This window comes from Phaenicophaeus curvirostris, chromosome 7 (genome assembly GCF_032191515.1).
Source record: "Phaenicophaeus curvirostris isolate KB17595 chromosome 7, BPBGC_Pcur_1.0, whole genome shotgun sequence".
NCBI classification, from domain to species: Eukaryota; Metazoa; Chordata; class Aves; order Cuculiformes; family Cuculidae; genus Phaenicophaeus; species Phaenicophaeus curvirostris.
In genome coordinates, this window is record NC_091398.1 from 33,992,207 (window position 1) to 34,110,402 (window position 118,196).

General features: G+C 39.9%; 2 protein-coding genes across 4 annotated transcripts; one reads left to right on the forward strand and one right to left on the reverse strand.

Moving 5' to 3' along the window:
- Positions 1 to 30,466: 30,466 nt before the first annotated feature.
- ACTR3 (actin related protein 3) lies at positions 30,467 to 60,908 on the reverse strand. The gene is made up of 12 exons (XM_069861513.1): positions 60,718 to 60,908; positions 44,472 to 44,527; positions 39,952 to 40,076; positions 39,348 to 39,458; positions 37,953 to 38,048; positions 37,310 to 37,417; positions 35,018 to 35,161; positions 34,134 to 34,307; positions 33,273 to 33,365; positions 32,419 to 32,544; positions 31,778 to 31,861; positions 30,467 to 31,372 (listed from the first exon to the last, which is right to left on the reverse strand). The coding sequence occupies exons 1-12, from the start codon at positions 60,759 to 60,761 to the stop codon at positions 31,277 to 31,279; spliced, it is 1,257 nt and encodes a 418-aa protein (XP_069717614.1). The 5' UTR covers positions 60,762 to 60,908; the 3' UTR covers positions 30,467 to 31,276.
- Positions 60,909 to 75,723: 14,815 nt separating this feature from the next.
- On the forward strand, positions 75,724 to 105,758 carry SLC35F5 (solute carrier family 35 member F5). Of its 3 annotated transcripts, none has more exons than XM_069861522.1 (17): positions 75,724 to 75,806; positions 78,643 to 78,713; positions 80,009 to 80,088; positions 83,797 to 83,938; positions 85,077 to 85,220; positions 87,688 to 87,750; positions 89,251 to 89,332; positions 90,685 to 90,875; positions 92,525 to 92,606; positions 93,203 to 93,290; positions 93,904 to 93,968; positions 94,333 to 94,437; positions 94,900 to 95,059; positions 96,087 to 96,177; positions 96,944 to 97,098; positions 97,527 to 97,615; positions 98,584 to 105,758. In XM_069861522.1, the coding sequence occupies exons 4-16, from the start codon at positions 83,804 to 83,806 to the stop codon at positions 97,606 to 97,608; spliced, it is 1,443 nt and encodes a 480-aa protein (XP_069717623.1). In that variant the 5' UTR covers positions 75,724 to 75,806; positions 78,643 to 78,713; positions 80,009 to 80,088; positions 83,797 to 83,803; the 3' UTR covers positions 97,609 to 97,615; positions 98,584 to 105,758. The 3 variants fall into 3 exon arrangements, with proteins under 3 accessions (XP_069717623.1, XP_069717621.1, XP_069717622.1); XM_069861520.1 differs by having other exon boundaries at positions 80,009 to 80,084; XM_069861521.1 differs by lacking the exon at positions 75,724 to 75,806 and adding an exon at positions 77,905 to 77,981 and having other exon boundaries at positions 80,009 to 80,084.
- The last annotated feature ends 12,438 nt before the right edge of the window (positions 105,759 to 118,196 follow it).

Sequence of the window (118,196 nt, forward strand, 5' to 3'; positions counted from 1 at the left end):
ATCATATCAGGAGGAAGGAGTAGCAGAGAGGAGCTGTTATAGACTGACTATGGCTCCCAATGTGTACAATGTACCTTCTCAGTGTGCCAAATGGTGGATATCTTCAATTCATTGACTGAATAATTTACAGCATGATTTCTTTCATGCCCTCCCCTCTCCACCATTAAAGACTCAGTGTTTAGGATTATTTGCCCTTCTGTTGTCACAGAGGTTCTTTATTCAATGTGCCGTAGGCTGGTCCTGGCACAACGCGAAATGGACAACAGCCAGCTCAGATCATGCTCGTATGGCAAACCTCTGAAGAGCACAGGTGTTGTAGAGCTCCAGGGCGGGTAGGACTCTTTCCTCATATCAAAAACCCCAGCAGATTCTAGGGAATTCAATACTGTTAAATAATGCATTTCTGAGATCAGAGGCAAGAAAGAGCTCGTGCTGTAAACTGACCAAATTTAATCAGAAGCATTCATCAGAAGGTAGCAATGGTCATGAAGGCTGAGGTATTTCTCTCTAAACTTCTTTAGCTCAGCAGACTTTTGCCAAATCTTCACACTGGCTCCCAGAGCAGGGCTGATTTCCAGGCAGATCCTGCCAGGATCTTTAGATCCAAGGCAGGTCTGCCACGAGGCATATTTTCTCTGAAAAAGTATAGCCGAAACGCTTCTCAGACTGGCAACTGCCTGTTACTCTCCTCTAGTGAAGGGGTCACAGGCAAGGGTTTTCTTCTTTCTCCATGTCTCTTTTTCATTTGAACTGCAGTGGAAAAGGCTGTAGGATTTCCACTGCTAAGGTTTGAAGGACAAAGTAGGCAGAGATGTATTTTGAGCATCCTCACAGGATCAGAGTGCCCTCATGCTTAGCTGTCCCAGAAGTGCAAAAATCTTCCTAATACCTAAATCTCTCTTGCTGCAAAGTAAGCCCTTTTTCCTTTACTTGTCATATCCCTGGAAACAGCTTCTTTCTCTTGGCAACATTTTTCTCAGCTATATTTCAGGGCTGAGATCTTCCATCAATCCTCTCTCCTCTACAGGATGCAGATATAGTACTTCAATCTTTGCTCATACACCTCATTTTGGTAGTTCTGAACTCCCTTGGAGAGGTCCAATTTATGTAACTAAGGACGGCACCAAGTTCACCAGTGAGACTTTCCCGGAGTGCTGTGCACACGCTACTTCAAACATTTTAAATGCCACAATCCTCCTTACATATTGCAGTATTTGCTCTTTTGGGGTGGGGAAGGAGACATGCAGGACTATGAAGTTCACGATTTCCCTGACATAGCAGAACAGGAGGAAAACTCAGTGTGTCTCAGAGCTCCTCTTCATAAACATTCTTTGTCACTTCCTTCCCACTTTCTATAACAATTCCTTTTAAAATTTTAGGTCACTGAAAAGCTCGTAGTTTAACATCATACCTTCTCTCCACAGCAAGATACTTAATTCTTAAATTCCTTGAGGAACAGCCAAGCTTCTCGAGTACCTTTTGTCTGTAGATTTGTTTCCCATGTGGAAATCTTACCAATGATGAAAAAAAATGCCTTTCACCATCGTATTCTTCACGTCTGTGCTGATCATTTTAAAGCCAGACTAGTCCTTCTCTCCACTTTCTCTGCTTCTCTGCCCAAAGCTGTCTCCAGCTTACATCTGGAACCTCTGTCTGTGTCCCTAAGTGGTCTGTTCCCTCCCATAACGTACCTCATCCACCTCAGTCATCCATTCAGATTATGCTATTTGTTGTTGGGGTTGTTGCTGGGGATACTGCACATCCATCCAACGTGCTTACTTTGGCCCATATCACTGACACTCTTACCCTTTATTCTTTTCACATTTAACGAGGGGCTTGAAGTGGCTTTATTGCCTACTACCTCCTGGACCTCAGAGCAGTTACACAGGTCCTTTCTCGGTTCTTCCTCAATCCCCAGGGTGGTATGCACATATCTAAAGTGCTTGTAAAAAATGAACCCCATTTTTCTCTCGTCCTTCCCAATCCTGTACCTTGATTATTCAAGTTCACATTACCACCCCTCTTCCGCTCATGTCTTTGCCCAAGGATTATCTTGTCAGTCTCATTTACTAGTTAGCAACTTTACAGCCAACATTTAAATTTTAGACCATCTTTTGATTTTCACATCGTCTTTTTTCCATAGGCTGAATCACTCTATTCAAGGTATTTGCTGTAATAGAGCAAAAACTGTTGTTTAGTGAGAAGCAAATTATCACAGTGTTTTAGAACCAGAAAAACATATTCCTGGGTTTTTAAAATTGATGGAACAAGATCAGAAAACATCTATCTATATGTATATAGATAGATTTTTGTATGTGTAGAAGAGATAAAGAGAGAGTTAAAAACTTATAAATAAAAGAATTGTTCATCATCAGAATCTATACCCCTTTCGTGCATTTTCCTTTGGCTTTATTAAAGATGGCTTTTCTTTACATCAAAGCCTAGCTTCCTGGAAGCATATTTTCATAATTTATTAGTTTTAGAAAACAAAACCCAAAAAATACTGCAAAACATCACATAAATACCTTGAATACAAAAGACCATATGCTGCTGATCTTGCAGTAGCAGAAGACCCACTCAATGAAGCTACATTTTTGCTTAGGGAAGAATAGCAGATTTTAGTCTAGAATTTAATTTGTTTTGATTTTTAGAGATTTTTTTACTGTAGACTTTTACAACAAAGATGATTTCCACAAGGCAAAGCTATTCAAGCATGTTAATCAACTTACAAGTGGACACATATTTCTTTATCACAGAAAAAACTTTTATCCCTTCAAGGTGAATAAGAAAAAACACCGTTTAAAAAATTCTGAGAGAGGCCCATGCAGCCACAAGAATGCTAAGTGCTTTAAGAGAAATGGGACAGAAAATAGAGAAGAAGGTGATGAACAGAAATTCACTTCTAAGCCTCCATAACACCTTCTTCTTCACCGATTTTTTTATTCATCAATACAATTTTCTTGTAATTGAGGTATTTATGCTCATCCCATGGCCCACCCCCTGACGCTAAAAACAGGAAAACTCTCCCAATCTCAAGCTGCTGCTGAAAACTTACACACACTGAAGGCATCAAATAACCCCAAAGCCAATGCTCAGTGTTACTAACGGGGTTCTGCGTGACTGAGATTCTCTAGGAGCTCAGCAGCTCTAAGAAGCTGCTCCCCAGCTCTGCAAACAAGCTTGCAAAACACTCCTTGAAAGTTTCACCGATTACTCTGGACAGTTTGCAGGACTGGGATGAGCTCTGTCAGCCAGATTGAGCTGTTGAGATTGACGGCAGCTGAGACTATCAGAGGATTTTTCTCTCATCGTTCAATTTGAAATATCTCTGTGTATCTGCTCAGTAACTAAAGGCATTACGCTGGAGCTTGGCAAACTGTCTGTGTCTTGGCCCAAGCCTGAGAACAGAAAGCAAATCCTGGCAATGACTGTAGGGCAGCATCAGCGCAAGCCACATCCGTGGAGTTAATGAACTCAGGAGTGAAGCTCTTAAAGGAGTGAATATCCCAAAATTAATGAAATTTTTCATTTCATTAGGAAGTGAATGCACGTTCTTTTTATTCTACATCATTGAAACCATAAAGACAGCCCCTATGGAAAGGGAAGACTCATCTGAGAAACTGATTTCATCTTTATCCATTATCTTTCTAAAACCAGCCTGTGCTTTGAGTGTTCTCCAGAGAGCCAACAGGATTTCTTAATGGACTCCGTGCTGAGCTGTGGGAGGATGGCTCTGGCATTTATTTCCTCGCATATCTTCACCTAATGTTATAAACATAGCACTGCAGCTGAGGAAAGATGGAAGTTGTCAGTTATTCCCTTGCACATGGGAATGTCTCTTTTTCAGTGCATTTGGGTGTGTTTCCTTCCAGAGAGATCCAGTCCAAATTTCTGTGGAATATTTAACACAATTATGTTTAAGCAAGCCAGCAAAAAGTGGCAAGCAACGCAACAGTGAGGTAAAGCAGGACCAGGAACTGCAAGAGCTAAGGTTTGAGGGGAATTTTGGCAGCCTCTGTGCCTCCCTCAAACACTGTTGACCTCAGTGCCAGTCTCCATCTCTTGAGCACTCGCTGAAATGTGAAGGGCAGCCTGGTCCTGTTGTCCTCAGTCAGAGGTGTGGTTGGGCACATGGAGATTTTGGTGCTGGTAGGAAGGAAGGAGGCAAGAGTGGCCTCTTATTGGATTACAAAAGTCTGCAGGTCCAGCCTGGCCACTCATCCTGTGAGTAATTAAATACCACTCTGTTACCTCTCTATTAAATCCAATACTTTTTGTTTAATTGAAGATATCCACTCTGGGCTCAAGACAACTGGCTGTCATTTGAAAGCATTGAGAGACTACAAATCAGCCGCTTCACCCGGTAATTTGTTCCAGCAATTAATCATCCTCATTGCTAAAAACTGTGCTGGATTTCTCATTTGAATTTATTTGGCTTTAGCTTTCAGTTATTCATTCTTTTTGTACCTTTATTTTTTCCCTGAGCCACTTAACTCTATAGTAACCAATACTTTTGCCCTGTGGATTTCCACCATAATCAAGTTACCTCTCCGTCTCATTTTAGATAATCTAAACAATTTAAATTTTTTAAGACTGCCACTTTCAAATGAAGCCTAAACAATTCTGCAGCCTGAAATTCTGTGTACGGATTTTTTTTTTATATCCCCAACAGTGTGCTTCAACATCTTTGTTAAAATATCAGTCTTGTTAAAATCAGATTAAAATGCATTTTGCCCAAATAAGCCTTGCCTCCCAAGCGATCTGCGTGACTTTAATAGAATTCCCCTTGCTCTTGTTGGTTCTCGCTTTGCACCAACCACAGATTTGTAATCCCTGTTGTTATGTTTGCTTTGATGGAGTGTAGTATTGCAGGGAGGTGTTCTACTCTAGGCTGAAGGAGTAACTCTCCTCCAACTCCCGAGCCACCAGGGTCAGACTGCACACTTAATAAGATCCCACATGACATCTTTCTGTTCCCCAGCTTGATTCTGTGAAGCTGTGACCTACCCCTCCTATGGCAGCAAACCAAGGGAGTGCCTGGTGTGGTGATTGACCCTGCAGAGTGCAGCCAGCTGGGCCAGGCAAGCTGGGGCCCCTGCAGCCCTCTGGATCAGCTCCAGCAATCCCTCCTGTCTTACAAGAGCTGTTAGATGCATGTAGTACAATGGTATTTACATTCCTCTACATTTGTCAAGGTATTTTCCATGCAGGCAGCATAATAAATAAAACAAGCAAGGCATGCAACATGGGTTTTGCTGATGTCTTTGGTGCAGTGAGCGCTCCCATCACTGTATCCCAACGCCACTTCACCTGTGAGATGTGAAATGGGCAATTGTAAAGCTGAGAACAACTTCAACAACATTTTAGAGATCTTTTCTTAAGCCACAGTAGGTATCGTATCTTTTTCACCACACTACTTCTACAGGTGCTTTATCTTTTTTTCTATCCAGTAGCATCGGTGTGTCCAGCTTGTTCAAAATAAAAAGCTCAGAAATAGCTCGTTGATCAATTTTAATAGCTTAGCTAAAATTGCTATTTATGGCACAAGTGACACTAAGGAAACAAAGGCTGGGGGATGGTAGAGAAGTGGCAGCAAAAGCATTGCTCTTTGCCTCTGCTGTCTCTCTTTCACTCTCACCTCCTCATACAATCCTACCTGCTGCAGTTTTTGCAGACCCAGTGATGGCCATGGCTACAAGCCTGACCTCCTAGACTTCAGCTGTTTAAAAGAACAAATGTGGATTAAATGGCTTGATGTCTCCAGACCTTCAGACAGAGTCTTGCTGTGGTTTGTGCTTATAATTCAACGGAATTCTGATTGTCTCTGGGGGAATTAAGGAAAATGGTGTTACGATGAAAGATCTGTGCGTATTTTCAGAATGTGCCTCATGAAATCCTTCCTAGGATTCACCTTTTTGCATTCTTTGAGTCAGGAGTGAGTAATGTATTTAGCTTCTATGTTTTATGGGATCTGCAGCTGCAGGATTAGAAACCAGAGCCAAAATAAATAATAAAAATAAAACAAGTGCCAGAAAGACAGTGTTGTCATTCTAAGCAGAAGGCAGCTCTTGTAAATGTTCCCCTGCTGGGCTTCCTTGGGGAAATAACAGGACAGCATCTTTCCATCACTGAAATCATCTGGGAAACAGGTTCTGTAGGAAGCTCTCCACAGCTCCTTTTTTCTCATATTGTCTTAAGTTAGCTCAGCCATTACTCAGGGACCTGCTGTAGACTGTAACTTGAAAGGATCATGTGTACACAGAGCCAAGTGGTTGAAAGGGAAGCAGATACCAGTGGCAGAGAAAATGGGCAGCGGCAGCTGGTTTCTGAGCACAAACACCTTCCTTTGTGGCACTCAGGGACTGACACTCAGTAAAGCCTGAGTAAATATTTAGATTTTTATAGCTAAAGATAATAAAGAGCCTCACCAGACCTTCTGGAAATGAGGGAGTTAATACTTCAGGAGTTATTCTTTTGGAGACAAACTTAATATCAGAGAAACCCTTGCCACATGCCAAGAATTCTTTATTGTCTCTTTGCTGGCCAGTGTGATTACTACGTGGCACAGGGCATCGGAGGAGGATACACTGTGCAGCCAACGCAACTCTCAGTGTGGCAAGCGATTTTAGAGCAGATGGTCTAAAGTACTGTTCAGTATTAACACATTTTAACTCTCTTCCTGTCCTTCCCTCCCCCTACAACCACATACCTGTAATAATTTTACTGTTTTATTTGCTAATGGAGTCAAAGCATCAGAGAGCAGCAGCTTCGATGCTCAATGAAACGTGCCTCCCCTGGCGTGCTGAGTGTGTGAAGCAGTACAGGAGACTGCTGAAAGTCAAGTAATCTCTCTGTAAGGTACCTGTGCAGTGAACTTGATGTTCATGGGGAGAAACTTGTGGACTGACAAATAACATAATTTCCTTTTCACTTCGCAATAAAAGTCTGAACAGTCTGAACCAATGAAACATACTTTCTTTTTAACAGTTTGGAAACTGCTTTCTGGTTTTATTCTTTTTCCTGGACAAGGACTCTTCTTCTGTCTGGTACTTACTGGAATTTATTTTTAATTCAAATTGCTCCACCTCTAGGTCATCCTGTCATCTTAAGAGGTGCAGCCATGACGTCTCTGCCTTCCCAAGTTTGGAATACATTTTTAATTTTGCAGCTACAGAAATTAGCTCTCTTTGCTCCCAGAAGAGCTGTGGTTACAAGAAATGCACATCTTGAGCAGCAGAAAAACAATAAGTGGCATTAAGTGAAGCCCTGGTAGAAAGCCTGGGGACTGCACTGGTGCCCAACCGCTGTGTTTTAGGGCAGCTCGTTTGTTTTTAACTCATTGGGCCAAAACTCAGTGAGCTCCCTGGGACGGGGGAAGATGGGACTGTAGTGATGGGAAAACAGGTTCATAAAAGTGAAGCCACAATGCAGAGACACCAAACTGGTGTGATTTCCCTTTGGTTGCAATGATCAAATCAATACTTTGATGTGTTTGGGCAGGTAGTTAAGCTTCACTTTTATTCTTGCTTTTTTTCAATCTTGTCCAGTTCAGATTTTCCATGAAAATCTGATTTCCATTTGGGATGGAATATCCATTTTCCACCAGTTCTGTTGAACTGACTCTCCAAACTGTGCATGCTTTCTCCTGTCTAGCTCCCATTTATTCCTTTTCACATGCTGGTCACCTTTCACATTTTGGAAATTGCTTTAGATGCAAATAAACCCGTTTGTGGCTCTGCACTCAGGATTTTAAAAGTTACTAGAAAACTCAAAGTAACATATGACAGATCTGAGACTTATTTGTTCTAGGGGTTTTGGTTTCCTCATCTTCTTCTTTTATTAACAGATGTTCTCTTCAATTTTAAGTGAATGTTAATTCAAAATGTTAATTGTTTAAAATACCAAGCCTGATCATTCTTTATCCTCTCCATGTTTTTCTGCCTTTTATTTCAGCAAGATGAGCAACCAGTACACAGCACATTTATAATAATTTACTATGCAGACCTCAGTTAGAGATTAGTAGAGTGATTCCTTTGACCCAACACAGGGAGTTTTAGAGAAATAGAAGTAAGCAGAAAACACTGGACTTCAAATAGGGGCTCAGACACAAAAGTAAGTTACCCTGGTTTGGAGGATATTGATTTAGCTTTGCCTGCAAGAGGGAAGGAGAAGCAAAGTCCAACTATCTGGTATTCTCAGTGGGCTCAGGCCATGCACACAAACCATAGGGACAGTTCAGCTTAGGCATCTTCTTCATTTATGGCCCCATTTTGCTGCCTTTGAGTACCACCTTGTCATCGACTCAGATGGAATTTTTTGGATGGTATATAGGGCATATCGTCCTCAATTTGTTTAATCGTTAAATAGATGTTTGCTCTTGAGCTTTCTGTAGGTTTCTAGGCAGGTGAGTGCATCCAAGCTGAAACTAAATGAGGGGCTCTGAATGATCCCCTGGAGGGTCCTGGCTCCAAGCTGTGCCTCCAATCACAAGCCCCCGTGCCACAGGACACTCTGCCTAACTTAGAACCATGGGCAGGTATCTGAACTTGAAAAGGGTAAATATCTTTCCCTCCTGTCCTTAATTATGCATCCCAGACCCATTCACAAAGGCCAGAGCACAGTAAAGGAGAGTCCTGGGTTGAAAGCTGCACAGACACCAGCTTCGTCCTAAGGGGTTTTCTCTAAGTGTTCAGAAATTGCATGAAGGAATGTTTTTGGCTCTTGAAAATTCCTGACAGTGGCCCAGTGAGCAAATAGTAGCAATGATGCTTTGCCCCTGTGTTTTCCCCTCAGAATCACAGAATCACAGAATAACCAGGTTGGAAGAGACCCACCAGATCATCGAGTCCAACCATTCCTATCAAACACTAAACCATGTCCCTCAGCTCCTTGTCCACCCGTGCCTTAAACACCTCCAGGGAAGGTGATTCAACCACCTCCCTGGGCAGCCTGTTCCAGGGCCCAATGACCCTTTGCATGAAAAATTTTTTCTTAATGTCCAGCCTAAACCTCCCCTGGCGGAGCTTGAGGCCATTCCTTCTCATCCTGTCCCCTGTCACTTGGGAGAAGAGGCCAGCACCCTCCTCTCTACAACCTCCTTTCAGGTAGTTGTAGAGAGCAATGAGGTCTCCCCTCAGCCTCCTCTTCTCCAGGCTAAACACCCCCAGCTCTCTCAGCCGCTCCTCATAAGGCCTGTTCTCCAGCCCCCTCACCAGCTTTGTTGCTCTTCTCTGGACTCGCTCCAGAGCCTCAACATCCTTCTTGTGGTGAGGGGCCCAGAACTGAACACAGGATTCGAGGAGCGGTCTCACCAGTGCCGAGTACAGAGGGAGAATAACCTCCCTGGACCTGCTGGTCACGCCGTTTCTGATTCTCGCTGACTCCCTGTACTTGTCTGTCACGTAGAATTGGAAAATGAAGGGGGTTTCCTCACCTCAGCGGGGGTGTTTGAGAGGCTCACGTAAAGATTCTGAAAGACTTTGAAATTCAACATCTTGTCAGCGCTAAGGCACAGGCTGACTCAGGAGATGACGCACAGCCCAGGGGCTGCCTCGGGGAAGGGTTTCTTGTGCCCTCACTGCCATCTCTATCTCTGCTGCAGCTCCAGTGAAAAGCCCTGGGATAAACACGACTTCAGCCTTTAATAATGCAAAGCTTACAGCAGGCGAGACAGCAACCTTGTGTGCTCTTTCCATTTCAAATGGTGCTTCTCCTCTGTTTTCTTCCTCAAGGTGAGGGCACAGGCAGGTTTAACACTGCTGATAGCAGGATGGTTTAGTGATGGAGAATGGGCCAAGACCTTTCAGCTGGGCCAATTAAAGCCCAGCCTGATAACTGCCTGCAAGTCACGGTGCTTATGATTTCAGCAATGGGCCTGGCTTCCAAGTGATATTTCTGAGTTTTTTTCCTAAGATGAGGCATTTCTCTTGATGATCCAATCCACCCTGTGAAGGCATGAACAGTAATCCATTCAAAGAGACAAATCTCCTTTTCTCTGAAATGTTGTTTGGACTTTGTTCATTTCTGAAACACAACAAGAACCACAATGTGTTATATACTTCATTGATATTAATTTTGGACAGTTTATTTATATAGTTTCCTGAATATATTCTGTCTCTTCAAGTTTCTCATTAGTTGGAATCAGTTTCAATAGTTAAGAAAATCTGCATGTTGGATTGCAGAGTTTTTTCCTGGTTGATTTAACTCCAAATTAATTTCACTGTTAACTTTCCTGATATCCATTTGCTTAGTATGAATAAAGAGCACAGATGTCCTGTCAGCTCTTTCCTGCTGCTATGAAATACATGTAGCTTCTTTTTACCATGGATCAACTTGCTTCTGTAAGGGTGAGGCTACATCTGTAAAAGGATACGTCTGAGGGAGTGAAAGCCAAAACCCTTTGTTAGCTGCCTCTAATCATCAGCACTGTACGTGGTCAGTATAGAGCTGGGAAAGAGGCAGGTTATGAAGAAAAAGGGTCTTAACTGAGACACGTGTTCCCAGTTTGAGATCTTCCTTGAGGAAAAATTTCTCTTCATGCATGGCTTTCCAGATCACCTTTTCAAATAAGTGGGAAAGGCCAATGAAATGGCTTAGAAGAAAACCTGCATGTCGAATAGGAATTACTAAAAACGCCACCACTAGATGCCTTGTCCATTGCTTGTACCTGCGCCTGTGTCAGCCTGCACCATGGGCTGTGGTATCAAATGCCACAGTCACTTCTTGGGATTTTCTGGATGTTATTTCAGCTGGCCGCAGAGAAGGAAGTTCAGAGACAACTTTTCCAAACTCTGAAAGTGATCAGGTATGAAGTCTGAGTCTGCTTCATAGTTGGGAGAGGGAAGAAAAACAAACCACTTTCCTATAGTTCTGTGTAATACAATTTTTCTGTCTCATTTTGTCAGCTACAGCATCTCTTTTCATTTCCACTGCAGCCCAAGAAATCTTCACATTAAATCTTTCCCCATCACTCTTCCCTGCAATGTCTACGCCAGCCTGCATGTTGTTGCCTCTTTAATTTTGCTAGGCAGGACTTCACAATGACTTACACAGTCCTATACACCTCCTCTCATACTATCCTCTCATTTTATTTCACTTCAGGCAATTGCCATTTCTGTTAGTCCCATTGTTTTAAGTTGCCCTCCTGACTGGACAATAAGATCATCCCACTGATCGCATTACACCTTCTGCTTTCTCCAGTTATTATATCTTTCAACATCTTAATTTAATTTGCTGGCAAGCTTTTGGCATCAATTCAGTAACTAATTCTTGCGACCACTACCTCCTGTTAACATGGGTTAGGTGACTACATACCTTTGAGAACTTGGGCCCCAATTTCCACTGGTTTTAAGCAGAAACAAGCAGCTCAGAGCTTACCTGCCAGTTTGGGAGCCCTGATGTCTTCAAAGAGTGCCTGTACTGGACTGAGCAGTAGAATTCTGGGGTATCTTCAATAAGGAAAAGAATGAAAAGAGTAAACATACCATGTTTATTACGATAGTAACGATATCACAGTTGGTATGTGTTGCCTTAGACCAGATCTATTGCTGAGATCAGTGAATGCCCCAGGGCTCAGCATGCAATCCCAAAGAAACTCTATTTGCATGCACTCTGCATTCTACAAATAAGAAATTAAAGTGTCAGAGAAGCATTTTAAAACACTCTGTTATTAAGCAGTTACCGGCAGATCCTGTACTTTTTGGTCATTAGTCTTCTACAAGCTCTCCCTGCGTGTTGTGACAAGCTGTAGCTGTTCCAGCTTTGGTGCCAGACTGAAAACCAAAGCAAAAAGGGGAGGTGGAAAAAGTTATCTTTAAATCTGTGTGTCTTAAGATAAAATCCTGCCTGCAGACAGACCCACCCTTGAAGAAGGCATGATGGCTACGCCCCATTTCCTTCTGTGAACAGCCACTTCATTGATTACCTTAGACATACAGCCCTACGCACCAAGTAACACTAATGGTCCATGAAATTTTGGCCTGTTTCAATGACACATCATTTCCCATCCCTCATTCCAGTTCTGGATAGATGTAATACATAAAGGACAGGGTTTGCACTTAGCAAACAGAAACAAAGCCAGTGTTTACCCAGAAATTTCTTACCCATCCATTCTTCTTACAGAGATTCAGGACCTGAGAGATGATTAAAGCAGCACAAGATTATTACTTGAGCAGAAAACACCCCTGAGGTGTAAAGCGTGCAGAGGAAAGATTGAGACCTCCAAGGTCTCTGAGGCACCCCTCTCATACCTCCCTCTCCTTTTTGAGCTGCCTGTGCCCTCCCCAGCCCAGCTAGCTCTTACCCCTGGCTGGGAGACAAAGGACCATCATTCTTGCAGCACATCTCCTCTTCCCCAGAAGCCCACACAAGTGGGCTGACAACTAGCTCTCCCTCCCTCTTTCCCAACACCAGCAAGGCTGACACTTAACATCCCCTTTCATAGAGGCTGCCAGCCTGGATGAGAAAACCAGGTGGCATGGAGATAGCTCCCTGCATCCTCACTAATGTCCTCCCTACGGTTACCGCGAAGCTGTCCAGCCCCAGAACCTGTCCTCTACTTTGCTTTCCATTTTCCTGCTTATTTCTCCCTTGCTAGCATCTTCTGATTTCACTTGTGGGCATTGCACAGATTCATGACAACTAGATAACTCAGGAATATATGATGTATTTAACCACTACAGTCAGCTTCCTTGCTTTTCATCCTCTAGAACATAACTTTTATTTTATTTTTTCTTTTCAGCAGAAGGTAGAACATTGCCATGTGATGACTTCTTAGAGATGAGTAAATTTATATCTCCCCCGCCCCTGTGAAGGCAAAAGCAAAAATTTAATTTGCTTTCCTAAAGTAGGACTCTTCCCACTCCATTATGTTAGCACTTATCTACTGTCAGGGCTACACGACACTGTATGAGAGAAAGGAAAGCAATTCTGTGGTCACAGGAAATAAAATAATTTGTGCTGTAAGGTACCTCAGTCACTAGGCAATTAATCTGAGTTATTTTTGTGTTTGGGCTTGAATGGAAGGTTGAGTCCTACCTCGATGAGAGCTGAATGTTTGTATATCCCAGATTTTTTAACCATGCCTGCAGACATTTCACTATCAAGGGTCACATATAAAGAGTCACACATAACACCTACACAGGTAACAACCAACACAAGCCTGTGTTTCGCACCTCCCCACTGTCTCTGCTAGCCTTGATGAGCTACACTTCACCAGGTGCCTTGAAGTCTTAGACACCAAAGTTGAGGTGCCAACAGGGAGACGAGCGAGAGAAAGGATGCTTGTGCCTAAGCACCAAACAGCAATCCCTCTGCTGCCATGTCCCACTTCAGAGGGTTTCCATGCTCCTACAATTTAACATATCTCCCTCTGCCCTCCCTTAGGGAGGCAAACTAAGTGCCTTTTTCCTAGCACACCTGGAACTGGGTAAACATGACATGTGAGCCAAATCCCATCCCGAAACCTGAGCTAAACCCTGGGCTTCCCGGAGCAGGCAGTCACTAGGTGGGCAAGGCTGCAGAGATCTCTAACTCCCCATTTCTCCAAAATGAGAAAGCAAGGATTGCTCTTCATTCAAGTAATTTCAGGAGGCATTTTCCAAGACAAGCCCCACAAACAGTTACATGGAGACAACTGCAGGATCAGCACACTGCAGCAGGTGGCAGGGGAGAAGGGAGGAGTTTGCAGGCTGCCTTTGTGTTTCATACACGTCTTCATACGCATTTTTTTTATGTGTCAGTAGAGGGTCCTACCACACGTTAAATCACTCGCGCTCCCACAATCATTTTCCTGATTTACTGTTGGGTCATCCCAGAAAAAGCACCATCACAGATGAAGCTGCAAGTCTGAAAATAGCTGGCTTGGACTTTTTGCTTATTATTGTTTCCTCCATGAGAGATGAGCTGCACTCCCAGTTCTGTGTTCTTTATTTGCAGGTGATTTTTACTTAACTGCACTATTGATCCCAAGATGGATAGGAAGCCCAGCAGCTTAAGCCCCATCCCTGAAGGTGTGAAAGCTTCATTAGATTTATGAAATTCTCCAGGATACACTGGGGCTCTGCAGTCCACCTAACAAAAAGGCTTTACATTTTACTCACTTTCCCATGGTTTGAATAACTTTTTGAATTATTATTTTTTATTATAATTGTTTAGATTCAAGGTTTCTCTTCTAGCTCAACTGCACATGAAATGCAGTCAATTAATAGATGCAGAGATAGCCCACCCCCCATTAATCCCTCAGATATCCAGTCACTTAACTGCATCCTAATGCTGTTACCTCCTTTTACGAGTCTCTTCTCTCTAGCAGGACAGATTTGGCACTTTCTTCCAAGGGAATTAATGAGGTTTCAGGAACTTTCATTGTTTTCACCTAGAATAAACAAAAGAATCTTTAGAAACAATCAGAGAAAAGCAAGGAACAACGACCTAGAGGTTAAAGATGCAAATAAAAACTGGTGTCCCCCTCTAGCAGTACTGCTCAGAGGGAGCATCACCCAGTGATGGGGACAGAGCCTAGAGGCAGCGCACTGCGCTTTGGGTTTTGTGAAGGTTTTGTGCCCTGGACTACTGCTTACGTAGTCCAGGGCAGCAGCTCCCCAGTCTCTGAGCAGAGTGTGTGTTCCAGATCATATGTATATATTTAAGAAAAGGAAAAACACTGGCAAGACGAGCTACATCAATGTGCTGACTCCTCTCCCTGGTTGATGCTGTCCTCACAGCTCCAGCACCTACCAAGTTCCCACAGAGGGGAAGACATCCCTGGGTTTCTCATTGCCTCTTATTTAATGTGATAATACTGGCTAAAGCATTAGTGGGACACCAAAGGGACTGCTTAGGACCAGCATCATTCCCTCACGTTTCAGCATGAAAAATCCTTACAGAATTGACATCTTTTCGGTCTTTTTAGGCATTTCTAGCTTTTATCCATAGCACAGAAACATGATTTTCTTCATAAGACAATAAGATAAATAAGATAATAAGGTGATTGTCCTCACCATTAAATGGCTGATTGGATTTTCATTCAGTTTCCTACTTGCAAAAAACATTCACTGAACCTGGACATATTTTTTTAAGCTAGGTCTAGTAATGGTACTAGCATTAGTAACAGTAGTAGTAGCAGTAGCAGTAGGTCTAGCAATGGTAGCAGTATTAGTAGCAGTAACGAAAACAGAGCTTATAAAGGCCATTTATAGCTCTTTGATTTTCTTCATTTCTGCCTTGAGAACATCAAAGTTTTTTGCTTGCTTGTTTTTTTCAAGGCAAGTTTTTTCAGGACAACATCTGGTATTTTTTTCAGGAGATGTTTCACAGCAACATTCCCAGGTCATGGGCAGTACCCGTTTTGTACAAGTATAATTTTGCCTCTACCTGGTGATATCCTGGAGCAGCCTGGCTGAAGCAGTTAGACAAAAGATATGGAATTCATGTGTGCCATCACCAGCCCTCAGAAGGCTGCAGTCAATGTACCCTCACAAACCAAGCCCCTCATCCTCTTCTACAGACCCTTTGCAGGTGTGGTGTAAGATGGCTCCTTTAGGATCGGATGAGTTACACCCTCTTTCTCTCCCTTGGCTGAGACAAAAAGCTCTATCAGATGCCCAAAGAGTTACTGTAATTAAAATCCTTTTGCCGAAAAACAGTTGGAATAGGCAGCCCTTTGGTAAACAACTACTTCAAAATGCAAGCCTCCACGTATAATTCTGGCTGACCTTTAAAGAGCCTTTCTGCTGTGCCGTTAATTTTCACTGGTCCCTTAGGTGGGCACTTAAAAGTCTTCATTCGCTTTGCACGCTGCGGTTTCAAGGTTATGCTGTTCTCAGACACCACAGCCAAAGACACAGGTGGGATTCTCCTCTTCAACATCTATTTTTATACATCCTTTTAATCAAACATTTGGCTGTTGCAATCATCTCTCTTAATGAATGTGAGCAGGACCTCTCCTTGTTCAATGACTGGGTTCTTCTCTTCATTTCACATCCATATCACATCATTCCCCCTTTAATATAAGGACAGATGTATATGGCACCTTGTTAGAATCTAATTCATTATTAAAAAAACTGCTAGAATTTATTTCTCCCTTTACTAAAATCTGAAATAGTAAATTATTTTCCTATAAGGTAGGCTACCTAAATGATTGAACCTGTGACAACATTGTTTATTTAAATACATTATTTTTTAAAGTTATTGATAAATGACCACATCCCTTCAAGATCATTTTTCAAGATCCTGCTGTAATTAAAAGTATAACCCTTAGAAAAACACTAAACATATTTCAAAGCTGTCCAAGAGTTACTTGGGCTAATTTACCAATGTCCATGTATTACAGGTAATCAAGACGACTACTGCAGTGACAAAGACAGGCCAGGCAGGTTAAGGTCCTGCTTTGGAAAATCCCATCACAAACAGCAGCCAATGCCCCAGAAGAGCTCACGGTAATCACAGCCCCACAAGAGGTGTAATGGGATGTAATCTAGTGCAGTTTATGAAGTTCAAAGTACACCTGTGGTGCATCACAATTCCACAAACTACTGTGGCAAGAATTATATAGTTTTTCTTTGGGGACTAGTGAAAATCATACACATGGGGACAAGAAATCTATTAAGTTATTCAGCAGGCAATAATTCCTGCCAAATCAGGCACTCATGTTATCTGCTTATTAGCTGTACTAGATGCCCGCAGGCAGAAGGCATCCAATGTTGTTCTGAGTCACAGCGTTATCCCTTGATTTGTTTCAGGCCACTTGTATTTGTCACCGTCCCTCCTCAGGAAGCCACCACCTCAAATAAGTTCGCTGCTGGCTTTGGCTCTGTAAATTGATCTTTGTGAATTATGGTGGTACTAGCTGTGGGCTGAATTACACCCAGCTGTCTACAGGGTTGTTTCAAGAGAAGATTGTACTTTAAACGCAGGTGAGCCAAGAAAGGAATGAGGAAGTTTTGCTGCTATAGTGCATCATATCCTGAAGGCTTTGTGGTCTTCCTGAAAGGCTGTTGCATAATGAATGCATACAGTCGTGCTATTACTGGTATTACAGAATCATAGAATCATAGAATAACCAGGTTGGAAGAGACCCACCGGATCATCGAGTCCAACCATTCCTATCAAAGCATTAGCGTTTGTATCTGATATTTGTATCATTAGAATTAGTATCTGACATAAGACTTAACAGATTAAAATAGTCTGTGCCCCTCATGATAAGAGTGGAGAGAAGATGCATCAAAAGATATTTCATAGGCATAAGAGGTAAAAATTAGACTTCTGCAAGCTATGTGGTTCTTTGACTAATTTTTTTGTATAATAATCTTGGGGAGGAAGCAAATCTAAATTTCTGTTTACTATTATAATACTTTACAGTTTTTAAGAACAACAACAGCAGATTTTATCCCCTCCTTTTCTCCTGATTGTCCTCACGATTTTGCTGTGGAGTTGACTGTCTGAAACTCCACCTCGAATTCTGCTGCCCTGGGAGCACCTTTTGGTACCTGGGCTGGTTTGGTACCTTGGTTGAGTTATTCATCTGCTTCACGTCAAGAAGTTGCACCTTCCCCACTGGTGGGAGAGCAGAGCAGCGAGCACAGGGGACCCGGGCTAGCTCTCTTTTATCACTACCACATCTCTGGCAATGTTGCCTAGTTTTTTAGCTTAGAATTTCAACAAAAGCAATACTATGAAATAAGATGCCAGTGAAATGCTGCCAGCAATGCATTCTCCTTGTACAGATTTGCTTTGTGAAAATCTACAACCCGGCTGCAACGCAGCATAAGAGATGCTACAGAAATTTCCATGAGCAGTGCTGGGAGATAGGAAAACATGCTGCTCTTATTGGAGAAATATGGACTTCTTGGCACCCCTGAAGCTATACAGCACCGCTATCCAGCCTCCACACTGAGCAACTAAAAAGTAAAACAAAAAGTCAACCAAAAATCCTACAGAAAAATCTCAGAAAGAACGAATGACTTGGCTTGGGCTTTTCCCCAAATCCTGGCTTTTTTCAATCTTTACTCCCAAAAGACCTCGAGGTGCTGTTCAATACCAGGGCTGGGGCATGCACTGAAGCAGAGAGCAGGTCTCCACTGTCACACATGTGGGACAGAATCACTGAATGCTTTGAGTTGGAAAGGACCTCAAAGATCATCTTGTTCCAATCCCTCTGCCATAGGTAGATTCACCTTCCACTGGATCATACTGCTCAAACCTTCATCCAACTTGGCCCTGAACATCCCCAGGGATGGGGCATCCATGACTTCTCTAGGACAAAGCTCCCATCAACCCTCTAGGTGTTTCCACCCACAAGTCCCTGTGCAGAGGCAGTAAAGCAACAGGTCCTTGGGCAGAGCCTGCTGGAGCTGCGGGCTGGGTGAGAGGAGGAGGATGAAGACATGTAGCAGCCAGAGTAAACCCCCAGGCACACAGACTGTACCCCCTGGGGCCAAGAGCCATCACATTGCAAGGTGAGCATCCCCACTCGTGTTTAAAGGGCTCATATTAGTGCCATAGGAGACCCAGTCCTCTATTGTGTGACTTATTCAAAAGCCACACAGGATTTTAATTAGCTCCTTATTTCTATGTAATACCTAAAATGTCATGGTAGAGAGGCACTGTATAAATAAACATTGTGCAGCAAGTCACAGAAGACTCATGCTTGCCATGGAAAGACCTGCCCGTTTAATGGCCTTTTCAATCACAGTTTGATTTTTTAATTTAAAAGGGCAGATATATAGTTTTAAAGGCACTGCTGTCTAAAGTCTACTATGCATGATGAGCTTCTTGGTCTGTGATTCAGCTATGAAAGCAAAACTTCCTTTCACTTCAACACTGCCTGCACGCAATTTTGTTTTCATATCAATATAAGCATAATATTGAAAAGTCAGATTTGTTTATCTAGTTAACAGTTTTTATATGCTCACAGTTTTTATATGCTTACTTAAGCCAGCATGTTATTTCAGAGGCAAGCTAAAGCTTTTATTAAGACAAATATAAGTACTACAGAAAAACTTAATTCAGTTTTCATATCTTTGTAGTTGCCTATTTTATTTTCTCTTACTCCTTTTTTACTGTGTGAAGTGTCGAGAACAACTCTTCTGCTGAAATACTGACACCTCTGGTTATAATCTCACTGCAGTGGAAAAGGCAAAATCCCCAAGAAGGCAGCTCTGGACTTTGGTGCTGAGAGGGTGGAAGGTGATGGAAGCCACAGGTCCAGGCTGGTAGTGCTACACCAACTTGCTGTCAGAACACTCGATGCATGCAATTTGGAGTGAGGAGTCTCCCAGCTGCACAGCCCCAGCCTTCTGCTTGTCCACAAATATCGATCATTTCTGGAGTATTGGAAAAGTGTCTTTCTTGATCTACCATCCCAATTGACTGAGCAGGAGAGCCCCTGTACCACTATTACCTTCCTCGTCATGTCTCAGCATTTGTTTCCCCCTTCAGGATGGTTTCCCAGTCCCGCTCCCCTCTCCTCCGCTGCTCAAACACACTCAAAACAAAATATCTGAAGTTAGCTCTGAGCCCAGCAAGGAAAAACAAACAAACCAAAATAAAACAAATTAACCAGAATTCAATGTAAATCAGGGTCTTAAGGTGAAGACAGAAGATCCTGGGGGCTCCCATCAACTCTGCTGAAAGAATGGGGAGCGTCTCTGTGCTGGACTCGGGCAGTGTCACCTGGAGAGAGTCTCCAGCTTTTGATGTGTTCTTCTGCCTCTCCACCCAACCCTAAACTGGTCATTCAGCTGGCACCATAAAAATCCTTTTAAGTGCCCCTTCTTCGGCTCACAGTTGGCACAGACACCACCTTTTCAAAGCTGTATGGCAGGTATGCTTGCATGTACAATAATTTCTGCCAGAGAAGGAAATACTCTGATTTCAAATACTATCTATTCCTAAAAAAAAAGTTTTCACAATGGGAGGAAAAAGAAATCCTGCATTTTCATTAATCCCCCTGAAGTTTTCCAGCTACAGAAACAATAAAACATTTCTTAACTGGAGAAAAAAAAGAGCAAAAAAAGCAAAATTACTTTCATTACTTGCTTGCTACAGCTACAGAAGAAGGTAGGCAGGGATCACGCTTAGGAGAAGGCTCAGGGGTGTCCCAGCAGCCGTACAGCCCACAGTTCCACTGCATCATCAGTGCCTCCTCTGTCCGGATAAGGGCTGAGTCTTCTAGGAGCAGACAGTTCTGTGCATCAGAGAGAGAAAAATCCTGCAGATACAATCTGATAGGTGCAAGAATTTTCTCTCAACAAAATTTCAGGTTTCCAGAATGTTTTGATTGGAATTTTTAATAGCTTTTTCTTTTCCAGCCTATATTCCTCAGCTTTTATTTAAGCTATTCCAACTTGCTTAAGTGAGTTCCAAACACCCGCCTGTGCTGAAGAACAAGAACTGCAGAAAACCTAATAAATTGTTACTGAGCTATTTCTTTAGCACAAATAAATGCCAGTCCTAAGGACCAGCAGCCTGCATACATAGCATAAAGCATGTATTTGCTCACTAAAGCTGGCAGGCGAGATGCTTGATGGGCTGAAGAGCTAGTGAGTAAGGCTGCCTCTTCTTCCCAGTGTCAATCATTCCCTTCAGCTTCTTAACTTTGCTTGAACTGCCAGGCAAACACTGCTGGGCCAAGGAGATTTCTCATTTTAAAGGATAATTAACCTTTCAGGCAAGATCCAGGAAGGCCAGGCTGCTTACATAGAGGCTGCTGCTGGGAAAACTGCAGAAACCCAGCTGCCACGCCAAAATGGGAAGCGCTGGAGATGTGCAGCTGTGGGGCTGTCAATTTAAATCCCATTTTACTCCTTACTAACTTCTCTGTCTACACAAGCTCTACGTATATTTTGTCCATCCTTCTAACACACCTATTTACAATGTGCTTAAACTTTCAGGGCATTGGAAAATAATGTGCCATTCAGTTTCTCTGTATTTTAAAGGTTGGAAAAGCCTCCACTGCATTTCTCATCAGGGTCAGACTGGATCACAGCGTGTGGTCTCTGACAGTCATTACCTGGGGAATGTATTTAAATAGCCCTACTGTCCAGCAGGGTTTTCAGCCAGGATGGAGGGCAGGGAGCAGGCATGAAGGGGAATGCTGCGTACAGCCAGTGTGTCTGACCAACGATCGTGGCCTGGACCCGACCACAAATGGTACAGAGGCCCCCAGTTCTCAGCACAGTTTCTATTTTCTCAGCTTGGTGCTCAGCTCTGGTGCCATTGCCACAGCAAACCCATCCTGCTCATTTAGGGACTAACAGGCACACAGGAAAAAGGAAAAGAAAAAAACAGGGAGGAGGGCGTTTGCAGAGCACTACAAACCAAGACATTGACTGCACAGCTTGTGGAGCTTCATCCCCTGTCATCCCTTCAATCATTATTTTTGACCTGTTTAGCTCTGCCACATGCTGGTTCTCATCATTCAGATGGTAGAACAGTGGGAGGAGGCTGTGGCACACATGCACCTTCAGTATCTTCCCACTGCCACTAAACATTCCATCAGATCTCAGAAGAGGCGCATGGAGAGCAGCTGCACGGAGCTGGACTCCTGGTGGCAAGGAGGAGGGTAAGACCACAGCACCGGGTGCTCCAGGTCCATTTGGGCACGGGTCTGAAAAGCCACAGGGTGCTGCTGTTTGCTTTGTCCTGCAGGACCTGCAAGCAGGGGACAGAGGAGCAGAAGGACCATGAGTTGGATGTGATTGTACAGATTGTGTAGCAAAACCATCCCCTGCCGCGGGGTGCTTTCCAGCTGAGGAAAGGTGGGTTCTGCAGTTTTGGACCTCGCTGCCAGGTTGCACAGTTTGGCAAATAAAACACGTTTGACATTTTGTGAGTCAGATGAGTTAATGGAGGAGGGAGGGGGAGCATAAGGTCATCAGGCCACTACTTTGATAAAATCAAAGTACATTAGGCAGTAATGAGAGGAGGAGTTTTAAAAATAGGCAGAGGTCCATTGGAGGCGAGAGGCACACACAGGACTTGTGCTTGGGCTGAGCACTGTGACTGCACCAAAGCAACCTCTCCAGAAGAAGGCCACAGGGCAAGGACTGTCTTGGCATGTGGCTCCTTAATGCTGCATTTCTTGCTGAGCAAGTTCTAATGCAATTTTTATAGACCTCTGACCCTCCTGCCCTCCCCAGGGACCCCAGTGCATTTTCTATACGTTGGCTCCCAGGCTCATGAGACCCCAGCCAGACAATTTCAGCTGCTGAGTGGAACATCAGTGCCAGCTCCCCGTCACCGTGTCTCCTCTCTGCACCCACCAGGAGCATCAGGATTAGCTGTGGCTTTCACTGCCCGAGACAGCAAGAACGAGTTCAAAAGATACGGGCAGGGAAATACCTACGCATCCCACTCGCCACGTCCTTTCCAGCAAAAATAACTGAGCCAGCTTAGACAGGCACAGTCTGGATGCCTTTGTGTCTGGGCAGGCAGAGCTGGAGAGGCTCAGCCCTGACCCTGCTGCCCCAGGGTCTGAGCAACCCACCCTGCCCGCAGGATGAGGGGGCCAGCAGGGCGCTTCTCTGAGGAGTTCAGAGAAGATATTTGCCCAGAAACCGAACAAAAGTAGAAATGACAGGTTCTCCATCACTGCTCATCAGCCTGAATGAGGGAGTGTGGGGTCAGGATGCAGGCCCAGGAGTGTCCTAATCCCAGGACTGGAAATGAACGCTGGCTGGAAACTTGATCAAGGACCAGAGAAACCTTCCTGATTAAAAGATCATGGCGATGGTAAACTTCTGCAAAAGCATTCTACTTTTACAAACGAACCCTCAGGTAAAAGCACATTTTGCTCAGAAATGCCTGATAACAATGCTGTGACATCCCCGCGGTAACTATCATCACATTAGGGTAATATTATCATTATCTACACTTTGTGGATGACAAATACAACGCTCCGATAGCATCTTCTTACAACAAAACTAGATCAAGACTTTGACAGAGTAAAGCTCTGCCTGGCTTTATTTCTGCCTCGTGTCTTACGCAACACCAGCATTGCCCACAGCACCTCCAGCCTGTCCCCTGTCCCTATGACCAGGAGCAAGGAAAGGTTGAGTTAATTCAGAAGTGAATTGCAATGACAGAACAAAAACCTCCTTATAGTTGTCTCCTGAAGTGGCTTCACATACTAGGTGTGCAATCTCTCCCTACGTTGATTCCTCTCTAATGGATTTGGGTCCACCTCAGCATCCACAGGAATTCTCACAGTATTTCTGTTGGCTGGAGCGTCGTGAGGGCATCAGATCACCCACACCTGCTAGGAGATGCTGATTGATCAGCTCCAAATAGGAAGATAAGGTTCTAATCTTCCTCACTACAGCGTGCCTAGAAGGCATCAGCTCTTCCACGAAGGTTTCCTTCAGATGCTTTCAGTTTGATGCTTTCAGTTTGATGCTTTCCTTCTGGGAAGGTTGTGCCAAAGGGTTTTCCAGGTTGCAGTGATGCCAGATTCCTTGTGGGAAAGTGCCATCTCGTGGCTAAGTGTGAAATCACGACTGCAAACTCACACAAGGCAAAGCCTCCCCAAACAGCTATAATAAAATTAGTAAATAACTACATAAGGGCAGCCAAGCTGCAGTAAGGCCAGTTACCAGCCTCCCATCCCCAGAGTGTTTCAGCAGTAAATCTTGCATCTTCCTTATTTTCTGCATCTTCCTTATTTTCTGGCTTCCTTGGAGTTTTACCAGAGGCTTTGTGTTTGCTACCTGTTAGTTAATACTCTTTGGGGCAGAACTTTTATTTTTCACCGTTAACAGGGCCTGGCTAAATCCCAGAGTTCGGCAGTTGGAGAAAATCAGAAAAAAAACAGACTAACCACAGCCCTGCTGGATGCAGGGCTTCCATCTCAGACCAGAGACGCTGCCACATTATGTGTGTTGGAGATTAAAATGTTTCCTCATGGAATGTCAGAATTTGATTCCTTAGAGCTTAGCATGAGTGGACAGCTTGGTATAAGTGAACTTTGTTCTTAGCGTAGAGTGAACTCTGTCTCATAGCACAAATGACTAAGCAGGGGTCAAAATAGAGAAGTATTGTACATCCTGCACCTCAAGATAAGAGGAACCAAACCTGTGACTCAGGAAAAAAGACCTTCAAAAAAAAAAACCCAACCAAGCAGCAGCAGCAGAACAAAACCTTGGTACAGATAAGCTGGGAGGATGAGCTTAAGCTGAACATTTACTGAGTTACACAAGAGAAAGAAAGCCCCAGGGCTGAGTCAAGTCAAAAGACTAAGATGCAACAACAGCTGCAAACCTTAAAGATAAGAAGCAGAGCGCCTGGAAAGAGGAAGGAAAAATAAATAAGGAACAGAAAGACCTCAGCTCCTGAAATATCACTGGACCAGCTGTTGCATGGACAGTGCGTGAAGAATGCATTGGGGTGGGGAGGTTACCTAAGGTTGTAACGGTGTAATTGCCCAGGGACTCCACTGTTCAGGGTGAGCTCCTCCAGAGGCAACCAGCCCAGGCTGAAAATAAACCATCTCTGTGGCAGAACCTGCGCTCCAGACTTTTCTTTAACAGTAGGCAGCAGCGATTGGCCTCGGGGCTCTGCCCCAAAGGAGGGGTGGGGAGACTTCTGGTACACCTGCCTGATACACAAAGTTGGATACCTGGGCACCTTTCTGCCTTCCCAACTCAAGCCAATTTAGGAACTCCTTCTCCTTGGGCATGGAGCACAGCTCACAAAATATTATAAATAATCTTTGAAAGAGTGAGACTGTTTTCACCTTCTATCACTGAATTTTAGACATCAGTACATCAAAAATACTTCTTATAGGACATTATATCTCTATGATGCTGCAAAGCATTGAGCCCACGTCTACAGGATTTCCAGCAGAAAGGAAATCAGGAGGATCTGGTATTTTAATTTGACCTCCACATTTATTTAAACCTTGGACTTCACCAAGCTTAGAACATTTCAACAAGTAAAATGCACTAAACCGCCCCAACAACAAACAGCGCAGACACACTGAGGGCTCAGCAAAGTCTCCATCAGAGCCTGGCAAGACTTGCTGAAACACTGAACTTCCAGCAGCTCTTTACAGGAGAGGACAGAATCCAGCTCGTGACCCAAAGAGAGTGAAGGTTAGCTGGGAAGACACAGGAAGAGCAGGGCTGAGCTCTGCAAGCAGGAAGGGAGCTGTGCAGAGCTCTGTAGCTCAGGAAGGAAGGCTGAGCCTGGGGTACCAGCACCAAACACAGGGAAGAGAGTAGAGGTGCTCCTGCCAACCTTGTCTTTCACGCCTTGACAGAGGAGCAGCTGCAGCAGTGAATGGAGGATCCATGGGTTGTTACTGCTCTTGCAGATGCAGCTCCGTGGGGGAATTCAGGTTCCTGAGGACTTATTCATCCCTCATGGCTGGCAGGGCCAGGCTGAGACCCTCAAAAGACAGCAACGGGAGCAGGGAAGTTCCTGCCCCAGCCAGCTGGGGAAGCACAGAAGGAGTAACCGCTCCACCAGTTCAGTGGTGAAAAGGGATTTACTGCCCAATTCAAAGCCAGGGGACATGCAAGCCTGGGCTCTGAATCAGGAGGTATAAACTTCTTCCCAGGATTAGTCACACAAATTGGACCACAGAGAAAACTTAGAACAACTTCAACAACATGTTAAAAAAGATTTGTCCTGGATGTTCACGAAGCAGGATGCCTTTTAGGCTCAGGAAAAGTGAAAACAGCTTCTGTGCTGGTCTGTCTTTCAAATCGTACAGCTTGCTTGAACTTTCTTTTAGTTCACAAAAATAAGGAAGAAAGAAAAAAATCCCAAACCAAACCAAAAACCCCAACCAACCAAAAAATCCCCCCAAACAACTTATTTCTTTCTTCAGCCACATCAGTGTTACATGTTATATATTGAGCACTACATCTTCAGCTCCTATAAACTCATTGCTGTTGCATTCCTGGGTTTCTCTCCAGTGTTAAATGCATTTACACTAAAAAACCTGCAAGTTTAGGGAAAAACTACAGCCACTCTGCACATTACTGTGAGTCAGAGCAGGTGATGTGCTTTTCCAAACCACTGTGGTAAATCAGAAAATGCAGGAAACATCTTGAACCTTCATTCAAAACATTATTCATAGGTCTTCCTCTTGTCCAGCTTCAGAGAAGAAGCAGAAAAATGTTTGCCAGTTGGGAGTAACACCACTTATGAAAGACATTTGTGAATAATGCACACTATAGATAGCAGAAAATTCATACCATCTATATAATATAGGCAAAAGCAGCTGGGGTAGCAGGGGCAAAATTCCAGAAATTGCCATCTATCTACTTGTACATGGATTCATAACCAAGCAGTGCACCCAAACACACTGGACATGGCTTATTTTGTGGGTAAGACACACCTACAGCTCCACAGGTCAGGCTGTATCATCCCTTTGGTAATCAAGTTTTTGATAAAAAAGCTAAGACGGAAGAGAAATCAACAGTATCCACATAGCACAGAGCTGCCCAGCTCCTGTTTAAAACAGGAGAGGCTTGTACTGAAATGGGGAGGGTGACTGGCAGTCAGAGTCGATTATTCAAGCTTTGTTCAATAGTTAATTCAGAAATTAAATCTGGACAAAATTGCTACCCTCCGTCATGTGCTACTTCGGGTGGAGGGGTATAAATAAACTAAGTGATGATAATGACTAGAGTATTTGTCTTAATTTTACTGCCACAAAAGCTTTGCAAAAAAACATCTTCAGCAGACGACATGGTTGTTGGGCAGTCAGCTCACTCAGCAATATCCTGCCAGCTGGCAGCAGGAGGAGCACACTCTGCGCAGCAGTCACATGTGGTCAGCTTTTTGAGTAATAACTCGTTCATCCCAACAATACTTTAAAGTTTGGTCACTAGTGCTTTCATAAATGAAGAGATGAGCCTAAAGCGACTTGGCAGTGACCTTTGATTTATCCTAAGTTCAGCTGCATGAGAACACACACTTTTAACCACACAGGGCTAATTAACCTTGGAGTCCCGCTTTGTCTGGAGGAACAAAATCAACTCATGGAGATCAGAAAAGCAAGCCAAGTTCAGACAGGCCATTCTGCAAGTTTTTAGTGCTCCTTACAATCTTCTGTGTAGGAACAACACTGTCCTGTGACTGCTGGGGGACCTAGACCAATCTCCTTTATGCTGCTCCGTAACACTGGTCCCATCAAACCCCCAATCACACACCAAGCATAGTGACTTTGCAGTATATTTGATGATTAAGAAGAAACAGTAATGTTTCTACACGTGTTTTGGATGCTTCCAGCTCAGATGCCACCACATCCCACAGCCACAGCTCTGCCCCAGCTGAGTACTGGGAAATGAAGGTGGTTACCAGTTGTGCACAGCACCCATCCCTGGCCAGGTTATCCCTTTGCACTTCATCAAAGAAACATGGAAAAATTAGGTTTTGTGTATTCCTGAGATGTTAATTATCAAAACAACAGGACTTTGAAAAGAGAGGAAAAGAAAAAAGCTGTATGTGTACACACATACAAGTTATAATTATCTTTATGTAGTCTCTTTGATTATAAGTCTTAGGAGTAGAAAAGAATATTTAATTCTAACCTTTTTTTTAAACACTTGTCTTTGCAACTAGCCTTCTGGATATTTTAAACCAAACACAGCTCAGAACAACAATGGGAGGTACAATTTAAGGACAACAGAAGGTTTTTCTGACATTCTTTACTAACACTACACAGCGTCTGTTCTAAGCAATCCCTGGGATGACTTCCACGCAGGCTGCTCAGCCCCTCCACCACAACAATGACATCTCACACGCAGATCTGGTGCTACAGGTACAGAATACCGATGTGAACCATTCCCAAAGAGTTATTCCCAGTGTGTTTAAGTATTGATGATTTGCAGTCCAGTCCAAGTCATTAACGGAAGCTGCTCATAGATTTTTAGCTCCCTAACCCACCGGGAATCAGCCATGGCTGTTTACCTTCTCTGAAATGGTCTCTACAGTATAAAATGTAGAAAACACATTGCAAGAAAATTTCACTTATTTCATTCTGTGAGAAGTTTAACATCATTTTAAATGACAGCCACAAGGAGTATGGTGTAAGGGTACAGGTACTTCCCTCTCCTTTCTCTTCTGCACAAATGAAGAAATCGAAGGCAACTTTTTTGGAGCCATGGGAAGATGGACATACATTAGAAATTTTTTACTGTAAGGGTAGCGAGGCTCTAGCACAGGTTGCCCAGAGAAGCTGTGGCTGTCCCAACCCTGCAGGTCTTCAAGGCCAGGTCGGATGGGGCTTTGAGCAACCCGATCCAGTCGAAGGCATCCCTGCCCATGGCAGGGGGGGTGGAACCAGATGATCGTTAAGAATTCTTCCAACCCAAACCATTCTATGGAACAAACAATTATAACGAAAGGCTAAGCTCCTACATCCCTGATTCTGTAATTAAGGTGCAGGTAGCTAGGTAAAATTGTACACATCTCACCTGAACCAGTCAGGCAACACGTGGGCTGCTCAGCAATGCTCTGGGCACAAATGCCGCCTCTTCAGAGAGCTGCAGTCCATCAGTGAGACAACATTGAGACAACACGGTTTCTCTTCGGAGCATGAAGTTTCTAGTTCTGTGCACAGAATCGAGAGTTTTATAGGGAAAGTGGCTAAAAACGCACAATCCTGAGCTGCTTCAGCTATTTTTGTTCAGTTTTAACAGCAGGGATCCCTCAAACTAGAAAAAAAAGCCCTCCTGGCCTTACTCCTGAATATAGAATCATAGAATCACCAGGTTGGAAAAGACCCATTGGATCATCAAGTCCAACCATTCCTATCAAACACTAAACCAATTCCTATCAAATACTAAACCAATATATGTAAAGAATTCCTGATGAAAACCCCAGTAGTACCTGCACTCCCCTCATCAACTACAGCTGGGATGCAAAGCTAGTCTTATATCTGGCAGCAACCTCTGTTCTCGGCCTGACAGCGTTCACACTCAAATGTCAACTTTTCCTCTCAACAAAGAACTCAGATAAGCTAGCTTATTTCCCTGACAGACAAGCTATTTGCTAACCTGGTTATGATGAAATCAGATAGGCAGTCCAGCTCCAGGGGCTCCCCAATACCAGGCAGCGCTTATTTCTGTAAAACACTGACCTAATAAACGTGACTGAAGCTGTGAGCCTGCCTGACACTCAGCTCCTGCACCTCAGCTCTCAACCCTCAGGCTCCTTCCACAACAATTCAGCTCTGGTGGTACCTTTTCATCAACTGTCCCAGCTCCTCCAAGATGCAGCAGCAGAGGCCTGAACATGACAATGAAAGGACATTTGAGAAAACCCATCCAATCCAGGTTCCAGAAGACCCATAAACCAGAGCTATGATTATGTCTAGGACTAGCTGCAGTACAACTTCCAGCTGGCACACACCAGGCCCCTCCTTTAGCAACCTCTATACCTACACGTTCTGTGTCTCCTTGTACATAACCTTTTGTATGTCACACACAGCTGTGAACTGTGTGTGAATTGGAGTTTTAAGTGAATTTTCAAAACTCTATTGTCTAGAGGGAAAAACATGCAACCTTGCGTTATCTTCAGGCCATTGCAGCATTATCGGGAAATCCAGTTACTAGAGCACAGTACAGTAGCGGAACCAGAGAACTGTTGGAAAAAGCACAGCTTAAGTTAACTTCTTTATTTTACACATATCTGCCTATTGATCTTTCTTACCACATGAAACAGTCAGCAATTATGACTCAAAAAGTCACTATTTGAAGAACTCTCAAAAATTATAGCATTGAGGGGAAGGCGTTGATAACATGGTTCCGTAACACCATTATTTAACATTTCCTTGTTTGCACCAAAGTTCTATTTGATTCCAGCACAAGAAGCTTTATAATGCTCGCTGTAAAAATACTTCCCTATTTTCATCCTTGTTTTGGAGTCTCATTTATCATGCTTTGAAGCAACTAGAAGCTCTGGCAACTGATAAATCTGAGGAATCTCTACAATTCAGAAGAAACCAAGAGATCTCCCTCTTGTGGCCTTCTATGTAAACAAGCTTAAGTACATTCGTGAGTTCAGAAGTGTATTTAAAGAAGAGTTTTCTCTCATCAAATAATAACAGAAATTGTAAGTAATCCCATTCAAAGTACAAAGTGCTCTTCTAGAAAGAATGAGAAAGAGATTGTTTTCACTTTATTTTTATCTACATGGTATTTTCTTGCAGAAAAACCACAGAGATTTAAAATGCAGCGCTGTCTCCCATAAATCACCAGTTGAAAGAAAGTGGGAGGGGAAAAAAGTTACAGAACAAAGTAGATGAACAAACCTAATGGTGGAGATGTTAGGTTTATATAGGTAAGTGCTATCTAGATGAACATATAAACTACAGTTCTAAAATGCTCACACTTTTACACAATGCACATAATGATCTCTACCTTACAGATAACCTTACTCTTCAGAAACCACGGCAGATATGTAGGAACCCATGCTCACAACTTCCCATGTAATGAGATTAACAAGTCTGACACAAACATAAAAAGAAATTTTGTGCCTTTATTGGAATGGTGTTAGGCTTTAAATACACCAATTTTGATAACCTGATTATTTGGTTTTAATTAGAAACGAAACTACAGAACTGCAATACTGGTCCAACAGTCTTGTCTTTACTTCTTTTTTTTTTTTTTTAAAGCAAGAGATAGTATGAAAATGCACCAAGTAATCAGAAAGCACTAGCAGGCATCGGTTAATCCAAGATACTAGCTTCTTAGTTCCAAAAGCACTCGCATTGTATGGAACCCAGGACTTAAGACTGGTCATGATTTGCAAGAACTAGTTGCGTGAGTCATGACTTTTTCTTTTTAATTTACTTTCAAGTTGGTCACTGGCAAATTTTTTTTCCTCAAATATTACAGTTTCTTTAATTCATAATTTTCCTCAAAGTATAAAAAAGTATGAAATATAAACAAGCTCCTGCATTGCACCCATGAAAGAGTACAAAGGAAGCATTAGATAGCTGACTATCTACACACTGTCAAATCCCATCAAATCTTGGATAATTCATTAATATACAAAATATCAGGGCACAGAAAGAACTAAAATCCACTTTTCTGTTTTGTTACGCACAAGTTCAAATAATCAATCTAAAGAAAAAACGTGATCATTTTGGCTTTCCACTACATCCGCATGTTGAGACACTTATTAAAATAATCCTGCTTAATTGCATTTGGTCTTTTTCTTATTGTCAAGTCATGTTTGTTATCTTAATACCAGCCATCAGACAAACAAGTAATCAGAAAGACTCCTTCTCCCCACCTCCCTGTCCCTGACCCCTCCGAGGTCAGCTTTAAGACATGACTCCAAACACAGGGTTGTGACGACAGATGCTAGGACCAATCTCTTCATAATCTTTTTTGGTATGGCATACTTGGTAGAATTCGGGCTGTAAAGGGAAGGACAAAAAAGTTAGTCAGTAGTATGTGTACCTTATTGTTTAACAATATTAATGTTTATGTAGCAGAGGAGGAAAGGAAACCAAATACACATAACTTGGAAGTCCTGAAATTAGTATTATATCGCACACAGCTGAACAGCAAAGCAAACAATGTATTTTTCCACAAAACTAAAACTAACGACTAGCAGAAGAGTTGTAATTCAGGTTTCATTTGCTCCTTCAAACCTTTAAAATCTAATGCAAAAAATTCAAAGGGGACAGGGATGATGTATTTGCTACCTAAGGCCTGTGAGAAATCCCCCAACTGCATTTAATATAAACTGAAGGAGATACGAGAACTCCAGAAGTGTAGCCAGAATGACTAAAACATGCTCAGCTTTAACACTGACTTACTGTGGAAGCCAGCATTGATCCTCCAAACCAAACAGCGTATCTTTGCATATGGTGTGTAATAACTTGTACATCAATGGGCTTAGGCTAGAAAAGGAAAAAAAAAGAAATAAAATAAGTCACTTTTTCTCGTAAAAACTTGATCTTTTTTAAACGGACTGAATATTCCAAACTTACTTTTCACAAGCTGGTTATCTTCTTAAATACTGGATATGTAAATTTACAATTATAGCATCACATTTTCTCTTGTACAACTCATATTAAGAAATAGCTCTTGCTTTTAAATCACCAGCACTATTTACAAAAAGAGCTGGAGAGTGGCCAACTGGGTTTGTATATCAGGTAAGCCCTGTCCTTTCATTAGGGGAGACTGATTCAGTTCAATAAATACAGACAAGTAGCACAACTGCATACCTGGAGAAACAGTACTACAGCTTCCTATAATGAAAGGATTACATAAATATTTTCCAATACTAATCTACAATTCTCATCAATATAAGAATCTCTGAAAAGCTTCTGTAGGAACTTTAAATGAAAGGACATTTCAGCAAACAAGAACATAATTACAATATGTTATTTTCTCATTTTCCAGGTAACAAGGGGAAGAAAGATGCTTGTTAAACTCAACAGCTGCAAGAACTAACCTTCAGTCTGCCACCACTAAGTTCTTCACTAAGTTTCAGTCTCGCATCAACAGTTCTTTTCAAGTCTCGCTGTAAACGGCGACCAAAGTCCCTGAACATGGTTGAGCCTCCAGAGAGGACAATATTCTGTTTTGAGTAAAAACAAAACAAATATTAATTGCTTCTGAAAATCTAAGTCTTCAACTTTAGCTAGTTCTTAAATTCTAAATATAGTTTTTAAAATTGCAGTTAACAGGTATGCTTTAAGTTTTAAATTATCTAACACTTAAATCATAGAACCATAGAATCACCAGGTTGGAAAAGACCCACCGGATCATCAAATCCAACCATTCCTACCAATCACTAAATCATGCCCCTCAGGGCCTCATCCACCCGTGCCTTAAACTCTTCCAGGGAAGGTGACTCAACCACCTCCCTGGGCAGTCTCTGCCAGTGCCCAACGACCCTTTCCGTGAAAAATTTTTTCCTAGTGTTCAGCCTGAACCTCCCCTGGCGGAGCTTGAGGCCATTTCCTCTCGTCCTGTCCCCTGTCACTTGGGAGAATATGACAGAACATGAATTCACAAAGAGTTTGTCACATCAAAATTGACTGTGCTTTAAAATCCATTTATAGTTTAGTACATATCACTTCTTTTACCAAGATTTATGTTTCACTTATCTCTTACTTTTAAATAGTTTGAGGAATGAGACATCACATTCTGAAAATGTGCACATGATCAACAAAGCTTTCTGCACACTGGACTCTTCCAGAAAAATTCTTAATAATTTCTAATTTTTTAATAGAGTTTCAGACAAGTATTTCTATATAAAAGACAATCCTAAAAAAAACTTTTAAAAAATTGTTAGCTACTGACCTTATACAGGGGACGTCTAACATCAATAGGACAATTCTGAATAACTTCATCTACTACTTCTGAGATTGGCTGCGTGAAGTCAGGATTAGCAAACTACAATCAAGAATAAAAACAGATGAGTCAACGTGCAGGACTGCAAATTGCATAGAAAATGAGGTAAAAACAAAAGGGAACAAGAAGAACAAAACTTATTTTACTAGAGAAGCAGTGAAAACTAATAATGGAAATAGTTGGTTTAGCTATTCTTGTGGCCATTTGCAAAAGGTCTGAAAGAATAATAAATCTAAAGTTTTTTTTTTTTCAGCTATTGTCTTAGTTTTTGCTAGCCATAACAGGTCAAAGAATACATGTCCTCCTCACTTGCTGAGCACCAAAGAAAAACAGTGTAACATAAAAAAAAAGTTGCAACAGGTAAACGTTGAAAAGGATTTGGGGGGCGGTAGGAGAAGGCTTTATTCCCATTTATTTTTGCCCAACAGTGCAAGAAAGACTAAGGGTATCAAGATAAGAAGAGTGAACATTTGGGAAGTTGGCTTTTCAACAGACAAGTGGAAAACAGGGTACAATGTGGTGAGACCTGGAAAATCTATTAAAAACCGCAGAAAGAAAATACGGTTTTACTAATCAATTTACTTTAAAAATTCCAAATATAGTGCTCTGTTTAGCTATCAAACTGAATTTGCATACAGACTGCTAGCAATCAGGAATCAACACCACACTGACTACTCAATAATAACTGGTATCTATTTACAGACAAGGAGTCAGAATAACCACTTCTTTAAAAATCTGCCAATAGTATTTATATGCCATCAGCTGAAATGCACCTAAACCAAAAACTGTAGGTAATTCCAATCAACTTACCTCAGGATGAAAGAAAATCTCTGGCCCCAAGAATCTCTCATAGCCAACATCAATGGTAAATTCTTTCTTTGAGATAGCATTAATTCCAGTATACTGTTTAATCCACTTTGTACCATCTGTGTCATACTTGTTAAATTCTTTTACTAAGTCAGGGCAAACATAACTAAAGCGTTCCTGAAAATTGAATATGTACAGTTATAAGTATCACCTTAAGTAAAGCAGAGAAGAAGGTTATGAACTTTAACAGTGTACTCATGGAACCTTTTAAGTTTTAAATTGTCAGATACAGAACAGGCCTCAAAAACGGCTGAACTGACATTTACTGTATACAGTTAGGTAATGGCTCTGTTACTACAAATCATTTCTGTGCAGTGCTGAAAGCAGCACATCTTGCTGAGCTCAATTACTTTTCTTGCACTTTTCCTCTAAATTTCTACAACAGCAAGAAATGAATTCTGAAGTATATTAAATAATTGCCATAGAAACAAGGTTTAAGTGTACTTTAAGCTGAATGTCTTTCAGAATAGCTTTGTACTACCAAAAAGAGAGCATTATCAACATTCAGAAAGAATAAAACTGTAATTACAGCTCTGTACATTACACATCCCACCAAGAACATTTCCCACTGAGTATCACAATAAAAGAGGGGGGGAGAAAGGGAAGACTAAAATGAAGAGTGAAATTTAAGCCAAATTCAGTATAACCCAACTGTATACCTGAAGTTTAAGGTATTTCATGTTATTACATTATTTAGATACTTTTATTATTTAGAAACAGAGCACCACTGCTCGGAAGAACAATGATTTTAAGAGATTATTGTATCTTAAAAGTAGATATCAAGCTCTAGTCTAAAATAACCATAATGTCTGCAATGTTCACGCTACCTTCACTGCTTTAGCTGTTTCCAAGGATTGTTCAGGAGGAATTCCTACTTCTCTCTCCCTCAGCAACTGCTGAATGAAGTATGTTATATCTCGCCCAGCAATTGGAATGTGTTTGATACAGCTGCCAATGACATATCCTTCGGCCTGTAAACAAAATTAATTGGGAGAAAGATATTGACAAGAACTCCTTTCAACAAAGCTTAAGAAGGAGAGGGAAACAGATGGGAGTCTGAACTCCTATTCACTACCTGCGATTGCAAGACTGAAGCCCTTTAAGACTGGTTCATTTAATTACCAGAAATCCAATTCTCCAGTAGCCTTACTTTACTTGTTTTAAGTGTTTCACTTTACACAGGTTCATAATTCTTACAAGGTTAGGAGGAACAGAAAGGTCACTAGTACATAAGGCAGACAAATAGCTATACTCACTATTCCTTGGCCTTTATTTTCTCTTCAAAATGAGGTTACTCTTACCAAAAAGGTCAAGGAACCTTGTATCATGAAATATTATTTTAGAATAAATGATGTGGCTCTGCAGTCACAGCCACTGGTGTAAGATGTTACAATCCACATGAACCAAAATTAATTTTCTGAAAGCAGGGAGAAAATGCATCATTTCAGCACATTAACTGAGACAGCTTAGAACATAAGACTGGCCCATTCTCATCCATCAGTCTACCTTTGTAAGTCACACTCATCCCGAGGGCCAGTATCAGGGCATTAAAAATATCTGGTCTAAATGCAGAAACTAAAAGTGTTCAAGACGGGCTTTTCACCTCACCAGGTCTGCTACAGCCAAACTGATGAATCTAGATCTCTCATTAATATTAAATGCTTAAAACTTCCTATATGCACCTTACAATGACATAAAATGGTCTAACATAAAAAATACTGAAGTCATGAAATATGTACCACTATTGTTAGCTTCACTATGGAGATAAGCATTTGTTAAATCCCTCTTTATCTATGTTATTATTAAAGTGGTATACTATCACTGTCAATTTGTTCAACGTGTTTAAATAATCGAAACATCAAACAAATGTCACTCTACAAAGAAATGTAATGCTTCAAGTGATACAGAATACCTGCTCTTATTTCAATTAAAAAAAAACCAAAACCCACAAATCAGAAAAAGTTCAACTGTCTTAAAGAGCAATTTGAACTACTAAGCGCAATTTTAAAAAGCGTACTTATAAAAGCTTTGAAATGTCAATTGTTTCCTCTTTCTTATTAAAAATATGTCATCTTGGATGAACAGTCTGAACAAAGATATAACCATGGTATTCACCAACATTATTAACAAATTGCTACATCACAGCATATGTTCAATCACCACCAAGGCTACTTATTTGGTATAACACATAATTTTTAAAAATTGAGATTACTGTGGCATGATAAAGTTTTTTATAGCTTTTAATAACTTATGGAGATTTTATTTATACATTCATAGATTTTTAAAAATTGCCATCTAGATTCATTTTGAAACAAGCATGAGTCTGGTGCTTAGATGTGCATTTAAGTACCCAAGGAAAGACAGGCAGACACATATTACCAGCCACCTGAAATAAAGAACACTATTAAGTGCTCCAGTTGTAACATTTCAAACATACAGCTTTGCAAAAGAAAATACATAACTACAGCGAAAGCTGTAGAATTTGACAGTTAAGAAACTGAAGCTATAAATGTTAATTTTTTAAAAAAACATCATAAGATCATATTAATTTTTTCTTTTAGCAGCTTGATATATTGGAACAGATATTCAACGTTAAGCTTTTAAGAAAATGGGATTTCTTTTTTGGTTGTATCCCTGATGCATGATACCATGCTACCAAATATTGATTGACAGGTGAAGAAAAAACTGTAAACAATACTACATCTGCCCTCAAATCTGTTACATTATTTCTGTTTTATATATTAATTGACCAAATTAAACAAAATTTCCAAACTTTTTGGACTATTGTAAAAAGCATATTCACTCGCATCAGCAAAATACACTGGAAACATGATAAAGCAATCATTGTCATTGATCACTTAGCATGGCTGTGGTAACCCGCCTTTTCAGATAAGCCACTGAAAGACAGTACGCCCTGACAAATTCAAGGTGCGGAAAAGCCCTTCGAGAGTCTCTGCACTACAAAATAAACAAATAATACCACCAGAACCCTGGAAATTATCTGACATTTTTGAAGGCTCCTAGCTATACTTTAGTCTGTGTAAGTGTAAAGTTTAGGGAACTTACAGCACTAACTGTTCTCTGACTGAACTGTTGCAGTAGTTTTGATGTATACTTACAACAGGAATGACATGAGTAACACCATCACCACTGTCTATAACTGTGCCAGTCAGTGTTCGTTCTCCTACTTGTCTTGACGTCCAAGACGCAGCTAAGGCAAGGACAGCCTTGTAAAAGAATACATTTAAAAAACAAATCTTAATAATAAAAAGACTTTATTGCAGATACCAACTTCCACTACCCCTTCCAACAATGCCCAGACTGACATCCTCAGGGTAATTTAAAGCATCGAAACTGATTTAGTAAAATGACACGTGTTCAAAACAGCTTACAAAAAAGAGGCTGCATAAATGTAGTTTTTGACTCCTGATGCTTTTAGCCATGCTAAAACAAACATCTTTGCTTGAACTTCACATTTCAACTCTTGGCCTAATACCATTATTACGATGTGGTGTATTGTTTGTCCATTTATGATGCAATAGATATACTCTATTGCTTAGCAGCCGCCATCTATACAGGTAACAGAGGAACGATACCTAGCTAACAGATCACAGAAACATGTATCAAACATCTAGAGGTGAAACTGCTAAGCAAAAGTACATAGAAGTATTCCAAACACCACTCCTATAGTTTTGACAGTGAAGTAAGTTTTAGCTCAAGGAGAAATACTGTAGCTCTAACTTTCAACAGCCCTGTCCTTACCTGAACAGCGATATATAGCCCCGGCACATTGAAAGACTCAAACATGATTTCAGCAGTATATTCTCTATTTTCTGGAGTATTTAATGGAGGCTCAGTCTGTGAGAGAAAACACAACAAGTTTTACTTATATTCAAATTAATCACTTGACTTTAAAAAAAAAAACAAACAAATCCTATATTTTGAAAAATGAGTCATTCAAGAACAATAGCAGGTAAAAATAGCAGTGTGCAAAGAGCGCTTTTAAAGGCAAATAATGCAATTAAGAAAACCTAGAAACTCCTCTGACAATAACAGAATTTATGCAAATTACATTGCAAAACCAAGATGATTAGGGCAAAATCAGAAAAACGTAAGTATAATAAAAATGTTATAGTAATTGCTGCTTAAGAATTTACAGCAACAGCCCCCTCTGGGGGTTGGTTAGCTCATTACATCTTTTGACTTCACCGAAAGAATCAAGGACTATCAACCTAGAAAGGTCAAAGGATGCAGTTTAGGACATTTAAAGAGTGACGATTATTTTAAAAATTTCTCAGTGATTCATTAAATAAAAAAAGCTGCTTTTCTTCAGAAGGCAATCACTATATAAAAGAAGTTGCTATGATCAGCCATAGGAATGTACTTGACAGAAAAGGTAGCAACAAGATACAGATACAATGCACTATAATAGTTTTTCATTAAAATACTAAACATACTTCATATTAAAGACTCTCCTCTGAAAGAGCATTTGTTCAAATAGCACTCTTCCATTGCATCAACTAAGTAATTCAAGGGTAAACAGAGAAGGGAATCAGATTCTCCATAAAGGTGATAGGACAAGAGGCCATGGAGACTACAATGTGGGAAATCCTATGGAGGTATTGGGAAGAAAAAGGGTATCACCAGGGCAGTCAATTATTGGAAAAAGGGCCCAGAGTTGTTACAGTATCTTGCTCCTTGGAGATACTCAAAGCTTTGCTGGACACAGCCTAGAGCACCCGGATCTGATTAGAGCTGCTTCAAGCAGACGATTGCACTAGATGTCCTTTAAGGAGTATAGGCAACACCTCTAATTCCAAACCTCTATTACACAATTCTATAAACATTACACTAAAACAAACTGCATTAAGTAAATATACTAAGGAGTAGCAGATGCTTGAGAATAACACTGACCTTAATTCAGATCTAATCTGCTCAAACATGAAAATATTTTTGATTTTACCAAAAAAAATATTTTCTGTGCAGACACATCATCCAGGTGGCAGCATTGTAGAAGCAGGATAACTGCAGTCATATCAAGCCAAAACACACAGGTACTTTTTTGCCTCAAAAATGTAAGCGTGATTACCGAATTCAATGGTTAAGTAACCGGAAAAAAGGGATGGAGAATAGAAAAAATGATATAATTTTACCTACCAAAAGAAAATAATGGTCCTCAGGTTCTGCTCTTAGATACTTAAAGATTACTTGCTCCATAAACCTCTCCATCAAGTCCCAGTCTTCAACTATACCATGGCGGATGGGCCACTGTTGCACAAGAATATCAAAATATAATTGGAAACAAAAAGAAAAGGAAATAAAAGAAAAAACAACAGTGTTTTCAACTGCAGTAAAATCATACAATCTAAATATGCAAGAAAACTTGCATTAGGTTTTTCCTATTTTGATCTGACGCTTATTTGAAATTAAGATTCCAACCCTGAATAGCAGAAACAATACACTGCGTTTTTCTCAGTACAACAGAATAGTGGCACTAGGACAAACCAAAGGTTCCCCCTTGTCCAGCATTCTGACTCTGATATTGCTGATAGAAGATGACATGGAACATGAAAGAATGTGTATTTTCATTTAACGCTCCTAAAGGCCAACAAAACTAATACCAAACCTTATATTCCATTAAAACTGAGTTAAGAAGAAAACAAAACTAAAATAAACCAAAAAGCATTCATAACATGTTTACTATATAGCCGAAGCTTTTTAAAGAGGATTGAAAAATTATTTTAAACATTTCTCTTAATACCTTGGTGGCATAAGTTGGTTTTTCTATTGCTTCATCCCCAATAAAGAAGTCTAAATCATCAACACCTTTCAAAACCCTCCTTTGCGCTTGATCGACCACTTTTGCGGATTCTTTGATAGCAATACCTTTAACAGAGAACACAAACAGTATTGTAGATCACATACCCTTCACTTAAAAAAAAAAGAATTCCAATATTCAAGAACAGAAACACACTGTAATGGCACTGATCCTTTGTTCCAGGTAAACGCACAGAAAAGCTAACTAAAATACAAATAATTTGAATTCTAATCATAGGCACAAACAACTGGGATTTATAAAGTAACACAACACAGATTTAATTGTTAAGACATTCAACATGCAATCAGAGAGAGAAAACATAAAAAGAACTCCAATAGTATCCCTACAGATCCCATTTTATTCAAAAAGCGTACTGATCTTCTGCACACTCCTCTAACAACAAGAGGAATGCAACTTTACAATTTGTATAAAGGGCAAGAAAGAAAACATGTTGCCATTATTTAAATGGATGTTTTAACTCACTTCACCAAACTGATTTCTGGACATATTATGCAAATGAAATATGTCACACAAAAAAGGACTGTATAGCAACTAAATAAGAAAAAAAAAGTACAAAAGAAAGCAGGAGGGAAGAAGTAGGAAAAAATGTGAAAATGTAAGGTGTACAGAAAAAGATAATTGGACAGAAATAAAAGCAGTATCCTTAAAAGGACAGAAATTTGTACGGCTACACAAAGCACCTTTAGATGCAGATTGTACAAAGTCTATGGTTTATTTCTTCCTTTAAATCTTACTCCTATCTTACCATTAAGAATACGATTCAGAATTTCATTTAAGAAAGACTATGAACCTCTCCTTCACTTCAAGGAGTAACTGTCAAAAGTTAACAGCTTGTATCTTGACAATTTATTCCTTCTAGAATAATTACTCATCATATATAAAAGAATGAAGTTTTATCAGAAAAACTCTGGCTAAAGCAAACACAGGATCCTGTAAAGACAGATCAGTGATTAGATATCACAAGAACACAGATGTTCCCTTCCCTCATCTTTTACATCAGCCCCCAGGCTACCAGGGTTGCAGTGCCAGCAATACCAGCTCTATTATTTCAAGTCTTACTAATTGCCTTGAAACACAATCTTTTACGTAAATGAGGGAATTCACACATGTAAGAAGCATTAATATCAGCCTCAATTATCCAAAGGTCATGATACAAAAAGCTCAGGGGCAGAATTAGTTTTCTAATTCTCACCTTCAGTAAGAAGCTCTGTTAGCTCACAGCTAAGATAAAAGCAGCTGCTGCAGCCTCAATCCCACCGGACAGAAGGTGGCACAGCTACAGGATCTGGAAATCAGCACTGTGCTAGGGTAAAGCACCATTAGGGCGCTGACGCTCACCATCCTCCTCCCTTCTCCCATAAAGCGCAACAAAAGCAGAGCTGTACAGCCAGAGAAGCTGAAAAGTTAAATGTTGCAAAGACTGATCGCGATAAACCAGAAGATATTATTTTCAGCTCTTCAGGAAGAAAACTGAATCATACTGTAACTTCTGTAGCAGCTTACAGAAGAGGAGAGAGGAAGCAAAGGGATGGAGAAAGCCAAAAAAACATGGGGGCTAGACAGGAAGTACAAGCTAAAATAGTGGGGAAGGAGATGTCGCAAGGCCAACATTTGCAGCAACTGTAAAGAATCTTGCCAAATATTTTTCAGGCCCTCCATACAAGGCTCACACATTTGGGGAAATTCCTCTATCCAGATGTGTGTTGTCTTCCAGAAGTGTCAAGTAAGATGCTATCACTTGCTAGAGGATTATAGAAACTTTCAAGTCAAAGTGGTTTCACCCTGTTACAAGCCTAGAATAAGATGTGAGCTCTCAATACACTGCCAACTTTGACGCTAGCCTGTTAAGTCCTGGGTTTCAAGTCAGGAATGAGAAAGAAACAACCTGAATAAAGAATCATATCCTGAAGATACAAACAGGAAAAAAAACTCTGCTGACACCAGCGCTAGGCTACCAGAGCTAGGTGTCTGGAGACGGGTAGCACTCCAGAGGTATCTTGGAGCATCTCCCTTTGGTTTGCTTAGCACAAGAATTAAGAGCTTTTAGAAAAAAAGGGGACATACTAGCATCAAATCAATTTTTGTTTTTAACTACTTATTATCAAGCCTTTTTTTTTCTTTTAAAGGTAAATAATAGGCCACCTAACATGAACTATCATAGAAAGATTGAAATAAGACAACAAATCAAGAGGACTAGGGGGTAGTGGAAAGAAGTCAACTCATATTTAAACACACGGCAGGAAGCAAGGATTAAGTGAATAAAAATTAAGCAAAATTAACAATTCGACGACATCTAAAAAGCAGCCAGGGAAGAAAGCAGTGAACCAGTTTCTTCAAAAAAATTGGCCCAATATATTCTCATTTACTTCACTTTAAGCAAGCATTTGTCACCTCTGCAGAAGCATATTCAGAATTAAATCAGGAACACACCATAAGACTGGGAGATAAAAATTATTTAAGAGCAGGAGTGAATGAGATAAGCAACAAGTGAACAAGGCAGAAGGAATGCTGCTTGAACCTGTTTAGCAGCAAATATTTTTGTAGAGAATCAAACTGATAACATGCAGCCACCATTGCTGGAAGTCAAAGGAGAAACCAAACCATTTTTTGACCGAGGATACTATTAAGGAATTCAAAGACACCAAAGTGCTTTGAAAAGATCCATAGCTTTCTGCAAGTTTACTTTGAAACCAGGTACTGCTATACTCTATTTTTGTTTCTCTAACGTGGATTATACCAGTGCTGTTTCATTTCATTTGAGGCATTATACTAACTGCACAAGCTAGTATAATTACCTAACTTGGATTGCAGTACAAATGAGAAAAATGCCTTTTTTGTTAAGAGAACCGCAGTCAAGGGCCATTTCAGCTGTAGGAGCACCTAGGGTAGAATACCGGTTTGTGTTTTTAAATACAACACATTAGATCAAAAAGCTGTCAAAAAGTCTAATTTCCCCCCATTCTCTTCAACTTTAATAGCACCCCTGTTGTATAAATTTCTCTGCTTAATGATCTGACAGGTCATTGCATTCCCAGAATTTGTTGGATGCGTCACGATATTTCTTCTTTTCTGGAACAAGAAAGTTATTTTAAAATTAAATAAAACAAATCTGAAGAAGCAGAAAAAGTATGCAAACTGTATTTATCTGAAATTAAATAGAATAATCACTTTTACAGACCGCTACAGACTCTAAAGAGCAAAGTAAGTTTTTTTTTTCCAACGGTTCAGTTACTCTACATCTACCATTAAAAACAGATTTTGCGTGAAAAACAAAACTGTAGAATGTATTTTACATGCCACTGAGAAAAAACAAATTAAATTCATTTGGAAACCCAGACAAGTTAAGAACTGCATATTAGAAGTCAATATAGAAGAGATTGAAAAGATTCTCTCATTTAATGAAAACAGAAGAACACATTAAACTTTAGCTTTCTATGCAAAATGCTTTTTGAAGCCCATTTTCTAAAAAAATCAACATAGTTCCTGAACTACTACTATTTTGCAGTGACTACACTTAAATATTATTAGTTCTAGCTCTTTTCCTGTTGTATCTACAAGGAAAACTGGGCGTACTAAATATTCCTTTTTACCAGGATGTAATATGTGATTACTTTGGCACAGATGAACAATGACAAAACACCAAGTGGTGTAGGAGATCAAAAGGTGAAGCATTTCTGAAAGAAGCTGATTGAGCTCCACTCTATAGCAGAACCATATCACTTCAAGTGGAAGAAACTGTTCAGAAGACAAGGAGTGAATAAATAAGCAGTTTTACATAGGGGAAAAAATTAAATGTTTTCTTGTTCTATTTGCAAAATCATAGCATAGGAAGTAACACAGCAGTAATACTGAAAAATATCTGGGAAGTATAACATTTCAAGCCCTAAAGATATTAAAACAAGCAATTTTTAATTTATAATCAACTACAGTATTACCTGATAAATTACTCTTCTCCAAAGTAACAAGTGATAGGAGGAGAGGAAATGGCCTCAAATGGCACCAAGGGAGGTTTAGACTGGGTATTAGGAAAAATTTCTTCACTGAAGGGGTTGTCAAGCATTAACAGAAGCTGCCCAGGGACATGGTGGACTCACAATCCCTGGAGGTGTTAAAAAAACATGTGGATGTGGTGCTTAGGGGTATGGCTTAGTGGTGGACTTAGCGGTGTGAGGTTTATCATTGGACTGTATGATGTTAAAGGTCTTTTCCAACCTAAACAATTCCGTGAAGTATTAGGATAGTATTTTAATGAATGTATCTTTCCAGACTGAACATCCATAGCAAAACAAAACAGAACCACATTATTGCTGTGTCATCACTCTGAGGTCATTTCAAATTGTTCATTTATAACCACTTTGTTGGTTTTTTTGGTTTTTTACATAGCATATTATAGAAAGTCTAAGTGTAACTTCAGCATTTATATGCAAGCAACAAATACTTACATGAAGGAATAATGAACTGGGGTTCAGTATTACCAGCATATCCGAGCTTTGTATACCTGTTGAGGCAAAAATAAAGGTTAAGTTATAATATTTAATACCACAAATATCAAGGATATCTCCCTTTTTTAGTGAACATATCTCTCTTCCCCTATCAGGGACCCATTCAATTTCCCTTAAAGCAAACAAGAAAACCCGAACAAAGAACTTCTCTATTTTATAAGGTAAAACAATGCTCTCTACCACAAATCAAGCATTATTGCTAACTTCTACTCTAGTAAAATTTTACTACAAAACACTAAGTATGTGATTCTATTTATCAACACTTAGTAGCAAAATTTGAAGTCAGCATAGTTCCTCCTTGGTTAGCAGTCAGGATTTCTATTGAAATACCTTCAAAGAAGCGTTAGTGGTATAAGTGTTTTTGTAACTGCTAACTATAGGGGAAAAAAAAATCCCTTTCCCACGGATTGCCAGCTGGGCACATGGCAGGGCTGGCAATCATTACTTCACAAGCATTTCCCAATGCAATTTCGTAGGTGGCAAGTACTGACAGCCAATAATAAGAGTGGTAGCAAAAGAAATTCCAGTTTCAAGTGGAAAAAGAGTCTTGAAAATGTGTTTAATAAGAGTGAGGAAAGCAAGTTGAAAAGAACCACACACCTTTACCCACCCAATTTCCAGAATGTGCTATGAATATATACATCATTTTAATTGTTATGATGTAAGAAAACTAAAGACATTACCAATGTATTCATGAAAATAACTACAAAAGCTCATGGAACCAAAACTATCCGGCTGCTAGAAACGTTCCAGAAGAGTTAACCACAGCATAGGCAAATTCTGAAACATGCAGACCAAAATGCATACTACATTCAAGAGTTATAGCATGTACGCAAGCTTTTAACAAACACAGACACGACAAAGTTCTCATTTTCTTTGTACAGTCAGACAGCTGCATCAACTAAATTAGCACCATCAGCATAAGCATGAAATGCTGCAGTAGCACCTCTACGTTTTTCAGCACTTGGAAACAAACCTGGAAGATCTTAGGTGGTACAAGGCAGTGCTTACTTTAACAATCCATAAATTTATGTCATTAACAGTGCAAAATGTCTGGAAACAAATACAGCAAGAGGTTGGTTTTCACAGGCTAGAAGAGGAGTGCTGCTGCAGTTGTTTTTGCTAGTGATGCAGCGGTTCACAATTTGCTCACATGTTCACTAATGCCTACACAATTTCTATCGCCGACATTAATTGCACGCATCAGTGCTGGGTCAGGAGAAATGGTATATTTCTCTCTAAACAGCAAAGTGTTTAGCACAGGATCTCATCTAACACCAAAAATGCTTTGCAAGAGAAGTATTTTTAAAACTGTAAACATGATCTTGTCTGTTACTCCCAACTGTAGTGCATTACCATACAAAAACATGTGACTGCATATTGATCAACAGGAGTATTTACTGAAAAATAAGGCAAATAATGAAAAAAGAAACTAAAAACCAGGAAGCAATTCACACCTCATAAAGAGATCAGCACTGTGCACTCCATGTGCCTGAACTCATAACATGCAACTCAGATTTTGCAGACTAGAGTTACAAGGTTTTGGGTTGTTTTTTTTAGTTTTCTCCTTAAATGTCTAGTTCCTAAATTAAATCTTGAGAATGCCACAATCTGATGCTTCATTGATCTACCATGCAGAATAAAACTCTTGACTGTAACTATATTGTTTTAAGACACTTTTAGTTCCACAAGAAAATTAATAAGAAAGCCCACAAATACTGACTCATTCCCTCTGCCTGCCCCTGCAAATCAGGAACTGTGACACGTAGATTTTAAAGCTAAACGTATAGAGGAACTTTTGAGCCCAAAGGCTACATAAACCTACAACTAGATCGGAAGTCTTATAACAAGCAAAAAAGTTAAAACCATTTGATTATTAAACTTAGTATTTCAAAGAAAACAAAAGCTGAACTGTTGCAGGTAACAGGCTACTCTAGATGTGGTGTGGGAGACTTCCCAGCAAACACGCAGCCAGCAGACTGAAAGCAAAATAGTCAAAAGAAAGATGCATTTTACATAAAAAGACTGTATTCAGACATCAAATCAGCATATCTAAAAATACTATGGCCTACTCAGCAAGAAGTCTCCTGACTCATGAAAAAAAAGTCCCATTTTTAGGCTTCCGAAAAAAGAAAAAAAAGGAAAAAAACACATAGCTTCTGGTATCTGAATATTAATGCATTATAGCTACAAGCCTCCAATGTAGTCTCCAGCGCAATGCTTCACATCTCTAGAGTACCAGGACTTCCTTGCCACACTCTCCTTTCTGGATCAGAATGCCAACACCACTCATCCATTGGTGAGGGCTGGGACCTGCGCTGCTATAACACCCTCTTGCAGCTCAGACTTCCCCCCTCCAGCTCCAGGCTCAGAGGTACAGCCAACCCTCTGCAGTATTCGTACCGTCACTGGCACTGGGGGCCCTGAACAGTAGCTCAGGCTGCCAGGGGCTGAAGTAATACAAGTAATAAACAGCAAGCCTGATTTTGATAGCTAAATGTATATATAGATACTCTTGAGTTAAATGGAATTTAAAAATATTACAGGTGAGACAAAAAGTGTTCATAAAAATCTTCTGTTCTCCAAATGCACAAACTAATAACACTGGGGGCTTGGGGATTTTTTTAACTTTTCCAAAGATGAATCTTTACTTAGACTGATCAAACCTATTCTACCACTGGCACTTGAAGTAAATATTTAAATCATGTTTTAAAAAAAAAAAAAAAAGCTATCCTGGGCAAGCTAGATTTCACAAGTATACAGTTTCCACAAGCAGTTCATACAGGGCAAAGTGTGTCTGACTAACATATGATTCACAGGGGAACGAGGCACACCCTGCCTGCTTCAGAGCAGCAGCCACTGCCATTACTGAAAAAAAACCCCTGATTTAAAGATATCATAAGGCAGTACCAATACTGGGTCACAGCTTGTCTTGCTTGCTACATTGCACTGACGAGAGGCAGAAGGGACTTCCATGGAGACAGGAAGGCACATGTCATTTAACAAGACAGGAACTCAACTTTCCCACACTGAAATTGGGGCACTCAGCAGTCAAGGCACTGTACAGAGAAGTACAAAAGTGTAAGATTTCTGTTAGAATCTATCACATTGAACTGATTTACAAAATCCCAAAGATGAAAACCTGAATTCCACATTCAGATGTTTTCCTTTATATCTCCATGTTCAGCTACCTGAGGTGTTTCTGTTGGACTATTAGTACATTAAAAAAAAAAAAAAAAGGATGGGAGGAAGGAATAACAAAAAATGCAGCAAAAAAAAAAAATCTGTTCAATAATCATGACCCTCAGATTTAACTTGGTAATACTAGACAACTGCAGTGGTCAGTGGGTGATGTGATACACCACCACCACCACCTTTTGAAGAAAGCACAGACAGATACAGGGTTTTTTGTAGAGCACATTCACATCGCAGATTGGGTGGGGGTAATTACTGAAGGTTCCTTCTGACTTAACTCTACTAATCCACATCTCAAACACAAGTGGAGGAGCATCTCTACAGAGCCACCTCCACCTCAAACTCGCACCCCAAAACGGCAAAGTAGCTCTGTTCTGATCTGCCTGGCAAATCCCTGGAAGGACAGACAGAAGGCTCTCCACAATGCTCCCAACTGCACTAATGGGATTTCCTGTATGTGCTCTCTCACCTACAACAGACATTTTTGAGGCTGTGACATGAAAGCAATGTCACTTGAAGGTTACTTATGTATTAGTCATGCAGACAATTTTAAAGCCAAAAGGAAATAGCACTTAGGGTAAGAACTACTAACAAGAATGGCATTAACAGAACCTCCGTCTGCAAACCACAAACCATGACCATGCGCCTTTGCTCCACTTCTTTCCTGTCCACAACAAATGCCATTCCATCTACTTTCTCCCAGGTTATATACCCTAGTTCTAGCACAACTGCAACTTTAACAGAAGGATGAGGAATAGGGGGACAACTGCTCTGTAGGCAGTGCATTTGTTTAGCTGCTCTGAGAAATACAAGAGAAATGGGGTGGCCCAACACAAGTTGCACCCTTGCTGTTTTGCTGACAACTCCATGTACAGACACAATGAGCTAGCCAAGCACAAGCAGAGAAGAGTGCCAGAGGATAGATATCACCTGATCTTCACCTTCTGTAGAGCAGATCCAGGTTACAGCCTACCCCTCAGCTATTCCTAATGACCTGGACTAAAAGTAAATATGTACATAGGACACTACTTTTAATACACACATAAACAGGAGTAAGATGTGCCTCCAATGCTGGCCCCACTGGAAAGATGCAACACAACTTTAAAAACAAACCAAGAACTGTAATTCTCTGGGGAAGAAGGAGCAATGGGAGTGGGAGTAACAAACCTGAAGCCCTTTAGAAAGAAAGTCAGGACCAGGATCAAATCAAAAGGGTCTCTTTCTAGTTTATCTTCAAGGTGCATAAAGTTAGAAAAAGAAATACATATGTGGAATTTTTTTTTCAGAGGGCTTTTTTCCTGTTTCTGTTCATCACATGAAGGTCTCTTCATGTTGGTTCTGAATTACTGTCCACTGTCTGAACCACAGCAATCCTCTGCATGCTCCCACTCAAAATGCAACACATCCATTGCCTTGTACCTTACCCTGCAGATGCAATGGGCTTCCCACTTATACCGCATTCATGCTAGCTTGTGTTTGAGTCCTAAAATGTGCTTTGGTGCATACTAAAGCTTGTGTACCAAGTCCAGCAAGGTTTCACTAACTAAAGAAAGACACTTCTACAATGTCCGACGTGGAACCCATCCAAGGGGTCATGCTACAAGCAAGTCTAACCATTCAGTGATTGGATTAGACTTTAAACATTAGGCATTTATTCTTAAAAAAAAGCTGATACTGCCTTTTTGCAAGGTGCCACACTTGCTGAGGTCGCAAGAGATCTGTACTCCAAATCTTCTTCCATTCAAATGAGTGCAGAGCAAATCTCCCATATCCCATGAGAGTCTCTTGCCATTTGCTTATTAACTCTTATGAGGCAAAGACTCCAAGAAACAAGGGCCAAATACAGAAAGCAAGATAATGGGCCAGTAACCAGAACACACATCTTAGAAGAGATACGATTAGAGTTTTGATCCCTATTTCAAAGGCCATTTTATGCCATGACCGTGCAGGCATGGATATGGATGCCACACAGACATGCTACTACTGCACCCTGGAAGAAATTTTGAGTTTTCCAAGTGATAGTGTGCCAATGGGAGTCAAAAATTATCAACATATATTAACAGCTGCTCACAACAGCACACTGGCTAATTAAAAGAAACAGATGAGTGGTTTAAAAGTTGTAGTCCCTGCTAATTTCTGAATACAATATGGATACCAGAGCCCACGGGTTTTAGGCCTGAAAATCATTACTTGATTAAACAATTTTCCTACAGTTTGAAATCAGATGCCTATGACCCAGAAATTTTAAAGGCACTCTGGCCATTTCCGTTGTCCTGCTTAGGCAATTCCCCTTACACACCTGTGTCTCTAAATCCTGTGCTGAGCCGCCAAATGCACCAACCTGGATTTCACTCCACAGCTTTCCTAATGAAAAAAAAATGCTGCATTGAGCCATCAACCAACAGCAAAGAGAAATTCCAAAACCAGACAGAGGCCTCAATTATGTAAAACAACGAACAGTGAAGAATCCTACGCGCACAAATTGCCTTCATTAGCACCACAGTCTGCAATCCATCTCACCATTTCAATCCAATCTCATAAATTCACTTCTCTCAAGACACCACAGCAGTAAGTTCTCCAAATATTTACTTTGACACCGTTATAATAGTGGTAACATGAATCTTCTTGCTAAGTTAAACTTTGTTTATGCCTATGTCCAATACTTTGCTGCATAACAAATTTCACAGGGAAACAGTTAAAGTGATTGCACAAAAGAACACTTTTCTTTAATATTTCAATTCATGAAATTTCAAGCATTACTTATATCTTTAAACTACTGTAAGTAGATAACACTATTATGAATGGCTCAAGATAAAAAAATACAACCCCAAACAAAGTTATTCTAAGATTTCACAATTTCTACTTCACAGCAGGCCACATCATAAAGGCACGCAAGATAGTGCAGATGCAACTTAAGTTCACTGAAGCACATAAATTGTTTGCTGCACATGTGCATACAGCAACAAAATTCATTGCTGGCTAGGTTACCTTAACCCTAGGAAACTTGTAATGAAGCAAGCGGGTTAATGCTTAAGGTTAGTGCCTTTTCAAGGCACTGCAGAAAAGCTTAAAAAGTGAGCAGATTTTAAGGAGTACACACACATGTAGTAATATTCTAAAGGACATTAAATAAATCCAATAGCAAAAAAAAAATCCTAGTTTTTAAACAGAATGGAAGAGGATTCTGCTGTTCAATCCCCAGCCGCTTTAAGATGGTGTGTCCGTGATAGACATCATCAAACAGGGCTTAATCTCCTTCCCTGTTTTAACTGGATAAATTGTACATAGAATTCATGAGATGGACACAGTGGTTTTACTGTCTGATGTCTTTAGATTAACAAAACTACTTTAAAGAAGTGGAAAACTTCTGAATCATGGATGAGCCCTTTGACCTCATACTTAGAGCCTCATATTATCGAAAATCCTAAACAAGCCTTTGTTTTTATTTGGTAATTTTCTTCTATCACCCTTCCTGCACACTGGATGAGACTGAAAAGCCTAGCAAGCATTTACTCTTCAAATCCCTGTAAAAAGAAATAATGGGAAGGTGAAAAAGAAAAGGCATCCTGCCCCTTTAAAAAGGTCCCAGCTCAAGCACCAGGTGCAAATCGGTTAAGCAGTAGCAGATCAGAAGTCCCTGAAGGAACAGATTATATTAGGAAAATGGGACTCATTAATAAATCAGTTTACTGTCTCTTTCTGATGTCCTTGATAAAACATTAGATAGCAAAAGACTTTGAAATGAGACATGCCTTTCACATATTTGTATCTTTAGCCAATATATATATATACGCACTACCTTTTACACATCCCTAGTGAGCATTTTTAAATACCAACTGCTTTTATCAAGTTTTGGAACACTTTATGATCAAAAATGTTTTAAATAATCAATAGTGAAAGCCAAAGAATTAGCTCTATAAATGGAAAGCACACAAGATTAGAAGCACTCTCAGAGTAAGAATCTTGATATGCTATACAGGAGACACATCAAGGAATGGCAAAAGGGGATGTTTCAAAGATACATAGGACCCCTATACACCAGAGACGTTACGAATCCAACATTCTACAGCCTTGGTCTTGGAATTAACTGCATTACTGTGTATCTGAAACTATTTTCTTACAATAATTCCCCTTAAAATATCAGTTCAGTCAAAAAGGAACTTTCACCTTAACAACAAATGCTTCTTCAACACATAGTAACTGCCACAGTAAAACAAGCCCTAAGCAGGTTGAAGTGGTGTACAACTTAAAAAGTCAGCTCAAAAGCAGCTTCAAAGAGAAATGCTTCTAACAAACACTTCTTTCCTAAACAGGAAAAAAACACTCTAAAAAAGGTTAATTCATCTTTAAAAGCATCTAGATTATTTAATCAGTGCTACTTTTTAGCAGCAGCTACATCTACAACTCAAAGCACAGACACGACTGCAACGCTCGCTAGTAAAACCTAGCTAAAGTGGCAAAGAAACACGAAAGCACAGCCACGGACAATACACAACTCTCCAGGTGTGTGACTAAGGGGAACATGGAGGCAACAGCAGCCCATGCTACATGGCATTCACAACAAATTCACACGCAGTGTAATAGGAGTCTCCAAGTGACAGTTTTTACACCAGCCTGGAGAAGAGAGGAAGCCACCACATTGCACAGCTTCAAATTTTACCAACATTTGGAAGGAGTAGAAGAGAATCCACTTTCAAATTTGTTCCATGTTAACTTGCATCAAAATTTTGAAAAAAAAGAAAATAAGCAGCAGCATTGATAGCTTGACTGTGGAAGTGTTCTCTTTTAAGAGCAAACAGGAAGAGAAGCTGCCTTCATTACCAAAAGACTCTGGCTTATGATCGAGTCACGGAAAGTGCACTTGAAAACCAGTCTTTAAGACTAACAAAATCAATTTCAAACATTCAGATGATATTAACATCTAAATTTGTAATCCTAGACAATTTTATTTATATTTGTAAAATCTGCTTCAAATATTTAACACTGATATATACTTTAACACAGAAAATAAAGTTAGCTTCCTTTGACTACATTTTCCTCAAAGTAAGAAGAGCAACCGCTTTGGATATTATCTTTGTATCATCAAAGTAGTTTGTGTTGGCAAAAGCAGAATGCTCTCTTTTTACTTACTGCTTCCTTTGAGACTTCTAGACTAATTCATTTTAACAAGTCTCTTAACAGTGCCTCTGTGTTACACCACACACACAATACTAACCTATACTGCCAGGGCTTTTAATTAAATTATTTTTAATTCTATACAAGTTTTCTGAGCATTTTCCATAGCCTGACTACTCCATGTGATATTTCCAAATAATGAGGAAAGAATGGCCCAAAAGTTTGGAAGTCTGCATGACTAATTACTTAATAGCATAAATTACCTCTTGTGACGGGGAGATTAATTTGGCAGCTTTCTACATCACTTGCCCAAAATAAGATGAACATTTAACACGCATTTATCAGGAAGAAAAAAAATCCAGAAGAATAGATTAACTATACATACTTTTCAACAGATAAAACAAGGGTGGATCAATTGAATAAAATACAGAATTTCTACGTAAAAAAAAATCTTGCACTTGAAGAAATGAAATAGGCAAAATCTGAGTCATATGATACAGAAAGAGTCAGAGCTGATATAAACCTGACTTAGCTGGAAACTTTTCCAAACAAATGCGATACAGTGGCCAAAACTGTAAAGTTATTTAACTTTTTAGAATACTACATTATTGTGCTTACTATTTGCACAATTTCAGCACTTGAGAGCTCCAGCTTTGAACCAACAGGTACCATGCAATTACCTAAATCACATTCAATCTGAGCAGAGGGTAAGATGAAACTGAAATGACAGCTCAAGCGTGGGCCGCAGAGGAGGAGTATGCAGGAGGCTGTCTCAGCACACTTCCAGTCTGCCCAATACACCGGTTACCACTTCAGCATTTCAATAGGTAACCAAATGTTTTCCATCAAGAACAGGCTTGCATTAAAATACCAGTTTACATATTTATCATCTTACACCACGCTTCTAACAAAACACAGCTTCCAATTAGAAACAGTTGTCTTGTAGAAAAAAAAGCCTTACTAAGCTATGGCCAAAAACATATCACTGAACATTTTTTAATGTAAAAAGCAAGTCACACTTAATAAGATCACAGATTCTGAAGTCTGACAGCAAATATGCAAGCAGTCGTATTGTGAAAGCTCCCACAGATGATAAACAGCATGATAAATCAAAAGCAAGTCAAGACAAACAAAATACTAATACTGAAAAAATAGACAAATAAGAGATACTACATCGACTAAAGAATTAAAATTGGGATTCATTCATTGATGGCAGAGTACAATCAAAATAAAGTATCAACAGATGACCTCCTGTCTGCATCTTGCTCTCTACAGATTGAGCATACCAAAACACATCCTGTGCACAGCTGCAAACACTTGCAATGACCACAAGAGAATAATAAAAAGGAAACCCCAGGAAAAAAAGAAAAAAAAAAATCTAAATTTATCTAGAGTTTTTCCATGTCTGGTCTGAAAAATGCAAACTCATTATCAGAACAGCAAGAAAATAAGTTGAACTATGTTATACCCTATGTTATGTCAGTACATGAAATGATTTTTTTCAATTTTGGGTATAATTCTCCTTGACAACCAATTAAAAAAAAAAGCAAGCAACATGTCAGCAGGAGCACTTGGAAAGGGCAGGTGCTTCATTTTGATGGCTCAACTAATCCTGCTATGGACACTTCATAAGTTTACAGTTAAACTGGCATTTTTAAGCATCCATACAACAACGATTTTTGTTAGATTATGAGACCCAAATATATTTTAGTTCAGTGACTAAACAAAAATTAAAAATTAAAGCAATGTAGATTCCTTTTCACATGCAGAGCAGAGAACTCCTCATTAATCTCATTAGGGACAAAGTGAAAAATGATTTCAGCTATTTTAGCTTCGAATTTAATATTTTCTCCCCAGACTTTAAATGAACATTTGCCCAAAATTAAAACGGTTTGTTTGAAATTGCCACAGCCTTTTTGCATTTCCCAAAGAAAGTCGGCAGTGATGCAATTAAATGTTGAAATGTTATGTCGAAACTTTTAAACTGCATGAACTAGAAGACCAACTGCACAGTTTCTTATACATGATATAAAATAATAGAGAGCATGGATTGCCACTCAGGAACTTGCACACTATTTCTGAACTCCTAGAAGCTACATTTTTAACTAATTTAGACAAGCGAATAACTACCGTACTCATGCAATCAACATACTATCTGGGCAGAACGTTCAAGCAAGCTAATAAAGAACCACCGAGAAACAAGAGGTGGGACCTGCCCTGTCCCACCCACAACCTAACCCTCCCACAAGCCTTTCCTCAATACCCAGGCCACACACTGGCCTCAGTGACTGTGCAAGCTTCTCATGCATGCACAAGCAGGAACTCTGCCATACAGAGATGGTGGCTCATCCATCATTAACTCTACAGATACAACCCAAGGATGCAAGCGTGCTCATCCTCTACTCAGAAATGCCAAATCCCTCTTTTTTGTACCTATACATATATCTCAAGCAAAAGTGAGTCAGGGGAAAAGAAAGCAGAAACAGAAGGACTGGAAGTTGCCATGCACCTTGGACAGCTTCTGGAACGCATTCAGATAAGGTATAAACCAATTCCTACAATGGAACTCCAAAACATATGTGTGTGTATAGGAATATATATATATTCCTATCTTAATTTCTATTATTCCTAATTATATTGTAAATTCTGTGCATGTAGTGTAACAACGTGGAGTGGGAGTAATTTAAGAGACACCACAGGTCACCATGGCTCTTCAGAACCTATCAGCAACTATTAAAAACACCTATACATTAAACCACAGCTCTCAATCTAGCACAACTCCTTTTCCCATGTTAAGGACAAAGCACTTCCCTCTTCCCCTCAAACTACTTCAGCTACTGGCAAGCAAAGGATACTCATAAAATCCTGAAAGGAGTATTTTTTCCACATTCCACTAAGGAATTATTTTGTTCATGGTTTCCATACTGAAAAATTACTTCTGGGATGACACAACATAGAGAAAATTCATCCCAAAAGAGAACATTTTCATGAAGGCTAAAACCCATGAAAGGTCATGACAAGATACCCAATTGAAATATTAACTGCAAGAATATCACAGTGCTGAAATATTTATACTAAATAGAAGTCATGATCTGAACATCTATGGAAATAACTCATGTCTGGAACATGAAATGAAAAATCATTTCGAGGTTCAGTACAAGGTGCTAAAGAAGTGGCAGAGCAAATAAAATACAGGCTGTTAGTTCCCTTTACCCTGGTTTTACAGCACTGAATTTCTCATCTCGAGTACCTTCGCTGTTTATCGAAGGTTACTAGCTTTCCACGGATCTTGTACTCATTTATACTACCAGGTCAAAACCCAGAAGAGAAACAGAACAACGCAATCCCATCAACTTCTCACATCAGACAACACACAACCCATAAATACTTCACTCTGCTTAAGAACACGAAGTTATATGGGTGTTGCATGAGGATTAACTCCAGAAGTGGGATTTGTAGAGAAGTCTCCCAATGCAAAGCTCACTCCACTGCACACACCACCCAAGCACCAGCCAGGATTCTGGCTTCTCTGTGGTTCAACATCCTCAAATTTATCCTTCCTTCATTTACAGAAAAACTGGTTACAGAAACTGAACAGCCACGAAACTCTGAAATCTGACTCATTCCAGAGAACAGTTTGTAACTTCTTGTCAGGAAAGCCTGGCAATCCTGACCAGTTTCAATTTTCCAGGCTCTCGTCTCAGAGGGAACCCAAACTGCCATGAGGTTTCAAGGAGCTCTTATGCTCCTACCATGAACAGGAAGACTTTCTCCAGTCAACTCTGAAACCTTGTGCTCTCCTTTAGTACTCAGGAAATAAGAGAAAAACTTCACACACATACATTTTTGTAATCTGTGTTAAGGGAAGTGAAAAAGGGGCCTAGCTTGGCATACAAGAGTAGATACAGAAAAACCACACTACCTGTGACAACAGATTATTTTTCCCCAGACAATGGACAACCAATTTACTCAGGAGAAAGCTCATCAACATCCATGACCATACCAACTAAAGACCGAGGTACATCAGAGAAGTTGGTCACCTACAACACTCAAGTATTGATTGGTAATGGATCTATCCGAGAGCCACAGCAAAACTGCACACAGCCTATAGAAAAGGGAAACTAGGTACAGAAAACATAAAATACTTTTCTTTAAATCACTTTCACTGCTAAAAGGAGGTTCTCATTTTAGAACTACAGTACGTTACACAGCCATTTACTTCAGCTCAGCTGAAGAGCCATTAATTTGAACATTTGCAATTATCTGCCATCCCAAATGAGCTAATTCTGTGTTATACAAGTTTGTACTACAGAAAAAAAAAATGCATTCACACAGAAAGATACAGCTAAAATCTACCTGTCGACCTAATCAAGCTAAATTATGAAGTGGCGTAGGAAGAGCTTTTAATAATGACTTGCAGGCTGTGCTGAATAACAGGCAGCAAGGACTATTCAAACACCCAAAAGGCACAGAGCAAAAGACTGCAGACTACTGAGATTAAAATATCAGTAAGAGCCTTTTGTCTTTCTTTCATGTGTTGTTCATATACTTTATGGAAATAATTCCCTGTTATTTTTCTTCTCTGCATTTTTATTTTAAAATGCATGTACTCCTTAGATAGGACAGTCTGACTTAAGTCTCATTCACAGTATTTCCTGCTCTCACTAGGTATCCATTACCTTATTTTCTAGATATCAGGTTTGCTTAAGCAAAGAATGCAAATTTCCAGATAACTAATGTAACACTAGAAGAATTTTTGCTGCATCCATAATCTGGTTGCCATGTCACTGACTACACCCATTTGCCAGCTCCAGCTGTATGACATATACTTGGATGACCACTAAAAAGTTTGCCTAACCTGTTAAAACCTCCAACAACCACATGATCTCCCCAACCTCTTCTGTGCTTTGGTCTCTTAATGCTTTCAAAGGGGCTCTTAAAATTTGTCTAATCTGTGCAGGCTGATGCTAAAACGCACAGCTCTGCCACCTTTCTCATCCATCTCCTTCCCCTCAATCTTAGCTTGCAAAAATGAACACACACACACATGGAAAAAAAAAAAAATCACTCCAATCAACAAGCTGATCCTATGGCTGCACACACACAAGAAGACATCCTTAACAACTCTCCTACATCTGCCCTTTTGCTGATTAAGGTAAATTCTCCTTGGACTGTAAATTAATTATCATGCCCTTTTGCTAAGAAAAACCCTACTTATTGGAAAATCCTTGCACTTTTAAAGCCTTGCCTGTTCTAAACAAGGCAGTTCCTTTCAACCTTTCTGCTTTGGCTGTATTTTCAAAACCTCTTTCTGTTTTCAGAGGCTGTCTTTAATTTGACTGCTTTCTTTCATTTTTGTCGACAAGACAGTACCTGAGCTGAAACCTTAACTGATCTGCACAGAGCACACGGCTGACAATTTACATGTCACCTTCTTGCTCATACACACAAGATGAGATGGGGTGGGAGGTCTGCACCAATTAAAAAAAGAAAGCTATGAGCATGATTATGCTATCACATCCCACCACACTACTACCCACCTGTTCCATTTTTATCTTGAGGATTAGTTTTCTCTTTTGTAAATTTATTAGTTTATACCTTTGTCTACCAATATCAATGAATTCCAACAACCCCAACACTCTGTAATGCTACCAATGCTTAAAATGTTTGCCCTCAGTTTCCTGAAGCAGAGCTTCAGGGGAGAACAACCTCAGACTCTGAAAAGCCTGGAGAGCAGAATAGGTTGGTCTACGTTAAAAAAAAATTACAAGTACACAATGAAAGAGTATCTTAGAGAGATCTTTGAAGACTTAGGGAAATAAATATGAAATGGGAGCAAGACTCAGTGAGCACCATGTACTAGAACATTAGAATGTGCCCTGTGCACTGAGTTTGATCAATGGAGTGTTTACACGTGAATTTTCCCCAGGAAAATTTGTTTCAACACTCAAGTCCCTCGGTATACCTCTCACATTAAAAAGACAAAGCGGTTTCTTAGGCAGCTGTATACTAGCATGTTGTTCCTGCCTGGCATTGCAGAAAGCTCTAAGCAAATCTCTTTACTTCAGTGGTCACAACCTATATTTTGCAAACCTATAAAGACATAATTAGTGACTTTAATAGTACTACCTGCAATGCACAAACGTGTGAGACAAGAAAAAGCCGCCAATGGCATGGAGCAGAGTATATTACAGATCCTTTGTTCCAAAAAGATAAAAAGCGCATATATACATCATGCTAAACTCGCACATACTTCCATTTCACTCAACTACACACCCTCATTCCCACTCTGCTAACCTTTCTTCATGCCACAAAAGGCAAGGTTTTTTTCCTGGCTCTAAATACAAGTGTGACTTCTTCATAAATACGTTAAACAGACATTGCAGACACTATGTAACTGCTCTGCTTAAAGAGCAATTTATTACTATCCTGCCCTAAACGAATGCTCTTGAAGGGAAGATGAGAACATGCTTGTTCAGAGTACTGTAAATATTTGTACCAACAGCCCAGTCACTGAGAAATTTGATTGTTTTTAGGAAGATAGATGAGAGGTAAAACACAAAAAAAAAAAAAAGAGTTAAAGAATCAGCATGCCATCAGCGGTAGCTAAAGGGGAAGAGCCCTGAAAATATACCAATACCATTTATTCCAGTAAAAGCTCAATGTGCAGTGTCTAAACCGAAATACTTCATCTTTCAAATCACACCGCAGACAGCAGGTCACAGAGCTGTTTTCACTTCCTGACAGCGCTCCTGTGCAAGAGGAACCACAGAACCCTCCCAGGCCGGCTTCCTACAGACACCTCCAAGGGCTTTCTCCCCAACCCAAAGCCTCCAGGAGCCACACCACACCGGAAAAGGGAGCCTGAATCCCGAGGGGGGCCTCTCATAATCACTTTTTATGCTATATATCACTAGCACCGCATTCTCTTTATCATCTGTCAGCTGCTAAACAAAAAGAAGAGTTTCCAAAACGGATTTGGTTCAGGTTTGACACCGAAAACTGCCTTATAAGGTATAAAAGCCCGACAGCAGGAAGAGGCTTTGACAAAACTAAGGAAGTTCCTCTGCGCTTGCTCGCTGGAGGGGGAGGGGTCTTTTTCTCCCACAGAGAGAAGCACAGAATAAATGACATTATCCACATACTCAAACCGCCCCGAGCCCCTCGGAGCCCCCCGGAGGGCACCGAGCGGGCGGTGACCCCTCCGGGCCAGGGTAGCCCCGCCGAGGGGTCGGTACCGGCACCGATCACCGATGGTCCGAGGCCCCGGGGGAGGGAATGAAGAGAAGGGAAGGGAATGGAAGGGCCGGGATGGGGATAGGAATGAAGGGAAGGGACGCGATAGTGACAGGAATGAAGGGAAGGGACGGGAATGAAGAGACAGTATAAGGCTAGGAAGAGATAGGAATAGGAAAGTAAATGAAGGAATAGGAAAGTAAAGGAATGAAGAATGTTAGGATAAGAAGGGAAGGGAAGGCAGAGGGAAGGGAAGGCAGAGGGAAGGGAAGGCAGAGGGAAGGGAAGGCAGAGGGAAGGGAAGGCAGAGGGAAGGGAAGGCAGAGGGAAGGGAAGGCAGAGGGAAGGGAAGGCAGAGGGAAGGGAAGGCAGAGGGAAGGGAAGGCAGAGGGAAGGGATGTGAAGGCGAAAGGAAGGGATAGCGATGGGAAAGGATAGGGATAGAGAAGGACCAGGGATGGGAAAGGATAGGGATAGAGAAGGACCAGGGATGGGAAAGGATAGGGATAGGGAAGGGCCAGGGATGGGGAGGGGAAGGGCCGGCGCCTGGGCCCGCTGGGGCGGGCGGCAGGGCGGGCAGCGGCCGCTCCCCCGGCCCCGCTGCGGGCGGTCGCGACCCCTCGGCGCCGCCATGGCTCACCCCGTGCCGCAGTCCACCACGCAGGCCGGCAGCCGCCCCGCCATGCTCGTCGGTCGCGGCGGTGCTGGGGACGCGGGCGGCCCTGGGCGCGCTCGGGCACTTCCGCAGGGCGGGCGCCGCCGCCGCCTCCTCCCCGCCGCTCGCAGGCTCGGCCCGGCGAGCCCAAGATGGCTGACCCGCCCCTCCCTGGCGCGCGGGCGGGCGCGGCAACCGCAGCCCTCCCCGACGCGCGATCTCGCGGCCTCGCCCCTGCCGAGGAGACGCGGAAGTGGAGCGGGCGGGAGGGTTCCCGCCCGGCGCTGGTGATGAACCTGGGAGGGGGCGCGGAGGAGGGCGCCCAGGGTGGCGGGGGGACGGCTGCTTGCAAAGCCCTTCCCAGAACATGTGTCACCGAAGTGACGCTTCACCAAAAGGGTTCCTGGGCACTAGCAGAGGTTGACGGGGGAGGTGGTGGAGTCACCACCCCTGGAGGGATTTAAAAGATGGGTAGTTGCTCAAGGATGTGGTTTAGTGGTGGGCAGGTACGGTTGGACTCGATGATCTCAAAGGTCTTTTCCAACCAAACGGTTTTGTGATTCTCAGCTTGGAGAAGACTTAATTCCAAGGAGGAAGGACTTGCCATCCCTGGAGGGATTTAAAAGACAAGTAGATAAGTTGCTCAGGGATGTGGTTTAGTGGTGGGCCAGTACGGTTGCACTCAATGATCTCAAAGGTCTTTTCCAACCAAACGATCCTGGGATTCTATGACGCGTCTCGGCTTGGAGAAGACTCAGCTCCAAGGAGGCTGACACAAGAAGTACATGTTCAGTATCAAGAGTGTTGCAGCCTTTCAATATTTAAAGAGGGCTTATAAGAAAGATGGGGGAAACTTTTTAGCAGGTCTATGGCAGTAGGATAAAGGGGAATGATTTTAAACTAAAAGAGAAGTTTAGACCAGATATTAGGATCATAGATTTGTAGAATAGTTTGGCTCCATCCAACCTGGCCTTGAGCACTTCCAGGAATGGAGCAGCCACAACTTCCCTGGGCAGCCTGTGCCAGTGCCTCACCATGCTCATAGTGAAGAAACTCCTCCTTATGTCTAGTCTAAATCTGCCCCTGTCCAATTTGTAGCCATTGACCCTCATCCTATCACTACAAGCCTTTGTGAACAGTCCTTCCCCAGCTTTCTTGTAGCCCCTTCAGATACTGGAAGGTTGCTATAAGGTCTCCTCTGAGCCTTCTCTAGGCTGAACAAGCCCAACTCTCTCAGCCTGTCCTCACATGGGAGGTGCTTCAGCCCTCTGATCATCTTTGTAGCCTCCTCTGGACCCGTTCCAACAGCTCCTCTTATGTTGAGGACTCCAGAACTGGACACAATACTCCAGCTGAAGTCTCACAAAAGAGGAATAGAGGGGCAGAATATTAGGATGAATATTTTTTTCACTGAGGACAGTTGAAGCACTGGAGGAGGTTGCCCAGACAGGTGGTAGGTACCCCTTCCCTGGAAACATTCAAGGTCAGGTGGGACAGGACTCTGAGCAACCTCCTGAGTTGAAGATGTCCCTGCTCTCTGCAGGGAAGCTGGACTAGATAGCCTTCATAGTCCCTTCCAAACAAAACTATTCTGTAGAGTGTTGCCCAAGGGGATAAGGAAAACGTATTTTGCGCCTCATTTACCCCGTTTATTTACCACAAACACCCTGATCCCAGAGATGCAGACACTTGGTATCTTTTGTAAACATCCTGGCCTCTGGGATGCAGACACTTAGCCTCAAGAAAACAATGAACTTGGTAGTTAATTGACTCAAAGTCGAAAATGTGCAATGAAACAAGGAAAGGGATATTAGATAGGGAGAATTCATGATTGTTTAAGGACTACCTGAAGGACCTCCTTATCCTAACTAAGGAAGTGGAAAGAAAGTAAGCAATTTTGTGTTAAAGTAGAATTGTGTAACCTAATGAATGTATGTATTGGATGGGTGTACAATTGTGTTAGCTAGGTGGGTTGGTCTTCAGGCTGAAGACAAATGCTGCTGTTGATCAAAAGTGTGCCAATGGGCCCTAATGGCCCTCATCATCCTCACCTGGGGTCTCCACCCTGCCTCAGAGCACCTCAGACCCATTAAAGCTCAGCCCTGGGCCCTCACCTCTTACCTGAGCGACATTTTGAGTAAGTTTTGTCCTAACCTTGCTTTCTGGCTTGTCTCTATGGGCCTCCCTACTTACTATCACTGGCTCTAGTTGGGGTCTGCAGACTGACCTCCTGGCCTCATCTTGGACCTGTTTCACCACCATGAATTTGTCTGATGAACTGGACTCTTGGTTGAACCTGTCCACTATCTTTGTGTTTGCTCACCTCAGCCAGGTCCTGTGGCACACGTCCAGGCTGGCGAGTCCCCAGTCCTGCTGGCTGTGTTACTGCAGGTGGCTTCTTGTCTCTCAGGGAGCCGCTAGACCTCGAGGAGTACTCACAATGGTCTTGCTTGCTTGTTCAAGCATTGGTCCTCCTTGTTTACCTTAAGCTATCTCTATTTAATAGCCTCGATCCATGAGTTCACTGTAGGGTTAAACAAGAGTCAGTGCCAGTACATAGGAACATGCCCTTCTACTTGAGATTGGAGGAAGTAGAAACATCCCTTTTTGTAGCAGCAGCTAGACAGTTCAGTTGTGAAGTTCAAGCCACCATCTGGCTTCTGTGGGCTGATAGAGGAACATAAGAAGGAAAGGAGATATTGAGAATGTTAACATTTTTATTTTAATGTCAAAGCAAATTATGCATAGAACATTATGAGGCAGTTTACAGATAATGAAAGGCATTTCTGCAGGATATTGTGTAGCCTCTGAGCTCTGCTCTGCTAGAATATGAAAGATTAATATCTCTGAAAGGTTTTTAGAGAAAGTGCAAGTAACCCTTTTTTAAATGCACGTGCCTCTGTGTGTGCATAGGTACATATTTATCTAAAACAAATAGAGTTACCACCTAAAGTGCCATGTGGACTTTTCACTTTCCTCTTGGTTTTATTACCTGGCATGCAGGATTATACATGCAGCAGGTTCAACTGCTGTGCCTGGCAGATGGAGTCCTGGAACAAGAGAGCAGCTTAGCGCTCCAGTTGCAGGGGTTCAAATAACCCCACAGAGGAGCATGAGACGAGAGCCAAAAAACTGTGGCATGCACAAAGCTGGGAGCTGGCAGGTCTTGTCCTGGCTATACAGCTTGTAAAGCCAGCACCATCAAGTTAGTGTGCCCAGTTTTGATCAGTGCAATCTTTAGTGTACCAGAGCTGACTGTTCTGTATGACCTAGAATTTCCAAGTAATGCTCCTTATTACTCATAGAATCATAGAATCACTAGGTTGGAAAAAAACCACTGGATCATCGAGTCCAACCATTCCTATCGAAGTGTCGCTAAGCTTTAATAATAAGGTCAAAAAACAGATAGTAGAACCGTATAAAAGCATGCTGATGATTTTTTGCTAACAGAAGCATCATTTCACTATAAACCATTAAGTCACACCCACAAGCACTTACTGTAGTACACGCTACAGAAAATATCCCATAGCTAGATTTATTTTTTTTCTGCCTTGTGAGTACAAGTGTTTTCTGCAAAACGGGAGGACATTGAGCTGGAAAAAAAATACTGCGGTTCACATGGAAAGTGAAACAAATCTGTTAAGTAACTCCATTGTGATCTCTTGCGATAAGTTTGTGTTCTTCCTGAGTCTGCATAAAGAATGACATTGAAAAAGAGCTTGCTGGTGCATTTTGTTTTACTTAATAACACTGGAATTTACATGCAAGAAGCAAAAAGCATAGAATTTCTCTCAATATTAAGGTGCCAGGTGAGGTTTTGCAAGGGAAGGAGTTAAAAGACTAAGCTCTCTGGCGATGAGATCTCATGTTTCATTTTATTAGTTCTGCCAGATGCAGTTCTTCAGGTGGCTATGGACCCAGGACCTAGCCCAGTAAGATAAAGATGCAAGATTTCTCTTTAAGCAATATGATCTCATGTTGTTGTACCATAAATCCAAGTTTGGTGCATTACTCATCCAAATTCAAACAGATCAATCTAAATTTCAATACTGCTTCCTCTGTAGAACTTCTGTAGTTTCTTGCATTGACATCTACATTATCTTAGTGGATGTTTTTAGCGTAAAGTCTTGTGCTCAAATTACAGAACTGAGCTTATAAAGCCAATATTCAGCTAGATCCAGCAGGATTGCAGTGCTGACTGATGCACTTCAAAACTTTCTTGCACTGACATAGTTTCCAACCCTTACTTACTTCAGTATAGGAGCAGTAGGAAGAGTGTACTGTCTGTGTTAATGGTGTAATTTTCTGAGTCTTTTCATCCTCATTTGGCCAGAAGCCAGTTCCAATCTTGCAGAAAGCTTTTCCCTGTTTCAGGGTGTACCAGAAACCCCATTTTTCATATGTAGAGGCAATGTCTTACTATGTTCTCAATCTTACCAATGGGATGCGAGTGAATAAAACCCTAATTTTGCCTTTATCCAGTACCATCCTGTATAGCCCATGCAATCCGGCAATATCATCGTTCTATGATGCATCACAGTCCAGCTTTTACAAGCACAGTTCAGTTGCAGGTGATCTTTTGCTGCATATCCATGATTACAGAAGTAATTAGCATTGCAGAGCATCCTCCTGCTGCCATTTGCCTCCAGGCAGTTACAATATAAATATAAAACAAGAGAACATAGATAAATGCAAATGCACAAAGAAGGAGAAAATAAAAGTTCAGGAGGAAAGTATTTCTATTAATCAACAAGTAAAACAGGAGCAATCTAACAATTTGATTCAGAGGGAGGGAATTTTCATATAAATAAAGTCTTGGAGCCCCAAACTTTTCTGTAGTGCAGCTATGATTTAGGAGCTCCAGCAATGCTATATATTAAAATTTCACAAGTCCTTTAGGCTGAAGAAGTACATACCTAGACAAAAGCATTACAAATCACTTGCTGATCTGTGCAGGAAGCTTTTCAGCATCCTGCTCATTCTGGATCATTTTCCTGCAGTTAATGGCCTGCCCTTCAGCATGCAGAAAGAACAACTCTGTGAATCCATATATAGATTGAGGTCTGTGAAGCACAGTCAAGTGCAAGGACCAAGAAAAAACAAAAAGAAGTAAAAGATACAGAGGTGAAGGGATTTTGGAAATGCTTAGGAGGACTCAGAATCTGATCTTGCCCGGGTCAGCATGTTGCCATTTAGATTGGTATAAACTGAATTTAAAAGACAGGTTAATATCCAGTACCTCACACTGAACATCCTTTAACCTCAGGTGAAGCTTACAATAAAAGCTAGATTTTCCTAGCCAAGGAAATTCAGGTCTACATTATCTATTAGATAATACTCACTTTATTTTAAGTGTTATAAAGTATAACACATTGCGTAATAATTTATCAATCATGTTCTAAGTGTTTTAACATAAGCAAATGTTACCAATAATTGGTGGAATACTACAGAGAGCTAAACAATAAAACATTTTTTTTTACCTTGATATAAGATATATGTAGCTCTCTTCCAGGAAGGGCTACAAGCAAAATTATAGTGTTATCAGTTGATTTTGGCAGAGCTATAGCAACAGCCATATGGGAGGCAAGTAATTTCATGGAGCTGCACATGGTGAAATCATGGCAAATTACCAGGATCTCATTTGATGTGGCTGTTCTCCAAGAGTGCTGACTTAGATCAACTAAACCCAATAACTCTCAAAATATAATTAGTCCAACTATATTTTTTTTAAATAACAAATGGGAAAAACACAACTATGATTCTTTGTACAGTGAAACAAGGTATGTGAGGAGAGAGAGCAACTTATAAACTGGGGCTTGTTTATATCCTTGGACTACAATGATGATAATACTACTATTGCCCATTATATTTGCTAGGAATAACACCAAAATGTGTGTCAAAAGACAAACCCAGAAAATATAAAGGAAAAACTTGACTAAAAATGTGATTACTTTAAGAGGAACTTGTTGTTCTGGACAGAGGCTACAAAAATCGTGCTGTCCAGAGAAATACTGCATTTCTATTTACAGCTTGCTTTTTCATTCAAAATGGTTTATCTTTATGCTGCTGTTTTTTGCTTTCTCATAACAAATAGGTCCTGTTCCTTTATGAAGCTTTTGTAAGTGAATTAGCAGAATGATGGCAGCAGGGTTTCTACAACAGCAAAACAGGATACAATTGGGGTAAAACCGAGCCTTAAAATATACCAAGTATAAGAGCAAGAAAACTGTCAGATCACTGACGCTCAGAACAGTGGGTCAAGTTGATCCAAGTGGGTCATTTCACAAAAGTTGCAGCATGAAGAGTCATTGAACATGCACCATGGACATTTGAGCAATTCGAACATTTGAAATTGGAAGCAATAGAATATATGACAGGTAAACAAATTAGTTTCTGTTCTAGACATTTGTTCAGACTTTAATAGGTGCTTACCAGCTTTTGAGAGAGTTTTGCGCTAATATTTGACTTCCCATTTTAAATGGCTTTTCATAAAAGGATTGTTTAGAGACACTTGTGTTATAACATTTTGTTTTTTTTTTTTCCTTGTTCTGTGAGTTTTGGAAAAAATATATTCTTCTCAGTTGATCCAAACTTTTGACTCCTCAGATTAGATTTTAGAAGACAATAGATGTTAAAGGCTACTACTCTATCACAGCTGTGTTTGTTGTGCCATGTTAACTCTTACTGTACTTACTTCTGAAGAATGTGGGGAGGAGAAGAGAATGAGGAGGAGAATTTGGAACTCGTTTAACGGATGTCCTTCTCTGGATGAAGCAGAGCACTGCTTGAAAAATGGTACCAGACTTCCCAGTCAGCTGGATATTATAGCAACCACATTTCTATTGGCAGATGCATAAATATACACTCTCTAATTGTCTCTGATCAGTTAAATAATTTGGCTGCCTCTTTCTAGCAGAATAAGGAATGTTCTCCCTAGCAGAATATGGAACACTCTCTCTAGCAGTGTTAGGGGATAGGAATAACAGCTCATGCAGTATCTTTTTCAGTTACCACAGCTATCTGTAGCCCAAGTGTCTTGTTAAGATCCATGATTTATGGAGAAATGATGAGCAGTAATAGTCAAATTAGTTAACAGTGGGAACATTTTAAAATACTGTGTTCTCTATTAAATAAACAAGCAAACAAATAAATAAATTGATGTCTAGTGACAAAGCTGCATACATAAAAAATGGAAAAATCTCAAAGCACAATTTCTGAATGCTGGGTGTATCCACACTGGATTTATTCAGCCTGATTAGTAACATATAGAGAAAGTTGTTAAGTAATTTCTGTAAAGCTGGGGTTTCTTGCTTGTCCTGCTGAAAGACAGTAGGAAATTCCCCCGAAATAATATCTTAATGGATCATCAAAAAGTATAAAAGCTGATTTGCAACTCTACACAGTGCTGTTCAGCCACTGTAAAGATTACATGGCTGTCTTTGAAGAAGAGCACAGTCAATTGGTAAGAACAAATACATCAACACTAACAGAAACATTGCATCCAAGTATTTCACTCACTCTACCACTTTTAATAGCTGTACAAAAGGGAAAAAACATTTGTGGAAAACAATGCTAGCGAATGTGTAAATTGGGCAAGATCTTATAGACAAACAGATGGCATGAATTATGTTAGCCCTTATTGCAAGAATAGGGGCATTAAAACACCTCTTTGGAGGACTAAATGCTTTTCCAAGCTGGTGGGCCATCCTAAGACGCCAGCCAACTGATCTCTAAGGAGAAAATATTTTGAAACGTTACTGTCTGAAAGCAACGTACTGGCAAAGCCCCAGATCAGTAGCTTTGTCACTGCCATTTCTCATTTGATGAACTTTCAGCGCAGTTTAACAGTTTAACAGTTGAAAAGACCGTAGGTAGTCATTAACTCTACAAGATGTGAAAACAAGAAACTTTTCCTCACATATTTCACTGCAGAGTAACTTCCAGTTCAATCCATTTGCGTGCTCTATATTTAGAACCTCTATATGTGCAGTATGTCTCCCACGCTAATACTCTAAGAATCAATATGAGGCATTTGTTCCTTTGCTTCAGGCCCTTCTTACCAGAATACCTGACTTATCTTAAACATTATGCATGCCCAGCAAGGGATCAGTTAACTGATACCATATTGGGCAATACAGCAATTCACTTTGAATAGTACCTTATGTTGCAGTGAGCCTCAGTGAATCATTGTGATTATTAATGCAGGAATGTGCAAAAGTACAAATATCAAAATCTGTTCTGTGTTCTCCTGAACATACAGAGTCAGATTACATGCAATTCTAACTGTTTAGCCCTGTGCTGGGAAAACTGCCTGACTTCACCTTTAGAAATGTGCTTTTATGGAAATATTCACTGTGAGTAAAAAAAAAAAAACCACATTTGACTCTATGTTAAGGGTTATTAGTTTTTTTGGATTGCATCTTCAGACCAAGCAAGTATTCGTGCTCACACATGCATATCTGATGGCTATGATATTCAAATGACCCTCTACTTGTAAACATGCATGAAGGTTATACACACATTCCCCTCCTGCATTCAATTTTCCCCAAAGGCATGGTAATTCTGTAATTCGGAACACTTCTGAGGGTTTACTTTCCATTTACTTTTTGTTTTGCTTGGATAGGCTTCCAAATGGTATTTAAAATTGTCTTTTTTTAACAAATTATGATCATGGTTTATGTACTGAAAATAATTGAGTGATAGCAATTTAGTAATTTTCAGTCCTGGAAATCCCATTGCCAATTAAGTTTCCTGTTTTCTTTACCATTATAAATCAGCAAAGTAAAGAGACTGAAACAAGTGATGACAACTTCCCCAAACGAGTTGTTTTACTAGTCTGTAATCTTATTACTAGCTAATATTTGCAAGCAATGTTTAGCAGAAAGCCAAAAAAACCTCTCAATTCTAGTTCATTTTCTACAGCTATTAAAAGTAATGATAGAAAAAAGCTACATTGCAAAAATATCTGTTTTTTTTTCTCCAAATACATCTGCAGCATAATATTTTTCCTGTAAATACTGGTAGTTTTCATAGTGTTCAGCATAAATTTTATTGAAATAAATACACTTTTAAGCACTGAAGTTTCTTAGAGCCTTGTCAGAAAGCAAAACAGTTAAGAAAACAGCTGTGTAACAGCTCAGTGAGGATCAAAAGTACAAAATGTTCGTAAATACACAAAAGAGGACTGAGGACAAAATGGAAATTTTAACTATCACAGACTTAACTCATGAGATATCCAAACTTTGATGTTTTCATTTCAACATCTCAAGAATTGGATCATGAGCAGGGGAAGACAATGAAGATAGTTGAGCAATAGAATCGTTCCCTCAGTCACAAGGGTCTTCATGCAAAGTGAGACATAGGATGCGGGGACAATTCAAGGGCAGTTAAGAGCAGCTATAAGACACATTATAACTGAAATGGAACAAAGACAGTGAAGTGGCACAACTGTTACCAGTTATTGGATAAGATTATTAACTTGTGGGCTAAACCCAAGCAAAACAAAGCATTTTCTTCTGTGCCACAAGATTCTTACCTAAATAAATCCTTAACAGCCCATGTTTTACAGTATAACCTGGTTCATAGAAGGGGTTAGCTAAGTTCATTGATCCATCAAGATTGGCTGAATTAGACTTCTACATAAGGTTGCTATAAACCATTTATTTCTAAAAACTACAAGGATGTGCCATGGAAATAACTACTCTGTAAGTGCCTTGTTTCCTGTACCCATCCGTTACCAGTCATCACAGAGACCTGATTCTGAGCTAGACGGACTTTTGGTCTAACCCAACAGAACAGGGTAAAACTTGGTTGTCATGCATCCTACGCCAACTCTAGTGCTGAACACTTAGACTACATCCTTCACCTAAAGAGGATCGAAGATGATCAAAACTGACTTTGTCAGTTTAAATTTAAATACAGTTTCTTTTGTGCTTTGTCTTGTTCATCAGCATGAACATCTTGTTCATTAAAGATCTGATCCAAATCCTTCTGAAGAAAGTATTTCTCTAAAATAAGTAGATTTGATTCCTTTTTAGATGTCTGAGTCCTACAGAGTATTATATTTCCTTCTTGGCATCTGATCTGTTTCATCCAAATCAGCTATTACATTCATATAAGTAGGAAATATATGAGCAGAAACTAAATTCTATTTTTCTTTGTAAGTGCAGTTTAGCAAGTTTGTAAAATAAAACTGAGGATGTTTTCTCTTATTAAAACACTACAGTGCTGCTGGAAAAAAGATAAAGCTTTGCCTACAAAAATGTCGTTTATGTAAGTAAAGAAGTAAACAGAATAAATATACAACATGTATATATTTGCACCATGGATTAGTTTTACTACATGTGATTACTCAAACCATAATTCCTAAAAACGGAATGGTAAAAAATAGAAAGAGGAAAAGAAATTCTTATAATAGTTTCTTTCAGAGAAGACACAAGATCATCATGTGAACTTTTACAATAGGAAGCAAATTACTTCATCAACAGCTAAAAATACAGGAATCCTGTGATATTTCCAAGTGTAAAAAGTACAAGCTTCTGGGATTCTGACAATGTTGACACATTTTTTCTTCAAATGCTTCAGGAACCACAGCGTAAGTGCCTCATCCTGTGATGAAGAGAAGCTTGGCATTCCACCTTAAGAACTGCAGTTTTATCCTGTTTGCCTGCCTCAGTCAAAATGTTTTAAATCAAAACATTAGTAAGTTGGATTTAACTGTGTGACCACATTGAGATGCAAAGCGCATAGCCTCAAGAAAGTAAAGAAGAAAACTTACACACAAGAGAGGACAGGGGGACACTCAGAAAGATGGCTTTAATTCAGAGTCAGGATTTCATATGCTTTCCAGCATCAAAGGAGACTGAAGGAAAAAGAAAGATGTAAAATCTGTGCATCTCTAGACATTTTGCCATCCCTAGCACCAGCTGCTGCCACTCTCTGTGGGACAGCACTTGCCGGGGGCAGCAAATTAAGCTGAGCTTTATTTTGCTAGCTGTCAAAGATGATTTCCTCTCTTCCAGAGCTCTTCTATCACTGCATGATCAGGCGAGACAGGAGAGGGTGAGAATCTGCACCTTCCCCATTGCCTTATTTTTTCTGCCTGTTCACAAGAATGCACGCAGCTCCATTATACAACAGTATACTCCATTATAATATAAATTATGAATAATAATTTTAAAAGGATTATTTAGTAAAAGCATTATCATGTGTAGTTCCTCTGTCAGAGTAGTGTAGTCATAACTTTCTTTGTCTTCTCAGGCTTCACCACTTACTAACTAACTGACCTTGGATAAGCCATGTAAGTTTACCAAGTCTCAGTATAAATACTTAGATCAAAGATGAACAAGACCGAAGAAAATAAGATGCTGTGAGACACATAGACATTTTTGTGATTGCATTTTATATAATTTTCATCTCCTCCAAATTCCATAGAAAGTGTCATTTCAAGAGCACTGCTATTGCCCAGCATTTTTGTCTAAGAAATTCATTATACCTAAAAACATTGTGAAGTCAAAATTTCATATAAAAGCATCTTACTGCATAGTTTAGCAATTTTAGCTTCAAGGCGGAAGATAGTGAGGACAGAAGCACTGCAAATCAATACAGTATCATTTACAATATATACCTACATCCAATAAAAGATATTTTGAACCACAAGCATAACTCACTGCATTTCCCTGCGTCATTTAGACTATAAATGCTTCAGGGTACGGATTGTATCTTGCTACTTCTAACAACCAGTTTTATGAGCCATCAAGCTTGTTGGATGTTTGTCAGTGCTACTATATGCAAATAGAAATACAGCTATATTAAGAAATGAAGGTTCACAAAAATACCCAAGCCAGTTTCAGACTAAGTGTTCTTAAAATTATTTTTTCTTTTCTTCTTAAGAAGAAATAATACAAGTCCAACAGCAACACTCACCTAGACATATGATGATAAGATGTAACATTTTTATAGGAGAGAGAATGGATCTCTTCAATCACTAACTTGGAGCAAAGGTGAAAGATCTTGTTTAATTTCAACAGTTTATATGTGTGAATAGCACTTAAATTCCCTTCACAGATATATCACGTGTCACCTAACTGCAATTTAATATCATTACCTTTTCATTCATCTATATACATCGCTTACTGTCACTTCCTAGCAGTTTTTACTCTAAAATCCTCCAAATACGTAACACTTGAATTTTGCAAAATGCGTTTATGTTATCAGGTGAATACTGAATAATCTGCCACACATTACATATCACATAGGTTATCTTTAGGTTGGTATTCTGAGCTCAGCTTTTAAATACTAATTAATGATGACTGCAAGGAGGTAAATATGACAGACTACAAAAACCAAAAAAAATTGAGCTTGTGGTAACTGCGTTTTAATGTAGCTTATATGTCTATACAATTTAACTATTTTTTTAAAATGCTATTAAAAGTGTGTTGACAGCGAAGCAGGCCACTATTTTGAGAATTCGATTAGTTGCCACTACTTCCCGGTCCTGTGAGATTTTACATTAGAGATTGTAAAGATTACAGTAACTATGAAACAAAGATTCCATCTCACTGTACTTGGGGACATTTCTCTAGGGTCTTGCTCCCTTTGGTTTTTATTTTCTTCTCTCTTTGTGACAGGCTTGTTCCACTTCCTCATCTCTAGTTTTTCAGCTCATGCTCTCTTCCTCTGCCTTCTGCTCCTCCATCTCCTGGTTTCTCTTTTGACTTGCTCATCTCACTGCTTTGAAAGGGATATGTGAATTCCAAGAGGTGGCTCACCTACCAGCAGGAGGTTCTCCTCCATTACAGCTATTCTAGCCATTCCTCAAAGACGGTCAACCTACACATAATCACAGAATTGTTTGGGTTGGAAGAGACTTGCAAGATCATAGTAGTCCAACTGTAAACCTAACTCTGCCAAGTTTATCACTAAACCATGTCCCTAAGCACCACATCTGCATGCCTTTTAAACACCTCCAGGGATGGTGACTCTACCACTTTTATCCCAAAGCCTATACTGTTGCATGGGGATACCTCGGCTCAAGTGCAGGACCCGGCACTGAGCCTTCTTGTACACCATATAGTTGGTGTTGGTCCATCGATTCAGCCTGTCCAGATCCCACTCCAGAGCCTTCCTTCCCTCAAGCAGATGAACACTTCTGCACACCTTGTCTGCAAACTTACTGAGGGAGCACTTGGTCTCCTTATCCGGATCATTGATAAAGATACTAAACAGAACTAGCCCTAATACTGAGCCCTGGGAGACACCACTTGAGACCAGCCATCAGTTGGATTTAGCTTCGTTCAGCACAACCAGCCATCCAGCCAGATTTTTACCCAGTGAAGAGTACATCTGTCCAAGCCATAAGGAGCTAGTTTCTCTAGGAGGATGCTGTGGGAGACAGCGTCAAAGGCTTTACTAAAGTCTAGGTAGACAACATCCACAGCTCTTCACTCACCCACTACGTGGGTCACCTTGTCATAGAAGAACAGGTTAGTTAAACAGGACATGCCTTTCCTAAACCCATGCTGACTGATCCTAATCAAGCAGTTATCTTGTATGTTCTGTGTGATAGCACTCCGGACAGTCTGCTCCATAACCTTCCACAACACAGAGGTCAGGCTGACAGGCCCGAAGTTTCCCAGATCCTTCTCCCAGCCCTTCCTGTAGATGGGTGTCATATTTGCTAATGTCCAGTCATCTAGGACCTCCTGAGTTAGCCAGGACTGCTGATAAATGATGGAAAGTGGCTTGGTGAGAACTGCTGTTTCCTTCAGTACTCGCTGGTGGATCTCATCTGGCCCCATAGGCTTGTGCACATCTAGGTTGCTAACCATTTTCTCTTGGATTAGGGGGGCGACATCCTGCTCCTGGTCCCTGTTTTCCAGCTCAGGGGTCTGGATACTCAGAGAACTAGTCTTACCATTAAAGACTGAGGTGAGAGGGCAAGAAGTACCTAGTCCTTTTCCTTATCCTTTGCCACTAAGTTTCCCTCTGCATCCAATAAAGGACAGAGATTCTCCTTAGCCCTCTTTTTGCAGCTGATATATTGATAAAAACATTTTTATTGCCCTTCACCTCAGTACCCAGATTAAGTTCTAGTTGGGCTTTGGCCCTTCTGATTTTTTCCCTGCATAACCTCACAACCTCCTGAGTTGCCCGTCTCCTCTTCCAAAGGCCATAAACTCTCTTTTTTTTTTTTCCTGAGTTCCAGCCAGAGGTCTCTGTTCAGCCAGGCTGGTCTTCCTCGTTGGCCACAGGATGGGAACACTCGCCAAGGGACAAGAACACCTGCCAGGGTGCGGGAACACCCTCTGGGATGCAGAAACACCCGCTTGGAAGAGAGTACAACAGCAGGGGTGCAGGCGAACCCGCTGAGTGTTGGGAACACCCAGTGTGGGACGGGAACAGTGCCTGGGATGTGGGAACAGCGGCTGGGATGTAGGAACACCGGCTGGGATGCGGGAACAGCAGCTGGGATGCGGGAACACCGACTGGGATGCAGGAACAGCGGCTGGGATGCGGGAACAGCGGGAGGGATGCAGGAACAACAGCAGGGATGCGGGAACACTGACTGGGATGCAGGAACAGTGGCTGGGATGTGGAAACAGTGGGCTGGGATGCGGGAACAGCGGGTGGGATGCGGGAACAGCGGGTGGGATGCGGGAACAGCGGGTGGGATGCGGGAACAGCGGCTGGGATGCGGGAACACCCACTAGCACGTGGGAACCCTCGCAAGGATGCGGGAACACAGGCCGGGTTGTGGGAGCACCGGCAGGGATGCGGGAGCACTCGCAAGGATGCAGGAGCACCCACTGCGCCGGGGGAGCACCGGCAGGGGTGCGGGAACAGCCGCGGGGACGGGGAACACGCAGCGGGACGCGGAGGCACCGGCCGCGATGCGGGGGCGGCGGGCAGGCGCGGCGGGCAGGCGCGGCGAGTCGCTGGCCGATCGCGTCGATGCCGGCGCTCGCTCGCGGGCTCGGGGATGGATTTGCCGCGCGCCGCCATCTTGGCGGGCGGGGCGGGGCCGGGCCGGGCGGAGCCGCCGCTCGGAGCCGCGGGGCCCTGCGCCGCCTCAGGTAGCGCCGCCGCCGCCACCGCGATCGCGCCCCGCCGCGGGGAGGCCTCGTCCGGGCCCCGCCTGCCGCCCGAAGGGAACGCGGCGGCGGCCCCGGGGTGGGCTCGGGCCCGCGGGGTGGGAGGAGGCGCTTTCCTCAGCGCTCTTCCTCTGGAGGGGCCGCGAGTGCGGAGATTCCGCCTTCCCCGGAGCCCCTGGCGGGGGGCGGCTCGCTGTCCGGCCTCGCCTCGGCGAGGCTGGGGCGAGAGGGAACGGCCTCGGGCTGCGCCGAGGGAGGCTCGGGTTGGGCGCGACGGAGAGGCGGCCCGGTTGGTGGGGAGTCACCGGCCCCGGGGCGGTTTAAAAGATGGGCAGATAGGGTGTTCAGGGACGTGGTTTAGTGGCGGACAGGTACGGTTGGACTCGGTGATCTCAAAGGTCTCTTCCAGCCAAACAATTCTACGATTCTTTGGTTCCTGCCTCCCGCTGCCTGGGCTGCGCCTCTTCCCCCCGCGCTCTCAGCGCTCCTTCTACGTGCGGCCGCGGGACGGACACTGCTCCCTCCTGCTCTGGGGTTCCCCAGGGCTCCCGACGTGTTTCTTTCTCCTCAGGCGCCCGATTTTTCTGAGTGTGTTAGGGAGGTTTGGAATGGGTCCGGAGAAGGCTACGGAGATGATTCGAGGGCTGAAGCATCTCTGCTGTGAGGGCAGGCTGAGAGAATTGGTGTGTTTCAGCCTGGAGAAAAGAAGGCTCCAAGGAGACCTTAGAGCAGCCTTTCTGTACCTGAAGGGGCTGCAGGAAAGCTGGGGGTTTACAAGGGCATGTAGTGACAGGAGGAGGGGTATTGACTTTAAATTGGAAGGAGGAGGATTCAGATTAGACGTTACAAAGACATTCTTAATGATGAGGGTGGTGAGGCACTGGCACAGGTTGCCCAAGGAAGCTGTGGCTGCCCCATCCCTGGGGGTGTTCAAGACCAGGCTGGATGGAGCCCTGAGCAGCCTGTTCTGGTGGGAGATGTCCTTGCCCATGACAGAGGGGGTTGGAACTGGGTGGGCTTTAAAATCCTTTCCAACCCAACCCATTCTATGACTTATTTCCTTCTCTTTGTTCCTGCTGCATTTCCTCAAATATATCTGTTGGCAGGAAGGAAGGAAGGAGAAGCCCCTGTTTGCTGGAAGCACATTTCTGAATGTAGTGGTTTTGCTGATTTCCAGCATGCCTGGAAGGCTCAGCCTTTAGCCACAAGTGACGTGCACTTCTGAAGGCTGCTGTGTTTGTTGTTATCTGTGGCTGTTTATCTTGTGACAAAGCGTGATATGTTTAGAGCTTGCAGTAGACAAGATTAGTAGCATGGGTAGCATGTGAAATGGATGCCACTGGTAACTCTTAGCTAATATTAAATGTATAGCTACTGGTGGCTAAGAGATTGCTCTGTACATAGTAACGCTTTAAAAGGCCTTGGCATTGTTATTGGTAGAGGATGAGAAAGTGGGTAGTGTCACTTGCACTTGTTGACTTTCTCTCTGCTAACTTGAAACTAGTATGTTCATAACTCGACACTGATCATAGATGTTCATGTCCAACATGGGTTGTAGTCGTGCTGGGGTGCTGTGTGAATGAACCTGAGAAGGACATGCTAGATACTCTGGTAGCCAGTAAAGACTCCGAAGTATGCAGGAGATCAATATTCTGCCTTACTACTGCTATGTAAGAAAATATCTTTGAAACTATTTCATGAATTTTGAGTAAGTGCTGAATAGGAAACTTTTTCAAGTGTTCCTTTTATTCCTTAGATACCAGGATCCAGCTGTGCCGTGACAGTTTGATAGTATGACTGTGACAATGTGCACTGCCAGATCCTGAAACATCTTTTTATGTGAAGCCAAGTTCTCTTATTTTGGTACTAAAATTAGTGTGTTTTATGTGCAAACTTTGGTCTTGTATAACTGCTTATTTATCTAGGTGATCTCTACTTGTGGCATTCAGTACTGGCATGCAAAATTTGGCCTGTTTCTTTTCTGGGGTCTTTTGCTTCACTAAGTCCTGCAGATTCTACAGGAAACTTTCCTTGAGTAAAGATTATGGGGCTACAGTGGATATAATTGTTGTGTTGCATAAGGCTCACCTTTCTATCTCTTCTGAAGATTCCTGCTTCTGCTCACCTCCTGCGATATCCTGTGAAAGCTTAGTGGAGGTCAGAGTTGTGTTAAATTACTGTTGGTTTGACATACATTTTCAGATTTAGAAGGATGGGTGTAAAATGTTTACTTTCAGTTTTTTCTCTGACTAGAATCAAAGCAATGCCTCTGTTTAGTCTTGAAAGTAATGAAATATGAAATGAGAATCACCTAGGGACAGTACATGTTAAAGAGTGTGTGGGGTTGTGTCCCTGAACTTGTATTGGAGCAGCTGGTATTACTGGAAAAGCTAAAACTGTTCCTTCTGTGTGCAGACTTTATCTTGGTATGTTGCCTTGCAAACTGAATATGAAATAATCTTGAGTAAATACAAGGAAGAATTTCAAGTTGACTTGCACAATGGTTTGTGGTTGAGCTGCTGTTCTGGATCTCTTGTTATTCTTGTTATGATACACAGTTTTGGGGGAGGTGTGTTTTCCTCATAGAACAGCTAGAGGCAGTACTCCTGTTTTGACAGGACTTGGCAGTTCTTTTACTTGAAATGTTCTCTTTCCCCATTGTCAACGCAATGAAAGTTGTTTTATGAACTTTATCTTTTTCCTGTGTCATAAATTTAAGTGCTGACTCAGCTTGAGTGATCTAGGATATGGTGACGTTTTAAAAGCAGAATATAGTATCGTTATGAGGGAAGTATATTTTTTTCATCTTTTTTTGCAGAGGGTCTTCATGTAACTAGATGCGAAATGGTTCCACAAGAGGACGGCTCTAACACTAACACAGTTAAAATGGTAAATAAAAGAAAAAAGGCTTAAGAATATCTCCCTGCTTTTTTCTGAAAATTGTAATGATATTAAGAAATGCCTTTTAAATTCCTTTAAATGTCAAATTTCAACTTGTATATTGAACATGCTTTCCACATGGAATAACTTATTTCCTAGTAATGGAAACAAAAAGCAAACATACGCTGATGGTTCCGTTTTATTTCATAGGGTAGAATGTTGTATTTATTTTTAAAATGTAACTTCTGTTTCATCCTGTATGTCTTCTGGGGGCTTAAATTTATTGTAACTCTGTGCGCTTTTTTTAATTGCATGTTTTGTAAGGGTTGTGCCATGTTCTTCCAAAGAAATGTCTTGTACAGTTGTCATTTTAGGTGTCAGATGTTATCTTAATATGCTAAACTTTTACCCTTATCCTGAAAGGGATTAATTATTGGTAATAAGCGTTGAACAGCCCACAGCAGATCTTGCACACTGATAGAGGGTAAGATGTATGTCTTGCATAATAAATGAATTTAGGTGCAAGTTCTGCACTTGGTTACTTGAGTATAGCTGATATGGATTAAGAGGAGACTGAAAATAGGCAGCTGAATGGTATCTTTTGCCTACTGATATTTAGTTTAGTGTGCATGGAAAGAATAATTTTTATGCATCTTTTTTATTTTCTATCTGTGTTTTAACTGTTATTGTATTTTGGGTGCATGAATTAGGCATCAGCAAACTGTTGGAGCTGTGTGTGGATAAAAGCCTTGTGATTTAAGACTTGGTTGTCAGAGATGCTGATTTTACTCTCTAATTAGTTTGATAGTGTAAGAAAAATATGACCAACAGCTGCTGTTTGTGTGTGAGGGCCCTGAACTAAATTAAGTGTTCAGAATCTACAGTGAGCATAGGCTTTGTGGCATACAAGATGATATCTGCACGCCTTTGTCTCAAAACTACATGTTCAAAATACTTTTAACTAGCTACAGTTATTTGGTTGCATATGTAGTAAAGGGCTTGAACTTGCTGTGGATGCTAAATCTTGAATCTTGAGTTGAGTGGAGCCTTACTTATAGACTTGTGTTGTCTGTCTTTCCAGTCTGCCTTTTTATCTCATTTGAAATTTGACTTGTTTTAGTAGATGATTTTAGAGCCAAAGTGCCTAAATGCCCTATATCTGTATGTCTGTAACGTTTAGGACTTAAGTTGTGGTGGACATTTGTTGAACTTGAAATTTTAGAATATATTTTGCAAAGAAAGTACTTAATCTACATGCGCATGTTATTTTTTACACCTTTGCTTGCTTTTTTTTTTCTTTTTAGGGGATTATCTTCACTTCAACGTGATGTGTGAAGTTTGTTAGCATCTTTTTTTTTTTTTTTACAGTTGTTGTGAAAGGTACGTGTGAGAAAACTAAGTTTTTTTTCTATGAATGTTCTTTCTGTGGTCATTTTTGTCAGAGCATATTAAGAATCAAAATGCAATTCCAGATGTTATGAGTTCTGTGTGAAGTTTTATACATTTTAATTTTGACCTAAAATTTATATACTAAGTTTCAATAGTGGTCTATTTTTCTGCTGAATGTTATAGGCATTTTAGCATTGCTATTTCATATTTTTTTAGCTAGCTACCAGCTTGGAGGTAACATGATGAGGACTTTGTAGTCACCCTTCCTTGTTAAGCTTTTTTTTTTTCTTTGTTATGGAAGAATAAAGCAAAGGGCTCTATTAGGCACACAGAAGTGTTAAAGTCACTTTGTAGTTAGCTAAGAAAGTAATAGCAGCTATTACTGAAACATGTAAAATGCATCATCTTCAAGACATAAGAATGGGCTCGTTAATTAGCATTTTAAAATCTACTTTGTAGGTAGAAAAGAAATGATGCGACATGTACTTATACTTTGAATAACTTCAGAACCTCTTATCTAAGAATTATTAGATATTCTAGCACGCTTTACTTCCCTCCTGCTGAGGGATCTTGAAGAAAGGGAGTTATACAAGCCTAATGGAGACAAGTTGTGTACAATATTAAGCCGCTACAGAATGTGCATGATCTCTGTGCGCAGTGTATAACTGCTGTATGCTTTGAAACTTTGTGGTGAGAAGAGAAGAGCTAGGGATGCGAGCATGTGATGTAGAGATGTCGAATTGATCAGGCTGCTGCAGTTCCTTCCTGTCTACAGCTGCCTCTCCCCCTCTTACCTGCAGCACGTAACTGGTGAAAGGTTGGAGTGGTTTCCGTTTCTGGTGTACCTTATCACTGCTCATGTGTTGAGCTGTAGCCTGACAAGAAAAGAGGTTTGTTTTTTTTTTTTTTCTTTCTCCCGCCTTGGGAATTCTTTTATGCCCAGCTTCCATTTTCACTGTATATGCAAACATATGAGCAATTTGTGGGCTGTATATAATATAACTTAATATAATGGCTTGTAGGCTATTAGTCGTAATAAAATGAAGGCAAGGTTGTAGAGTATGATATATAGTGTCTGTTAGACCAATTAATAAAAACTGAAAATACCCTTAAAAGCTTTCAAGCATGAAACCCTTTCTTTTCCCTTACTCAGGTTTAAGAAAGTATCCTTGTCTATTCTGTCTTTGAGAACAAATGTTTTCTCCTTTATTCCATATAAAATAAAAACTGCTGTTCCTTGCTGAGTCTTTCATAACTTTGCCCCCCCCCCCCCCCCCACTTACAGATTGCTTTCTTTTGTCAATCCCACCATTTTACCAGAAAAGCAGAATAATTACCTAGAACGGATGCCCACACATGGAATATATCAGCATAGATATAGTGGTATAATTACATTCAAGAACTCTGCCTGTTGATTTTTTTTTCCTTTGTGAAGAAGCCCTTTGAGAAATGGAGAAAAAACTGGGAAGATTTGAACATGGCAGAGACTGTAATGCAAAGGAAAGGCATGAGTCAAAGATGGGAAACGATGTAGTTGTCTCAAATGCACTTGTGCATATCTGGGCATTTGAATCATTAGTCTGAGGAGTGGGCTAGTCTGGAAAAAAAACATCATGTAGCTTCCTCACGGGACAGACAGTGGCGCTGTCTCCTTCACTGATAATTTTTAAGTAATGAAAAGACAGTAATTATTAGTATGTTGACATGAGTGGAATAAACAAAGTGTAATTTAAATTCACTGAACTATATTAGCAAAGCAAATGAGCTCTGTTTACTGGAAAGTCAGGATTTGCTCCATAAAGCTGAATTGGATTTCACTTCCTTGAGAAGTTCTTGCAAAGATAGTGAGTGGTTGAGTTTGCAATGATAAATAGCAAGATATGTTATGTAATCTGTAACAAATGAACTCTTAATAAATTTGTTCTTAAAATAGATGCATAAATAAGTTAATGTTAATCATAGAACTACTGTATGTGTTTCTTACTGAGGTACATTAAAATGTGTGTAAGAGATTCTAGTATGAGTACACTGATGAGTTAGACGTCAGTCTCTGTCACTTGTATTTAGAGCTTTTAAATTATAAAATTGAAGGTTTTCCTAAATTTAGGTTTCCTAGTGGGCAGTTGTAAAGCTGTATCACAAATCTGAATCAGCTTCTAATATCATTGGTAGATATAAGAATGCATCCTGTGCTCATGATTAATGCTTGTTTGGAGTTGGTGCAGTGAGCCTTATAATTTTTTTTGAGTTAAAGCATAAGCAGGATTTTTAGAAGCTTGTTTGCCTTGGCTTTCATCTTTTTTTTGGAAAGTACTTTGGTGATCTCTTAATATAATTTATGTATTTTGAGTAGTGCTAATACTTCTTTTAGTGCAAGTTGCACAAAGCAAAGCCCTCTAAAGTCACCATTGTTTGCCAACCCAAACAATATCAGTTTTGTTCTCAGGTTTACTCTGTGCATTGGATAAAACAGAAGTGCTTTGCTTACTGAAACAAAAAGAGAAGAAGGTTGGTCATGATCTATTTACACGCTGCTGTAGTACTCCTCTCTTGCATAACCATTGATGTTTTAACTGCAAATAGTCATCTTCCTAATACAAATTTTTGCAGCTCAAGCCATATAGTCAGAATTTTCTGTTGAGTGGTACTTTTCCAATATGCAAAAGCAGTTGACTATAAGCATTAAAACCCAGCTGTGCTTCTCTGATAATTGACCAGAATTGCTAAAATTGAGACCTTTTTGTTACCACAGAGGTACCATCTGAGGGTTGTGTGTGTGAAAAGAACAACAGGTTTGTGTGTGTCAAAATCTGAACTTGTTAATGGTGTAATTTTTTGCACATCTGCATGACTTTTGTACTAGATGACAAGCTTAAAGATAGTTTACTGCTGTAGTTTTGATTTCTCAGAATATGAAGTGGTTTTAATTGATTATTCATATGTGTAGCATACCAGGGCACAGCTGAAATCATTATCAATGTTGTTTGGTTTAGTTTTTATTTTAACAGGCAAAGCTTTCTGTTGCCTGCATTGTGTGCTTACTCTTAGTTTGACAGGTTTTCACTAGAATTGGTGCATGCCTGTATTTCAGAAATTTCCAAGTAGGCATATAAATCTTTTCAGTTCAAGTGCACGTGTAATCTAATTTTGTACATTTGCAAGTAAATATTCTTTGGAGTTTTAGTCATTGGGTTTTTTTTCTTGAATCATTTCACACTCTGAGGGACCATAATTTATCCAAATGTGTTGCTGTGTCTTCAGAAGTATTTGTTGAATGCTTCAGTTTAAGCATACTTCTGACTACCTTTAATAGGATTGTATTTGACACAACACTTCAAAGTAATTTCTACTGTTAGCTTACAGTATGTGAACTTGCAAAAACATAGTGGTTTCAAATTCTGCAGAATTTGTAGCATAGAAGTTCCAAAAAGGCATTGTATGCTTTACCTAGTTTTGCATATTTCAGTGGTAGAACAGTTGGTAAATTCTTGAAAAGTCTAGGTTTACTTTTAAATTGGCCTTAATGTCTCTTCTTATTCCAGATCTATAAAAGATCTCCTTTTTAGCAAATATAAACATATGTTTCCTGGCATGTTGAATCTATTTCATATATATGAAACACTTGCCCCCATTGTTGTTCTTTTTCTTTTTTAGTTCCTGTTTATAATCTTTTTGGTTTTATTCCTGTATCAATCTTGATTAGGTTACAAATGGTGTGGGTTTTTGTCATGAATCGAATGAGCTCCCAGAGCAGTTCATCCACTCAGCGTAGGCGAATGGCTCTAGGAATTGTCATTCTTCTCCTCGTTGACGTGATATGGGTTGCCTCTTCAGAACTCACTTCTGTAAGTATTGTCCCGTGCATCTTAAAAGGAAAATAAAAACCTGTATAAGGGAAAGATGTGGCAGAAACCTGGTCACTCACTCAGTGAGTGCTCTAGTGTAATGTTTAACTGCCTTTTAGTGAAGGGGAAGGCAATATCCTTTGGGTCAGTGAACTAAGGTGCATCCATCAGAAGTTACAAACAAGCTCAACACAGCCTCTGTCGCTTTCAAGACAGAAGGCGTTATTGATGACTTAAGAATTAAGCAATATCAGCTCATAACTATGTACCGTAATTAGGCAGCTCATTATTTATTTCTGTATTGATTACAGTAATGCTCATATGTTTCCCAGGAAGTAGTAAGCGAGCTGTATCATTGCAGGCTAGGTGGTGTGGTAGATCATGGTTCAGAACATCCAGAAGTCTAGAACAAAAGGATTTGGGTAGTACTGGAGTTAAACCCTGTAATTGCAAACAATTTTGTCATAATCTAGTTCATATATTCAGGATCTTAAACTGATCTGCTGTTACTTCGTGTCATATTTTGGGACTTAAAACAGAGCTTTAGCAATACAAATTGAGTTTTTAATAAATTCTTGTCAGTTCAGATTTCCGAATTGTCATGAAGTTGTTATGTTCTGTATCAGTTTTGAAACTAACTGTATGAAAATGTTTGTGCCTAACGTGCTATTGTATTAATAAATCTTTTTTCCAGTGAGCTGGTGGAATTACTGTCACTACTGAAATGTTATTTAATCGAAGTAGTCTTTTCTAATTTGTGAATAGTATGCTATTACTTACAAAAGGGTCTTCCATTTAGAAAATATTTGTATGTAAATGTGTTTTCAGTCCTATTTGAGTTCAGTGGCACATCCATATGTTGCTTGATTGGATGCAAGTAACAAATAGCTTTTCTCCAGGGGCTCTTAGGAGAAATATTGTATCTTAGGAGAAGGCTCAGTGCTTTCTTGTTAGCATTTATGATAGCTTGGGAAGAGAGCACCTCCAGAATAGGTTTCTGGCTTTGGTCATACACACCAATACTCACAGGGCTGTCATTTTGGGAACCAGACTGTTCTGAACATAAACCTGTTCATTCATTTTGTGAATTCTCACCTAATTGGTAATTTTGGATACTGCAATTATTTTCTTTCCACAGTATGTTTTTACAAAGTACAACAAACCTTTTTTCAGTACATTTGCAAAAACATCCATGTTTGTTCTATACCTCTTGGGATTTATTGTTTGGAAACCGTGGAGGCAGCAGTGTACGCGTGGGTTTCGTGGAAGGCATGCAGCTTTTGTAAGTATTTTAACTTTATAAACGTTTTGAAGTTTTTAAAGCTTTATGGAAAAAAAAATTAAATACGGACTAGAGAAAGGTAAAGTTTAGGTATTCATGTAATAGTGCTTTCAGAAAAGCAGTTATAAACTGAAATGTGGTATAGGAAGATGTGACAATGGCAACTGTAGCATTGTGACTGTAAGAAAAAATTGGAAAAAGTAACATGAAATGTGTCAGGAATCATCAGAAATGCTCTACTGGGGCAGACCATTGGCCCATCCAGCTCAATATTTTATCTTGGACAGGTGCAGATTATAATTCTTTTTAAGAAGAGTTCATGAGCATTGTTGCGGTTGGTGGTTTATTACCTTTTACTTTCCCAGCATCTGTTACCAATGGAATCAATATTTGAACTTTGTAGCTGATTTTTATTAACTGACTTTTTTTCTCTGGCAGAACTACGAACTGTGTGCTAAAAGGTTTAGAGGTTTTTGAATTTTGAAAAATGGTAGAATTATGTTTTTGTTGTAGTTAACACTGTATTCCTATAGCCTTTATGCACAAGTGACCTTCTGTTATCCACTGTAGAACTAGACATAGCTTGTGCTAGAGCCTGAAATTATTGTTGTATCACAGAAACACATTCTATTTTTTTCCAAGGAAATTAGAGGTGCTGGGAAGAGCGCTTGTTCTGTACCAGTATTTCAGAATGTTGAACAGCAGGGATCAGGAAGCAGTAAGGCGTTTGGCCTTGTATTAATCTTGCATTAAAATAACAGAAAATGTGATCCCAGAACATGCTGTTAAAAAACATGTCTTTGTAGAAAATACCTTGCACGAGGGGAACTTCAGTTCTTCTGAATATATGAATATTGGACTTGGCTGATAGTGACAGTTGAAGGTGTAGTGTAATATAGTTGAATAACTGAAGTGTTACATGATAGTAAGGCAAATAATTGTTATTAAAAAAACCCAAGCCTGAAGACACCACAAAAGGAAAACCCCAAAAATGAAACCTTTCATTTTAAAATAAATTGTGTTAAACACATAGAATACTTAGAGTTGGCTGAGATCTTGAAATAATTTATTTGCAGAACAGCGTTTATTGTCAAATGTCTGTGCATGGCATGGGTGGCACGTGTCAGACATAATGCTGTTCAGGATATTCATAAGATACTGAGGAAATACACAGATTTTACAGATGATGAAAGTGGTAAAGAATCACAGAATGGTTTGGGTTGGAAGGGACCTTCACAGGTCATCTAGCACAACCGCCCTGCAGTGAGCAGGGACATCTTCAGCTCAATAAGGTTGCTCAGAGTGCCATCCAATCTGACCTTGAGTGTTTCCAGGGGTGGGGCATCTACCACCTCTCTGGGCAACCTGTTTGAGTGTTTCACCAGGATGATTAGTTGTACAGAGCAATTATACTGATCAAATTTATCCATCTGAGCAGATGAGTAGAATAAGAGGCTGTTGCCTAGTGTGAATTGTAGTGCCGGTATTGAGCAACTGAATCTCACTGTGCTGTGTCACAGAAGGAGGTAATATGAACTTGTGATAACTGGACAGCAGTGAGTGAGAGTGCTGAATCTGTCACATTTGTGTGTGGCACTCATGGCACCACTATTAGAATCTCATTATTTTTCCTTTCTAATACTATAAAAAGTCACTTTAAAAATAATTTGTAGGAAATAGCCATTACTCTTGATGTCAGCATGTTTCAAAAGAACAGTGCAGAGCCAAGTCTGTAGTCTGCAGTTAATTTTTTTTTCTTTCCCCCTAAGGAGTTTAGTTAAATATGTATTCAACTGTATAATTATTACAAGTGCCTTTAAAATGTATTGTGTTTATTAATCCAGAACAAAAATTGTACATTTATAGATTTTTATTTCAATAATGATTGCTTAGGTAAACACTCATACCTTACTTCTAAGCCCTCTTTCCCATTAGAGCCTTTGGTTAATAGATTTTATGCCAGTATGATAGAACAGCAAGCTGCAGGTCAGGGCATGGGGTAGTAGTGTTTGTTAGGATGCAGAAAGGAAGAGGGAAAATGATACTTGACCTCATCCTAATTGAAGCCTTGTTAAAACCAAGGTGGAGTTCCAGATTTTTATGTAAAGGCACTTTGCCTCAATAAAATGAAGAGATGAGAGGCTGCTTGTTAACACATGCAGAATAATTCAGTGCAGCACATCTCACTAAGACGGAACTTCACAGGCCTTGGTGTTCTAACTGCCTGATCCTGCATTGATACCTGGGTAGTTGAACTGAATGCAGTTCTCCAAGAGGTACAAGCAATTACTGACATTATTTACTGAACCTGTAAGCCCTTTTGTTTATTGGGGAGGAAAGCTGGAGGGAGAGAGAGGGGAAATTGTGATTGAACTATGGAAAAAGGCTTTAAAAACTTATTGTCAGAAATTTCAGTTACTAATAACTCTGCCTTGATAGATTATTACATTTAAGATTCTGTAATTAGTTTGCAGATGCTGAAGGTTATTTTGCTGCTTGTACAACAGATAACACTGTAAACAGTTCTCTGGTAAGTGCCTTTATTTGTGAAGGTCATTGCTTTACAGTAACATGACATCCTATCCTGACTTAATATTTTTAAAATATGACAGTCTTAAAATGTAATAGGTTTTGGGAAATGGGATTGGTAAGTTACACGTTACTAATAAAGCTGCAAATAACGACATTGCTTATTATGAGGAATACAGGTTCTCGGCTCAATAGAACACTGACTTGAATGTTTCTGTAGTAGTTCGAGAGAAATATTTCTCTCCTATGAAGGAAAGCTATATGTATTCAGCTCAGTATCTGCCAAAGCAAAATGTGGAGAGCTAGTGGTAAAGCCAAACAGGTTTTAAGACTAAAATTCACAACAGAATCATTCAGTTAGGTGAGTCTTTTATATATTGTGATCCTGCATTGCGTTTTGAAATAGAAACGGACCGTCTTCTTCATTCCAGTGAATGGAGTAACTGTTTACTGAACCAAATGTCAGTGCTGATACTCTGGTGATAAGCTGCATTGTCAGGTGGCATTTTTGTGGTGATTCTTGACATCCATAAGTGACAGTTTGTTATGCTGCTTAGTCTGCATAACTACATCAAAGGCCACATGCAGAAATGTATCCAAAACGTGGAACTTTAAAAGCTTGCAACATCTCTATAATAGAGTAGGGGAGGCAGGTGAGTGTTGACAAACTACCATGTGGGTTTTTTTAATACTGAACATGGAACTAAAGAGAGGTTTTCAAAAGTATTCTTAATTTCTTTCTTTGGGAGTTTCCCCAACTTATCTACGTTTAAGAATAAAATCTTCTCAGTCTGCTCAGTTCATTAAGATCATCTAACTCTAGAAAGAGGAATTCCTAGCTAATCTTGGACAAGTTTGCAGTACTTTAAACATCCACAAAAATTCTGGTCCTAAATAAGTGGCCCAGTGAAAATGCAGCTACCAGATCATTACTTCACTCTTACAGTTTACTAATTTTATTTAAACAAGCAGTTTAAAACTTATCTTGTAAGAAGTATTTTAAGCAATTAAAACTTCTGCTAAATTCCATCTGTACTGGAGTTCATTTCCCAAAGTTTTTTAACTTTTAGTTCTAGTTCATAAGCTTTTAGGGTCACGGGAGAAAAATGTGTATGTATTAGTTCTTGTTATGTATATTCTGTATTTTATGTTTCTAGTTTATCATTTGGACAGGAGCTATAGATCTGTTGAAACATCTGTGGTTTTGATGAATTATTTTTTAATTTTAAATCAGTAGGTTTGAATTTTCTGGAGAAGGGTTTTGTGTTCATGAGGATTTACACAAAAGTTATTTTTGAGTACTGCATTTTACCAATATGTTTAACGTAATCTGTATTTTATGTATATCATTGATATATTTATCCACTGTGTGCAAAATTTGATTCTGTTAATGTTCACCAAGCTATTTTTATTTAGTGTTCTAATTCACTACATTAATCCTACTGCTTGTAATTTAAATATCCTGCTTAACTGTACTTTTCCTTATACCTGTTCATTTCAGAGTGAGCCCTTATATGTTCCTGTAAAGTTTCATGATTTGCCCACTGAAAAAAATGGCAGTAATAATAGCGATACAGAGAAATGTGAGTAAAGACTTCTGGAATGCTGAAGTGCTAGTTCTTTAGTGAATGAATTACTTTGCTCTTTGTCAATGTAACTGCTGTCATGTTGCAGGACTTGCCTCTTTTTTTTTTTGCCTTCTTTTTTTTTTATTTTTTTCTTTCTTAAATCTCTTATTGCATGAATTGCAGTCTCAATATATTTACTTTCAGGTAGAGAAAAAATAGGCCTATCGTTCAGTTTACCTTTCTTGGTCACTACAGATCCAGCCTATGTTTATCTCAAGGGACCAGCTGGGTTCAGTTCTTGTGATTCTTTCCTTCTGGGCTTGTATGACCAGCAGCAGTGAGTCAGCCTCTGGAAAAACAAGCTGTTGTCCTTTTTAGAGCAGGAGCAAAGCAGTCAAAGTAAGAATTTTAACAGTCTATGTGCATTCTGATTTTATTTAAGCCTAGCTATCTTGTGATAGTCGCTGAAATGGGCCTAAGTGTCCCAGACAATTATAGAAAAGTTGGCTGTCAAAGAACCCAATTATCTGGTCCTCAGCAAATAGTCCCAGCTTATAAAAGGGGAAGTCTCTTCATTAATTTCTAGATGACACCTTTAGAACCACTTTGAAAGGCTCTGCTATCCTGTTATAACATACACTGATCACTTCAGGATTGTTTGAGCTGTAGCTTTTTCCTTTACCTTTTTTTTAGGATATTAGGTATTGTTTTATGTTGAGTCAGGCTAATATTTATATGTAATGTGTAATGTTTCCTTTACACAGGGAACTAATACTTAAAATAATCTTTATAAATAAAATCTCATCCTGGTTTCAAGATTAGTTAGTGGGTGGATTTCAAATGAGCAAGTGACCTTATGATCTCTGCTAAGCTTTGAGGTCTATTGGACACTCATCCTCTGAGTAAAACACTGGTCTTGCAGTTAGGTGTAGTTGTGTGCAGTTTTTTGCTGTTTGACTCTTGGTCAGTTAAAGAAAATTTTATATGTAGTCTTTATCAATACAGAGTAATTCTGCCTAAAAATTTTTTGCTACCTTGTGGTGATTTTTTTTTTTTGACAGAGAGGAAGGGTCATTCTTTTCAGTGAGGTTTTTTTTGGATGATCAACTGTACTGATTATAAAAACAATAATTGTGCTTTGTCTTTTTAGTGGCCTATTGAATAGCAAAATTATATTTTAATAAATTAAAATAATGGCATGCCTTCTATTTGGATAAAAACCTGTTATTATTTGTGAACTATTGTAATCAATGCAATATTAGAACATCGTAGGTTTGGGTTTGGTTTTTTTTTTTTGCATATTGTGTTGGCTTGAAAAGTGTAATAATAATATGCAGCCTTTTTTTTTTTTTTTCTCTTTTCTTAAGCTCCCAAAAAGCCTCGTGTAAGGTTCAGTAATATTATGGAGATTCGGCAGCTTCCATCGAGCCATGCATTGGAAGCAAAGTTGTCTCGTATGTCATATCCAACGGTTAAGGAGCAGGAATCAATATTAAAAACTGTAGGAAAACTCACTGCAACTCAAGTAGCAAAAATTAGCTTTTTCTTTTGCTTTGTGGTATGTGCTCCATTCTTTCAGAAGACTTAAGTAGAGATGCAATTAAGACTTGTATAATAATAGTGAAAGAGTATTGAGATGACTTGTATTCTTTATGCCTCATTTTCTAAATATACTGTAAGAAATAAAACTTATCTCATGTGCTGGACATGAAAGTACAGCTACGGGAGGGTATTAAAAAGAGATCCTGGGTGTGTAGTGAACTGTAAGGTCAGTTGTAAGATGTGCCATGCTTTTGTACTGTGCTGTCCAGTGTTGGGTGTGTTTGGTACAGTAAGATCTGGGGTTATGTGTACACAGGCTGTTAACAGCTGCGGTGAGACTACTTGAAATGCGTAAATGTCAGTGTGATGCTTTCTGGGCCATCACAGAAAGGACACCATCTTGTGCTTCACTGTGGCACTGTGCCCTCCGGCAGTATGAAGAGGGATGAGTTAATTGTCCTTCCACTTTATTGAGGGCTACAAGATTTAGCGATGAGTCTGTTGGTTGCTGATGTTCCTGCATTGTGCCTCATCTCTGGGAGGGGAGAGAGAGATAACAGTGGGGTGATTTATGAGAGACAATAAAAATGTAGAGAGCAAATCAGTGGTAGCTTTTCCAAAAGTAGCTTCATAGATACTGACAAATAGGCTATACATAATGTGGACCAGTACAGGTTTTCCTCAGGAAGCAGTACTCCTTAAACATTTAAAATAATAATAATAAAAAAAAAATTAGTACTGTTGATGCCTAAACCAGAAAATGATGATTTGATTTTCTGTGTGTATACATAAAGAATGTGCATGCAGCAGCAAGAGAATAATAAGCCACTCATTTGTGATTTTGTGTGCGTGAAATAGCTTTTAAGAAGTCATTTAAAATTCTCTATGTCTGAGTATATTTCTATATATAAACACACATACTGATTTTCTAGTATAAAGTTCTCATGTTTAAAACAAATTCTGCTCATGTTATTCATGGATGCTGCCACTACTGGCATGCATATGTATTTCTTCTAAGACTGTATAAATATTTCCACCTAAGACTTTAGAGAGTGGTAACTTCCCTGAGGATGTGTCTGAGATCTTATTAATGAGGTCTCAATCAAGAGATGATAAAACACTTGCTATGTTGTTCCTTTATGGAGAAATTAACAGACATCTATCCTTCAAAAATATTTTTGAGGTATTGAATATGTGACTCTTGGTTTTTAAGGTGGAGATACATGCTAGTTTTAAGTACTCTCTAACAGCCTCACTAGACTGATTCATGTCCCATGTATCTCTGAAATTTCGTTGCAGCTCTTGTGCAGTTATCTTGAAACACTTGTTCTACAAGTTAAAAGTACCTTTAGTAACTACAGAATAGCTATTATAACGTCATTTTAATTATTTTATAATCTTCAAGTTCTGCAGTATGTTATTTCATTATTAAAATTGTAGCTTAATGTGTTTGGTTTGGGCTAGTTCTAATTTTGCCCTTGTCTTTTAAAGTACCTGCCTCTTTAATAGCAGTTAGAAATTTATTTGAGGTATAAGTCTTATTATTGTTTTGCTTTTGTATAAATAGTTGGGTTTTTTCTTTAAGTAGTATTTTATTGCACTAAGAAACTTAAACTCTGTTGTTGTTAGCCATATATTCACAAAATTATTTTTCTTTTCCTCCAGTGGTTCTTGGCAAATTTCTCTTACCAAGAAGCTCTGTCAGATACCCAAGTTGCCATAGTTAATATCTTGTCTTCAACCTCTGGTAAGTTTTATTTACACAACTAGATGTTCATTATAAGCCTGCTTATAACATAGGAATCTTTGGGTCACAACGGACTTGTGTAATGATTGACCTGTGGTTTGGGGAGAATTGTAAGGCTTAAAGCCATTGAATATATGTATTTAAAAATGTCGTTATGTAATTGAAGTAACTTGGGCTATCTTCATGATTCACCTGCTTTTTGCATTTCAAATTTGTCTGTGTGTACTTCTGCAGTTACGCCTTAAAGTATTTAAATTCTGTGAAAATTCATGTTTTGAGGAGTAGCTTTTACTGTTTTATTAAATCAGTTTTAAAAGCACAGTTCTGTGATATTTTTTCACTGACTTTTCAGGCTTATTGCAGTTTGTTTTGTTAGTATGGTAGCCTTCTCAAAGTCGAGCATGTTTTTGCACATGTAAGTATTTTGCACGTTATCAGGTATTAGTTTCATAGCAGTCCCAGTTAAAATTATGGTTGTTAAGATCAAGTAGTTTAAACAAGTATGTGAAGTATAAAAAAGAAAATGCATGTGTAGCTTTCTGAACAAATTAATAGCAAAACTTGATTGTATAAACACTTCTTACTTTCTCTTGCAGGACTTTTTACTTTAATCTTAGCTGCAGTCTTTCCCAGTAACAGTGGAGATAGATTTACCCTGTCCAAACTATTAGCTGTTATTTTAAGGTAAGATAATGGGATTGAACATTGATCAAAAACTTGATGGTACAGTGAGAGCACAGCAATGCCTAGACCTTTGGTATCTGTAATAATGTATGATGTGCTTCACTTTTTCAAAATCCTTGTTTCACAAATAAATTGACCACATGAATTAAATGTCTTTCAATTACAAATAAATTGAATAAGTGAATTAAGTCTTTTTCAGTACTTCGTATTATGAACAATTACAAAATCTCATGCTGCTATAGGAAATCAGATTAATGAGGTTTCTGTTGGAAATATGTGAACTTATTTTCTTGTTGTTTAATTATGGTTCCTCTATTTTTATGCAGATGGGGAAAAAGGAAAAGGCCTGACATTCAGTGTTGTCAGTCTGTTTCATTAAATGCTTGGTGCATTATTTAGGAAAGTTAAAAGGGGATATGTGTGTGTGTGTTTAGCTTAAGATCAGGCCTTGGCAATAGAGAACTCCTATTGGCTTTGCCAAAAGTGGGTTTTGGTTAAATAAAAATACCTAGAGCTAGAACTTTCTTTTGGTATTTTCCTGCCCCCTTTTTCCCTCTCTTTGTAAAACGTTCTTGGGTTTAAGTAGCGTTTTGCATTTCTTCTTTTTTGCTAGCATTGGTGGTGTGGTACTTGTTAACCTCTCTGGATCTGAGAAATCTTCTGGAAAAGATACAATAGGTATTTACTTACTTTTTTTAATTGTAGAATGCACAGTGATAAGTACCATCTTTTGACAGTACTCAGCAGGTCACATAGCAAGCCAGATATTTCTTATCCATGTACCATTTCACAATCTGGCTATTTTAGTTTCAGCTTCTGAAACTGGACATTTATGGTGTTTTCCTCAACCATGTATAATTAATTGTGAGAGTATTTCTATTTTTGACCTCTCTGTGTTTTCCATACTTTACATATAGTAATGGATTCTGTAATATATTGTTTTATCTCTGAGAGTTTTGTAATTGTGTATGTTCAGGAATGTTGATCCTGACGTGCATAACATGTTTGGCATGTCTTAAGTGAGTGTTTTTCATCTTTACAGGTTCCCTTTGGTCTCTTGTAGGAGCAATGTTGTATGCTGTGTACATAGTAATGATAAAAAGGAAAGTAGACAGAGAAGATAAACTTGACATACCAATGTTCTTTGGTAAGACCAAAAATAACTCTGTTGAAAGTTTTAATTCAGTGTGTGATTAATTTGTTTGCTTTCAGGCACTGAACTGTATATGAATGGTGAAGGGGCTCAGAAAAGCAAAGGCAGTAGTGAAAGCCTATTGTCCTTGTGGTTATGAGTACTTTAGAGTCTGGTTATGTGAGTTGTTTTTAATTTACCCCCTTAATGATGAAAGGTAATGCTACCTATAAGAATGCAAAACAGATTAAATGGAAATTTATTTTTTCATTTTCAAGCCTGTAAATATCTGATGTAATTGTTGTTTGTGAATTTTGAGTAAAATTCTTTGTATTCCTTTCCTTTGAAAGATTTAAAGTATTGCTTTGTTGCCGCTTTTATGTATGCGTGTTGTCAAAATAGCAGAGTTCAGCTGATATTTTAGTTATGTTGAAGAGTGTTTATTGTGATTTACTTAATACTGTTTTTAATACTCAGGTTTTGTAGGACTGTTCAATCTGTTGCTGCTGTGGCCAGGGTTTTTCCTGCTTCACTATACTGGATTTGAAGCATTTGAGTTTCCCAACAAACTGATATGGATGTGCATTGTCATTAATGGCCTTATTGGAACTGTTCTGTCAGAGTTCCTCTGGCTATGGTATGTACCACATGCTTTGTATATATTTCACATGAATTGTCTTAGCTGTGTTCTCAAATGTTGAGGTATAAAATTGTCTAGGCAGGTGTTTCTTTTTATGCAGTTTGAGTTAGAGGATGTCATCCATCATGTCACAGTGACCTGTTTAAGAGCAACTAACTTGAAAAAGCAGGTGATGCAGTCTTGTAGTATTCATTAAGATACTGTGTTCTTAGCTCATGCTAGAGTTAACATTTTGAGATGAGAAGACTTTGTGGTATAGAGTTGCAGTAGTAATAGGAGAATGTGATTTTCTGTTATAACAGTCCTTCAGTTTCCAAGGACTTGTGCATGTTGGCTATATATGAGTCAGACTCCAGTATTGTATGCTTGACATGTTTGTTTAAATCTTCAAAGACTTAATGAGCTAAATCTCATTAGAATACATTAATCCTGAAGATATGGCAATTCATAAATTAGCCTAGTTTTTTTTTTAATAATTCAATTATATGATAGTCTGGATAGGTAAGCAACAGAGGATTGAACATGTGACTTGTGGATGAACAGCTCAAAAGCTGTAGCAGACTTAAACCTTTGTATAGTAGTGTTACTGGAGAACTGTTTGGTAAGTCAGGGTTCCCAGATTAAGAGAATTTTAGTTGCTTCTGGGCCAGTATTAGGTTAAATTGGGCTGTAACAGGAAATTTTATTAGTTGAAAAGTCCTGTTTTACTCTGGAAACCCCGAGGAAGAGTTTTCAAAAACAGATATACTTCCAGTGCCATACTTCTGGTTACTCAGTGAAGGGCGTCTGTTTCAGTGTTGTGTTTTAAATAGGTGTGGTGGTTCGCAAGCTCTTACTTGAAAAGCCTTGGCATTCAGGCTCTCAGCTCTGAGCTACTCTCAAATGGATAAAATTACTAATAGTTAAGGCTGATCAGATATCTTCTACAGTTTGATGTATTACTCTAGTTGTTTTTCAACTTTTAAATAAGACCTCTTTATTATTATTGTTGTTGTTATTAATAATTTTTTTTATTATCTTCTAGGGGATGCTTTCTTACCTCATCACTGATCGGCACGCTTGCGCTAAGCCTTACAATACCTCTGTCCATAATAGCAGATATGTGCATGCAGAAGGTAACATGATGATAAGTTTTGAGAGTGAACATCCCTGCTAGTTATCAAAACTGTTACTTTTTTCTGCAAAGTCTTCAACTTTGGAAATTTTGTCCACAAGGTGGAGCCTTGCTTATGGGACATTGCTCTGTTAGCATTAAAGGTGTTTGCGAGACCAGTTTTTGTTCTTGCACTCCTGGTTTCTCCAACCTTCTATAATTTTAAGGTTTAAATGGTCTCAGATGGCAACTTCTGAGTGTATTTGTTGATAAAGTAGTAGTACAAATACAGGTAGAATTTAGTTTGAATTGGGTAAATAATGTACCCTACCATATTGTTAAATGGAAAAGAGAATTATTTTAAATTTCCTGTAGCGTAGTCTTCCTGTTTGCATTGGTTTTGGCAATTACTATTCAGTGACATAGTGAATACACAGGTGCACAAATCTTTCAGGTGAGATCTCTTACTCAGAATTTTTGAAACATCTAGGGGACTTTCTCATGGGTACAAGCCAAACAGGTGAAGTATAGAAATGAGGCTATTTGGAAGTAGCAGTCTTTGTCCACACCACAGCACAAGCGATGTTTTTTGCCATAAAGAAGGGATCAGTGAAGAAAGATTATTCATTTAATATAAGCAGCAGTGGTTTTAGAAATCGAACCAAATAATTTACAGAAATATTCGTAATATTTCACCCAATTTAAAAGAACTGAAACTTCATTTCAAACTTACAATAATTGTAACAAATAATACTGTTGAGTAAATGATGTTTGTGTTTTAATTCCAGGTGCAGTTTTCCTGGTTGTTTTTTGCCGGGGCAGTCCCTGTATTTTTTTCTTTTTTCATTGCAACACTCCTATGTCACTATAACAACTGGGATCCAGTGATGGTGGGAATCAGAAGATTTTTTACCTTTATCTGTAGAAAACATCGAATTCAGAGGTAAGGCAGTCGCAAAGTGTAATTCTGTCTCCTCTTTAGCCTTTCCAATATCTTATACTCTTTTAAAAGCCACACTACTCATACTGTATTTGTTTTCTTCTAATGTCGTATTCAGGTGTACTAATTTTATAGTAGTAGTTGCCAATCCATTTATAAATCTGTGTAATGCTCAGAAAATGGAAAGATATAAAGTCTTCTTTTAAAAGAAGATTCCTAATGGCTGTTGCAGTTTTCTTTTTTTTTCCATTAATGCCTCTGTGATAGTCGCTGGACCCAGAATATACAGTGAAAACTATGAAGTTAAGGGATCTTTGTGTTTTAAATGGCTGCGGCTCAAACCACTTGCATATTTAGTACTTATGCTGGCTTCATAACAACCAATTTAATATTACTGTATAGCTTTAAGTAAATAATTATTTTTTTTTAAGAATGCCAGAAGAAAGTGAGCAGTGTGAAAGTCTTATTCCTATGCATAGCGTTTCACAAGATGGAGACAGTTGCTGTTCATAGACAAAAGGTAGGCTTGATAAACTTCAAACAATGCAGGGAAAGGCGAGGATTGGTTTTCATGGTGGCATTTGTGTTATATGAGCACTCATTTTTACTGAGCATACAGTTAGTCTTGTTCTGTGTTGGTGGATAGAGATTTTAAAGGGTATCTTCAAATTTATTATTATTCATTACCAAGCATTATTCTCACCTTGATGCAGTTCTTGGTCAATGGTTTTGAAATGCAAAGTAGTTTTTTTTTTTTTTACTTGAGAGTATTACAGCATTCATCAAAAATTGGACATGAGTCAATAAACTAGAAGAAGCATGCAGCTTCTTGGTATGGATGATGTGTGTGGAAAAGATCTGAAGTAATTATTTCACTCTCTTTAATGCTCTTGAGGTCTCAGTTGGAGCTACTGTAGTTTGTGAAAAACACTGACCATTTAAGGAAATTTAGAGGGTGTGACCAGACTTTGTCATTATGGGTATAGAAAATAGTATGGAGTCCTTGTGTTTGTGGTTGACAGCAATTAAGTTGTTAAATTGCCTTAAGTACTAGGGAAAATTATTTCTCATGACCAGGATAGGGAAACAAGTGTAGAATATCTAGAGAGTTTGCGAAATATTCCTCTGTAAAAGGAGGTTTTGCGAACGTCTAGCAGGAATACTACGTGGCTTGTTGATAATGCCTTAGAACATAAAGATGGACATAGTTCAGGACTGTCTTAGCCCTAGGCTTCAAGGGCTTTAGTTTTCAAACGATGCATGCATAATTTGATGGTGGAGCATGCATTTTTGTTTTCCAGTGTTGCTTAAATCTAATAATGAAATTAAAAATATTCTAGCCAAAGCAGTAATTGTGATGTCTTAAGCTTAAAATACACAAATTATTTCCTTTACTAATAAGGCTTAAACAAACGCATGTGGTGATTTCCTTTTTTGTAATCTTTAATTATGTAGCTCTGACAACTTTTATGTTTGTTTTCTTCTTAGTTTAAAAACAGAGTGATGCCCAGCGAAGAGACAATCTTCTGGAAAAGTCCCTAAGGAATCACATTTCAGTGCCTATTCTGAATTTGTAGTAAAAATTAGAAGTTTCAGTTCTTTTGAAACTCTAAACTTTTCCTCTTTCTTGCTTTCATCTGGTTTTCTAAGTGAACAAATTTACTACATGCCTGTCACCATAGGGAGTCTTAGTCCATCTGAGAACCAACCTGCCTTATAACACTGAGCTGGTGAAGTTACTTGACAAAATCGAGAAAACAAATGCTGTTAAGTCATTTCTTTCTTTTTTAACTCACAATTTGGTTAAATGCTGGACAATATTATTTTTAAAAATACTTTAAAATCAGTTATGTAAATAAGTTTGCAGGTCATCAAGTCTTACAGGCTTTCAGATGAAAAGCTGAATAGATGTGTTACCTTTAGTAGGTACAAATTAACTTTTTAATGTTGTATAAACTGTTTGCATATTAATAGAAGAAATAATTTATTAAGTGCATTCTTGTAATTATTGAGGCAGGATCTTTGTACGATCCTAGAACACTACATATATATTGTCTTATGCCATTTTGAGAAGCTTTGTAATGGCAGTGGGTGCCGATGTTTAAAAATCTTTTGTTACCTAACAATTTAGAATGTTTGAAAATTTAGTGAATGGTAAAATATTTCTAATGATGGTATGTTGGGGTGTACATTCTCAAAACCAACGTTTGCTTTAAACAGACTGATTCTGTAGCCCATTCTTATTCCCAATTATCTTGCAAGGTCAACTAGATCTATAAATATTCGCATGTATAGCTGCTAGCTTAGGAAAGAGGTCAAATTTATTATGAAAGTTTTCAGTCACGGGGTTGGTGCTACAGTAATCTGCTAAACAATCTGAAAGATACAGGTCTTTTTTTTTTTTTTTTCCAGTTGCATCAATAAATTTATTCTAAAATTGATAATTTTCCTTATAACCTGCATATTCTTGCCACTGCAGTGCTTCTGTCATATTTGGTTCTGGAAAGTTATGAATAATTATATTCAGGAATACTAGAAATTAGTGCCATTTTCCAACTTCTGGCATATAAGACACGTTCAAGCTAATTTCAGCTTTTGATAGATTTTTTTTTTAATGAATATAGGCTGGATTTTCAGCCAACATTATTCTCTTTCACATTACAAGATTATTAATAATGTAGGGTTGGAAGAGGAAGTACACGAAAGCAACATGCTCAGCTATACATTTAGTAGAATTGACTAGCAAACAGCTAGAATTTAATAGAAAAATCTGTAAGTAGAGAAGGAAAAAAAAGTCTGCAGGCTATTCTGGGCAAATATTCCTTCCAGTTTTTAATATTGGATTACCCTACAAGTTTCAGTGATCTGAGGCATCTCTTTAAAATGAGATAGTAAGTCCTTTTTTGAACACTTGAAATAGGAATTAAAGAAAAAAAACCAAACAAACCCAACAAAAAACCCCAAACCAAACCCAAACCCACAAAACCCCACAAATCTAAAATAACAACAACGACAAGTTTATTAAATTTGTGTACATGTTTTGAGAAACTGCACGTTTCAATTCCCAAACCCTACAAGTAGAGGGGTTGAAAATGTGATGTGCAGAACTAATTTTATGCATGACATCGGTAGAGTTTTCAGGGAATATTTGGGAAGTGGAGTTTCCTTAGTTAGGTTTGTTTTTTTGTAAGGATTGGTGTTTTTCCATTTCCTTCTAAATTATGATGAATTAGATGAGAATTTGTCTTTTTTTCCAAGAAGAAATGTTAAGGCCTGCTGGCAATAAAAGGTAATGTCTGTTTTCACTGAATGATAAGTTTCAATGAGATCATACAGAATATATAATACCAGGCATTAACTACAAATTTGAATTAGCTGGGACTTGTGGCATCAGGAAGCTATGTCTGGTAAATCTGCATAGGCTTTTGGATAAGCATTTACAATGTTCTTAGCAAAATATTCTGATACGCTCTTTTGAAATTGGTCAGACTAATAGAATTGGAACTGGATGATTGCTATTCGTATTTGACCTTATGATCATGGTCTAAAGTGAAAGATCATTATAGTCCCCTGTGTACTACGAGAATATTCTTCTGTCTGAGAGCCCAGGAATGTTGAAGAGTGGTTTTGTTCAGTATACTCAAAGTTAGGGCCTTTGCACTGTTTTCGGGTTTTTTTTTTTTTAAGACGTTAAATATTTTAATCACAAGGCACTAGGTTGCTTGAGCAGTGTTTTGCATTAAATCACAGTTCTTTAATAGACAATGCAAACTGTCCTTCCTGAAAGGATTTTTAAACAGTGGTACCCCTGCAGTTACAAGAAAAGTGTTGCAGTTTGAATTACAAAAGCTATGACATCTAACATTGTTCCTGCATTTAATAGAATGTGATGAGCTTTTTCTATAAAATCTTGTGATTTTTAGTACAATAGTATTTTATAAACATAATGTCTAATTTGAAATGTAAATTGTGTAGCTCTCTAATGGGTGCTTGGTAAATGCACAAGAGATCTAGCTTTGATTCTCAGGTACCTCTGACGTAATGGAGACATGCTGTTTTTTTCTTCCTCGTGACACAACTGGAATGTGAAGGAGCTCTCTCATAAATGCTTTACCTCTGTGTGCTAGCATAAATTGTCGTAGCTTTTACTGTTTCAGTTTGGAAATGTCATCACTCTGGTTTATTTCTTGTAGGAAGCACGCACACTTTAAAAAAAAAAGTGAATTTTTATCTAGAGCATTTCTTTGAATGTCACTAGATGCTGAAGGAGCAGTGATTTCCTGTGCCTACAAAATGGAAAATGAATACTACATGTGTTGCTCTGTCAAACAGTTGAACTAATCACTGTAATCCCATGAGACAACCAACAATTTCTTCTGCGTATGATAGAAGTTTTGGAGCTGTTTGGGTTTTATAGATGGAGGAAATTATGATAATTTGCCAAATGTCATGTAGCATGCCTTCGGTTTTAGGGTTTCGACGAGTCTTGTGTTGTTTGATGTACTATGTACTGCACTCCAGAACAAAGGGAAAAAGGATTTTGGTTTTTCTGGCTACTTCCTGTTAGGTTCCAGCTGTGATGAAAATGTTTTCACTATGAGCAGCTGATGTAGATGTAAAACTAATTCAGCAAAAGACTGAAATACATGCAACATCAGTATTCAACAGTTACTTAAAAAGTATGAGGCACATGAACACTGCAGCCACTGAGGGCGCAATGCTTCTCTTTCTTAGTGTGCACTGGAACTTACTTGTTGGTTAATTGCCTGTGGAAATCCCTGTGAGGGGGTGGAAGCTGTAGGATGTGATGGATTTGGCTTATGGAGTTGAGCTGCAATGGTCTGCACACTGGAACTCAGAAGCAGGGCGGCTAAGGCAATGCCTGGTAATCTCGCTGCTCAAGTATTTAAAGTGTAAAATGCTGAAGTATTTTGCAGAAATGCGTTGTTAAGCAGTGGGATTCTTTGAATGACAGACCATGGTGCTGCATGTAGTACTTGACCCAGTATGCTGGTATATGCATTGCATACCTACGTGTAACATACTAGCAAAACCAGGAAAGCCTTCAAATTACGTTTTTGGCATGTGCTGTAGTTAATTGTCATTCTCTTTCACCATCCCCCTTGTGCCTAGGTACTGCTGTTCGTAACTACGATTACTTTAAATAAGGTGGTAAAATGATTTCTTTGTAATTCTTGGTTCCATCTCTGTGTTGAATGTTATCATTCCTATTCCCTGCTAAAAGATCCTCCTATATTATGGAAGTTAAGTTACTCAGCTAAACTAAGCATCAAGAAGAGGGGTAAAACAGTTATATTTTAGGCATAGGGTGCGTTTATGAACGCATTTTCAAATTTCATATAAAAATAGCCCTGGGTAAGGCAGAGTGTATGTTTGTAAACAAAGTTCAGAAGTGACATGCTCCAAAGTCAAGAAACAGAGACTAATGTTAATATCACAATATTGAGTTATATGGCTAAGTAGGAGATGGTACTTCAATCCGTTTTCTTTATTTGGGATAAGTTTTGAGATAGTTGGCGTTTCTGTTATGACCTTCTTAAGTAGCATCTGCAATGTCATAGTTAGCATTTAAGTGTTGGTTCATAAACAGATATTATACGTGATTTTCCCCTTGCATTTAATCCAGGATTGCATTAATGCTGTATTTGGTTTTACAAGGTTATTGCAGGGCATGATTTCTCAGGGAAATATGGATGATACCATGCGTTGTGAGGGCTGATAACTAATTCCTGCTTTTAAAATGGTTACAAATATTTTCAGGTTTTACTCAAACTTTTCACATCACAATTTTCTCATTGAACTTCCTTGGGCTTATTAGGTAACTTGTGATGAGAATGTTAAGAGTGTTTAAAGGTGTCAATAATACACTCTGCCCAACACTTTGTTATGTTTTGGACAAGCATCCATTCTAAACTGATACTGCAATTTGTGTGTGGCTTTTCTAGCACCACATAAATTAATGGTTGCACTGTTGGTTTTGAAGCTGCACTCACAGCATGACAGTGACATTAACTTTCAGGGTTAGGCAGTGCTATAGTAATACATGATCTGATTCTGGGTAGAGTGCCAGAATAAATCTTCTATCTTACATATATTCATTTATATCATTAAATTTTTACAAAGTCCCTTCACTTTGGGGATTTTTGTTTGTTTTTTTTCAGTTAAGTTACTTTGGCTAGACTGGGATGTGATCCAAAGCCCTTGAGAGTCATAGACAGCATTAATAAAGTAAAATTTTATTGAAAACAAACTATGCAGTCAGATTGACCTTCATGCCTTTGCAGTATTTCTGTCTGCTGCATGCATTTGGAGTGGTTCACTTTAAGACTTCAGTAATATAAATTTGAGGGATTTTAGTGCTGGTAGAAATGATAAACATACTACTATAGCTGATCACAAAAATATTTCCCTATAGCCAGCATTCAGCTTAATTATTTAGAAGGTGAGTTTGTCTTGCTACATGAATTCTCTTCAAAATCAGCAATGTAAGAAATGTTAACCTCTTAGGTGTGTGTTTTAGGAGAAATTTTTGTTGTTAGTGAGACTATGTTATCGTAGTCATTATAGCCTTGAGGATCAGCTTCCTCTTGATTTCCGATTTGGTGTTTCCATTTACATACATTCTGCAAAGAATGAAACAGGGCGTTTCCTCTCTGGGTAAAGCTACTGCAGTTGTATTTTTACTGCCTTAGTTAACCTCTGTGGTGTTAGAAGGCTAACGTAAAACAAATCTAGCATATAAATGTGACTTAGTTATCTGTGTCCTCACTCTTCTCCAAGGTAAAGCATCATTACAGCTGGTATTAATAGGTAACCAGACTTTGCTGGAATGCTTACTGTGATGTGGAACACATCTGGAATTTCATCTTGTTTTCAATTCCTACATTTTAAAAGTGTAAAAGGCTTTTCTTTGAGGATTTTCATAGAAAGCAGCTGTTTAGTTCTACAAGTAGAGTTCTTATCTGCGTCTCAGTTGATAAGGTTGCATCCTGTTGACTGTTTTGTCAGGGAAGATGCACTAATGTTGTCTGTCCCACAGAAGAAATACGACTGGATACTGGAATGGCCTCAGAAATAAAAATTCAGGCATATTTCTGTAGTTCTTCACAAATGTTCCTGAAGTTTTTCCACAGTTTTTTAAAAAAACAAACCATACAAACCCCTACTTAACAAGGCATATCAAATTATATTTGGAAAGAGAGTGTACATGCTGAGAAGCTGCTTCTTTGTATTTTGGGGTCTTCAGGCTTTTTTCTTTTGAAGTGTTAGAAACTCCTGCGTACAATCCAGTCACAAATGGATGCACAAGGGAAAACCGTAAGATGCTGTTCGTGCAAAGGTATATTGAAAGCTCAGCCAGTTCAAGTTAACATTGCCTGAATGGAGTTGGAGAAGTGTGAGGAGTATGTGATGCAGCTTCACCATTGCCCAGATGAAAGGCTCCTTGTAATGATAGAAAATTTGTCCAAATTCCCTTTGGAGTGGCTATTGGTAAAATAAAGTTGTTTATGAAACTTTTTTCTTAGGTTTTTATACCAATTGCTTTGTGAAACTTCTAAAGCATTTGTACATTAGAAGATGCACAAGCTCAGTCGTTTTGATGGTGATCTTGGCATACATTTTGTACTAAGTTCCAGTGGATTCTGAGTATAATTTTTAAAGCAGAAGCTGCTTTAGCTGAAACACTTTAAACTGAAGAAAACTTCTGTTTGTGTGAAGCCTGTATGGTTTGCTGATAATTCAGATGTTCTGAGGGCACAGCTAGTTCCAAGTGTATATCCTCTGTGAAAGATCTTTATGCATAATCTTTTAACCATTTTCCTTAGTGAGACCAGAACCTGAATTGCTGATGCGTATTGCATTTGCACTTAAATACCTGATTTCAGAGTGTGTTAAACCTTGATCTATTTTTGATAAAAAAAGGAATGTAGCATTTTTATCTAATTTCCATTTAATGATAAGTATGTTCATGCAGAGAAAAACATATAATTATGGCTTGATGCAGTGATTTTAAGCCAAGAAAACAGCAGGATGGCAGAAGTAAATCTGAAATGAAGATGCACGTCTCTTCAGAAGCCCTGGCTTCTGGTTTCTTCCATCTCTCTTTATACCAAATTGATGTCTCCATTATTCCAGAATTATACAGGTAAAGCAAGGACCAGAACTTATATCCTTTGTTTTTAAAAAGTGAACATCGGCTTTTCTCTGGAGTGTCTTTGTCCTGTCACTTCATTTTCTGAGGGGGATCACTTAAATGAGAAATAGAGAATAAATATTTTAATTAAATTCAAATTTAAACTATTAATTATTTTGAAATTCTCTTTATTAATAGAGATCTAATGAATGGAAATAAAGGCCTATATTGCAAATATTGAACAGTGCTTATATATTTTTAACAAAATCAGTATGTATATGAAAATTCAAAACGTGTAAAGGTGAAAATTGGAGGATTGTTCTTGTATTGATAGGTTTATAAATTGAAATTCTTAAGATCCAATACTAAAACCCTGTAAAAGGGCTAGTGAAAAGAAAATGTAATGTATTCTGATGAACAGCCTGTGTAATACAATCAATGGGTGTGATGTTTTTGTTCTGTATTATATTTATTATATCTAAGTAAACAATAAAGATTATAAATCTTACTTTCTAAGAGGAATTGGTATTTGGTTGGGGTTAATGCTTAACGTATTCTACACCATCAGTTTAAAAAAAAAGATCATTAGGGGTGGGTTGCCTTGGGAAAACAGCATGGTGGTATTCTTGAACTGACCCACTTAATTCCCCTCTTCCACCCTTATAAGTGAGTCTTGGAATGTCTTGTTTTGTGTGAAGTCAGCTAGAATGCCAAAAAGTTATGTTTTGTTCTCAGATTAGTCTGGTAATTAGAGTACAAATTTTTAAAATTCCAATTTTTAATGCATTTTCATGGCTGCAAGTTCTTGTTACTTGCCAGTACATGAATTATAAAACAAGCAAGAAGATTGTTTCATCAGCAGGGGGAGCTGCTGTAGTGTCCATCTATCCATTGCTTTCCTGAACCCCAGTATAAGAAATTAAAAGGCAATTAACTTGCCTGTTTATCATCCTTGATTCTTGGAGTTAACCAGGACCAGATACTGACCTTCCTTCATGCAGCTGAACTTTCAGTGTCTTTAATAATTAAAAATCTCGAGGGGATGATAGGCATTTACCTAAATACTTAATAGAAAAATTAGAAAAAAAATGTTCTCCTACCATAGACTACTCTGAGATTTCTGAACTCTGAATTCCTGCGGCTGAGTTCTGTTCACTGATACAATCGATATTGCTGCACAGCTGTAACAAGAAGCAGATTTTTTACAGTGAAGCAAGAGGATAGTTGCTGTGCCATAACTAAAGAATGCAAAAATGCAATATGATGTTACTGGCAACGCAGGTTCCAAATAGGTGAGAAGTCGTAGGTTATAGACCTGAGTTTCTTAGCAAAATTATAAGCGTAGGTATAAAGACATTGTGCCAAATATAAACTGCAATGTGGAGAAGCAAGAGTGTGGGGGAAACAAATGGCAATTTAGCTAAGGACTTGGGATGGTGTAATGCAGGGAGGATTCCTGTCTGACCCATCTTCACAAACCCCAGAAGTGCCATGGGTTTATCTGCCGCTACTTTGTTCTAATGTCTAAAATGAAAGCTTATAATAAGCAAGGATGATGTAATCAAAGCAGTTATTTCATGGAAGCTGCTCTTAAAGTGACTGCACTGTCTCTTGAATGTTCCAGTACGAGGAAGAACTATTAAAATTGAAGAATAATAGGTTTGTGGCTTATTTCTTTTTTTTTTTTTACATTAGCCTAATAATCGTGTTAAGAAACTTACTTGCTTGACTGCTCTGAAAAACATTTCTGCTCTAAAAAAGGTTTATAAAAATCCACTAACACCATTGTTCGTGGAACAATTTATTCTTGACACCAAATCATATGTGCTGCTGTTTTTGCAATGTGGAAAGGTCTTTGTTCTACCCTTACTCAACAAGGAACCTTGAGAGATATTTAATATAGCAAAATTTTGTAGTCAAGGCTGTAGTGCCCTTAAGTACTTAGAGTTTTGGTGGGATGTTATAATTAATTTGCAGGTAGTTCATCTCGTCATGTTCCCTGATAAGCAACTGGAATTCTGAAACTAAAATAAAGAATTTGAAGTAGGTTGACTTAAAAAATTTGTATATACTTGCAAAGGCAACTTGGCAGTGACATGCCTGCACTTTTTGCTAGCGTGATGGCTAGAATCCCAGTCATTGTCTGATCCCTCCATTTGAAGTCATAGAGATGTGTATAATACGGAATAATTTTCCATTTTTGGCAGATTCTCCTTAAAACATAACCTAAAATTTATCACTTACTTAGGCTGTATCAGTACTTCTTGAGTTGTGCTGAGTGGACAACTGGCTGCATAAGTGTCCAGGGTAAGCAGTCACAAAACCATGGGAAGCAGGCTTTTCAGTGGTAGTTTGATGAAGATACGTTGAGGCCCATCAGGAATGCTGGGAACTGACAATGATTGGCCATTGTTTGCTGGCCCCAAGAGCAGAGGAGCTACTGGGTGAATGACTGAGATGAGAAATTTTGATGTTTGTTTCTTCGGTTTGGAGGGGGTGCGCTTGGGTTGGGTTTCTTTTTCCTTATCCAAAACCTGAATCAATGTATTTTTGTTCTGCTAGGCTAGTAACGTGAACTATTTTATACCTTGACAACTAGTACTTCTCTGTATACAATGGGATAAGCTACTGCAGGCTAGGTAGATTGCCTTCAATTTCTAGGATGTAATTTGTTGACATACTGTCGTCTTCTACTCTGTACCCTCTTCAGTTTTAGGAGACACATTTCATACATGAAACTGCCTTGTGCCAGAAGCTCAGTGTCACTTGCTAGAAGGTAAGGTTTAAAGCTTCTAAGAATAATGATTTAAACCCTATGTTCAACATTCTTCTTCTGTCCCTAGTATGTATGCAGGAGAATATCCCATTTATATAAATTTTTAAAAATGGCAAAGTTTGAGGTTTCCAAAGAAATGATGGTTTATTTTCTCAATGTGAACTCTTCTTCCTTTCTTTCCGTCATTTTCCTCACTCTGCTCCCAACACCTACTGCAAGCTTATGTGAAAGAAAACCCAGTTCTAGTTTGTGGGTTTGTAAGCCTTCAGGACTTTTTTTGGTAGTGTTATCTACTGTGTTACAATTTGCTGTGACAATAAATGTTTGTACCATAAAGATTCCTTAATTATCTAAGTAGGCTTTTCTTTATGGGAACCTTCCACTGTTGAGTCATTTACTGGGCTTCTTTGATTTAATGAGTAGGATCATGCTGCTAATGATGATGGAAAACTCATGATTACACTGCAAGTGTGCATTTACACAATGGAAAGCAAGCTTCATAAACATAAAAGAGCATTCTTTCTATCTGTAACTGTGTTCCCATTTAGAAAGAAGCTCATCTGCCAATAGACCTATTTTTTTTATTCTTATTGGAAAGAAAAAAAATATTAAAAGTTCAAGTTATAAGCAGATGGCTGTTGTGACTGTGATGTCGGGCAAACGGGCAAGCAATGCTCCTGGACAGGTCCCTGACCATGAGACTTGTGGTGATCTGAGAGGAATGGGAGATGAGCAGGAAGTTTGATGCAAGGACCACTGATGAATGGAGTCTGGTCTTACACATCCCTTTCCCCAAGTCCTACCTCCCTTTTTATGTATTTCCTTACTCACAAAGGAATGTACGGGAGACTTTTCAGTACTTGAGAGGACATCATTAGTTCATAGTATAAATATTTAAAAATATTATGGAAGTGTATTAGTAATTTAACAAATGTCTTTTGTTAAAAATGTATTTTGACAAAAGCACTGACACTGACTTCTACCTTCCCTCTTCACTGTTAGGCAAAAGCTGCTCTGTCTCCATTAGTCACTCTTCTGCATGTGACTGATTTTCCCATAATGTATATATGATCACCACCACTGAATGGAAATATATCTTGACATAAGTAGCTGGGGCTGTTTAATTGAAGTGGCTCATTCTTGTAAGCAAGATTGGATTTATTATGCTTCATACAGGAATGTCTTAACCACACTGAGTTTCAAAGTGTAGGAAGAGGAGCTCTTGAACAGTGTGTTCCTAGAATAGGATAACAGAGTCTCACCAAAATATTTTCTCAAGAAAACGGGTATGGGCTAAGCCAGTGTACTTTCTGAGATGCAAAGGGGCAATCAGGATCAACCTAACCGAGAGAAGAAAAAGAATGAAAACAATGGCCTACCATAGGCTGATGTAGACCCACGATAAGGGAAAGAACAGCCCTCCAGAACTAAGAGATGCATAATGGATTTCCAGGAAATTAAGTATACTGGAGCTCTTGTAAAAGGAATCAGCCTGAGATTAAATTATTTCTATCCTTGTCCATTCCTTTTGTACTTCAGGGTGGGGTAAGAGGTGGAGCTCTTGATAAAGCTTCAAGACAGAACAATTTTTTGAGAATCTCAACTCTTCTGTGGATAGTGGATGAATTAGCTTCAAATTCTCATGTTTAAAATTTCAAAGCTCCCCAAAACTCGTGCTTCATTATTTTAAGAAACACTAATTTGGTTTTAGGGTTCTAACTGGTAGAAAGGTTTGGTGACATAGAGTCTATCATGAAATAATTCTTATGCTGCATTGGCTTTCTGCCACAGTAATTCCTCAAAGCACCTAGTTAATGCTTTTAATCATGTGTCTTTGCTTCCTGGCTCTGGGCTGCCATTATACCTGCCAATCTACCTCCTCCCTTTGCAGATAATATCGAAAACTGCCACATTTATGTCTCTCTTTATGAATTCTTCATTTTGCCCCCTTTTTTTTTCCTCTCTCTCAGGTTTAAAAAAAGACTGTTCATTGCTAAATTGTTTCCAAAATTGGCAACAGAGGCATCCTAGCAGTATAACGAAGACACACAAGTACCGAGGAGTTGAGAATACTACCTTTGCATATTTCTCCTCAAAGAGTACATTGGCCTTGAAGTGTCTTCAAGAAAGCTCTTAACAAAGCTTCTTCTTGTGCATAATGATATTTGTGAACTCAACTGTTCTACATGTAGCAAGTATTGTACTTTTTGCTTAGTTTAGTTTTCAGTAGAGGGTAATAGTTTCAAGGTAAAGGTTGCTGTGTGTCCACACAAAGTGGATTCTAAACAAACTCTACAGTGCTACAGTCGGCTCCGTAGTGTTCCTTCTCAATCTGACCTGTACCAAGGACTGGATCTTTTATGCTTTGAATGTTGAGAGTGAGCACAATACTACCTCTTCCACTACGTTGCCATTACTGATTATACTTAGGAAAATCCCTTCAGCTTTCAGTGGTCTGATTTTTCACTTTTCAAAAATTATGCTGGTGATTATAATTTTATTTTTTTATGAGGTAAAAGCAGTAACAAATTGTTGGCAACGTTGCTGCGGGGCTTGGGCTGAAAGCTGTAGCTCATACTTGCTTAAGAATGCCTCAGTTCTTAAGGATGTAATAACTACAGCTTTCAGCCCAAGCCCCACAGCGGCATTGCAGTCTTTTCTCTCATATTCCCTTAAATCTCTCTAATTCCTCCTGTCCTGCCCAACCTGTGCTACGTGGGCAGTCAGTCCACTTCCCAAAGTCCTTAATCAGCCCTCACTAGAGATGCCAACACTAATACATCAGAGCTATTGCCAGTGCAGGGCCACGACCTTTAATACAGATGCCACTAGAGAGACACCAATGAAGATTAACTACTATTTGTTAGATTTTTAAAGGAAGTCTTTTAGCTGTTTAGAAAGAGAGTAGGGATTGCTTTAAAAACCTAAAAGACTTATTTCTTCAATGTAACAAATGTCAGTTTATCTTGATTACTGCTACTACAGAAGCTGTGCCTGTAGCAAAGGGATCGGTGCAGCAGAGCCCCAGTCATGGAGATGTAGAAAAGGTAGAGACTACAGCAGGGATTTGCGGTGCTTGAGGAACTGACCTAGGCTTGTAAAACCCCAAACCTGTGGAGACTGGGAAAAGGAATAAGCCAAGGAGGAGAGAGAGATACGGAGAGAGAGGTATATAGGTTGGCACAAATGCAAAGTGAAGGCTCTGGAAGAAGGCTCTTTATGTGCCCAACTCTAATTCTTCCTCTTAAGGTAGTTATCAGTAACTGCAGAAGCTGAAAGAGATGGATCAGATAGACCCCAAGTCTAAGAGCTCCTTCATACGTTGGATGTCTGTAGATTAACTTGTCATTGATTAGGTGATCCCTGGATCTCCAATATATGGAGGACATAACATTTGCATTAAATTTACAGGAACCTATGAGGTCATGTTGCAATATTGAGATGTAGTCAAGGCACTCAACAGTATGCTGAGCAGCAGTCCTCATCAAAGTGCAGTAAAGCAGAGCCTGATCTTCAAGTTCTGGAGCTAGCCAAACTCTGTAATACCAGTTGGGCTGTATTGAACACAGCGTTCTTAATTTTAGATTTATATACATTCAGAGATATAAAAAAACCTCAAAATCTTGGAAGAGCTATGGATGTCATCCATCAGGACTTCCGTCACCCACAACAGCCTTCTCTCTACATTGGAGAGGTACGGATTTGATGGGTGGACTATTCGGGGGATGAGGAATTGGTTGGATGGTCATATCCAGAGGGTAGTGGTCAATAGCGCCATGTCCAGGTGGAGATCAGTGGCAAGTGGTGTCACTCGGGGGTCTGTACTGGGACCGGTACTGCTTAATATCTTCAACAATAAGACACAGCAGGATTGAGTGCACCCTCAGCAAGTTTGCAGACACCACCAAGCTGAGTGGCTGCAGTTGACATGCCTGAGAGATGGAATGACATCCAGAGGGACACAGACAAGTTTGAGAAGTGTGCTCTGTTGTTTAGATCAGATACTAGGAAGAAATCTTTTACTGTGAGGGTGGTGAGGCACTGGCAGAGGTTGCTCAGAGAGGTCGTGGATGCCCCATCCCTAGAAATGTTCAAATCCAGGCTGTATGGGGCTTTGAGCAACCTGATCTAGTGGAAGGTGTCCCTGCCCATGGCAGGGGTGTCAGAACTAGATGATGTTTAAGGATCCTTCCATTCTATGAACCTCATGAGATTCAACAAGGCCAAGTGCAAGGTCCTGAACCTGGGTGCGGGCAAACTCTGGTATCAATACAGGCTGAGAGATGAAGAGATTGAGAGCAGCCCTGCTAAGAAGGACTTGGGAGTGCTGGTGGATGAAAAGCTGGACACAAGTTGGCAATGTGCTCTTGCAGCTCAGAAAGTCAACCATGTCCTGGGCTGCATCAAAAGCAGCGTGGCCAGCAGATCAAGGGAAGGGATTCTGCCCCTCTGCTCTGCTCTACTGAGACCTCACCTGGAGTGCTGCATCTGGCTCTGGAGCCCTCAGCACAAAAAAGCCCTAGAGCTGCTGGAGCAGTTCCAGAGAAGGGCCAAAAAAAATGATTAGAGGGATGAAACATTTCTCTGAAGAAAGGCTGAGAAAATTGGGGTGATTCAGCCTGGAGAAGAGAATACTTAGGGGAGACCTTATTGCAGCCTTTCAGTACTTAAAGAGGGCTTTAAGAAGCACGGGGACAGGGTTTTGAGCAGGGCCTGTTGTGATAGGACAAGGTGAAATGGCTTTAAAAAAGAGGGTCATTTCAGACTAGCCATAAGGAAGAAATGTTTCTTAGTGAGGGTGGTGGAACACTGGCACTGCTCAGAGAGGTGGTAGAAGCCTTATCCCTGGAAACATTCAAGGTCAGGTTGGACAGGGCTGTGAGCAACCTCATGGAGTTGAAGATGTCCCTGCTCACTGCAGGGAGGTTGGACAGGATGACCTGTAATGGTCCATTACAACCCAAACTATTCTACAATTTTATGATACATCTCATTCTGGAGAGTCAATTCATCATCCCCTTCTACACAGCTGTGCCTTTAATGCTGCAATGTAAAACCTGTAGTAACAGATTTATCCTGGTATGAGTCCACCTACTTTACTGCTCTCACAGTCAGGTGATAGCTACAGAGAACATGACAAAAGTCTTGACACAATGTTTTCAATGTTTAATTATTTTACGAACTGTTTATTTTTAAAGCAGAGAAATCAGTTTTATGTTCAGTGTCCCCTCAGCCCAGATGCACCTTGCAGCATCAAAACACATAAGAGATGTCTGCATGTTTATTTTTCTGTCCTAGATAAACCTGCATATATTAAAAAACATTTTGAAAACATGTTGGTAGCCATAACATCTCATCACTCCCCAAACACAGTCTAGTGAGACTAAATGTTTGCTTCCTCTGAGCCACCTCATTGCTTCGAAACCTATTCACGTGGCTCTAAAAATGCCTTTGCTGCATTCCCCAAATCACCAAACTCAGGTTAGGCAGGAGAAATTCCTCCACTGGTAAATGGACTGATTGCTGTTGTACCCTGGTGTGGATTTTGTCTGTTTTTTAATCACATGGTATTCCCACAATCCTACTACATTTTTCCTCGCCCTATCTTTGTATGCACAAACTTACTCCTTGGAGATAGCCTAGCTTCCAAAAGCTGGGAGTCTGAAATGTGTCTCTGTTACCGAAGGGATAATTACTTATATGTAAATTGTAGTTCTCTGAAGATACATCTCAAAAATTACCCCTCGCCCACATACTCACCTTCCCACCGAGATGAGCTTTCTCTGTGTTTTATGGGCTTTAAAAATAGGGTGTCCCTCCCTCCTCTTCTTAACTTGCTTCTGTATTGGGAAGGTTTTTTACTTTCTTTTGCAGACAAAGCAGACTTTTGGAGAATTCAGGATAGCTGAAACATCTCAGCAGGTGTGGTGTGAAACTCTGCTTGCTGTGAACACTGATTTACAACTTCGAGCTCACAGGAATCCTACTGAGTTTCTGTTCAGGTGAACAAAGTCCAGCTTCTCCCAAGAATGTTACAGGCTGGATCATCAGGTGGGAGAAAAAGGCACGGCCCCAGTTATTTGAATGGAGCTGTGCTGATTTATATTGATTAAAAAAAACGGTTTTAATGGATAATCCACATTTAAGCCCTACAGTAAATAAGTACATGCATCCAAACATGGCCTTCATGGTACTTATTTTCTGTTAATTTGATTTTGTAAATTTTCTGTAGATTTTTTTAGTACCAAATTAAAATTTATATGACTGGAAGGGGGAGATACACCTGGGGCTTATTGTTACAGCAAAAGGAAGACAGCAGGAGTAACAGAGATTTGTCTTTCTCCTTGCTGATGGTGTGAGATAATGTGAATCACATGAATGAACTCTTCAGTTTAGTGTGTCTTCTGTGTTGCCTACCCCGCCAAAAGTAATACAGAGTTTTAAATGTTATCCTTCCATTTCTATCTTAATTAGTGCCTCAGTTCTTTTCTGCACTGTACTTGGAGGGGTGTCTTTTCGTATTATTAAAAAAACCCAGTTTGTTCAATGAATCGTGTTCACATTACAGTAACTATATTATTGCAAATTATTTAGTAAGAGAAGAGCATAACTTCTTGGTTTTAGTAGCTTCATGGCTACAGGCTTGTTGTAAATTTCTGGATGTGGCTTAACAAAACATACCAGGAGAGTGGAAAGGCTGGCTGCCCTTTACCCTTATTGATAATGTCATTTTCCCCATAGGGACTGGTTGTTATATCACTAGTCTTGATCCTTTTGTAAAGTAAGTAGATACTTGCTACTATTTTAACCTTTCTGTCTGCAGAGCATCCTTTTAAGAATCAATTGCATACACTGGAATAATTATTTACTCTTAATTAATATTCTTGTTATTGATGTTCCCTTACTGCTAGTCTGTTCTTTTATTTTAAATCCAAGGCTGGCAAAATTTCTTTGCCTGCAGTCACTCGAGTGGCAGGTATACAACTAATTGAACCTCTTGGCTCTGGTCTATGGCCTGTAGATGTCCATCTTGCTCAAACAGCAGTATAGATTTTCTAGGCTAGCAGGTCTGGTGTTCAGAGCTTAGCTTTATTCACTCAGTTCAATTATCGTTTGTCCCAAGTGAAAGAAAGTTGAAGACACCTTGTAATGAAGTATGCAGCGAGAATTAGGAAGCTGATTCACTCTTCAGATGTTTAGTTATCAGCTAGGGATCATGCTATCAAATACATACTCTAGGAGCTGATTTATCTAAATAGCAATATCGTATTATGCACAATTATTAAAATACTCAGACAATTACAAGATAAATGCCAGAAGCCTAGATTGATAACTGGCACAATACCTGGTGTTTAGCTCAGTATTCATCCTTGGCCTTACAGATGGCAAGACAAGCCCATCAAAATGGGAGAATGCGTATGTTGTGTTAATGGATCATCACACTGAAGTGTGTCATTCAAATTCACTTTAGGAAGCAGGTCCAGGTACGTAAGGTGCAATAATCAAGAAATCATGTCTAATACTGACTGATGTTGAAGGCCTCAAACGCACAGAATTTGCAATTCTACCTGGCAAATAGAAATTATTTAAAAATGCCATGACAAAGACAGACCTAAGTGGGTATATTTTACAGGTATTCCATACGTACATCCCTCACTGTTTGACCACAGAGTTTGTGCTGGTGTTGTAGACTTTGGTTTGTTTGTAGGCTGTTGACCATTGCGATGCCACTGTAAGTAGTGAGACCAAACATCTCCATCAAGAAATGAGAATCATAGAATAATCAGGTTGGAAGAGACCCACCGGATCATCGAGTCCAACCATTCCTATCAAACACTAAACCATGCCCCTCAGCACCTCGTCCACCCGTGCCTTAAACACCTCCAGGGAAGGTGAATCAACCACCTCCCTGGGCAGCCTGTTCCAGGGCCCAATGACCCTTTCTGTGAAAAATTTTTTCCTAATGTCCAGCCTAAATCTCCCCTGGTGGAGCTTGAGGCCATTCCCTCTTGTCCTGTCCCCCGTCACTTGGGAGAAGAGCCCAGCGCCCTCCTCTCCACAACCTTCTTTCAGGTAGTTGTAGAGAGCAACGAGGTCTCCCCTCAGCCTCCTCTTCTCCAGGCTAAACACCCCCAGCTCTCTCAGCCGCTCCTCATAAGGCCTGTTCTCCAGCCCCCTCACCAGCTTTGTTGCTCTTCTCTGGACTCGCTCCAGAGCCTCAACATCCTTCTTGTGGTGAGGGGCCCACAACTGAACACAGGATTCGGGGAGCAGTCTCACCAGTGTCGAGTACAGAGGGAGAATAACCTCCCTGGACCTGCTGGTCACGCCGTTTCTGATACAAGCCAAGATGCCATTGGCCTTCTTGGCCACCTGGGCCACTGCTGGCTCATGTTCAGTTGCTGTCAACCAACACCCCCAGGTCCCTCTCCTCCAGGCAGCTTTCTAGACAGACTTCTCCTAGTCTGTAGCTGCACAGGGTTGTTGTGCCCCAAGTGCAGGACCCGGCATTTGGCCTTGTTAAACCTCATCCCATTGGACTCTGCCCAGCGGTCCAGCCTGTTCAGTCTTTCCTCTCAAACCCTCTCACTCTTTCTCATCACTACAAGCACTTAGATCAGAAGACTGTTTTGCTAAATTTAGACAAATGTATCCTTGTATCTTTGTCCTGTTTTCATATGCTGGCTGATTTTTTTTATCATGTTCTTGGAGATGGCAGGCAGTGTGCACACAGCAGCCAATTCTGCTCACACTGAGCTCTAGAACATTTAGGAGTGAGCAAGATCCTAACAGCTGTGCTCAGCCTCTCCCAGGCTTAAATGTCAGAGGGATACATGTGAAGTGGAACCTGCGGTTCATTGTCAGTGACCTGTGTGGATGGAGAGGGTTCTGAGCATCTGTAACTGCAGTTTTAAGTTCTGCTTCATGAAGGGAAAATGAGTCATGGAATCATAGAATCGCTAGGTTGGAAAGGACCCACTGGATCATTGAGTTGTCTGTGTGCAAAGCCAGAGGGGCCTCTGGCACAGAGCAGGAGGGGAGGAGTTGGCTGTAGCTGAGTGCCCACCCTGCTCCTCTCTTGCTCTCCCTCCTCAACACGAGCAGGGGCCTCAGTGAGAGGAAAAAGCTCGTGGCTCAAGATAAAGGCAGGGAGATCACTTACTGATCACCTTCATAGGCAAAACAGACTCAGCCTGGAGAAAATTACTTTAATTTATTGCTTGGGCACCGGGAGCGCCTCCTCCCTCTCATCCTTTCAGACCTGGGCACTCTCTGGGCTTTCTCACACTTTTTTCCTCACTCCTCACCTCTGTGGCATTTTCCCCTTTCTTAAATACACTTTCCCAGAGCCCCAGCCCCTCCTCATAGAGGAGCCCTGGTAGCCAGCATCTGGACACCCACCTCCATGGCAGCAGGGTTCCTGGGTTGTGGTCTTTAGTCTGGTACATTTCTAGGGGATTTTGGCATAGAGGCTGTGGAGATGGAGCCCCATTGACTGCACATCAGCCTCCTGACTTCAGGAGGGCCAGGTGATTCTAGAGGCTCCTGTCACAGACCCACATGTGGGGGCACAGGGGTTTATAGTGTAGTTTGTGGTTAAAAAGCTGGCTAAGCCATTGAATCAGTATATGTCTCTGTTAGTTTATTCTTTCTCCTTGAGGAAACATCTTTCCCCATGTCTTTCTATAACCTTATCCTTCAGTGGCCTTGTAGTCACGATCGCATGCCCACGGGTTCTCACGGACAAAAGCGGTTTGCCTGTTGCCTAAATGACATGTAATGGTTCTCAAGGACCTGCCAAAAAATGGCCTTGAAATCATAATCTTATTAACATAAGCTCATATTGGTGCTGTTTCATTTTGATCTACTTACGTGGTCTCTACAGACTTGCTATAAGACTCTCTTTGTTTCATCTGGACATTCCAGTGTGGCCTACATAAATGCCTATTAAATTTATTTTACCGCTGGATTTAGCAGGATACCATTCCACACAGCTGGCATGCTGTGTCCATCAATGCTATCATTTAAATAAGCTCAGAAAAACACTACAGAAATTACTAGTTTGCTTACTTAGAGCATGTGTGCTTTCATAGACTGGGAGCTATATTCCTCCCACACGCCCTGCAGCGTCTTTGACCTGGTGTGGTTTCAGTGCACTGGGGAGTTTGT

What these genes read in the sequence shown, in the direction of transcription:
- ACTR3 (XM_069861513.1), bottom strand. Translation starts at nt 60,761, where the DNA reads ATGGCGGGGCGGCTGCCGGCCTGCGTGGTGGACTGCGGCACGGG. An exon ending in CCAGTTCATTATTCCTTCAT is followed by an intron (nt 40,077 to 44,471) that starts GTAAGTATTTGT and finishes TCTCTGTTAAAG; the next exon opens with GTATTGCTATCAAAGAATCC. An exon ending in GATCAATGCTGGCTTCCACA is followed by an intron (nt 31,373 to 31,777) that starts GTAAGTCAGTGT and finishes TTCCCTTTACAG; the next exon opens with CCCGAATTCTACCAAGTATG.
- SLC35F5 (XM_069861522.1), top strand. Translation starts at nt 83,804, where the DNA reads ATGGTGTGGGTTTTTGTCATGAATCGAATGAGCTCCCAGAGCAGTTCA. An exon ending in CTATTAGCTGTTATTTTAAG is followed by an intron (nt 93,291 to 93,903) that starts GTAAGATAATGG and finishes CTTTTTTGCTAG; the next exon opens with CATTGGTGGTGTGGTACTTG. An exon ending in TCAGAGTTCCTCTGGCTATG is followed by an intron (nt 95,060 to 96,086) that starts GTATGTACCACA and finishes ATTATCTTCTAG; the next exon opens with GGGATGCTTTCTTACCTCAT.